Source organism: Trachypithecus francoisi, unplaced genomic scaffold (genome assembly GCF_009764315.1).
Source record: "Trachypithecus francoisi isolate TF-2019V2 unplaced genomic scaffold, Tfra_2.0 Lachesis_group19, whole genome shotgun sequence".
Taxonomy (NCBI): domain Eukaryota; kingdom Metazoa; phylum Chordata; class Mammalia; order Primates; family Cercopithecidae; genus Trachypithecus; species Trachypithecus francoisi.
The window spans coordinates 4505602-4641503 of record NW_022681464.1 but is presented as its reverse complement, the minus strand read 5'-3'; the positions used below and the strand labels follow the sequence as shown (position 1 = coordinate 4641503).

At 40.9% G+C, this 135902-nt stretch overlaps 1 protein-coding gene across 1 annotated transcript; it reads left to right on the top strand.

Annotated features, from left to right (window-relative positions):
• The first annotated feature begins 35705 nt into the window (after positions 1-35705).
• On the top strand, positions 35706-115262 carry ME2 (malic enzyme 2). The gene is made up of 16 exons (XM_033177708.1): positions 35706-35890; positions 54256-54375; positions 72725-72858; positions 77428-77577; positions 81099-81174; positions 82278-82439; positions 83053-83156; positions 85680-85789; positions 85899-85996; positions 86499-86612; positions 89553-89667; positions 91198-91340; positions 98567-98669; positions 106095-106165; positions 106789-106887; positions 114398-115262. The coding sequence occupies exons 2-16, from the start codon at positions 54268-54270 to the stop codon at positions 114563-114565; spliced, it is 1755 nt and encodes a 584-aa protein (XP_033033599.1). The 5' UTR covers positions 35706-35890; positions 54256-54267; the 3' UTR covers positions 114566-115262.
• The last annotated feature ends 20640 nt before the right edge of the window (positions 115263-135902 follow it).

Genomic DNA, 135902 nt, shown 5'->3' with positions numbered 1-135902 from the left:
AATTAACATCCCCAAGAATTTTTCCAGCTATGTAATATAAATTACACTTGTATAATTTTGCCATGGCATATCCCATAGACATACCAACTGTATGATTTGTGCCGCTACATATTTGCTTCTTCTCTCTGGTTCATCAGCATGTTACAGTCATATCCTTCAGTGTCCTATTTATTACCCCTTGGTTGTATGTACAAATCACCCTTCTCAGCTGGTGGAGAGCTATCCAAATCAAAGCATTAGCTTTTCTCCCATATACATAAAGTTAGCTCCTAACATGAATATCAGGAAAGAACCATAGTATTAATTGTTCAGAAATGCCCCAACATTATCCTCACTTGGAAGAGACAAGCCAGTTAGTTTTATTTGCATTATTTAAAAAGGACAATGCGAAATGTCAAGGTAAATTATGAAATGGGTTATGTAACTTTTTAATTAAAAAACAAAAAAAAAAAACAGAAGGGGAGAATTTCCTTCCTAGTTATGTGCATCCTTACTGGTTACTCTGACTTTTCATTACTTATTTACTAAAGTGACTTCAAGGACAGCATTCGGCAGTCACTCACAAAACTCTAGCCCCAGAGTTTTCAAGCAATATCACTGTACATTTTGAAGACACCCACCCAGGTATACTACCGTTTTAATAGAACAAATAAATAAAGTTGTTCTTGGGTGGGGTTTCCCAAAGAAAGCATTGTAGGACACAAAGATTACAAGGGATTGAAAATGCTATTCACAATTTTGTATGACAGGGTAGGTGCTGGTAAAAAAGAAAGCAGGCTAGACTAATGTATTTTTGGTGGAACCTAGTTTACTGGATTTAAGGGCCTCAAAAGTTAGCAACAATATATTCTGCATTGTTATAAACACAACTGTGTATTGTTTGTCCTCTCTGTAATTATATCAGAACAACCCTAACATCAAAGGGTTGCAGAATTACATAGCAAACCCAGAATAGCCTGTGGTTTGGAAGCTGAATAGAGAGCTCAATTACCCAGATCAAATATCTACCAGTGATATCAGTTTAGGGCCACACTCTGGCTTTGCTTTGTGGTGCGAGGATATTCCAGGCCTAAAATCTGGGAACAGGCCACTACTTCTTGGGGCAAAAGTCATAGGCTGCTCAAAGTTGTTGCTCTTGTCCCATTCCAATTTATTCTACTTCCAGCTTGACAAGCCAGTCCACACCCAAATTTCCAACTCTTCAGGTTCAATAATAGAACCAGACGGCCAGGCATGGTGGTTCACGCCTGTAATCCCAGCACTTTGGGAGGTCGAGGCAGGTGGATCACCTGAGGTCAGGAGTTCAAGACCACCCTGAGCAACATGGTGAAACCCCGTCTCTACTAAAAATACAAAAATTAGCCAGGAATGGTGGCATGAGCCTGTAATCTCAGGTATTCGGGAGGCCGAGGCACAAGAATCACTTGAACCCGGGAGGCAGAGGTTTCAGTGAGCCGAGATTATGCCACTGCACTCCCACCTGGGCAACAGAGCAAGCCTCCATCTCAAAAAAAGAATAGAACCAGAGATGTGAACCTTTGTCATTCTAGACAAAAACATGGATGCTACACAGGCATATGCATCTGCCTATTTGCTACACTCACCTCCCAAAACAGAAACACAAACCCTGTCACTTCCTCACATAGGCAGCTACGAAGAATAACCTAAGCCAATTACAGATTGTTTTTTGCTTATCTACGATATAATTATCTATTAATAATAAAATTAAAAAGCTACCTGTATTAGAGTTCTCCAGAGAAACAGAACCAACTGTTCTGTTGGTAGGACAGTTGATAGATAGATAGACAGATAGATAGATAGATAGACAGACAGACTCTTTCTTGCAACCTCTGCCTCCCAGGTTCAAGTAATTCTCGTGCCTCTGCCACCTGAGTAGCTGGGATTACAGGTGTGCACCATCACATCCAGCTAATTTTTGTATTTTTAGTAGAGACAGGGTTTTGCCATGTTGGCCAGGCTAGTCTCAAACTCCTGACTTCAAGTGATCTGCCCACCTCTGTCTCCCAAAGTGCTAGGACTGCAGGCATGAACCACTGCACCCAGTGCTTGCTTCCTTCCTTCCTTCCTTCCTTCCTTCCTTCCTTCCTTCCTTCCTTCTTTCTTTCTTTCTTCTTTCTCTTTCTTTCTTTCTTTCTTTCTTTCTTTCTTCCTTCCTTCCTTCCTTCCTTTCTTTCCTTCCTTCCTTCCTTCCTTCCTTCTTTCTTTCCTTCCTTCCTTCCTTCTTTTTCTTTTTCACCTTCCTTCCTTTTTTTCCATCCATCCTTCCTTCCTCTCTCGCTGTCTCTCTTTCTCTTTCTGTCTTACAAGGTGTTGGTTCATGTAATTATGGAGGCTAAGACGTCCCACAATATGCCATTTGTAAGCTAAAGACCCAGGAAAACCAGTGATGTGGTTTAACAGCCTCAGCAAGTCAATGGTGTACATTCAGGTCTGCATCTGAAGGCCTAAGAACCAGGAACACTGAAGGTAAAAGATCAATGTCCCAGCTCAACTGGTCAGGCAGAGAGTGAATTCAGCCTTCCTCTGCCTTTTTGTTCTACTCAGGCCCTCAAAGGGGAATGATGTCCACCCGCACTGGGGAGGAACAACTGCTTTAATCCGTTCACCAACTCAAATACTAATCTCATCCAGAAACACCTTCACAGACACACTCAGAAATAATGTTTAATGAACTGTCTAGACATCCCATGACCCTGTGAAGTTAACACACACAAGTAGCCATCATACTACCATTAACAACATAAATTGGTGTTCAGATGAACCCATTAAAATATAGAATCCTGGCCGGGCATGGTTGCTCATGCCTGTAATCCCAGAACTTTGGGAGGCTGAAGCAGGAGGATCACGAGGTCAGGAGTTTAAGACCAGCCTGACCAACATGGCGAAACCCCATCTCTACTAAAAATACAAAAACTAGCGGGGGGTGGTGGCGTGTGTCTGTAATCCCAGCTACTCAGAAGACTGAGGCAGGAGAATCTCTTAACCCGGGAGGCAGAGGTTGCAGTGAGCCGAGATTACACCACTGCACTCCAACCTGGGCAACGACAGAGTGAGACTCCATCTCAAAAAAAAAAAAAAGTAGAATCCTGAAAGTACACGACACATTCATATCAACAAGGACTCAGTTTCTTCAGCTTAACTTAAGGTTGGGGCTTCCTTCCCAATTCTCCTGTCTTGGTCTAATGCCATCACCAATTTCTCAATCAGCCAAGCTTAAAATTCTAAAACTTGGAGTGATTTTTGACTCACTCTTCTTTTTTCTCTCTCTTATCCCATTAGTCATCAACTTCTGGGCATCATTTCTTTGAAAAGTGTGATGTTTTCTCTTCTTCCCTTCCTTCTCAGTCAGTGCAGTCCTTAGTAACCACACACTGATTATAACATCGCTTACTCTAGGTTCCTCTGCATTCCATCTGCCCATCACATCCTTGCCAAATATCCCTAGAAAACCATCCCCATTGAGTCATTCCTTAGCTCAGACACCAGCATGGTGGCTCCCTGGGACCTCTACAATATCAGTCTATAGTTCACTATCAGCTTTCCAAGTTTCTTCATAATTGAGCTTCCTCCAGGAGACTTTCTCCTTCTGGATGGCAAAACTGGTCTTGCTGACCCTCTGTTGTAAGCCTGCACAATATGTAACACGGAGTAGGTAGTGAGTAAATTACAGCCAAATGCATTGAGAAACCTTGAAGCCCATGGAGTAGGTCCTATCTCCCATTGCATTATAACTACCGGTATAGAGTAATGAGTGGTATGAATGTGTTGCTTTTGTACAGGTGAGAAAGCACAGAAAGGGCATTTTGACAGGTCAGCGCTCTGCATGATCTTGTAAGTTCTTGAGATCCTTCTTAGATGCAGAACAAGAAAACACAACTATTTCATGAGTACTTATCAGTAATAGCACAGACTTAGAGAAAGTGATGTGAGACTTTTTAAAAAGTTTATTATACATAATTTGAGTTTATAATAAATATCCTGATACGAGCTCATCGACCTTCTTTTGTCAGTTATGCTTACACACAAATCACAGTCACTATAAATAGGGCCACGTGAAAACAAAAATAAAGGACAAATGACTTTGGGCAAGCCACTTAACATTTCTGGGCCGCACATTTCTTTTTTTTAGAGAGAGAGACAGGATCGCTTTATAAACCAGGCTGAAGTGCGGTGGTATGAAGTGCATAGTTTACTGCAGCCTCAAAGCAGTAGTAGGCTCCAAAGTAGTAGTAAGCCTCCTAGGCTCAAGCAATCCTCCTGCCTCAGCGTTCCAAGTAGCTGGGACTACAGGCACATGCCACCACGCCCTGCAAATTCATCATCTTAAGATGAAGAGGTGGCACAAACCAGATGATCTCTGTGTTTCCTTCAGTTCTGACATTTGACTCCGTATGCAAAAAACTACCCCTCTGCTCCTTAAATCAACAAGTTTATTAGTCTGAGCGTTGAGGGTTTTTTTTGTTTTGTTTTGCTTTGTTTTGTTTTCTTGAGACAGAGTCTCGCTCTGTCTCCCAGCCTGGAGTGCAGTGGCCGGATCTCAGCTCACTGCAAGCTCCACCTCCCGGGTCTATGCCATTCTCCTGCCTCAGCCTCCCGAGTAGCTGGGACTGCAGGTGCTCGCCACCTCGCCTGGCCAGTTTTTTGTATTTTTTAGTAGAGACAGGGTTTCACCGGGTTAGCCAGGATGGTCTTGATCTCCTGACCTCATGATCTGCTCGTCTCGGCCTCCCAAAGTGCTGGGATTACAGGTTTGAGCCACCGTGCCCGGCCTGAGCGTTGAGTTTTACGACTTCATAGGCCAGTAAAATTCCCTCACCCCCAGTTTTTTTCTATGGGATTTTCAGAGGGTTAGAAGTCTTTTATTTTTGTTGTTGTTGTTGTTATTTTTATTTTTATTTTTTTTGAGACAGAGTTTCACTCTTGTTGCCCAGGCTGGAGAACAATGGCACGATCTTGGCTCGCCGCAACCTTCACCTCTGAGGTTCAAGTGATTCTCCTGCCTCAGCCTCCCAAGTAGCTAGGATTACAGGCACCTGCCACCACGCCTAGTTAATTTTTGTATTTTTAGTAGAAACAAGGTTTCACCGTGTTGGCCAGGCTAGTCTTGAACTCCTGACCTCAGGTGATCCGCCCACCTTGGCCTCCCAAAGTGCTAGAATTACAGACGTGAACCCCTGCACCTGGCCAAAAGTCTTCTATTTTGAGAAAAGAAGGACTTTTTTATTTCTAGTCCCACCATCCTACAAACCATCACTATCATGTCGTTTTAATAAGCCATGTTAAGACCAGAAATTTAATCTCTGGATAAAAGATAATTCTTGTGTTTAATACATTTTAAGTTAATGAAAAACTCATTGAAGGCTCCTTATTTTTCACATTTCACCATAGACTAGTGAAATCTTTGTCACAGGCTCTTTCTGTTGTCATCCTGATTCAACACTTTTTTCTCTGTGTGACCTAGGATTAAATCCAGCTTCCCCTTTGCTACATAGAGATATGAGGAAATTCACCATTTTATCATCCATATATTATAAAATCTAAAATATCAGCATTGGAAGGTTTATTAAATATAAATCCATCAGAAAGAGATTTGCATTCTTTCTACTATACCTCCATGAGACAGTTATCACACTGACAGCTGATAGCCAGAGAGCTGTCTGGTTCTGAAGGTGGAGGATGGAACAATAATAGCCGGCTATATTTTAACATGCACATTTTACCAGCTTCCCTTTTACAAATCCCGTATCAGTGATTTATGTACTCTGAAATGAGACCGAGAAACATGACATGTGCATACATCTGATGATGTAATACAGTTGAAATGTTCTGTTTCTGAAATGTCTAGATTGTCTCCATTTTTCAATGCTCAGTATAAATGTCTCCTCCTCCAGGAAGCCTTCCCTACTTTGCCAGCCAAAAGCAATCTGCCCTCTTTTGAACTTCCTGAGTATTATTTCACCCTATCATATGATACTTTCCAATTTCCTCCACTTTAGTGTTATGGTGAAACACGTAAAAATCTTATTTCCTCTACTAGATTGTAAAGTCCTTGGTGATAGGAATTACGTCTTTGGACATCATGTCTAGCCAGACACAGTTAGCAGTGTATAGTATAGGAAATGGGTTCTCAGTAAATCAAGGGAGAGATGAAGCAAGTGAAGAAGAAAAAACTCTGTTGCATAAAGGAGGGGCCTCTCTGCTCGAAAAATCTCTTTAAAGGGAATATTCAAAATATTCAAGATAATCAAGGGAGAGATCAATCAAAATCAATCACGGGAATCAATCAAGATCAACTAAGGGAATCAATCAAGATCAATCCAGGGAATAGTCAAGATAATCAAGGGAGAGATGAAGCAAGCATAGAAGAAAAAACTCTGTTGCATAAAGGAGAGGCCCCCTGCTTGGAAAAATCTCTTTAAAGAGAATATTCAAGAGAAAGTGAGGGAGCAGGCCAGGCACGGTGGCTCACGCCTGTAATCCGAGAACTTTCGGAGGCCAAGGCAGGCAGATCACCTGAAGTCAGGAGTTCAAGAAACCTCATCTACTAAGTATACAAAAATTAGCCAAACATGGTGGCCGGCACCTGTAATCCCAGCTGAGGGAGGCTGAGGCAGGAGAATCACTTGAACCCAGGAGGCGGAGGTTGCAGTGAGCCAAAATCGTGCCATTGCACTCCAGCTTGAGTGACAAGAGCAAGACTGTCTTAAAAAGAAAGAAAGAAAGAAAGAAAGAAAGAAAGAAAGAAGAAAGAAAGAAAGAAGGAAGGAAGGAAGGAAGGAAGGAGGAAGGAAGGAAGGAAGGAAGGAAGGAAGGAAGAAAGAGAAAGAAAGTGAGGAAGCAGAAGGCAAAAGTAAATTGGGTTAAAAGTCAACTGATTAAGAAAAGAGATTGTGTCAAACCTAACAAGGAGCAGAGAGGAATGAGAGGATGGCCAAGAGCCTATTATCTAGGTGGGTGTTACTTGGCCCCATAGCCTGTGCTTTCACTTCTTCTCTCACCTGTTGCTTTTCAAGTCCTCTTACTGAATGGGTTCACTTGATACCCTTAAAGAAGTCAGAGCTTGATCAGGCACAGTGGTTCATGCCTGTAATCTCAGCAATCCCAGTACTTTGGGAGGCCAGGGAGGGCAGATGGCTTGAGCTCAGGAGTTCGAGGCCAGCCTGGGCATTTGAAAAATGTTAGTCAAGTGTGGCGGTACACACCTGTTGTCCCAGTTACTCTGGAGGCTGAGGTGGAAGGATCGTTTGAGCCCGGGAGGTCAAGGCTGCAGTGAGCTAAGATCGGCCACAGCACTCCAGCCTGGGATGACAGAGCAAGACCCTGTCTCAAAAAAAACAAAAAAAGAAGAAGAAGAGAAAGAAGTCTGAGCTAGGCATATGCAACAACCACAGTCAGACTTAAGCGCCAAGAAGCCATGTTAATTCCTTCCCTAGAAAGTCAGTACCGGCCGGGCGCGGTGGCTCAAGCCTGTAATCCCAGCACTTTGGGAGGCCGAGACGGGCGGATCACGAGGTCAGGAGATCGAGACCATCCTGGCTAACACGACAAAAACCTAGCCGGGCGAGGTGGCGGGCGCCTGTAGTCCCAGCTACTCAGGAAGCTGAGGCAGGAGAATGGCGTAAACCCGGAGGCGGAGCTTGCAGTGAGCTGAGATCCGGCCACTGCACTCCAGCCTGGGCGACAGAGCGAGACTCCGTCTCAAAAAAAAAAAAAAAAAAAAAGAAAGTCATTATGGTCTGTATGAGAGCATGAGAGCAATCAGCTGGCTCAGTAGAAACCTCTCCCCACTGCACATGAGCAGAATCCTTCCTGCAACAGGAATCTGGAACATCTTGTTCAGTGAAATCATTTCTCCTTCAAGAAAACCTATGTCAGTGCTTACGATGACAGACTATCCATCCCTGACATAGGACTCTGTATTGACACAGAAATGTGACCTGAGTCGGCAGGGGCCTTGGGGCAGGACCCTCTGTCTCTGATAGGATTAGAGGTCACAGCACTCATATATTGCCTATCAAGACCATCCTTCCAAGCCCGGCGTGGTGGCTCACGCCTGTAATCCCAGCACTTTGGGAGGCCGAGGCGGGCGGATCACAAGGTCAGTAGATCGAGACCACGGTGAAACCCCATCTCTCTACTAAAAATACAAAAAATTAGCCAGACGCGGTGGCGGGTGCCTGTAGTCTCAGCTACTCAGGAGGCTGAGGCAGGAGAATGGCCTAAACCCGGGAGGCGGAGCTTGCAGTGAGCTGAGATCCGGCCACTGCACTCCAGCCTCGGCCACAGAGCCAGACTCCGTCTCAAAAAAAAAAAAAAAAAAAAAAAAAAAAAAGACCATCCTTCCTAATGTGGATTTTTTTTTTTTTTTTTTTTTTTGTGATGGGGTCTTGCTCTGTTGCCAAGCTGGTCTCAAACTCGTGGTCTCAAGCGATCCCCCACCTTCCCCAGTAGCTGGGATTACAGGCTCAAACCACCATGCCCGACCCAATTTAGATTTTATTTTCATTTGACACAAACTGGGCTTCAAACCAATGAGCCTCATCAGTCCAGGCCTGGCTACCCATGTCTTCATACAGCCAGCACCTCCAATTCAACTTGTCCAAAGTAGAACCCTTCACCTTTCCACATGCTGGTTTTTCAATCCTTAACAAGGGTATCTATTTCCCAGGTTGGGAGGCCTTACAGACCTTTCCACTACTCAACCCTAAAGCTTGTTTCCTACCTGGGCCTACTCAGCTGCTGGAGTCTCCTCCCATCTTTGCTGCAAACTCCAGGGTTAAAGCCAGGGTTCCCCTCCTCATCCAAGGGTTATCGCCAAAGTCAAAGTTAAGTGAAAGAAAAGAATGACCAATCCCTTTTCCTAGGAATATTTTTTATCACCACTCCCATAGCACGGAAACCAGTGGTAAACTATAGATAAACTCATAGTTTGCTTCTGTTTCCAAAGGGAAGCTCACCAATGCCTCATCACCTGCTTCCTTCTGACCTGACTTTCAACCCAGGACAATGCAAGCTTGCAGAACACATGGGCTGCCCTTTATCAAGCAGTCTGTTTGCGTTTCTAAGACTCTCCCTGATTCTATTTTTTGGTTTGTTGTTGTTGTTGTTGTTTCAGACAGAGTCTCACTCTGTCACCCAGGCTGGAGTGCAGTGGCACAACCTCAGCTCACTGCAACCTCTGCCTCTCGGGTTCAAGTGATTCTCCTGCCTCAGTCTCCCAAGTAGCTGGGACTACGGGCATACGCCACTGCGGCCTGCTAATTTTTTGCATTTTTAGTAGAGACAGGGTCTCATCATGTTGTCCAAGCTGGTCTTGAACTCCTGGCCTCAGGTGATCTGCCTGCCTTAGCCTCCCAAAGTGCTGGGATTACAGGCCTGAGCCACCATACCTGGCCTCCCTGATTCTGTTTCTCTGCCTAACCAAAGAATGGTCACTTCCCATTTTCTCACATCTTTTCCAAAAACCAACAACTCTTAAAACTTTAGAAAAATGACTCCCTCTCTCTGTCAAACTTGCAGAGCTCTATGTTCCATCTCTTCCTTTCCATTTCCATTCCCCTGGTCTAGTCTAGGGTATCGTTCTACCCTCCTACATGGTCATCTGGTTCCTGATTCACTCCGGAACAATACTTCTAAAGCACATTTTGATCATGTCACTACTGTCACCCCATTCCTTTGCAGCCTCCAAAATCTCTCACTAACTCTCCATTGCTTACAGAACAAAGACCAAATTACTTAGCATGGTACTGAAGGTTTCCTTCCATATTTGAGTCCCAACCTGCCAATCTAGTCTTGCTTACATTCTTATGTTCCAAATTCCTGCTAACAGGACAAGCTCTAAGATTTCACATCCACCTCTCTGTCTGGAATTCATTTCGACCTATCAGAACTATAGCTATCCTTCAAAACTCAGATAAAATGACAAACGACATATGCTACACAAGCCTTCCTTGATATTCCCTACCTGAAATGTTTTCCCCCTATTCCTGGCACTTCCATGAACCTCCCCCTTATAAGCATTTGTCACCTTTTACTTTGTATTATGGTAACTTGTGCATATAGCCTAGTTCTTATTCCAAATTGCAAACTCCATAAGGCCAAGGACAGTGTTATTGAATTTTATATTCTTTTCAATGCCTAGCACACTCCCTTTCATAAAGTTACTTAATGAAGTATTTATTAAATCCATTAATCCAGCCGGGTGCAGTGGCTCATGCCTGGAATCCCAGCACTTTGGGAGGTTGAGGTGAGCAGATCACTTGAAGCCAGGAGTTAGAGATCAGCCTGGCCAACATAGTGAAACCCTGTCTCTACTAAAAATACAAAACCCCATCTCTATTAGAAATACAAAAATTATGCACCTATAGTCCCAGCTACTCAGGAGGCTGAGGCACAAGAATCACTTGAACTCGGGAAGTGGAGGTTGCAGTGAGCCAAGATTGCACTGCAGCACTCCATCCTGGGCAACACAGCAAGACTCTGTCTCAAATAAATAATAAATAAATAAATAAGAAAGAAAAATTCATTAATGCACTAGTGGTGAATGTTGTCAACAACTTTTTTTATATAGTTAAGTAACTTCAACTTCAAACTTTAAATTTGCACATGTTTTGTCCAGAAATGATGTTAATCATTTATCATACAATCATATCCTCAGTCCAGAGGTTAATCTATGCAGAAAGGAGCTTTCATTATACATTCAAGTGAGTTACGTTTCAGATAACTGGGTAGTAGTGCCTACTTGGCACTTTTCATAAGAATCAATTCCTTTGTATTCCCTATAAGTCAGGGAAGGAGAGGAAACCAGAAGGATAAAGGAACATATTCAAGGTCCCTGGCAAATGAGGACAGAAATTAGATTTAGAGCTTTGCAAGGTTGAGGGAAGGGTTACATTGATATTCCCAGAGTGCTGGGTCTCAGAGCAGTCAGTGAGTCAACTGTGAAGGCACTGAGTAATGAACTATGAGATCTGAGCGGCATCTCACACAGGACGCTGAAGAAAGGCATTTCGTTGACTGATGATGGCCCTGCCAGTGTGGTGGGTGAAAACGGGAAGTTCTGGCTGGCAGTGTGGCCCTCGTCTGCAGTCAGTCTTGAGGGGACTCATTCACTTACCTGTACAAGCCTCACTTCACCTTCCAAGAAGGAAAAATGTTGAACTTACTTAGGTAACCAATAGGCCCTTTCTAGCTTTCAAGCTGTGGCAGAGGAATTCATTCCCTTAGTAATGAACATTCCGAGCAAGTGGCTTTTTACATCCCTGGGAAATACAAAAGAGCCTAAGGGCAATTTCCAAGGCAAAACTAACACCTGAAAAGAAATTAACAGCTCAATGGGGAATAGAACTGGGTGGGAATAAAACAGGACCAACTCCTGGAGAGTCTGGAGACTCTGGAGAGGCAGGTTGTGAAATCTGACTGTGACTTAGAAGAGGGAGCAGAGTGGGAGGCTGGTGGGTAAGAAGGAGGACTTCAGACTTTGGACTTCAGACTTTGAACAAAACATCCCTCATGTCATCTGAGCCTCACCGTATGGTAAGAATTGTGCAAGATACAGGGGCAGCCATCAGGTTCGATCTACATGTGAATCAAATTATTTCAGGCCTCCCAACAATAATGCCTCAACTGAATACCTTGATGGTGGATTAATTCCAGGTCCTCATCTGGGCTATCCAGCTCCAGGAGCTTAAGCTGGCATTACACCAGAACTGGCTTTGTATGGCACTTCCCCACACTCAAGAAAGATGAAGAACCTGAAATGGGAGAAATGAAATGTTTGCCCAGACTTCTGATTTAAGGTGCAGTGCCTCTTTGTACTGCCTTGAGCTGGAGACATGATATGGTCAAAGTACTGTTTTTGAAAGGTAAATTAGCTAGGTGTGGTAGCTCATGCCTGTAATCTCAGCACTTTGGGAGGCTGAGGCAGGCAAATCACCTGAGGTCAGGAGTTCAAGACCAACCTGGCCTACATGGTGAAACCCCACGTCTCTACTAAAAGAAAAGTACAAAACTTTGGCCAGGTGCAGTGGCCCATGCCTGTAACCCCAGCACTTTGGGAGGCTGAGGTGGGTGGATCACGAGGTCAAGAGATTGAGACCATCCTGGCCAATATGGTGAAACCTTGTCTCTAATAAAAATACAAAAAATTAGCTGGGCATGGTGGCGTGCACCTGTAGTCCCAGCTGCTCGGGAGGCTGAGGCAGAAGGATTGCTTGAACCCAGGAGGCGGAGGTTGCAGTGAGCCAAGATCGTGCCACTGCACTCCAGCCTGGCAACAGAGCAAGACTCCATCTCAAACAAACAAAAATACAAAAATTAGTCAGCCATGTTGGTGCACACCTGTAATCTCAGCTACTCGAGAGGCTGAGGCAGGAGAATCACTCGAACCCGGGAGGCAGAGGTTGCAGTGAGCCAAGATCACACCACTGCGCTCCAGTGTGGGCAACAGAGCAGAAAAAAAAGAAAGAAAGAAAGGTAAGTTAAGCAACCATTCGTAAGATGGGCAAGCATTGGAAGAGGAGGAAGACAGAAATGTGGCCAGTTAGGAAGTATGACAGTTAACAAGGGCTGGAGAAGGCAATGCAAAGACAGGAAGCAGGTCTTGGTGACAAATGCGTTATAGGGGAAAAAGGAAAAATTCTTTTCAGATTCCACTGACATCTATTGAACACTTACTCTATTTCTTCTCTTTTCTTTCCTTTTTTTCTTTTTGTTTTTTCGAGATGGAGTCTTGCTCTATTGCCCAGGCTGAAGTGCAGTGGTGCAATCTTGGCTCACTGCAACCTCTGCTTCCCAGGTCCAAGTGATTCTCCTGCCTTGTGTCCTGAGTAGCAGATTACAGGTGTTTGCCACCATGCCTGGCTCATTTTTGTATTATTAGTAGAGGTGGGGTTTCACCATGCTGGCCAGGCTTGTCTTGAACTCCTGACCTCAGGTGATCTGCCAGCCTCAGCCTCCCAAAGTGCTAGGATTACAGGCATGAGCCACTGCACCTGGCTTCTGATTCTATTCCTAGTTATATTCTTAAGTGCTTTCATGTGCTCTTTAAATTTAGTCTTCAGAACGGCCCTACAGAGACAAATTTAAGTTTTGTAAGAGATACTGAGAGAAATGCCATGGTCCATAGCTAGCAAGTGGTAGAGCAGAATTTGAATCCAGGCATTCTGATTCCAAGTCCCATGTTCTCTTCATGACATTATGGATCTAAAGCAGTGGCATTTAAAGAAATGGCACTGCTGGGAGGAGTGGCCCACAGAGGGGAAATACACTGGCTTTGATTTGGATCTGAGCTTTGGTAGGATATCCAATTTCTGATGTTCCATACTGACCTGGCTCACGTCTTGCTTTCCATCCTGACTCACATAAAAACCAGTGACCTTCACTGCGTGACTCCCTCTGGATTACACTGGATCTCGGCCATCTCAGGCAACTGCTCCACTTAAAACTTCACTTTCTGTCTACAACTCTCCAACTTTCCAGGCTTCCAGCTCTCTCATTCCTATTACAAACATTGAAATGCCTTTGACTTTTCAGAAACATCAATCCCTTGATATTTTTAATTTTTGTTTTCTCCCAGTCTCTCTCTCTCTCTTTTTTTTTTTTTTGAGACAGACTCTCACTCTGTCACCCAGACTGACTGGAGTACAGGGGTGTGATTACAGCTCACTGTAACCTCAAGTTCCTGGGCTCAAGCAATCCTCCTGCCTCAGCTTCCCGAGTAGCTAGGACTACAGGTGCCCAACACCACTCCTGGCTAATTTTACTTTTATTTTCATTTTTTGTAAAGATAGGGGCTCACTATGTTGCCCAGGCTGGTCTTGAACTCCTGGGCTCAAGCAAGCCTCCTGCCTTAGCCTCCCAAAGTACTGGTCTCCCAGTCTTTTTTTTTTTTTTTTTTTTGAGACAGAGTCTCACTCTGTCACCCAGGCCGGAGTGCAGTGGCGCAATCTTGGCTCACTGCAACCTTTGCCTCCTAGCTTCAAGCAATTCTCCTGCCTCCGCCTCTCAAGTAGCTGGGATTACAGGCACCGTCCACTATGCCCAGCTAATTTTTTGCATTTTTTAGTAGAGATGGGGTTTTACCATGTTGGTCAAGCTGGTCTCGAACTTCTGACCTCATGATTCGCCCACCTCTGCCTCCCAAAGTGCTGGGATTACAAGCGTGAGCGACTGTGCCCGGTCCCAGTCTTTTTTTTGTTAGTTCCTCCGGACGTCTCTATCTCCCCAAATAACCCCAGATGCCTTAGCTCATTATCCAAAGCCTACTTCTGCCTTTGATTTCCCAGTACCCCAATGGAGAAGTACAGATGTTACTCTGTAACATCTCTCAGACAATACCCCAAGTCTGGCTGGATGTTACAACCTGTCTTCACCTTTACTTAGTTGCCAGGGGAAACTTTCTCAGTCTTCTTGAGAACACTCACAATCTCCAACTTCAGCTGGGCCCTGAGCACCCCTCAATTCTTCCCCTGCCCAGAGTCTCTCCCTCATTGCCTCCCATTTCATAGAAGAAGCCTGAGAGCTTCACACCTTCTCTCTCCATCACCCTCCTACCTATAAATGTAGCAACATCCACAGCCTTGCCACTGCTTTCCCTCCCCTCAACAGAGAAGCCACTGTCCCTCCTGCCCAAGGCCAGGGACCTGCTCTCCCGGGCCTCCCAGGATTCTGCTTCTTCACACCACTGGGTGTCATCTCTCTTCCTCTGCTGCCTCCTTTCTGTCAGCTTCTAACGTGCTCCAACCTCTCCTTCCACACCCCACAACTTCTCCATCCGTGCTTCTCCAAACTTCTCAAAAGAGAGAGAACCTTGACTTCCTCAATTCACACCTGTTTCTCAACCTGCTGCAGTCTGACTTTCACTTCCATTAGCTCTCGAAACTATACCCATAAGATCTGAAATGCCCTCCTAATTGACACATCTGATTTTTATCTTCCTGGGCCACTCTGCTCCCTTTTTAAAAATTTTTATTTTAAATTCTAGTCAAATACACATAACATAAAATTTACTGTCTGAACAATGTTCATGTGTACAGTTCAGTAGTGTTACATATATTCACATTATTGTGCAAACCCATTAAACAACAACTACCCACTCTCCCCTCTCTTCCAGCCCGTAGCAACCACCATTCTACTTTCTATCTCTATGGATTTGACTATCCTAGATACCTCATATCAGTAGAATCATACAGTATTTATCTGTTTGCATCTGGCTTATTTCACTTAGCATAATGTCTTCAAGGTTCATCCATGTCATGGGATGCGTTATAATTTCCTTCTTCCTTTTTTTTTTTTTTTTTTTTGAGATGGAGTTTCACTCTTGTTGCCCAGGCTGGAGTGCAATGGCGCGATCTCGGCTCACTGCAACCTCCGCCTCCCAGGTTCAAGCAATTCTCCTGCCTCAGCCTCCGGAGTAGCTGGATTACAAACATGCGTCACCACACTTGGCTAATTTTGTATTTTTAGTAGAGACGGAGTTTCTCCATGTTGGTCAGGTTGGTCTTGAATCCCCAACCTCAGGTGATCCACCCGCCTCGGCCTCCCAAAGTGCTGGGATTACAGGTGTGAGCCACTGCACCTGGCCTAATTTCCTTCCTTTTTAAGGCTGAATAATATTCCATTGTATGGATGAACAATATTTTGTTCATTCATTCATCTACTGATGGACATTTGGGTTGCATACACCTGTTGGCTACTGTGAATAATGCTATGAACATGGCCCTACAAATATTTTTTCTAGATCCTGCTTTCAATTCTTGTGGACATATAACCAGAAGAGGTATTGCTGGATCATATGGTCTGCTCCATGTTTTTTTGTTTTGTTTTGTTTTTTGTTTTTGAGATGAAGTTTCACTCTTGTCGCCCAGGTTGGAGTGCAATGGCACGATCTCAGCTCATTGCAACCTCTACCTCCCAGGTTCAAGTGATCCTCCTGCCTCATCCTCCTGAGTAGCTGGGATTACAGGCATGCACCATCATACCTGGCTAATTTTGTATTTTTAGTAGAGACGGGGGTTTCTTCATGTTGATCAGGCTGGTCTGGAACTCCCGACCTCAGGTGATCCACCTGCCTCAGCCTCCCAAAGTGCTGGAATTATAGGCGTGAGCCACTGCACCCAGCTGCTCCATGTTTTAAAGGCCATGATTAGGCCAGGCACAGTGGCTCATGCCTGTAATCCCAGCACGTTGGGAAGCAGAGGTGGATGGATCATGAGGTTAGCAGTTCAAGACCAGCCTGGCCAACCCGTGAAACTCTGTCTCTACTAAAAATACAAAAAAAATTAGCCGGGTATAGTGGTGCGTGCCTGTAATCCCAGCTATTTGGGAGGCTGAGGCAGGAGAATCACTTGAAGCCAGGAGGCAGAGGTTGCAGTGAGCCAAGATTGCGCCATTGCACTCCAGTCTGGGTGACAAAGCAAGACTGTCTCAAAAAAAAAAATTTTTTTTTTAGAAAGGCCATCATTGCCTCCTTCCTGAAGCTCCCTGCTACATTTTCTCCATGAGACACAGTCCTTATTCTCACCTCCAGTTCTCTTGGCACCCTTCTTACCCTTTCATCTCCTCCTCTGCAGGTTTTCCCTCTGCCTGCCACAGGGGTCTGAATCAGAGTCCAATCAGAAAAACAGAAGTTTCCCTGTAAAAAGAAGGTGTTCAATACAGGGAATTGATGAAATAGCCGTTGGAAAGTTGAAAGAATATACAGGGGAGTGTTGAGATAGCCCAGATCAATAACTGCAGGAAGTCACTCCCACTCCTACAGCTGAAAAACAAAGAGGTGAGGTTCACCCCCACCTCTAGAGGCTCTCAGAGACCTGTCTCCCTTACTGCACAGCTGGGCTTTGACCCTTGAATTAGAGAATTAGAGTCAGGGTTTTCCAGAGAAAGAACAGAAAGGAAAGAGAAAGAAAGGAAAGAAAAGAAAGAAAGGCAGAGACAAGCAGACAGGCAGACAGACAAATAGGGGAGAGAGAAAGAGAGAGAGAGAGAGAGAAGAAAGAATTTGTTGGCTCACACGATTGTGGAGGCAGAGAAGTCCCACAATGTGTCATCTGCAAGCTGGACAGCAAGGAAACCCCATGGTATAATTCCATCTGAGGCCAAAGGCCTGTGAATGGGAGGCTGGGAAAGGGTGAGCGGGAGTGCCAGGGTTGGTGTAAGTCACAGAGTCCAAGGGCCCAAGACTCAGGATCTCTGATATCCAGGAGCAGAAGATGGACATCCAAGGGCAGGAGAAGCTGGATGTCCCAGTTCAAGCAGAGAGTAAAGTCTCCCTTCCTCTGTCTTTATGTTCTATTCGGGCCCTCAACAGATTGGATGATGCCTTTTCACACTGGTGAGAGCAAATCTTTACTAAGCCTACGGATTCGAGTGCGAATGTCTTCCTGAACCACGCTCACCGACACATCCAGCAATAGTGGGAGACTGGAGAAAACAGTTTGCAAACCTCAGTCATAGCCTCAGAGAACAGAGTCCAGAAGGACAGATTTGGAGCCAAGAGACAATACACAGATGACGAGCCTAGGTCTTGGTCCTGGGTTCACCATTCTTCTCACTAAATTCACTTTCTAGGAGGGGTCTCGATTTTCCAGGAATAAACCCTCACGCTTCCAACCACTACCTATATGCCCATGACATCCAAATCCATTTGTCCAATGCAGACCTTTCTTCTGAGCTGTAGACACATTTCTTCACCAGTTGCCTGCTGGGAACGTCCGCTCTGGTGGCCTTCAAATTAAATAGGCTACAAACAGAACTTGTCATCTTTCCTGTTTGACCCACCTCCACTCCTCGGTTCTGCAATTGTCTGGGCATGGTGGCTCTTGCCTGTAATCGCAACATTTTGGTAGGCCAAGGCAGGAGAATTGCTTGAGCTCAGGAGTTTGAGACCAGCCTGAGCAACATTGTGAAACTGCATCTCTCCCAAAAATACAAAAATTAGCTAGGCGTGGTGGCATGAACTTGTAATCCCAGTTGTTCAGGAGGCTAAGGTGGAGGATTGCTTGAGCCCAGGAGGTGGAGGCAGCCGTGAATCCTGGTTGCACCACTGTACTCCAGCCTGGGGGACAAAACAAGACCCTGTCTCAAAAAAAAAAAAAAAAAAATTAATGGATTTCCCTACCCCCATCCCAAATGGGTTAGGTGGGTGTCTCTTCTTTGTGTCCCCATTATACACTGTAACACTTTTTTTTTTTTCTTCTGAGACAGAGTTTCACTCATGTTGCCCAGGCTGTAGTGCAATGGTGCGGTCTTGGCTCACTGCAACCTCTGCTTCTCAGGTTCAAGTGATTCTCCTGCCTCAGCCTCCCGAGTAGCTGGGATTACAGGCATGTGCCACCATGCCCAGCTAATTTTGTATTTTTAGTAGAGGCAGGATTTCACTATGTTGATCAGTCTGGTCCTGAACTCCTGACCTCAGGTGATCCACCCACCTTGGTCTCCCAAAGTGTTGGGATTACAGGCGTGAGCCACCATGCCCAGGCTGTAACACTTCTCTTATTGCACTGACATTATAATTATCTGCAGATGTATCTGCCTCCCACCTCTCTTCACCTCTCTGCCATCTCCTGAGAGCTCTGTCATGTCAGGGGCAATCGTATATTTGTTTGAAACCAAGTAGGCACTCCAAAGGTGTTTGCTGAGAGAATGGTGCCTACTGGGGGAAAAGGACTGGATCAAAAGTGAAAACTCACAGTGAGGCACCCAGATGTTAGAGTCCTCTCATTGGGGTTAAGTTTAGAATTGAACTTTGGGGATCACCTCTAATTATGAAAAAGAGGGAGAGGAGATGGCAAAGATAAGGCAAGAGATCCAGAAGAGTCCCAGCCAGGGGAACCAAAAAAGGTGTTTCCAGGCCAGGCGCGGTGGCTCACGCCTATAATCCCAGCACTTTGGGAGGCTGAAGCGGGTGGATCACCTGAGGTCAGGAGTTTGAGACCAGCCTGGCCAACATGGTGAAACCTTATCTCTACTAAAAATACAAAAATTAGCTGGGCATGGTGGCAGACACCTGTAATCCCAGCTATTTGAGAGGCTGAGGCAAGAGAGTCGCTTGAACCCGGAGAGGGCAGAGGTTGCATTCAGCCAAGATGGAGCCACTGCACTCCAGCCTGGGCAAGAGAGTGAGACCCCACCTCAAAAAAAAAAAAAAAAAGTGTTTCCAGAAGGAAGGGCAGATCAGTTGGGCCAAATTTGGCTGAAAGAATCAGAAAGTTGAGGACTGAGAAAAGGTTTAAATGTCACCAAAAAAGAGGAACTTTTCCACAGTTTTGAAAAAGTTGTGGGGATAGAAGCCAGATTCCCTGAGCTGCAGATGCAACTGCTTTCACAGGAGTCTGTAGGCTGCTTGTGGAAATGGTTTGGCAATAAGGAGGTGACTTAAGCTCCCGCATTTGGATGGAGTACAGTGAGCCCCAGAATGTTATTTCTCATATTTTCTTCTCACTTCTCCTTTCTGCCCCAATAAGTACAAAACGGACTGAGAGGCATAGGGTTTGTGACCTGAGAACAGTTCCATTTCCCTTTCCTCACTGTTGGCATAATGCTTTTTGAATATTATTCTCACAACTGAGGCCAGGTGCGGTGGCTCACGCCTGTAATCCCAGCACTTTGGGAGGCCGAGGCGGGTGGATCACCTGAGGTCAGGAGTTCAAGACCACCCTGGCCAACATGGTGAAACCCCATCTCTATTAAAATTATAAAAATTAGCTGGGCATGGTGGTGCGTGCCTGTAGTCCCAGCTACTCAGGAAGCTGAGGCAGGAGAATTGCTTTAACCTGGGAGGCGGAGGTTGCAGTGAACCGAGATCACGCCACTGCACTTTAGCCTGGGTGACAGAGCAAGACTGTCTCAAAATAATAATAATAATAATAATAATAAATGTCATTTTTCTTCACAAAAAAGTTAAAATATATTTTTGTATCAAAAATAAAGTTGTAAACTGCTTTTTTTAAAAGTCCTCTGTGGGAGGCTTTCAAAAACATCTTCTACAGCAATTATTCTGAAAGTCAGTATGTCAGTAATAAATTACTTTCTTGACCTAACAATATGTGCCCCTGGCAGAAGGAGAGACATAAACAAATTCCTCTTCACATGGAACAGAAGATAGCTAAGACAAGTTTCCTAAATTATAAACCTTGGAGGCTGGTAAATTTGTCCAGTTTTCAACTTGAAAGCAACCTCTGCAATGTTAATCAGTTAAACCTGCATTTGTGTCATAGTGTGGATTCACCCAGTAACTGGAAAGCCCAGGTAATGTAACAGTGTCCTGGCAAAGCTCAATAAACTGAAAGAGTGGAGTTTACTGAAAGTCACAAAACACCTGTTGACGGAGAATGTCCCCACTTCACCTTGAAATTGGGGATCTGACAAAAGAAATTGCTACCGGAGATTGTTTTCCATGATCACAAGTTGAACTCATAAATTGCTGACAGATAAAACAGGGTTCCTAGTTGAACTTAGATAAAAACTGATAGTCTGGTACAAGAGTTCTTAACCATAGGTGGTATGTGAACTTGGACTGAGAAAAATACACAAACAGTCCCAGACTTTAGATTTTTTAACTTCATGATGCTGGGATAGTCACACATATTCAGCAGAAAACATTCTTCAAGCATCTATACAACCATTCTGTTTTTCACTTTCAGTACAGTATTCAATAAATTGCATGAGAAAGTCAACACATTATTATAAAATAGGCTTTGTGGACGGGCACGGTGGCTCACGTCTGTAATTACAGCACTTTGGGAGGCCGAGGCAGGTTGATCACTTGAGGTCAGGAGTTTGAGACCAGCCTAGCCAGCATGGTGAAACCTCATCTCTACTAAAAACACAAAAAATAGCCAGACGTGGTGGTGCACACCTGTAATCCCAGCTACTCAGGAGGCTGAGGCAGGAGAATTGCTTGAACCCAGGAGGTGGAGGTTGCAGTGAGCTGAGATCATGCCATTGCACTCTAGCCTGGGTGACAGAGCTAGACTTTGTCTCAAAAATAAAATGAAATAAAATAAGACTTTGTGCTAGATAATTTTGTCCAAACATAGGCTAATGTAAGTGTACTGAGCACACTGAAGGTAAGTGAAGTTAAACTATAATGTTCGGTAGTTAGGTGAATTAAGTGTATTATCAACTTAACAATATTTTTATGATGGGTTTATCAGGGTATAGCCCTATCAGAGGTTGACAAGTATCTGTATTTATTTACACTAATTTCTAACTGGAATTTAACATTTTCTTCAATTTTCAATGTAGGGAACAAACTGCTAGAATTAACAAAAAATATGGTTTTTTTTTTTTTTTGAGACAGAGTTTTGCTCTTGTTGCCCAGGCTGTAGTACAATGGTGCCATCTCGGCTCACCACAACCTCTGCCTCCCGGGTTCAAGCGATTGTCCTGCCTCAGCCTCCCGAGTAGCTGGGATTACAGGCATGTGCCACCACACCCGGCTAATTTTGTATTTTTTTAATAGAGATGGGGTTTCTCCATGTTGGTCAGGCTAGTCTCGAACTCCGGACCTCAGGTGATCCGTCCGCCTTGGCCTCCCAAAGTACTTGGATTACAAGTGTAAGCCACCACAGCCAGCCGAAATTACAGATTTTTTTATGTCACTTTACAGTTGTTGCAGATATTAGGTTGGTGCAAATGTTATTGAGGTTTTTGCCATTGAAAGTAAGAGGAGAAACCACAATTACTTTTGCACCAACGTAATACTTTGTAATATCTTTATCACTAGTTACTATAGCCACTGTTATTTAAAAGTAGCATATGTATTATTAAAAAGTAACATGTGTATTATTACACCAGAAATTTGGGGTTTAAAAAATTATTCTGGTAACTTTATTTCATTATAATTGGATTCTGTGATTATTCTATGTATTTTGTTTTACGAATTTAATAAAACATTCTGAGGTGTCTGTAGGCTTCATCAGACCGCCCATGGTGTCCAGCACACCAAAAAGGTTAGGAAACCCTTGATCTAGTACTTTGTGAATAAAGTTTTTAGGCCATCATCTTTTAGTTGCAGGCACAAAGATCTGAACAAGAAATTCTATTTGCACAGTTTGGTGGCCTTAATAAGTTGGAATCTAGATTATCCTTTTTGCAAAGTAGTATTATTTAGGAATAATCTATGTCCTTCTGTACAATCTAATTTACAATTTTGGTTCAATTTTGGTTTTACAATCTAAGTACAATTCCCGTTCCGGGATTTTTTTCCAGATGTCAGCCAGAGACTTTGCCTCTATCCTATTTAGTGAAACCTTCTACCTCGTGCCTTGTTCATTACTACACATCTAGTGAATAGTACAATACAATTGTACTGCTCATGGTTTAAGCAGAACATGTGGTTCAAGTGCAAGGAAGGAAAGACATACTACTTTCCTTTGGATGCCTGTTATTCAGGAATGCTCCCAGTTAATTTCTGGGGCTGGCACAGACACCAAAATGGCCAAGTCCCAAGGTGAAACACTGGAATTGAGTCAAACCTCTAAAGAGGTCTTGGAGTCCCACAGACATTCCTAAGGTAGCTAATGGCCATGAGAAGAACATTTGGAAGGATCTTCAGTGCAGGAGCACAGCTTGCTGTGGGAGGTAATTCAATTCAGAAAGCACTTCAGAAGGCTAGCAAGTTTAAAGTAAAAAACTATTGGGGCCAGGCATGGTGGCTTACACGTGTAATCCCAACACATTGGGAGGCTGAAGTGGGCAGATCTCTTGAGCCCAGGAGTTCCAGACCAGCCTGGGCAACATGGTGAAACCTCGTCTCTAATAAAAATACAAAAAATTAGCTGGGCAGGGTGGCACATGCCTGTAATCCCAGCAATTCGGGAGGCTGAGGCAGAAGAACCCAGGAGCTGGAGGTTGCAGTGAGCCAAGATTGCACCACTGCACTCCTTGGGTGACAGAGTGAAACCTTGTCTCAAAAAAAAAAAAAAAAAAATCTATTGGAAGGAAAGGCACACCTAGGAGGTTTCTTTTGTGGTTCGACCACATCTTGTTCATGTAAAATATTTGAAAGATTCAATGTACAATGTCAAAGCTGTTTTTAGGGTTCTGATATCCCATGCACAAAAGAACTTACCATTTGTTGCTTAGTAGGAAAATATATTGGTTAATCAAACACAATTTATCCATTTTGGTGTCCTTAAGTTACTGTACCTGTTGTAACTGCTCTCTTGGCCAGAGAAATTATGAACACTTTACAGAAAAATGTCCCTGTACTGCCCCCAAGAGATAGAATCTCAGAGGTAGCTTTTCATTTATTTATTTATTTATTTATTTTATTTTTGAGACGGAGTCTCGCTCTGTCTCCCAGGCTGGAGTGCAGTGGCGGGGTCTCAGCTCACTGCAAGCTCTGCCTCTCGGGTTCACGCCATTCTCCTGACTCAGCCTCCCAAGTAGCTGAGACTACAGGTGTCCACCCCATGCCCAGGTATTTTTCTTTTCTTTCTTTCTTTCTTTTTTTTTTTGTATTTTTAGTAAAGATGGGGTTTCACTGTGTTAGCCAGGATGGTCTCAATCTCCTGACCTCGGGATCCGCCCGCTTCGGCCTCCCAAAATGCTGGGATTACAGGAGTGAGCCACCGCGCCCGGCCTTGGAGTGGCTTTTTCTAACAAGCTGCCAAGTGATGCCAGAATTGCTGTTTCTGGAGTCCTCAGGTAAGGACTTCCAGATAATGATGGAGCCAGGACTAGGATTTAGAATAAGTAACAATAAGCAGCCAACAACTCTGGAAGATTTTAGGGGTGGGGCTTCAGCAAGACTGAATCACTTTTCATAAAAGAAGAGGGTATTTCCACTATGCCATGATGCTAGTCAATTTTTCCTTCACTCCCTCCAGGTTACCTAAAGCCCAAAGAGAAAAATCAAATGTAGTACAATATGATCCATAAATATCAACGTGCTATTTTTCCTTAAGGAATAAAGGTTCTTCTATTGTTAATAAGTCTGTCATGTTAACGTCTTTATTCTTCACAAAAATTTCTAGAACTTATCTTAAAATATTTTGATAATGAAGACACTGCTTATTATGGCACTAGTTTACTCTTTAGACAGCTTGAAAGTTGCATTTATTTTAATTATATAAAGAATTGTTAGTACTTTTTTGGAGGTAGTTACCACCATCATCACTTCACTGTATTTGGGGAAAACATGACTTTTTCTTAATGATCGTACTTACCTACACCAAATGCTTTTATGCTTCACTTTCAGACCAGGCTGACAAAAGGTTTGTTTTTGCAGTATGTCTAGCAAAAAAAATGCCTTTAGATAAATTGTTTACTTACTCTTGTATTTTTAGAGTTTGCATTTTTAATGATCCTAATTTATTAGAGAATAATTCTCAGTGGTGCAGTCAATATTCATTATTAATATCTTCTATTCTAAAGCAGATGGAGTTATACAAATCTAAAGATGTGAGTAGCACAATCTACCTGCTTTTGCAGTAGATAATGTGTCAACCTAAAGCCGACAATCTTACTCATATACTACTCTCATTACAAAGACAATAACCTTCTGTAAGTCTCTGAAATCTCAATAATATGGATTTTGGCCAGGCAGGGTGACTCATGCCTGTAATCCCAGCACTTTGGGAAGCTGAGGAGGGCAGATTTCTTGAGCTCGGGAGTAAGAGACCAGCCTGGGCAACACGGCAAAACCCCATCTCTACAAAAGAAAAATACACACACACACACACACACACACACACATATATATATATAAATTAGCCAGGCATGGTGGTGTGCACCTGAGTCCTAGCTACTCAGGAAGCTGAGGTGGGAGGATCACTTCAGCCCAGGGGGGTCAAGGCTCCGGTGAGCCATGATTGGGACACTACATTCCATCTTGGGTAACAGAACGAGACCCCGCCACAAAAATAATAAAAATAATAATAAATTAATAAAAAGGAATCGTGGTGCTTGGATGAGATAAGTCTGCTCCATTCTCACAGCAACTGATACTTGATACAAAAGTTTTTCTAGGCATCTTCCTTTAATTTTAAGAAAAGCTGTGAATATATGCCCATCTTGAGATAACTGGCACATATACTGCTTTACACTTTGCCAATGGAAGGATTTTACAGGGAAGTCACATGACCAGGTGTGTGCCCGCAGACTGCCACTTTAAGATTCCTCCCCGTTCACAGGTGAATAGGCTGAACTGAAAACAAAGCCCAAAATAGCAGCCTCAATTTCCAAGAGTACAGAATTCATACAACTAATCCACATCCCTGCCTTCCTCTGTTTGTCTAGTTATCAAACCGAACACCTATTTTTTCCTCTGGTTTCATGTTCATTTGGGCCTTGGCACCTTGTTTTACCTGATCCTCTGTGTTGTAATCCATCTTTCTTCCAAGAAGAGCTTGTATCTTCTTTCTGGGCCCAGCATTGTTTGTATTGTTTGCAAGGCCATTTGACCATGCTGACAAAGCCTTGTGAGCTTTATTCTGGGCAATCAAGAATGTGCCAAGGATGGCTCTTTCCTTTTTCTCAGAGAGTTTAGTATCAGACACCAAGGAGGAAGTCCATCAGGAAGATATTGAATTCACAACTGAGTTGCAATGAACCTTTACTCCCGAAGAAACAGCAATGCACAATGCAAATGGCTTATTTTATATATTCATTGAGGTGGATATAAAATTTTTGCAGTGAGGTATATAAAGTACATAAATTTCAAACATGATGAATTTTTACATATGTACACACCTATGTAGCCATTGCCCAGACTAAAAGATAGAATGCTTTCAGCCTCCAGAAATTTCCTTTATTTCTCTTTCCAGCCAACCTATCTTAACGGTAACCACTTTAATGACTTCTGTCATCATAAATATTTCCTTAAAGACTATTTTTTTTTAGGCAGGGTCTCGCTCTGTGGCCCAGGCTGGAATGCAGTGGCATGCTGTGATCTCAGTTCACTGCAACCTCTGCATCCCAGGCTCTAACGATCCTCTCACCTTAGGCTCCCGAGCAGTTGGGACCACAGGTACGTGCCTCCACGCCTGGCTAATTTTTCTATTTTTAGTAGAGACAGGGTTTTGTCATGTTGCCCAGGCTGGTCTTGGATTCCTGAGCTCAAGTAGTCTGCCCGCCTCGTCCTCCAAAGTCCTGGGATTACACGTGTGAGTCACCGTGCCCAGCCAAGGTTAAGTTCTTAAAATTCAAATGAGTCATTTCTGTGTCCGCAACAGCAAATAAAATGTCATAATTGTTTCTCATTCACAATAAACTTAGGTTTCAAGCATTATAATAAGCAGTATTTAATTAAGAAATTGGAAAATTGAAATTGAGAACTACACAAAGCCTTTCCCTAATTTCTTTTACCACAAGAGCTTTACTTTTTGATCATACAAATGAATGATGCCCTTGGAGCCAGCTGGGTTTCAGAATTTAGACACTTTTGGAGCATATACTGTTTGTTACGTAATACCTACTGTGGGATCCGGAGCAGTGCCTATTAACACATTCACATTTTTGAAGAGAAATAAATAGATATTTACACTATGTTGGGGAAATAAAGACTATAGATAACCTTATGACAAATTCTTATTTGTCACCAAATAAATTCTGGCACTACCAAATGACAAAACTAAACAAAAAAAAACTTTTTGGATTTTGGAAGTATAAATAATAGTTTGTGGACCTATAGTAGATAATATTTATGTTTATTTATTTATTTATTTTGAGATGGTGTTTTGCTCTGTCACCCAGGCGGAAGTACAGTGGCATGATCTCAGCTCACTGCAACCTCCGTTTCCCGGGTTCAAGTGATTCTCCTGCCTCAACCTCCTGAGTAGCTGGGATTACAGGCATGCACCACCATGTCCAGCTAATATTTGTATTTTTAGTAGAGAAGGGGTTTCACCATATTGGCCAGGCTGGTCTCGAACTCCTGACCTCAAGTGATCCACGCCCCTCCTGGGCCTGCCAAAGTGCTGGGATTACAGGTGTGAGCCAGTGCACTCAGCTGATAATATATCATTTAAGGGACTTTTGTGCTTGCGACAAGGCTCATTCTGATATCCGTGTTCTCCACAAAGCTTTCTGAGGTAATCCAAATTTAAGAAGTGACTACTTCTTTTGAACTACTACAGCATTTTGAGCTTATTCTTCTCATGGTGACTTAAAAAAAAAAAAACAAAAAAAACTTTTCATGATGAAATGCTTGATTAAACCCAAAAGTAGAAAATGTAGTAGAATGAACCCCATGAAAACCTCATCTGGGGCCGTGTGCAGTGTGGCTCACGCCTGTAATCCCAGCACTTTGGGAGGCCAATGTGGGCAGATCACCTGAGATCAGGAGTTCAAGACCAGCCTGGGCAACATGGTGAAACCCCCCTCTCTGCTAAAAATACAAAAATTAGCTGGTGTGGTAGTGCCCACCTGTAATCCCAGCTACTCAGGAGGCTGAGGCAGGAAAATTGCTTGAACCTGGGAGGCAGTGATTGCAGTGAACCAAGATTGTACCGCTGCACTCCAGCCTCAGTGACAAGAGTGAAACTCCATCTCAAAAAAACCAAAAAACGAAAGCAAACAACAACAAAACCTCATCCAACCTCAACAGTCTCATTAGAAATATAATGATTGCATCACTTCACCTGTACATATTTAATAACACACTGCCTGTTTAAATACTTACATGAGTAAATACTTTGTTTCCATATTGTAATGTAGACTCCTTGATGGTAAATGTTGTGTCTTTTTCATTCCTATTTCCCAATTACCTTTTCTCAGCAGGAAATTTTTTTTTTTTTTTTTTTTTGAAACGGAGTCTCGCTCTGTCGCCCAGACTGGAGTGCAGTGGCCGGATCTCAGGTCACTGCAAGCTCCGCCTCCCGGGTTTACGCCATTCTCCTGCCTCAGCCTCCCGAGTAGCTGGGACTACAGGCGCCCGCCATCTCGCCCGGCTAATTTTTTGTATTTTTTTAGTAGAGGCGGGGTTTCACCGTGCTAGCCAGGATGGTCTCGATCTCCTGACCTCGTGATCCGCCCGTCTCGGCCTCCCAAAGTGCTGGGATTACAGGCTTGAGCCACCGCGCCCGGCCAGGAAATTTAATACAGGAAAATAAATTATGCCCTGAGGAATGCTTGATGAATGCACATCAAACAGTGGTTCTTAAGCTTGAGTGTGTGTCCAGATCACTAGGAGAGCTTGTTAAAAGGAAGACCCTTGGGCCCCAACTCTGGAGTTTCTGATTCAGTGGCTGTGGGGTGGGGCCTGAGAATTTGCATTTCTAACAAGTTCAAGATGATGATGATGATGGCCTGGGACCACACTGTGAGAACTCCTGTGTTAGATGTCAACACTGAGTGACTTGCACAGTAAAATAGACAATTTTATCCTTTAATCAAGCATCAATCATATGTGAGGACTTAGGAACACAGGAAGAAATACTTTTTATAAATCTCTACTCTCATGGAGTTTCTAATGTGCTGTACAAAAAGTATATGAAACAGAAATACATGAGAACTATTAAGAAACATGGGTGTTGGAGACCCACATCAGAACATTCTTATTTTATTGGTATAAGGTAGGCATCAATTTGTTTAAAGCTCCCTGGTGATTCCAGTGTGCATTTACATACTATTACACCAGTGTTCACTGAAGAGGTGAGATTAGAATTTGTCCTTGAGTTATGAAGCAATTTTTAATTGACAGCTTACAGCAGGGAAGGCTTTCCCAGGTTGGGGAGTGGGGTGACATAATGCTCCAAGCTTACTTTCAAATCTTTCCAAGACACTGAACTGTACATAAACATATTTTAAAATATTCAGTCTGTACAGTGTAGTTTGTATCCTCTTTCCACTTATTAGTGGTACCCTTGGATAAATCAACCTCTAAGTCCTCAGTTTTCCCACATGTAAAATGGGGATAATAATTATACCTACCAGCTGGGCACAGTGGCTCATGCCTGTAATCTCAGCACTCTGGGAGGTCAAGGTGGGAGAATAGCTTGAGATCAAGAGTTCAGGAGCAGCCTGAGCAACATAGCGAGACCTTGTCTCTACTAAAAATAAAAAACATTAGCTGGTTGTGGTGGTGCATGCCAGCAGTCCCAGCTACTTGAGAGGCTGAGGCGGGGGGATTGCTTGACCCTAGGAGATCAAGGCTGCAATGAGCTACAATTGGCACTGCACTCCAACCTGGGTGACAGAGCAATACCCTATCTCCAACAATGACAACAACAACAAAAACAGGAGTGGCAGAGGTGGCTCATGCCTGTAATCCCAATATTTTGGGAGGCCTAGATGGGAGGATTCATTGAGTTCAGGAGTTGAAGACCAGCCTGGGCAACATGGTAAGACCCCCCCCATCTCTAAAATAAAATAAAAAAAGAAAAGAAACAGAAATAATTATACCTACTTGATAGTGTTGTTAGGACAATTAAATAATTTTAATATATACACGAGGTGGGCAGGGTACAGTGGCTCATGTCTGTAATCTTAGCACTTTGGGAGGCCAAGGGTGGATCACCTGAGGTCAGGAGTTCAAGACCAGCCTGGCCAACATGGCAAAACCCTGTCTCTACCAAAACTACAATAATTAGTGGGGCGTGGTGGCGCACACCTGTAATCCCAGCTACTCAGGAAGATAAGGCAGGAGAATCGGTTGAACCTGGGAGGCGGAGGTTATAGTGAGCTGAGATCATACCAGGCACTCCAGCCTGGGCAATAGAGTGAGACTCTGTCTCAAAAAAAAAAAAAAAAAAAAAGTAAAAATACATAAAATACATTAGGTGCCTTAGAGCAACACTTAGTAAATAATAAGTGCTCAATGAATGGTAATTATTATTTATGGAACATCATCTACATGCCAGGCAGAGTGCCTGCATAAGAATACTTTGCAACTGTATCCTTTTAAACTTTGCAAAACTCTTGCATATTTTTTCATCTCATTCCTCTTTTCAATGCCCCTTGAGATATGTAGGGAAAGTTTAATTGTGTTCACCTAACAGGAGAAAAAGACATCCAGCCTCTTATTAAGACAGTGTGAGAGCTAGCCCTAGAATTCAAGTATTCCACACTCCCAAAGCATGCTTTTTCCTTCTATGTAAATAATTAAATGAACAAAATAAAACAAAAGCAAAAAAAGTTTGAAGAACTGAGGCATTTGTCCAGATAATTTTCTAACACCCCCTCCACGCCTCCCACCCCCATCCCTTAGGAATCCAAATAACCTTCCTTCTATCATTCCCTGATTATCTATAATGGGGATGTCTGATTTGTGGATAACTTATACTCTGCTTGGAGTTATATTTCTTCCTCAGCCATAGTTCTAGTTGAAAATTGTCAGGTTTTATCTTCATTTACTGGAGAGACCCTGCATTTAGAAGAGATTCTTTCCTTCTCTCAAGGATTATCCAGAAAGTGAATGAGCTATGTTTAGCCTTAAATCCTATGCTCATATTTTTGTGAAAAAGCCCATATTTGTATAAATCAACTCTAATTGGGTTTTCCGTTGTTGGGAGCTAAAAATAATTTCTAACAGTTACTGTTAAAATGCACATTTTCTTGTTCCTGTCATAGTATCTTCATTTATACTTCCTCCTTTAAAATAGCTCATTAACTTTTATTAGGTCAAATTGAGGATGTCAAGTATAAACTACTAGTAGTAGAGTAGTATTAATAGTAGTAAGGATACTCATAGTACTGTTTTGATTCTGTGTGCCCCAACCTACTATATATTAGACCTTAACATTCATTTTTTAAAATTCTACACTTGAAAAATAACTACACACTTACATTATTTCTGGAGACCTAGGGATGTATATAATTCCACTTGGTCTTTTAAGCATTAACTGATGAGACATCTTAGTGTCTCACTGTAACTATTACTGGATCAAAGTAGCTTTTTTTTTTTTTTTTTTTTTTTTTTTTTTTGAGACAGAGCCCAGGCTGGAATATAGTGGTGCCATTTCCGCTCACTGCAACCTCCAGTTTACCTCTGCCTTCCGGGTTCAAGCAATTCTCCTGCTTCAGCCTCCTGAGTAGCTGGGATTATAGGTGCACACCACCAGGTCCAGCTAATTTTTTTTTTTTTTTTGTATTTTAGTAGAGATGGGGTTTCACCATGTTGCCCAGGCTGGTCTTGAACTCCTGAGCTCAGGCAATCCACCCACCTCAGCATCCCAAAGTGCTAGGATTACAGATGTGAGCCACTGTGCCCGGCCTTTTTTTTTCTCTTTTTTCTTTTCTTTTTTTTTTTTTTCGGAGACAGGGTCTCACTGTCACCTAGGCTGGAGGGCAGGGATGCGATCTCAGCTCAGTGCAACCTCCGCCTGCTAGGCTCAAGCGATCCTCCCACCTCAGCCTCCCAAGTAGCTAAGACTACAGGCATGCACCATCAGGCCTGGCTAATGTGTGTGTGTGTGTGTGTGTGTAAAGATGAGGTTTCATCATCTTGCCCAGGCTGGTCTCGAACTCCTGTGCTCAAGCAATCCACCCATCTCGGCCTCCTAAAGTGCTGGGATTACAGGAGTGAGCCACCTCACCCAGCCCAAAATATCACCATTTAAAGATGAAATAGCTCAATTCAAGCAAGAATGCTGGACAGATAGGGGATAAAAGGTAAATGCAAGAAAGCACAGTATTTTTCAAAGCTTAAGATGAGTATTGTGTTTAAAGTTTATGAATGACCTTCCACACATCTGTTTCCAATCACACAGAAAATTCACAACCAGTTGCAGGGTAATGACCACTTTATTTGACCCAGGAGTTATATCTGCCAGTGTAATTCTTGCCTGTAGAAACCAGCAGAGGGAAATTTCAGAAGGTTTTAGACATTATGTTTCTACTAATGATTACTCATGTTTTCCAATTACATGTGTCTTTTTTCCTGCCTTTGCTCAGATCCTAATACATGTAATATGTCACTCAGCAGCTGTTACATGAAAGGAACATGTTAGGTTGCTATATTAACTTTTCCCGTATGCATGTGTGTGCACTGGAGGAGAAGAACCCAGGCTCTTCCACTCCTCTGACATCCTTAGAGTGCAGGCCTTCATTCTCTTGTTTGTCATCCTATGGCCCAATGATGGGTGCCATGCAACTAAACATCTCTGGCAAAAAGTGAGATGAAGCAAAAAAGCCAAAAACACATGCTAGTTCAATCTGTTCTTTTTTTAAAAAAAAGCCTTTCCAGAAGCCCCAGCCATCGGCTTCCTTGTGTGTGTTTCTAACAGGGTCACCTTAGACCAGCATTGTCCAACTGAAATACAGAGCAAGCCATAAATGGAAACTACGTATATAAGTTTAAATTTTCTGTAGCCACATTTAAAAAGTAAAAGAGATTTAAAAAATAACTTAATAATATATTGCATGAACCCAAAATATACACAATATTATTTCAATATGTGATCAATATTTTAAAAATCAAGTTATTTCCATTATTTACATTTTTTTGCACTGTCTGCAAATCCAGTGCATATCTCAACTTAAAATTGCCACATTGCAAGTACTCAGTAGCCATATGTCACTATATTAGATAGGAAAAGAAGCCTGTGACATTGTGATAGAATAGGAATGTATATTTGGTCTCTGCCATGGTTCCTGAGAAACACCTTCTAAATCCCTCGGAATTTCCTGAGTGACAGGGCATCTTTTGTTCTAATGAGGCAACTCTTGGTGGGCTCCTAGATAGCCTCAGGATGGGGGCTGGTTGCCAGGGGAACCAACCATGTGATTAGAGGATTGCAACTTTTAGCTCCATCCCCTGCCCCCTGAACTCCCGGGAAGGAAGAGGAGATAGGGGTTGAATTGATCTCCAACGGTCGATGATATAATCAATCATACCTATGTAAGGAAGCCTCCATAAAACTCCAGAAGGACGGGGTTCAAAGAGGTTCCTGATTGCTGAACATGTGAAGGCATTTGGAGGGTGGGAAGCCAAGAGAGGGCATGGAAACTCCACACCCCTTGCCACATACTGTGCCCCATGCATCTCTTCCATCTGGCTGTTCATCTGTGTCCTTTATGACATCCTTTATAATGTAAGTAAAGCGTTTCCTTGAGTTTTGTGAGCCATCTTAGCAAATTAATACAACCCAGTAACAGGGTAATGGCAACCTGGGACTTGTGACTGGCATCCAAAGTGGGGGACACTCTTGTGAGACTGAGCTCTCAACCTGTGCGATGAGACACTATCTCCTGGTAGATAGTATCAGAATGGAGTTAAATGATAGGACACCCACCAGGTCACAGCTGAAGAATTGGTTGTTGGTGAGGAGCAACCCATACACATTTTGGTGACTAGAGGTGAAGTATTGTATTCTGTGGTGACTGTGTGTGCACAGCAGCAGAAAAAGATAGTTCTGTTTTCTTTCTTTCTGTCTTTTTTGAGACACAGTCTCGCTCTGTCACCCAGGCTGGAGTGCAGTGGCGCGATCTCGATCTCGGCTCACTGCAAGCTCCACCTCCGGGGTTCACACCATTCTCCTGCCTCAGTCTCCTAAGTAGCTGGGACTACAGGCGGCCGCCACCACGCCCGGCTAATTTTTTGTATTTTTGGTAGAGACGGGGTTTCACCGTGTTAGCCAGGATGGAGTTCTGTTTTCATTAGAAAGTCTTTGACCGATCACTGGAAGTGGCTAAGGAGAAATAAATTGTGGTCAGAGCAGACCAGAAAACAGCAGTGTCTACCTCCTTGACAGTAGCAGGTATTTAATAAGGAATGAATTGACTTCAATTTAGGCAAAATAAATTCCCTCTATGATAGCTCTCTACAACCTTCAACCTGGGAGTATTCGAATGTAGAATAAACTGTCCTTAAATTTTTTAAATTGACAAACAATAATTGCATATAATTATGGTTGGGCGCGGGTGATTCATGCCTGTAATCCCAGCACTTTGGGAGGCCGAAGCAGGCAGATCACTTGAGGCCAGGAGTTGGAGACCAGCCTAGGCAACATGGCGAGAAACCCCGTCGCTACTAAAAATAGAAAAATTAGCTGGGCATGGTGGCGGGTGCCTGTAATCCCAGCTACTTGGGAGGCTGAGTCAAAAGAATCGCTTGAACCAGCAACGCAGAGGTTTCGGTGATTCAAGATCACATCACTGCACTCTGCACTCTAGCCTGGGTGACAGAGCGAGACTCCATCTCAAAAGAAAAAAAATGTATATACTTTTATGCAATGGGGTACAATGTAATGTTTCAATACGTTGTGGAATGATCAAATTAGGCTAACATCCATTACCTCACATACTTATTTATTTTTGGTGAGACTATTTAAAATCTACTCTTTTAGCCATTGTGAAATATACATTATGAACTATAGTCACCACGCTGTGCGGTATTTCTAAAACTTACTCCTAACTAAAACGTTTTACCTTTTGACCAACATCTCCCCATTTCCCTTCCACCCCCCCACCCCCACAACTGTCTTTCAAAGACAAAAGAATTTCACCTCTACTAATGAAGGGTTTATGTAGAAAGATACTTGTAATATTTCGTTTCCTTCATCCAACCTGCTGCATCTTGTAAGTTCCTGGCAAGCAGGGTTACTTTAGGTCATGCATATTTATAACTTCTCCACGCCTGCGGTGGTTATTATAGCAACCACACCTATGGGTTATCACCTAACTGGAGTTTCCGCCCCACCCTTCAATATTCAGAGAGGGGCGGCTGCCCCAGATTTTACATAATTGTCAGAGTTTAGGAGGGAGCAATTCACTCTTCTCTACTTCCACTCCATCTTCTTAATCCTACATTTCCAACACTTTTAATTTTATTCTGCCTTGCCTCTTTTTTATATTTTACATCTTATTTTTGAAATTGACATTACCTTGCCTTGTTTTAAGAGTACACGAACTCATTACAGTAAAGAGTTTTGGGTGATAACATTTTCTGAAATAAGGGTGAAGAAATATCCTCCCATGTCACAACCGTTGCGGGGGCGGGGATATGGATGTAGGAAGGTACGGTCCCTGCTGCTTTCAAGGACAAGACAAGGAAGGTACGGTCCCTGCTGCTTTCAAGGACAAGACAAGGAAGGTACGGTCCCTGCTGCTTTCAAGGACAAGACAATTCAGTGTTCCAGTGCTTTTCTGAGGCAGAACATTGAACATCTATTTATGGTGACTGTGACAGTGAAGGTGATTGGTAAATTCCCCGCAGGCCAATAATCTTGCCAGCAGCCACGAGGAGTGGCAAAGAATTCTGCAGAAGAGCAAGTCCTCCGCACACAAAACAGCTCGGAAAGTGAAAGCGTCGCTAAAGTGCGGAAGCCTCACATTTCCTGGGTGTTCTTCCTCCTTCCTTTGCCGTGTCCTGCCCTCCCGTCCTCCCCCTTCCCCTGTGGCTCAGGCAGCACGGACCCCAACTCGCAGCTTCCCTGGCCTCGGCGGGTTTGGAGACTAGGACTCCAGGGCCGGGAGTGCTGGGGGCGCGGTCGGCCAGCCCCGGCTTCCTTCAGGGAGCGGCGGAGCTCCTCTTCCTACTCTGCACTGCACTTCTCACACCCTCAGCATCGCGTTCACGAAGGCGTCCGCCCCCCGCTCAGAACTGTAACCTCCAGGAGCCGAGTTGAGGAACGCGCTGAGGGCAGGAACCCCAGCGCCGGCCGCTAAGCCTCCAGACGGAGTCCGCCCCTCAGGCTGGTTCCTGCCTCCCATTGGCCCGCGAAACCGTCCGTCTCCGCCGTGGGCCGCGCCTTCCCTGACCCGCGCCTGGCCGGCTCCGCAAGCCCTCCTCTCACCCCGCCGCTCTTCGGGCTACCTCGGGGTGTGGGGCCACCCGCGCCTGTGCGCGCCTGAGCTGGCGGCGGCTCCGGTAGGCTCGCAGAAGGGGAGGGCCAGGCGGCGCGGGAGCTGAGCATCGCCAGGGCGGGCGGCAGGGCGCAGCCTCTCCGCCGGCAGCACCACCTGTCGCGGCGCGAGACCTCTGGTAAGGCCCGGCGAGGTGGGGCCCGGGTGGGGGTCCGGGAGAGGAGCGGGCGCCGGCCTCCCCTGGCCCGGCCCAGAGAGCCCAGCGTTGCCGCGCCTCCGGACTCCGCGCGTGCGGCCCCAGCTGGTCCCGGCCTGGCGGTGGGGGCTGGGGGAAGGGAAGCGGCCCGGGGAGTCTGCGCTGAGGGCGAGAGACCGGCTGCGTCGCGGCTACCCGGGTTCCAGCGACCGCGGCTCATCCCTGCGCGCGATTTCCAGGTCCCTCCGCACGCTGACGCCGGGGCGCCCCCGTCTCGCCCGGGAGCGAGGCCCTGGGCCTCCCAAACGCCGGCATCTCTTTCTCGCTCTTTCTGCACCCCTCCACAGAAGGACTTTTGTGGCTGGAAACTCCTTTGGCAAGTCTATCTCCTTTATTCAGTGGGGCCAAGTTAACGGCAGGAGTTAGGCTGTGTGTGTGGCTCCTCCCTTTAAAAAAAAAGACTTGCTGCGGGCTAGAGAGTTATAAGATTGGACTGATTTTGTCTATTCTTATGAAATGCCATCTGTGAATCGGGATTGGCACGTGTTTCTTCCACGCTGGAGATAACTGTCTCTGCATATGGTGTTACCTAGGTGGTCCTAGGTTTCTACTTTCTTTTTTGGTTCCAGAGATAATTCTAGAAAATTTATGTTGCTTGTGGTGAAAAGCGTGATCAAATTAACATGTGCTTTCTTACAAAACGTTTTATCGTCTTCTGTCTGTGGATTTACCTTCCTGATGCTTGTGGCTATCACCTCTAAGCAAAGCGGTTAATAGCATTGCTATTTCTGTTAGTGTTGCAGTTGATAACGATAACAATAATAGCATGTGTTAATTGCTGGTGACAGGCAGAGCGCTAGTTTCTACACGGATTATCTCAAAATAACCCTTTTGAGGTTGATACTGTTACTGTCTCCAGTTTACAAACCAGGAAACTAAGGTTTATGTAGGTTAAGTAACTTGTCCAAGACCACAGTTTTAACGTGACAAAGCCTAGATTCAAACTCAAGTGGTCTAACTTCATACCTGCATCCTCCACCCCCACTCCCATAAACGTGTATGTTCCTTAAGCATTGCTCATGTTGTTAAGCTAATTGCGATATTGTACCCATGATTTTGATTTTCAATTTACAAATATTCTGTTAGATGAGAGAAACAGTTGTTTTTAAAAACATACATATAGGCCGTTCGCGGTGGCTCACGCCTGTAATCCAGCACTTTGGGAAGCCGACATGGGTGGATCACCTGAGGGCAGCTAATTTTTGTAATTATAATAGAGACGGGATTTCACCATATTGGCCAGGCTGGTCTCGAGTTCCTGACTTCAAGTGATCTACCCACCTTGACCTTCCAAAGTGCTGGGATTACAGGCGTGAGCGACCGCGCCTGGCTCCCAGTATGACTTTTATCATGCATTAATAGCAAATGTTGGGCTATGCTTCTGTAGAAATATTCTCTTGAGAATAATATATTTATGCTTAATAGCTATTCCTGAGAACTGCTTATGGGTGACACTCTTAGAGGGTGTTTGTATGTTTTTGTCTTTTAATATATTTATGAAAGCAAAATATTCATAAAGGAAAAAACCCATTTACCATTTGGGAACTTCTTTTGTAAAATTAAAAACTTCTAGTTATATATGTATAATTTGTATATTAATTTAAAAACTCTAATTTATTTTGGTGAATTTCAGACAAAGTAGACATATTTTATTTTCTTTAAGACGGAATTTCGCTCTTGTTGCCCAGGCTGGAGTGCAGTGTTGGTGATTTCCGCTCACTGCAACCCCCGCCTTCCGCGTTCAAGCACTTCTCCTGCATCAGCCTCCCTGGTAGCTGGGACTACAGGCATGCGCCACCACGCCCGGCTAATTGTGTGTGTGTGTGTGTGTGTGTGTGTGGTGTGTGTGTGTGTATTTTTAGTAGAGACGGGGTTTCACCATGTTTTTCAGACTGGTCTCGAACTGCTGACCTCAACTGATCCACCTCCTTCGGCCCCCAAAGTTTTGGGATTACAGGCGTGAGCCATATTTTGAAACACAAATAACATTAAACCTATATTTACTAGGGATTAATGTTAGAAGACAAAATTCACACTAAATAAAAATTACATTGACTTTATAAAAAGATAACTTTTATTAGAAATTATTTTATTTGAAAGTTACCATTTTGATTTTATGGCAGCATATTATACTTCCTTTGATCAATATGTACAGATTTCAAAAGTGATAAAAAATATATTGATTCTCTATATACTTGTTTAGGATGACATTTAATGTTGCCTGTATCTGTATGCCATCCAAATTCTCATTCTTGACTTAGAGATTTGATTTGAAATATTTTAAATAAATATTAATCATGATTATCCTTTTAGTCTCATATTAATTTCATCATTAAAAGATGTTGATGCAGAAACTAGCAGGCATTTAGAAGGCACCTTGTGACCACCTTAGTCTATAACTGCTAATAGTAATGCTTATAACTAGCTTCTAGAGCACCTAGAGGGCATTGTGATAAACATCTTAAATAGATTATCTAATTTAAATCTTAAAACAGCCTATTAAATAGATCTTGTGGTTTAATGTTCCCATTTTACTCATGAGAAAATGCAAATCGGGAAGGTTGTGACTTACTCAGCATCACAGAGCTAGTAAATGGCAAAGCCAGGATTTATTTTGTTTTGCTTTGTTTTGTTTTTGTTTTGGAGACAGGGTCTCACTGTAACTGAGGCTGAAGTGCCCTGGTGCTGTTATGGCTCACTGCAACCTCAACCTCCCATGCTCAAGCTATCCTCCTGCCTCAGCCTCTGAAGTAGCCGGGACTACAGGCGCATGCCACTACCCCCAGTTAATTTTTGAATTTTTCGTAGAAATGAGGTTTTGTCATGTTGCCCAAGCTGACCTGGAACTCTTCAGCTCAAGCCACCCACCCTCCTTGGCCTCCCAAAGTGCTGGGGATTACAGGTGTTAGCCACAGGATTTAAATTCAGGCAGTTTGACTCCAGAACTCGCCCTTTGACCACTCTGCTAGACTATTTTGTATGGGTTTTATTAAGCAAACTTTCAAGTCAAGTAGTCAAGCTCTTTATAGTGATACTATTGTAAAACTCTAAGGACTATATTAATAATACGTATATCAACATTGCTACACAGAATTCTGCAAGTTTCCCTTCCCCCACTTTATTGATGAGAAAAATGAGACATCTAAGTCAATGGCTTCCAGACTTTTGGACTTAGTGGACAAATGAAAAACTGTATGTTTGGGGGACAATTGGGACCAGACGTAAGATCTCCAACTTTTAGTTATGTCAAGGTTAAGAACCTTCTTAAAAACTACTGCAATCTGGTTGGGTGCAGTGGTTCATGTCTGTAATCCCAGCACTTTGGGAGCCAGAGGTGGGTGGATCACTTGATGTCAGGAGTTCGAGATCAGCCTGACCAACGTGGTGAAACCCCGTCTCTACTAAAAACACAAAAATTGGCTGGACATGTTAACACACACCTGTAATCCCAGCTACTCAGTAGGCTGAGGCAGGAGAATCGCTTGAACCTGAGAGCCTGAGGTTGCAGTGAGCCGAGATCATACCACTGTACTCCAGCCTGGGCGACAGTGATTTTTGAGACTGTCTCAAAAAAACAAACAAAAAACCTACTGCAATCTACTGTCCTGATCCTTTCCTTTAAAAAGGGACATTTTTACCACCACAGAGGTAGGAAGGTCATAATTACAACATAAAAACAGAATAATATTATGAAAAACTATATTACGTTGTGTTAGTTTTTCCTCATTTGGTCATAGACCAGTCAAAAACATGTCCCAAACTAACACCAAATCAGAGACCATTTGGGAATGCCTGGGTGACACAACTGATTCTGAACTGGTAATTAGCTGAGTCCAGTCCAGATTCACTCTCCAGTCTGTCTGACCGCAAAGCCTGTGCTCGTTGCCCTGTCATGAGCTCTCTCTAGTGAACAGTGTCTAGGGTTTTGGTCTCCTGTGAACAGTCTTTCTCAGGTGTTGACTGTTTCCTTCTCCCCCCCAGGTAGGGGACCAGGGAGAATAGTCTCCAACAGCCAATGTCTTCACAGCTTTAGTCCCAGTGCAGTTTATAAATACCACCCAGAGGGTGAGTTCCACTGCCTCCCTGTTTGAAGTACTTTTGTCTGTGCTTACTCATGGAAAGGGCAAGGCAGTGGCCATACCAGGGCAGGAAACCCCAGGCATATTCCAGTATTCAAGAAACTCTCCGGCCAAGTGTAGTGGCTCACACGTGTAATTCCAGCACTTTGGGAGGCTGAGGCAGATGGATCACCTGAGCTCAGGAGTTCGAGACCAGCCTGGCCAACATGGTGAAACCCCGTCTCTACTAAAAATACAAAAAATTAGCCAGGCATGGTGGCGGGTGCCTGTAATCTCAGCTACTTGGGAGGCTGAGGCAGGAGAATTGCTTGACCCAGGAGGTGGAGGGTTGCAGTGAGTCAAGATCGGGCCATTACACTCCAGCCTGGGTGACAGAGGAAGACTCTGTCTAAAAAACAAAAGAAAGAAACTCCGGTGAATAGCTTGATTTTACTTAGTTATTCAAAATTAGAATCCCCACCTTCTTTTATTTCCTGTTTTTACTTCGCTCGCTCCTGTAGTTCTCCTTCTGTCATCTTTGTGTAACATAAGGAGTTAGGTGTGTGTTTTCCGCGTTCTGTCTTGTCTCCAGCAGATATTAAGCCCACCTGTCTGTTTCTCTCTGTAAGTGTTCTAAGTTCTGATTTCTGCAGATTGGTTTTTTCCTTAAGTTGTTTTTTTACTTATGCCTACTAAAGACACTGTTAAAATTACTTTTATATTTTGTTTTACTCTATCACTTGCTAATAAAATTAAGTTCTCTAGTACTTTGAATAATATGTTTTATCTTTATAATACTCTTTTGCATATATTCTCTTATTTGATCATCACAGTTTTCTATGAGGTAGATTTGAGAGGTGATGTTGTCTTTATATACAAGCCAAATTCATTATTTTATTTATTTATTTTGAGACAGAGTCTCACTCTGTCACCAGGCTGGAGTGCAGTGGCACAATCTCTGCTCACTGCAACCTCCACCTCCTGGGTTCAAGCAATTCTTCTGCCTCAGCCTCCCAAGTCACTGGGACTACAGGCACGCACCACCTTGCCTGGCTAATTTTTGTACTTTTAGTAGAGATGGGGTTTCACCATGTTGGCCAGGATGGCCTCAATCCCTTGATGTTGTAATCTGTCCACCTTGGCCTCCCAAAGTGCTGGGATTACAGGCATGAGCCACTGTGCTGGGCCCAAATTCATTGTTTGATAGGAACAAGATTTTAACTAGGAGTTGAAAATAGAAGATTTCATATATCAGAAACCTGATCTTAACTGATGATTCCAAAATGCATTTTTTTGGGGATTGCCTTTGATTCAAAATAAAATGTATTCCATACCATTTTAGATTTACCTAGTTTGCAGTACTAATCACCAAAGTGTGTGTGTGTGTGTGTGTGTGTGTGTGTGTGTGTTTGAAATGGAGTTTCACTCTTGTTACCCAGGCTGGAGTGCAGTGGCACAATCTCTGCTCACTGCAGCATCCGCCTCTCAGGTTCAAGCGATTCTCCCACCTCAGCCTCCTGAGAAGCAAGGATTACAGGTGCCCGTCACCACACCCAGCTAATTTTTTTGTATTTTTAGTAGAGACAGGATTTTGCTGTGTTGTGGCCAGTCTGGTCCTGAACTCCTGGTCTCAGGCAATCTGCCTGCCTCAACCTCCCAAAGTGCTGGGATTTCAGGCTTGAGCCACGACGCCAGGCCCAAAGTTGTAACTGTAGTAAATAATGCTATCTCTCCCGGAAGAGCCACACAAACATATGATGAATTACTTTAGAACTTCTTTTTAGCTGGATGTGATGGCTCATGCCTGTAATCCCAGCAACTCACGGGCTGAGGTGGGAAGATTGCTTGAGGCCAAGAGTTCAAGACCAGCCTGGGCAACATAGCGAGATGCCAGCTCTACAAAATATTAAAATCAGCCAGGTACAGTGGTTTGTGCCTGTAGTCCCAACTACTTGGGAGACTAAAGCAGGTGAATCATTTGAGCCAGGAGTTCAAGACTGCAGTGAGCTATGATTATATAACTGTACTCCAGCCTGAGTGACAGAGTGAGATACTATCTCTAAAAAAAAGAAAAGAAAAAAAAACTTTTTTTAAATGACAATTTTTAAAATTTAAATAGGTTTTTTTCGCCACTTAGCAGAGTATCAACCATCCCAATTTTGTTAATAATACTTTTGTCGCCATGTTGGGGATTCTGGGGAGAAAGCTACTTGGTGTGCATATTTTTAACACTGTGCTGATATAATTAACATTATTAGTAATTTGATACTGATTAATTTTAAAAGTGTAGAAACATGATGTATATAGAATTTGTACTTGTAGAACCAACTGCTGGTACTTTCTGGAGTACGCTAATAAATGGAAATAAAGTGACATGGACCTTTCATGCAACATAATCCTGAAATGATGTATAAAAGTCAAATTTGAGTAACTTGAAATTTAAAAATAGCCTGAAAAATCTTGCTATTTAAAGAAATCCAGTGAAGAATTCTCTTATATAGCTAATTCTCTGTCTTAAAAGTAAAAACGGAGTTTGCTCAAAGCAGGCTCTACCACTGTTTCTTCTTCTGGATTGTACGTATTTAATAGATATCAATTATTAGATTCAGAAAGTGAAGATATAAGTACACAATGCTGGTTCTATATATGTGTGTGTGTGTGTGTGTGTGTGTGTGTATACCCCTACAAATTTAAAATTTTTAAAAAAGGAACACTTGGGAAGCCTATACAGATATATGTCTATTTTTTTTTTTTATTTTGAGACGGAATCTGGCTCTCTCGCCCAGGCTGGAGTGCAGTGGCCGGATCTCAGCTCACTGCAAGCTCCACCTCCCGGGTTCACGCCATTCTCCTGCCTCCGCCTCCCAAGTAGCTGGGACTACAGGCGCCCGCCTCGTCGCCCGGCTAGTTTTTTGTATTCTTTAGTAGAGACGGGGTTTCACCGTATTAGCCAGGATGGTCTCGATCTCCTGACCTTGTGATCCACCCGTCTCGGCCTCCCAAAGTGCTGGGATTACAGGCTTGAGCCACCGCGCCCGGCCTATATGTCTATTTTTTAATTTAAAATTGAGAAAGGGTGAGTTAGATTTTGTTCTGAGATGGAGTCTCACTCTGTTGCCTAGGCTGGAGTGCAGTGGCATGATCTCGGCTCACTATAACCTCCACCTCCCTGGTTCAAGCGATTCTGATGCCTCAGCATCCTGAGTAGCTGGGATTATAAGAATGCACCACCCTGCCCGGCTAATTTTTGAATTTTTAGTAGAGGTGAGTTTTCACCACGTTGGCCAGGCTGATCTTGAACTCCTGACCTCAAGTGATGCGCTCGCCTCAGCCTCCCAAAGGGCTGGGATTACAGGTGTGAGCCACTGCACCTGGCCAAGTTCTTTTTCTTGGTTTTGTTTATGTTTATAGTTCTTTTAAAAAGCACAAAGGTGAGCTTTATATAGGACTTTATAACTTACTGGTAATAGAACATTAACAGAATATATTGCATGGTGGTGATTTAATAGATTCTGTTGAATGCTTTTGATGTTTACCTAAAGAAAACCAAATCTGGCTGGATGCAGCGGCTCACACCTGTAATCTCGGCACTTTGGGAAGCCAAGGCTGTCAGATTGCTTGAGGCCAGGAGTTTGAGACCAGCTTGGGCAACATAAAGAGACCCTGTCTCTACCAAAAATACAAAAAAATTAGCTGGGCATGGTTGTGTGTGCCTGTAGTCCCAGCTACTTGGGAGGCTGAGGCAGGAGAATCACTTGAATCCAGGAGACAGAGGCTGCAGTGAGCCGAGATCGTGCCACTGCACTCCAGCCTGGGTGACAGCGAGACTCTGTCTCAAAAAGGAAAAGGAAAACCAAATCTGATGGTGTAAGTTTCATAGAGGCTAAAAAGGCATGGATTCCTGTAGTGTTAAGTAAAATTATGAGAGCAATACTAACCGTAGGCCTCATTCCAGCCCTGGCGTGTGGTAGGTGCTCAACAGATGAGTAAATAATTATGATACAGGTTTAAAGTGAATCAACTTCCAGTTTAAAGTGATCAGTTAGTCACATGCCGAATCTCCCTTTCTTGCTCTAAAAACACAGAGATGGTAAGTAAAATTGAAACAACACAGAGCCAAGTTTGAAAGCAAGAGAGAAATCTCCACATGCAGGAGTGAAGAAAGAACCTATAGCAGTGAGCTTGATTGAAGACAAATGTTCCATGGGTAGACAGGGAAGAAATACAGTACATAAATACTACTTAGGGTTTGAAGTGTTTATTGCTTGCCAGGAGATGGAAACTGAGTTCCCAAGGCCTGTTCAACGTTCAGAACCAAAATTAGACATATATTGGGAAGCTGAGAATGAGGAAACACTTTTCTCTCCATGAATGAAGACTGTATCCTCACTGGGGTTGAGACAAGAGTTAAACCATCCATCCCACACCATAAGTAGAATCCTGAGCTTCAACTTGTTTGAATTTGACTTTGGAATTCTACCCGAGGTGTGTAACCATCTAACACAGAAACTAACGTAGAAACTAGTTTTAGCCTGTAAACCCTCTAGATTTCATAGAGAGGCAAACTTAACAACTGCCACCGAGGGTTGATTTCCACAACAAACAACATGTATGGGACCACCATGAAAGATTGCTCTTATTTTTTTATTTTTTTTTATTTTTATTTTTTTGAGACGGAGTCTTGCTCTGTCACCCAGGCTGGAGTGCTGTGGCCGGATCTCAGCTCACTGCAAGCTCCGCCTCCCGGGTTCCCGCCATTCTCCTGCCTCAGCCTCCCGGGTAGCTGGGACTACAGGCGCCGCCACCTCGCCCGGCTAGTTTTTTGTAGTTTTTAGTAGAGACGGGGTTTCACCGTGTTAGCCAGGATGGTCTCGATCTCCTGACCTCATGATCCGCCCGTCTCGGCCTCCCAAAGTGCTGGGATTACAGGCTTGAGCCACCGCGCCCGGTGCTCTTATTTTTTTTAAAAGTGAGCTTACAGACAAAAATTATGCCATTGAAAGAGACTGAAAATTTATATTCAGGCACTAAAGACATTAGAAAAGGTCTTTAAAATAAATATTTAGGCCAGGCGCGGTGGCTCGTCTGTAATCCCAGCACTTTGGGAGGCCAAGACGGGCGGATCACGAGGTCAGGAGATCGAGACCATCCTGGCTAACCCGGTGAAACCCCGTCTCTACTAAAAAAAAAAAATACAAAAAACTAGCCAGGCTAGGTGGCAGATGCCTGTAGTCCCAGCTACTCGGGAGGCTGAGGCAGGAGAATGGCGTAAACCCGGGAGGCGGAGCTTGCAGTGAGCTGAGATCTGGCCACTGCACTCCAGCCTGGGTGACAGAGCGAGACTCCGTCTCAAAAAAATAAAAAATATAAATAAATAAATAAATATCTATTTAATGAGGTCAGAATTTAAAGTTATGAAGCATGAACTGGTGACTGTAAAACAGAACCAAATAGAAATATAGACATAAAATAATTGAAGTGAAAAAACGGAATATCAAAAATAGATAACTAAAGAGCTAGATAAGAAGTTAGATGGTGGATAAATTGCTTAATCAAGAAATGAGGCCGGGTTCAGTGGCTCACGCCTGTAACCATAATACTTTGGGAGGTTGAGGCTGGCAGATCACTTGAGCCCAGGAGTTGGAAACCAGCCTGGGCAAAATGGTGAAACTCTTTCTCTACCAAAAAAAAAAAAAAAAAACCTACAAAAATTAGCTGGGCATGGTGGCACATGCCTGTCATCCCAGCTGCTTGACAGGCTAAGGTGGGAGGATTGCTTGAGCCCCTGAAGTCAAGGCTGCAGTGAGCTGTGATCATGCTACTGCACTCTAGCCTGGGCAACAAAGCAAGATCCTGTCTCAAAATAAAAGAAAATAAATGAAATGAAATTTTGTCTTTAAAAATGGAATTTAGAAAGGAATGGGAGGAATACATTTATGAAACAAAAGCAATATAACCAAAGGCTCAGAAGCTGAAAAATTTGGAAGAGGAAGGGAAAGCAAATAAAAACCCTGGACTACCACTAATAAGCTGAGTGATACTGGACTGTCCATTTCTATCTCTGGGCTTTAGGGTTTTTTTCATTTAAATTAAGATATTTAAACTAGGTGATGTCTAAGACTCGTGATCACTATAATTGTGATTCAAGAAAAATCTATGTAAATCTAATTAGAATAAAGCACTATTTAGTTTAAGATTTATATACTTGGTAATATATACTGTTTTAGGAAGGAAGCTCTATAAAGGGTATCAGGGTCATAAAGATGTATTAAATAGTGTGGTATTGTACTGAATATATTGATCTTCCCAATTCTGTCACAGAGCTCCTCCAACCCTTGGATTTCCTGAATGATAGGAGTGTCTTTAAAAAAATGTTTTTAACTGATGCATAATAGATGTACATAGTTTCAGGGTACATGTGATAATTTAATATATTCATATAATTTGTAAAGATCAAGTCAGTGTATTTTGAATATCTATCACTTTCAATATTTGTATTTATGCTAGAAACATTATTTTAACTATTTTAAAATGTACAGTAGATTATTATAAACTATAGTCACCTTACTGATCTAACACTAGGTCTTATTCCTTCTGTCAAGCTGTATATTTGTATCCATTAATCCCCTCCCCCCATGATAGGCATGTTTTTTGTCATAATAATCCCCTTTTGATCACACCTGAGTGTATGCTAGTCACATGAGGTGACTCTACTCTGCCTAGGTAGAGCCCCTAGGGAGCCTCAGGATAGGGCTGATCACTAGAAAGACCAAGTGATTAGAGGATTAGAACTTTCAGCCCTATCCATGAGCTTTGGGGAAGGGGGTGCTGCACATTAAGCTCTATAAAACTCTTGAACAACAAGATTTGATGATGAACCCCAGAAGGGTTGCTGAATACATGGTGCTGGGAGAGTGGCCTGTCCATAGAGGGCATGGAAGCCCTGCATCCCCTTGCCCCCAATACGTTGCCATCTACATCTCTTTATCTGGCTCTTCATCTGTATCCTTTGTAATAAAGGGGGATCTTTTTGAAGATGTATTAGAATAAAGCAATTTACCACGGATAATAAGACTTAAAAATGGGCCATGATTAAAGACTTGATAAGAGTTCATAATAATAATGATACAATTGACAAGGAAATTTAGTTATTTCTGTGACATATAACAGTTTAGCATTAGAATTATGACTGACAACATTTCCTAAGACGTATCAGATTTCCAGGAAATCTCATGCAGTTTTGGAACACATATTGACCTGTTCATGTTAATGCGACTCTAGGAAATGGTTAAACATTATTCTTATTTGATAATGCTTCCCATATAATTTAACATGCCCAGTAAGCCTAATATGTTTCGCTTGGGCTTCCACGGGCCCTTTTGGAATGTCCAAGAATTGGTTTAAGGTCAAAAAGGCATAATTTGGAATTTGAAATTTGATTTGGTGATAGTTTAGAGATTTCAGAAATCAAGAATCCTCACTCTTTGATAGAAAAGCAACCCCATTTTCCAAAAAAATCAAAAGGCTCAATAAAGACAGCATGATGCAAACAGAATGTTTCTTCTATTTTGCAACCTACTCAAAAGGCAAACTACAGTCTTTTGTTACTTTTTTTATTAATACTACACAAAAATCTTGTTCAGAAGAGAAAACCAAATTCAATATATTATTATTATTTTTTTTCCTTTTTTGTACTTTTTGTGGAGACAAAGTCTTACTATGTTGCCCAGGCTAGTCTCGAATTCCTGAACTCAAGTGATCCACTCATCTCAGCCTCCCAAAGTGCTGGGATTCCAGGCATGCACCACTGTGCAGGGCCTCAATGTATTACTATTAAAGTGAATTTTAATAAAGCCTTATAAACAAATTCAATCTCAGTCAACTTTGACCACACAAGATAAGATTTCTGTAAATTTTTTGCAACTACTTACAAAATTATTTCAGGTTTTTTTCTTCTCTAACTTGTTTTATCAATTTAGTTTTATCTATATCATTTTTTTCCTTTGTTATGAAACTTTTAAATAACCTCTAAACTAGACGGAATTACTTTTTTAAACAAAAAACACATCTTTTGTCTTTCTTATAACCTTCCTCACCAAAAAGCATCCTGCCTTTCTTGTAAAATAATTTTCTTTATATCTAGTTGTTTTAATTACATATATTGCAATTTTGACTCTTACTAATTTCCAGTATAAAACCTAGCAGGAAGCAATTTTAATTGCTATGTACCAGGTACAGAGTCCTGGACAGAACTATTAAAACTACGTCTGTCTGGGGGACCCAACCCCTTCTAGCATGGCCAGGAGGCACTGCTGGATCAGGAGGGCAGGACCATATATAGGGCCTGGCTCTGCCCTGCAGCTGGTGGCCCAGGTACTGAAGATAAACGTATGTACCTGGGCCTCACCATGGTCACCTGTGTAGACTGCAAAATTTAAAGGCTCAAAACCAAAAATGTAAGTTCAGACAAATCAAAGAAATATTAAAAATATCTCAGGAGCAACAGTTTGATGACCTTAAAATAATGAAGAAGAAACTGTGTAAATCTGACCAGTAGACCCAAGGCAAAAATGTCTGAATTATATTTAATACTGACAATTTTGAGACGTTCCTATTTTATTTTACCAACAATTTTTAAACTAGCTTTAGTTCAAATAGAATTTAAGCTTTTTCAAGAAGGAGTTTGGATAGGTCAGAGGAGACACTGAGGAAGGTTAATCTAAACTACCAGACTACAAGGTGGAGTGGTCGTCTTTATAAATCCCACAGGGGATCCGAAGCAGGCAGTTTGAACATACGAAGGAGTTTTACTTTGTTGTAAATCTGAATTCTGCTTGTGATTTTCCTTTGTATCTTTTCATAAATCTCTGAAAAGATAAGAGGTCTCTGAAAAATTTTCTCATAAATACAGCCAATTAATTTATTCCATAAGCACCTAAGCCAATGAGCCTTTTCATGGAAAGTCCCAGAGGTAACTTTGCAGGTTTAGAATACCATAGACATGAGTGACATTTTTTAAATGGCACAGATGTGTTTCCGCATGATCCCCAAAAGAATTCACTCCCACAAATAGGCTAAGATAGCAGAAGACTCTTGTTGCCATAGACAGTGATGGTGTTTGTTCATGGTGTCTCCAGTATCACACAAATTTGTGGGGGGCACTAGTCACAGACCTGTTTCTCCATGACACCAGGAGGCCCACCTGGACCACCTGGAATTGGACTTACAATTCCTTTTTTTTTTTTGAGATAGGGTCTCACTCTGTCATCAAGGCTGGAGTGCAATGGCACAATCTCGGCTCACTGCAACCTCTGCCTCCCAGACTCATACAACCTTCCCACCTTAGCTGGTACCACAGGTGTACACTACCACACCCAGGTTAATTTTATTTTTTTGTGTGTGTGTGTTTTGGTGGAGACGGGGTTTCACCATATTGACCATGCTGGTCTCGAACTGCTGAACTCAAACAATCTGCCTGCCTCACCCTCCCAAAGTGCTGGGATTACAGGGGTGAGCCACTGCACCCTGCCTGGACTCGTAATTCTTTATAGTTTCTTTACTTTCTGAAAAACTATTAACATCTTTAATCTGTTTGAAGGGTTTTGCTAACTGTAATGGCAAATCCTTCTACCTCTCCTTTTTCAAAATTTCTTGGATTTTCTCACATTTGCTCTTTCAAATATACGTTTAAGCTGAGTCTAAAGCTCCATAAAGTTCAAGGATGCAGTGAGCTATGATTGGGCCACTGCACTCCAGCCTGAGCTCAGAATGAGATCTTGTCTCTAAAAAAATAAAAAACAAAGCTCTATAAATATTCTTGGAATTTTTGTTGGAATTGCCTTAGAACTGTGTGGATTGTTCCAGGGGAAACTGATATTTTTACTGTTGACTATTCCCATCCAGAAATGGGTATTTCCATCCATATATTTAGGACTTCTTTATGTCTGTTAATTTCTCTGTTGGTGTACTTCCTAGGTATTTTATACTTTGTATTAGTATTGTAAATAGAATCTTTTATCCTATTAAATATCTTATTGCTGATATAATCAGCCACTTTGCCGAAGTCTTCTTATTAGTTCTAGTATTTTTTTCAGTTGACTGTCTCAGATTTTCTAGATGGCAGTTATATCATCTGCAGCTTTAGACCTGTGTTGTAAATGGGCCCAAAATAATGCTGCTTTTTTATCCTAAGAAAAACAATTCAGTGGAGTCATGAAGTGAAAAGTATAGTAAAAAATTACTCTTTAAGGCCAGGCGCGGTGGCTCACACCTGTAATCCCAACAGTTTGGGAGGCCGAGGTGGGAGGATCACAAGGTCAGGAGTTCGAAACCAGCCTGGCCAACATGGTGAAACCCCATCTCTACTAAAGATACAAAACATCAGCTGGGCATGGTGGCACATGCCTGTAATCCCAGGTACTTGGGAGGCTGGGGCCGGAGAATTGCTTGAACCCAGGAGGCGGAGGTTGCAGTGAACCAAGATCATGCCATTGCTCTCCAGCCTGGGCGATAGGGTGAGACTCCATCTCAAAAAAGAAAAAAAACCTTTAAATTTGCTTGAATACTTGAGTTATTATAAAATAATAAGCATAAATATACAGAATAATAGTAATAAAGAGTGTATATGCAAAATCGTAATTTTATAGTATTTTGAACTTAAAGCATCAAGATGGTGGCATAAATTAATTTCTAAAAAGATAACCTGACCACTTATTTTTCATCATGGTTATTTTTGCTACTGTATTGTGACTATAATAGAAATGCAGCAATGAAAAAGGATGAGGATAATGATGTAGCACCTGCTTAATGAATAAGACCATTCAGATGAGTAAAATACATAATTTCAATAATTTGTGTTACCTTTCCCCTGAAAAGTCTATCAGGAAGTTGTTAGAGTTTGATGCCTCTTCAGTAGTCAGCGTTGGTAGTTGAGGAAGTAATTTGCTTGTGTTTGACTCAGAAGGTTTGTGTAGGCTCAGCTACTGGCTATTTTTCTGTCTAACTGTCTTTTGAACAGCTCAAATATTTCTTAAAAGGGTCTCAAATCTCCTATGTGTGATTTTGTAGTTTTATTCTACTGACAGAACATATTCAGAAATTAATCTTTTTTTAACAATACATTGAAGATTTTCTACTACTGCCTTTTCATCTTACTCTTTCTGCTCTTCCCATTTTCTACATTCTTTGTCAGTGTTTTCTTTTTCTTTTTTTTTTTTTTGAGATGGAGTCTCGCTCTGTCGCCTGGGCTGGATTGCAGTGGCCGGATCTCAGCTCACTGCAAGCTCCGCCTCCCGGGTTTACGCCATTCTCCTGCCTCAGCCTCCTGAGTAGCTGGGACTACAGGCGCCTGCCACCTCGCCCGGCTAGCTTTTTTTGTATTTTTTTAGTAGAGACAGGGTTTCACCGTGTTAGCCAGGATGGTCTCGATCTCCTGACCTCGTGATCCACCCGTCTCGGCCTCCCAAAGTGCTGGGATTACAGGCTTGAGCCACCGCGCCCGGCCTGTCAGTGTTTTCTTAAGGCTCACAATTAATTCTTAAATTTCTTCTTTGAAGCTGTGAACAAAACCATTCCTACTATCTTGGCCTGGCTACCTGTACAGTGTTTTTCACTTTTTTGACAAAGAGCAGGAAACCTTTTAAATCATTCACACATGATTTTCGTTTATGTCCTTCATGCTTGATTATTTACAGTTTAATTGCATCAATGACTATTTAATGTGAGTAAAACATTCTTGGCAATGTTGAAGGACTTCTCACTCTGACTGTGTCATATTTAATATCAGGCTTACCATCCATACATGGATGTGTTGATGAAACGCTAAGCCTTGTGCAGGTGGTCTTGAAACATCAAACCACACTTCATTTCACAGGTTGGTGGATGGAATTGGTATGGGAGGCAGAAAACAACTTCAGCGTAGTTGCTTGCAAACTGGAGTGTTTCAGTGTCCAGGAATAAGTGATCAGACAACACCTTTAAAACATCCCTTTTTGGCCGGGCGCGGTGGCTCACGCCTGTAATCCCAGCACTTTAGGAGGCCGAGGCAGGTGGATCACCTGAGGTCAGGAGTTCAAGACCGGCCCGGCCAACATGGTAAAAATGTTGTTTCTACAAAAATACAGAAAAAAAAATTAGCCAGGCATGATGGCGAGTTCCTGTAATCCCAGCTACTTGGGAGGCTAAGGCAGGAGAATAGCTTGAATCCAGGAGGCAGAGGTTGTAGTGAGCTGTGATTACGCTCTTGCACTCCAGCCTGGGCGACAGAGACTCCGTCTCAAAAAAAAAAAAAAAAATCCCTTTTTTGGTTGGGCATGGTGGCTCATGCATATAATCCCAGCACTTTGGGAGGCTGAGGCAGGTGGATCATGAGTTCAGGAGTTCAAGACCAGCCTGGCCAATATGGTGAAACCCCATCTCTAATAAAAATATAAAAAATTAGCTGGGCGTGGTGGCATGTGCCTGTTGTCCCAGTTACCCAGGAGTCTGAGGCAGGATGGCAGGATAATCCCTTGAACCTGGGAGGCGGAGGTTGCAGTGAGATGGCGCCACTGCACTCCAGCCTGGGTGACAGAATCAGACTCTTTCTCAAAAATAAATAAATAAATTCACTTTTTTGAAGTTCTCACTGACCTCTGGATTGAAATATGTGTAAAAGTAATCCAGAAATCATGCTGCCACTGAACCCCCCCACCTCGTGTGTGTGTGTGTGTGTGTGTGTGTGTGTGTGTGTGTGTGTGTACAACACAGGCAGGATAGTTTCCTTCCTGCCTTTCGGGTCACAGGGATTTGTAACCCTTATAGTAGAGTTTGGCAAAACTTGTTGTAAAGCATAAATACACAGAATAATAGTAATAAAGAGTTTATGTTGTAACGGACCAAAAGGAGGATTGGGGAATAACTGCTTAATGGGTATAGTGTTTCTTTCTGGGGTAAAAAGATATTTTGGAATAAATAGAGGTGGTGGTTATACGACTATAAGAATTTTCTGGCTGGGCGCTGTGGCTCAAGCCTGTAATCCCAGCACTTTGGGAGGCTGAGGCAGGCGGATCATGAGGTCAGGAAATCGAGACCATCCTGACCAACACAGCGAAACCCCTTCTCTACTAAAACTACAAAAAAATTAGCCAGGCGTGGTGGCGGGTGCCTGTAGTCCCAGCTACTCAGGAGGCTGAGGCAGGAGAATGCCGTGAACCCGGGAGGTGGAACTTGCAGTGAGCTGAGATCGTGCCACTGCACTTCCGTCTGGGCAATAGAGCGAGATTCCATCTCAAAAACAAAAACAAAAAAAGAATTTCTGAAATGCTTCTGAATTGTTCAGTTTAAAATGGTTACTTTTATGGTATATGAGCTTCAAAAAGAAAAAAAAAATCCTTATGTAAATAGTTTTGCTGCCCTGTCACGCAGATCATGGATTTCTCCACAAATAGAAATTCCATTTAAAAAAACTTAACAGCATAATCATTGCAATGATTTGTAATGTTTAAAGAAATAAATAGGCGTTTCAAATTCTGATTTTTGGTGAGGTAATTGGTAAGCAGAAGAATCTATTATCACTAAATATTTTAGATTTAATGTATAGTTTTCTCTTTAAAAATGTCCATGTTTATGATGGATGCAATTATTTTATACATTATTTCATATAAAATAATTATACCCAATTACTTTTTATGTTTTCTAGCCAATTTATATGATTTATGTATATTAAATAGCAGGTTTGCTAAGACAAAAAGTTCTAGTATATTAAATTTAAACATTAAACATAGTACATTAAAATTCTAGGTCTAGATTAAGAATTAGGATAGATTTTCCTCTGTGTGTGTCTCCACTTTCCTATTATTTACTTTTCTACCTTCCAGCTAAACTCTCACTCACTAAAATGAAACTCACTTTGCTATTTACTATGTTACCTTGTTTCTTAACCTCTTAATTTGTTTCTCTCACAAGTGGGAGATGCATACCTTGCCACACTTGTGTGTCTAGAAAGAGGTTAAATGTTTTTTGCAGTGTCTGATACATAGTAGGTGGTACATAAAGAGTAGCAGTGATTATTTCCCAAGAACATAAGAGTGTTATCAGAAAAAGTAAGTTTTCACCTTCGCCTATTGTTACCTTTTTAAAACAGTTGCAGCCTATGGAAACATAAATGTGTTTTGAAAACTGATACCCGATGGACATGGAGGCCTATAATATGGTTCTCATCAGTGGGTTTATTTGGTTTGTTTTTTTCAGGTGAAAGAAAAGATGTTGTCCCGGTTAAAAGTAGTTTCCACCACTTGTACTTTGGCATGTCGACGTTTGCACATAAAAGAAAAAGGCAAGCCACTTATGCTGAACCCAAGAACCAACAAGGTGGTAACATTAATACCAATGTACATTTTCTCTCTTCCTGTTAAAGGTTTGATATATTTAAGACTGATAAGGTGTGACATATTTTTGTAGCTTTATGCTAAGGCTGTTCAGAGATAGTTGTTTACATGAACTTTTTATGCTTCTCTACATGGCAAAATCGTGGTTGCTTTATACCCCCTAAATTTCATCCTCATTACTTTTACCACCAGAAAAGGATTGACTTTGATTCCTAGTTCTAACTTTAAAAAATAAAAAATAAAAACTTGGAATAGTGCTTTGGCCAGGACTTTGGGCCACATGTGAGATATTTACATTTCCCCAGCTCACATCAGGTACGCACCCTGAGCTAATCAGTTAGGTCCTTGGAAGGTAGGGTCAAAATTGTGAAATGAACCTTTATGTAAAGTCCACATCACCCCACCTCCACCTATCTTTTTGGACACAAACCATTGCACACAAAAAATTTTCCCCATTAGTTAGAATGATTAGATGACTGCTTCAAAAGAGAGAGACTCTTGACTCTTTATTATACTCTTGGGACCAAAGTGATGCGCAGTATTGAGATCTAGTCATGACTTCGTCCTTCATCTATTTAATTCAGTGGACAAGTGCCTGTCTGTTTTTTAGTGGCAATATTAAATAGTAAGTAAAAGTTCTGGGAAGAGATTTTTTTACAAGAAGCTTGCAAGAGGATACATTGCAATATGTGAAATTTACCTTTTGGGGAAAGGTAAATTCAAATGAAAGGTGTGACTTATTTTAAAAGAGCAGTCATAAAAAACTTGTCAGTCCCATTTGTTTCCCACTATCAGGGAAAATAGTTTATTGTTACCATATGGTAAGTAATAAGGGGTTTCAGGCCTACAAAGGGGAATTTGACCATGGGTAACACAGAGCACCTCACCTTTGTATTCTTATATGTGACACAGAATGAGTTCAGCAAGCAGTTAGTGCGTTAAATGAAGCTTAATAAAGGATATTCTAATCCTCTCTTCTTTGTGCTTGACCTCCCCACATCACATTTGCTCTTTAAGATGCACCTCATTTCAAATCCAGTTCTCCTATAGAACCTTTTTACACCACTGTGGACTGGAGTAATTACTCCCTCCTCTGAAACCCCATAGCAGTTTCTTCCTGTACCTGTGGCAAGTAATCAATATGTGTTACTTTGTGCTTCTTTTCATGGTTTTAAGCTGTTATTGAAGTCATTTATGGTAATTACATTTTCATGAATTTATATTTTCTTGACTATATTTCTGGTTCCTTTTGGGCAGTGACCAAATACTTCTGTGTATCTTTTACAGTGCTATGGGTACATTTGATAAATATATTGGTTTTGTTTTATCTTTTATCTTTATGGAAATAATTTATTTAAAACCTACTCTGGGGATTTAGAGATTATAAGAAATTTATAAAGTACATTGAGTGGCAAACAAGTTTGCAGATGGAGCATAGTCTAAATGCATTACCATACATCTCTAAAGAAAATAATGTCAGCCAGGCTCAGTGTCTCATGCCTGTAATCCCAGTACCTTGGGAGGCCGAGGCGGGTGGATCACCTGAGGTTGGGAGTTAGAGACCAGCCTGACCAACATGGAGAAACCCTGTCTCTACTGAAAATACAAAATTAGCTGGGTGTGGTGGCGCATGCCTGTAATCCCAGCTACTCGAGAGGCTGAGGCAGAATTGTTTGAACCTGGAAGTGGAGAGTGCGGTGAACCTAGGTCGTGCCATTGCACGTCAGCCTGGGCAAGAAGAGCAAAACTCCATCTCAAAAAAAAAAGAAGATAATGTCTAACGTCTGGCCTTCTGAAATCTCTAAGATTGAATAGCATCTGTATGGTCACATCATTGAAGGACCGCTTCTGGAAACCCCTTAAACATCAGGAAGAGTTTAATTTTTGTTTAAAGAACATAGACCAGTGATTCCCAATTCATAGGTTATAGACTCCTCAGGAACTTACCATGTAAAGAAATCAAGTTTGCACTTCAAACATTGTAGACTTAATAACTTTTCACATTTTTGTAAATATTATTTTAAGGATATGTTGCTGCTATAATTAATAAAATAGTAATTAAAGGCAGTATTGAATTCTGAATCTTTTTAAATGTATGTCTGTAATCACTGTATATTCAAGGTATACCTGCTCTTTGTTTATAATACTTTTTTATTGTGGTAAAGGAAGCATAATATAAAATTGACGATTTTAACCATTTAAAAGTATACAAGTCAGTGACATTAAATTCATTCATTGTTGTGCAACCATCACCACTATCTAGTTCCAGAACTTTTTTATTATCCCAAGTAGAAACCTAGTATTATTTTATTTTATTTTATTTTATTTATTTTTTTGAGACGGAGTCTCGCTGTGCCACCCAGGCTAGAGCCAGTGGCACAATCTCGGCTCACTGCAAGCTCCGCCTCCCGGGTTCACACCATTCTCCTGCCTCAGCCTCCTGAGTAGCTGGAACTACAGGCGCCCGCCACCACGCCCAGCTAATTTTTTGTATTTTTAGTAGAGACAGGGTTTCACCATGTTAGCCAGGATGGTCTCAATCTCCCAGCCTTGTGATCTGCCCGCCTTGGTCTCCCAAAGTGCTGGGATTACAGGTGTGAGCCACTGTGCCAGGCCTATTTTACTTTTTTGAGACAGGTTCTCACTCTGTTGCCCAGGCTGGAGTGTAATGACACTATCATGGCTCACTGCAGCCTTGACCTCCCTGGGCTCAGGTGATTCTCCCATCTCAGCTTCCCAAGTAGCTGAGACTGGAGGCATGTGCCACCACACCTGGCTACTTTTTGTATTTTTTTGTAGAGACGAGGTCTTGCCATGTTGCCTACGTTGGTTTTGAACTCCTGGGCTCAAGCTATCCACCTGCCTCAGCCTCCTAAACTGTTGGGATTACAGGCATGAGCCACCACACCTGGCCAAAATTTCTTTGAAGTTATTTATGGTAGTTAATGACTACCACTTTAAAAAGTGGGACACCATTATGCTAGGTTATAAGCAGGAATTTAGGTGGTAATTCGAGCTTTACCATTTACTAGCCATAAAACTTTGGCAAACCCTTCAAATTCTCTAGGCCTTAGTTTTTTCATGTAAACAATATAGGTAATAGCATTTGGAAACATTTAAAGGGCTATACAAGTATAAAATTGTATTTCTCCTTTTCTCCGCATGCTCATTTGGCTAACTTTTATAATAATTTTCTGAAATTCAGCTCTGCATCCTTTCCTATACAGCAGAACATGAGCAGTGGTTGAGCAAGTGAAGCTTCATCTGTGATTACAGCCAATCCCCATGGCTTGCATTACCACCTGCGCTCTGCCTCCTGTCAGAGGAGTGCAAACCCTATTGTGAACTGTGCATGCAAGGGATCTAGGTTGTGCACTAATTATGAGAATCTAATGCTTGATGATTTGAGGTGGCACAGTTTTGTCCTGAAACCATTCCCCACCCCCTGAAATATAGTCAACAAGATAAAAACTCATGAAAATGTTACTATCATCAATGACTTCAATAACAGCTAAGACATGAAAAGAAAAATTGTCTTCGGCCGGGTACGGTGGCTCACACCTGTAGTCCCAGCACTTTGGTAGGCTGAGGTGGATTGCTTGGGCTCAGGAGTTTGAGACCAGCCTGACCTCGTCTCTACCAAAAATACAGAAAAATTAGCCAAGCATTGTGGTGCATGCCTATAGTTTAAGCTACTCAGGAGGCTGAGGTGGGAGGATCACTTGAACCCAGGAGGTGGAGGTTGCAGTGAGATCGTGCCACTTGCACTGCAGCTTGGGTGACAGAGTGAGTCCCTGTCTCAAAAAAAAAAAAAAAAAAATTGTCTTCCATGAAACTGGTCACTGGTGCCAAAGAGGTTGGGGACCACTGCTCTAGGAAGTTTTCACTGATGCTTTTTTCTACTTCCTCACCACACTGGGTGAGTTACTCCCCTGTTTGTTCTTTGATCATTCTTGTGCTCACTTCTGTCAATACCATTTATCATACTCAGTTGGAATTATCTCATTCCTCCCTTGAGGACAAGGACCATATCTTAGTCTGTATCCTCAATATCTTACTCCAGAGTGCTTAGCACACACAGAGCATCAGTACATGCTGGATAGATGGATGAATGCATGAACAAATGAGCACATAGGAAAACAAAATCTGACATTATTGGTGTGCTCAGAGTTTCACAGATAATTAAACATGGGTTTTGCTTCCAGAAAAGAAGTTTGGATTAGGTAGCAATTTTGTTACCTACTTCTTGTAAAACAAGTTAGGAAATACCCCTATTCAGGCCGGGCACGGTGGCTCAAGCCTGTAATCCCAGCACTTTGGGAGGCCGAGACGGGTGGATCACGAGGTCAGGAGATCGGGACCATCCTGGCTAACACGGTGAAACCCCGTCTCTACTAAAAAAATACAAAAAACTAGTCGGGCGAGGTGGCGGGTGCCTGTAGTCCCAGCTACTCGGGAGGCTGAGGCAGGAGAATGGCGTGAACCCGGGAGGCGGAGCTTGCAGTGAGCTGAGATCTGGCCACTGCACTCCAGCCTGGGCAACAGAGCGAGACTCTGTCTCAAAAAAAAAAAAAAGGCAATACCCCTATTCAGACCTTTTTTCCCAATGTACTGATTTATATGTTTTCTTATCATTTTTTGTGTTTTTCTGAAGCCCATTTCATCTTACAAAGTCTTAAAAATTGAGTGATGCAGTTTTTTTTAAAAATAAGAATAGGAGGAAGAAGGAGGAAAAAAGTAAGAATAATTTTAAATTACATTAAAAAGTTTTCAGTTGATGAGTGATATGATTTGGCTCTGCGTCACCACCCATATCTCATCTTGAATTTTAATAATTCCCACGTGTCAAAGGTAGGACCAGGTGGAGGTAATTGAATCATGAGGGTGGTTTCCCGCATGCTGTTCTTACAAGATCTGATGGTTTTATAAGGGACTTCCCCTTTCATTCAGCACTCATTCTCTCTCCTGCCGCCCTGGGAAGAGGGGCCTTCTACCATAATTGAAAGTTTCCTGAGTCTCCCCAGCCATGTGGAACTGTGAGTCAATTAAATCTCTTTTCTTATAAATTACCCAGTCTTGGTATTTCGTCATAGCAGCTTGAGAGTGGGCTAATACAATGAGTTTATTTTATTTCAAATTTATGTATTAAGACCTAATTCCTATACCAAAACAACATAAGCAATAGAATATGCAATGTGAATAATTGTGGATTTGTGATGAACAGAGCTTTCCACTTAGTTATAATTTGTCCTTTAAAAAAGTGCAAGTTCATCTCATTTAACACATTTTCAGAAATCTAAACATGCATTTGAATGCTAGTGAGGCACTGGCTATGTAGTGCCTATCCGTATTGAGGTTAAGGGAATGCATTTTATCTCCTGCATATAAATGTATATAAATGGATTCTATCTCCTGAATCATTTGCCTTCTTACATTTCTCAGTACAAACCCAAATCAGTGTTAAAGAGTCTGAAAAGCTGTTTTAGTCTGAGGTTATTTCTATTACACTCATGATATGTCTTATATTAGATTGTAAAAGGCTTAAAGATATAGATAAAATGTGCCTTAAAGTATGAAATGAGTACCAGTAAATAAATATTTGGTTGAATCATAGAGATGATAAAATATATAATAAATGAATTGGCTATTCATCTTTAGTGTGGATTTAAAGCCTTTAGAGGGAGATAAAAGTGATACTTTCTTTTTATACTTTAATAATGCTTCCATACAGTAGAGTTCTCAAACAAGAAATTTGGGGAGGATTCAGGCTGAAGTTTATTATGATTACAACTGTAAAAGTGTGCAATTGTTTGATTACAAGATTAGCCAACTCTAAACTATGTACATAGCCTCCTACCCTCAATTTTTTTTTCACTTTTGTTCTTCCTACCTCTGTGTTGGCTGCCTTAGCAAGAGAGACGCTAGCATTTTTATTGATGACCCAATTATTTAAAGGTATAGGAGTCCTGAAATTTTTTTAAAAAACACCTGAACACTATTGATAGAAGCTAGTAATTCTCAAATCACTCCTTCTATCTGCATTTTTTCTTTTGCCAGTTCCTTCCATAATAGTACTGAGCATCTCTTTTAAACCAAGTATTCTCTTTAAGATGTAAGATTGTAAAGAGATTTTACTACAGATTTTTAATTTATTTCAGCCAAATTAAAATATCCTAATGGACTCTATTTAGAATAATGAACCATAGATTGCCAGAACTAAAAGAGCTAAGTACATAGTAAATACCTATGCAAGCCATTAACTTAATTCAAGAAGGAGTGTTGAAGAAGAGAATCAATAACTCCTTTATTTTGTAGATTCCATCCCTAAGATTTAGGGACATGCTCAAGCTTTGTATCTGGAACTCTGGTTTTCTGGTTATTAATTCTCTGAGGGTTTTGTTAATTTATTTGTTTTTATTTTAACTTCTCTTGGCTAGTTCTTTAATAAATTTAGAATTTTCTTCTGGTTCTTATTTATACAAATAATACGACTAATAAAAGATTAAAAAAACTATCATCTATTTTTATTTGGCCATGATTCTCTTAAAAGTATACTTACTTTTAAGATTATAGCATATACTTATATATGCAATTTTACCACTGAGAAAAGTATATTATAAATATATCTCTAAAATGTTTTATAAGCCGTATAATAAATACATGGGTGCATAATAGTGTTGTAATAGTCATTGGATTTGGAATTCCAATGGCTGATGAGACTCCCAGCTTTACACCCTTACTGGCTCCCTAGCATGTTTACCTGAATATTCAAGTGTCTGTTTAAGAGATTTGTGTCAGTATTGACTCCTGTGGAGAAACAGCATGTGCCTAAAGGAAAAGAGTTCAGGATCTTTCAGGATCAGCTGGAGGAAGTACACCTCTGCTATGTAAATTGGGAGGGAGGGAATTGCTGTTGCATAGATGAAAAAAAGGGAGACTTGGGAGAAGTGGCAAAGGGAGATGGAGAAAGCAGGAGAAGAGTAGGTGAGAGGATGATCATTTCTGCTTAATATTAAACTAATAAATAATTTGATATGTTTCTTTTTTTTCTTTTTCTTTTTTTTTTTTTTTTGAAGCAGAGACTTGCTCTGTCACCCAGGCTGGAGTGCAGTGGCGCAATCTCAGCTCACTGCAAGCTCTGCCTCCCGGATTCATACCATTCTCCTGTCTCAGCCTCCCCAGCAGCTGGGACTACAGGCGCACGCCCCCACGCCCGGCTAATTTTTTTGTATTTTTAGTGGAGACGGGGTTTCACCATGTTAACCAGGATGGTCTTAATCTCCTGACCTCGTGATCTGCCCACCTCGGCCTCCCACAGTGCTGGGATTACAGGCGTGAGCCACCGCACCTGGCCGATATGTTATGTTTTAATGCAAAGTATCTTCTAATTTCCCTTGTGATTTCATCTTTAGCCAGTTGATTATTTAAGAGTGTGTTGTTTATTCAAATATTTGTGAATTCCTCAAATTTCCTCATATTATTGGTTTTTTATCTCCTTGCATTGTAGTCCGAGATCACACATTGAATGACTTAAATTATTTTACATTTTCTGAAACTTGTTTTATGATCTAATACGTGATCTGTCCTGGGGTGTTCTGTGAGCACCTGAGAAGAATATGTATTCTACAGTTGTTGAGTGTTCTGTGTGTCTGTCAGGACTTGTTAATTGTTGCTGTTGTTCAAGTCTGCTGTTTTCTTATTTTGTTTAGTGTCTCCTCCATTATTGAAAGTGGGTATTAAAGTCTCCATCTTGTTGAATTGCCTTTCTTTCTTCAATTCTGTTAGCTTTGCTTCATGTATTCTGGACCTCTGTTGTTAGGTATGTCTATATTTATAATAGTTATATCTTCATAATAGATTCACCCTTTCATCATTGTAAAATGTCCTCTGTAGTAGCAGCATTCATTTTAAAGTCTGTTTTGTCTATTGTTAGTATAGCCACTGTAGCTCTCTTTTGGTTACAATTTGTGTGGTATATCTTTTTCCATCCTTTTACTTTCCACTTATAATTGGATTATGTTTTGTTTTTTCTGGTTTTTTGTTTTTTTAAGACAGAGTCTCGCTCTGTTACCCAGGCTGGAGTGCAGTGATGCAATCTCGGCTCACTGCAACCTCCACCTCCTGGGTTCAAGCTGTTCTCCTGCCTCAGCCTCCCAAGTAGCTGAGTAGTAGAGATGGGGTTTCACCACATTGGCCAGGCTGGTCTCAGAACTCCTGAGCTTGTGATCCGCCTGCCTCGGCCTCCCACAGTGCTGGGATTACAGGCATGAGCCATCGCGCCTGGCCTAATTTTTTATTTTTTTTTTTTTTATTTTTTTATTTTTATTTTTTTTTGTTTGAGACGGAGTCTCACTCTGTCGCCCAGGCTGGAGTGCAGTGGCCAGATCTCAGCTCACTGCAAGCTCCGCCTCCCGGGTTCACGCCATTCTCCTGCCTCAGCCTCCCGAGTAGCTGGGACTACAGGCGCCGCCACCTCGCCCGGCTATTTTTTTGTATTTTTAGTAGAGACGGGGTTTCACCGTGTTAGCCAGGATGGTCTCGATCTCCTGACCTTGTGATCCGCCCGTCTCGGCCTCCCAAAGTGCTGGGATTACAGGCTTGAGCCACCGCGCCCGGCCTGTATTTTTAGTAGAGACAAAGTTTCTCCATGTTAGTCAGGCTGGTCTCAAACTCCTGACCTCAGGTGATCTGCCTGCCTCAGCCTCAAAGTGCTGGGATTATAGACTAGAGCCACCGCTCCTGGCCGACGTTATTTTCTTTAGAGAAGTATGATAATGCATTTAGACTATGCTCCATCTGCAAACTTGTTTTTGTCTTTGTCTAGGTGTAGATCTCTTTGTTTATCACACGTGGAGTTGTTGAGCTTATTGGATGTGTGGATTAATGTTTCTTATATTTGAGAAGTTTTGGGGCATTATCTCTTGAAATATTCTTCTGCTTCTTTCTCTTCTCTTCTCAGACTTCATTATGCATATGTTGGCATACTTGATGGTATCTCACAGGTCTCAGAGATTCTGTTCATATTTCTTTTTTTTGAGACGGAGTCTCCCTCTGTCACCAGGCTGGAGTGCAGTGGCACAATCTCAGCTCACTGCAACCTCCGCCTCCCAGGTTCAAGCAATTCTCCTGCCTCAGCCTCCTCAGTAGCTGGGACTGCAGGTGCACGCCACCACACCTAGCTAATTTTTTTTTTTTTTTTTTAAATTAGAGATGGGGTTTTATCATGTTGGCCAGGATGGTCTCGATCTTTTGACCTCGTGAACCACTCACCTAAGCTTCCCAAAGTGCTGGGATTAGAGGCATGAACCACCACGCCCGGCAATTCATATTTCTGTATTCTTTTTTCTTTCTGTCTTAGACTAGATAATCTTGGGCAACCTATTTTTAAGTTTGCTGATTCTTTCTCCCACTTGCTCAAATCTACTGTTGAACCTCTCGGGTAAATTTTTTATTTTCATTTATTGTACTGTTGATGAAAAGATTAAAAATCTAAAACATTTGAAGAGATTTATTCTGAGCCACATAATGAGTGACCATGGCCTGTGACACAGCCCTCAGGAGATCCTGAGAATATGTGCTCCAGGTTGTGGGGGCACAGCTTGGTTTTGTATATTTTAAGGAGACATGAGACATCAAATACATTTAAGATACACATTGGTTCAGTCCAGAAAGGTGGGATAACTCGAAGCGGGGGCTTCCAGGTTATAGGTAGATTTAAGTTTTTTCTTTTTTTCTTTTTTTTTTTTTTATTATACTTTAAATTCTAGGGTACATGTGCATAACGTGCATGTTTGTTACATATGTATACTTGTGCCATGTTGGTGTGCTGCACCCATCAACTCGTCAGCACCCATCAATTCGTCATTTATATTAGGTATAACTCCCAATGCAATCCCTCCCCCCTCCCCCCTCCCCATGACAGGCCCCGATGTGTGATGTTCCCCTTCCCGAGTCCAAGTGATCTCATTGTTCAGTTCCCACCTATGAGTGAGAACATGCGGTGTTTGGTTTTCTGTTCTTGTGATAGTTTGCTAAGAATGATGGTTTCCAGCTGCATCCATGTCCCTACAAAGGACGCAAACTCATCCTTTTTTATGGCTGCATAGTATTCCATGGTGTATATGTGCCACATTTTCTTAATCCAGTCTGTCACTGATGGACATTTGGGTTGATTCCAAGTCTTTGCTATTGTGAATAGTGCCGCAATAAACATACGTGTGCATGTGTCTTTATAGCAGCATGATTTATAATCCTTTGGGTATATACCCAGTAGTGGGATGGCTGGGTCATATGGTACATCTAGTTCTAGATCCTTGAGGAATCGCCATACTCTTTTCCATAATGGTTGAACTAGTTTACAATCCCACCAACAGTGTAAAAGTGTTCCTATTTCTCCGCATCCTCTCCAGCACCTGTTGTTTCCTGACTTTTTAATGATTGCCATTCTAACTGGTGTGAGATGGTATCTCATTGTGGTTTTGATTTGCATCTCTCTGATGGCCAGTGATGATGAGCATTTTTTCATGTGTCTGTTGGCTCTATGAATGTCTTCTTTTGAGAAATGTCTGTTCATATCCTTTGCCCACTTTTTGATGGGGTTGTTTGTTTTTTTCTTGTAAATTTGTTTGAGTTCTTTGTAGATTCTGGATATTAGCCCTTTGTCAGATGAGTAGATTGCAAAAATTTTCTCCCATTCTGTAGGTTGCCTGTTCACTCTGATGGTAGTTTCTTTTGCTGTGCAGAAGCTCTTTAGTTTAATTAGATCCCATTTGTCAATTTTGGCTTTTGCTGCTGTTGCTTTTGGTGTTTTAGACATGAAGTCCTTGCCCATGCCTATGTCCTGAATGGTACTACCTAGGTTTTCTTCTAGGGTTTTTATGGTATTAGGTCTAACATTTAAGTCTCTAATCCATCTTGAATTAATTTTCGTATAAGGAGTAAGGAAAGGATCCAGTTTCAGCTTTCTACTTATGGCTAGCCAATTTTCCCAGCACCATTTATTAAATAGGGAATCCTTTCCCCATTTCTTGCTTCTCTCAGGTTTGTCAAAGATCAGATGGCTGTAGATATGTGGTATTATTTCTGAGGACTCTGTTCTGTTCCACTGGTCTATATCTCTGTTTTGGTACCAGTACCATGCTGTTTTGGTTACTGTAGCCTTGTAGTATAGTTTGAAGTCAGGTAGCGTGATGCCTGCAGCTTTGTTCTTATGACATAGGATTGTCTTGGCAATGCGGGCTCTTTTTTGGTTCCATATGAACTTTAAAGCCGTTTTTTCCAATTCTGTGAAGAAAGTCATTGGTAGCTTGATGGAGATGGCATTGAATCTATAAATAACCTTGGGCAGTATGGCCATTTTCACGATATTGATTCTTCCTATCCATGAGCATGGTATGTTCTTCCATTTCTTTGTGTCCTCTGATTTCACTGAGCAGTGGTTTGTAGTTCTCCTTGAAGAGGTCCTTTACATCCCTTGTAAGTTGGATTCCTAGGTATTTTATTCTCTTTGAAGCAATTGTGAATGGAAGTTCATTCATGATTTGGCTCTCTGTTTGTCTGTTACTGGTGTATAAGAATGCTTGTGATTTTTGCACATTAATTTTGTATCCTGAGACTTTGCTGAAGTTGCTTATCAGCTTAAGGAGATTTTGGGCTGAGACAATGGGGTTTTCTAAATATACAATCATGTCATCTGCAAACAGGGACAATTTGACTTCTTCTTTTCCTAACTGGATACCCTTGATTTCTTTCTCTTGCCTGATTGCCCTTGCCAGAACTTCCAACACTCTGTTGAATAGGAGTGGTGAGAGAGGGCATCCCTGTCTTGTGCCAGTTTTCAAAGGGAATTTTTCCAGGTTTTGCCCATTCAGTATGATATTGGCTGTGGGTTTGTCATAAATAGCTCTTATTATTTTGAGGTACGTTCCATCAATACCGAATTTATTGAGCGTTTTTAGCATGAAGGGCTGTTGAATTTTGTCAAAAGCCTTTTCTGCATCTATTGAGATAATCATGTGGTTCTTGTCTTTGGTTGTGTTTATATGCTGGATTACGTTTATTGATTTGCGAATGTTGAACCAGCCTTGCATCCCAGGGATGAAGCCCACTTGATCATGGTGGATAAGCTTTTTGATGTGCTGCTGAATCCGGTTTGCCAGTATTTTATTGAGGATTTTTGCATCGATGTTCATCAGGGATATTGGTCTAAAATTTTCTTTTTTTGTTGTGTCTCTGCCAGGCTTTGGTATCAGGATGATATTGGCCTGATAAAATGAGTTAGGGAGGATTCCCTCTTTTTCTATTGATTGGAATAGTTTCAGAAGGAATGGTACCAGCTCCTCCTTGTACCTCTGGTAGAATTCAGCTGTGAATCCATCTGGTCCTGGACTTTTTTTGGTTGGTAGGCTATTAATTATTGCCTCAATTTCAGAGTCTGCTCTTGGTCTATTTAGGGGTTCAACTTCTTCCTGGTTTAGTCTTGGAAGAGTGTAAGTGTCCAGGAAATTATCCATTTCTTCTAGATTTTCTAGTTGATTTGCGTAGAGGTGTTTATAGTATTCTCTGATGGTAGTTTGTATTTCTGTGGGGTCCGTGGTGATATCCCCTTTATCATTTTTTATTGCGTCTATTTGATTCTTCTCTCTTTTCTTCTTTATTAGTCTTGCTAGCGGTCTGTCAATTTTGTTGATCTTTTCAAAAAACCAACTCCTGGATTCATTGATTTTTTGGAGGGTTTTTTGTGTCTCTATCTCCTTCAGTTCTGCTCTGATCTTAGTTATTTCTTGCCTTCTGCTAGCTTTTGAATGTATTTGCTCTTGCTTCTCCAGTTCTTTTAATTGTGATGTTAGAGTGTCAATTTTAGATCTTTCCTGCTTTCTCTTGTGGGCATTTAGTGCTATAAATTTCCCTCTACACACTGCTTTAAATGTGTCCCAGAGATTCTGGTATGTTGTATCTTTGTTCTCATTGGTTTCAAAGAACATCTTTATTTCTGCCTTCATTTCGTTATGTACCCAGTAGTCATTCAGGAGCAGGTTGTTCAGTTTCCATGTAGTTGAGCGGTTTTGATTGAGTTTCTTAGTCCTGAGTTCTAGTTTGATTGCACTGTGGTCTGAGAGACAGTTTGTTATAATTTCTGTTCTTTTACATTTGCTGTGGAGTCCTTTACTTCCAATTATGTGGTCAATTTTGGAATAAGTGCGATGTGGTGCTGAGAAGAATGTATATTCTGTTGATTTGGGGTGGAGAGTTCTATAGATGTCCATTAGGTCCGCTTGGTGCAGAGATGAGTTCAATTCCTGGATATCCTTGTTAACTTTCTGTCTCGTTGATCCGTCTAATGTTGACAGTGGAGTGTTGAAGTCTCCCATTATTATTGTATGGGAGTCTAAGTCTCTTTGTAAGTCTCTAAGGACTTGCTTTATGAATTTGGTGCTCCTGTATTGGGTGCATATATATTTAGGATAGTTAGCTCTTCCTGTTGAATTGATCCTTTACCATTATGTAATGGCCTTCTTTGTCTCTTTTGATCTTTGATGGTTTAAAGTCTGTTTTATCAGAGACTAGGATTGCAACCCCTGCTTTTTTTTGTTCTCCATTTGCTTGGTAGATCTTCCTCCATCCCTTTATTTTGAGCCTATGTATGTCTCTGCATGTGAGATGGGTCTCCTGAATACAGCAGACTGATGGGTCTTGACTCTTTATCCAGTTTGCCAGTCTGTGTCTTTTAATTGGAGCATTTAGTCCATTTACATTTAAGGTTAATATTGTTATGTGTGAACTTGATCCTGTCATTATGATATTAACTGGTTATTTTGCTCGTTAGTTGATGCAGTTTCTTCCTAGCCTCGAAGGTCTTTACATTTTGGCATGTTTTTGCAATGGCTGGTACCGGTTGTTCCTTTCCATGTTTAGGGCTTCCTTCAGGGTCTCTTGTAAGGCAGGCCTGGTGGTGACAAAATCTCTAAGCATTTGCTTATCTGTAAAGGATTTTATTTCTCCTTCACTGATGAAACTTAGTTTGGCTGGATATGAAATTCTGGGTTGAAAATTCTTTTCTTTAAGAACGTTGAATATTGGCCCCCACTCTCTTCTGGCTTGTAGAGTTTCTGCTGAGAGGTCTGCCTTTAGTCTGATGGGCTTCCCTTTGTGGGTAACCCGACCTTTCTCTCTGGCTGCCCTTAAGATTTTTTCCTTCATTTCAACTTTGGTGAATCTGGCAATTATGTGTCTTGGAGTTGCTCTTCTCGAGGAGTATCTTTGTGGTGTTCTCTGTATTTCCTGAATTTGAATGTTGGCCTGCCCTACTAGGTTGGGGAAGTTCTCCTGGATGATATCCTGAAGAGTGTTTTCCAACTTGGTTCCATTTTCCCCCTCACTTTCAGGCACCCCAATCAGACATAGATTTGGTCTTTTTACATAATCCCATACTTCTTGCAGGCTTTGTTCATTTCTTTTTCTTCTTTTTTCTTTTGGTTTCTCTTCTTGCTTCATTTCATTCATTTGATCCTCAATCGCTGATACTCTTTCTTCCAGTTGATCGATTCGGTTACTGAAACTTGTGGATTTGTCACGTATTTCTCGTGTCATGGTTTTCATCTCTGTCATTTCATTTATGACCTTCTCTGCATTAATTATTCTAGCTATCAATTCTTCCACTCTTTTTTCAAGATTTTTAGTTTCTTTGCGCTGGGTACGTAATTCCTCCTTTAGCTCTGAGAGGTTTGATGGACTGAAGCCTTCTTCTCTCATCTCGTCAAAGTCATTCTCTGACCAGCTTTGATCCAGCTGGCGATGAGCTGCGCTCCTTTGCAGGGTGAGATGCGCTCTTATTTCTTGAATTTCCAGCTTTTCTGCTCTGCTTCTTCCCCATCTTCGTGGTTTTATCTGCCTCTGGTCTTTGATGATGGTGACGTACTGATGGGGTTTTGGTATAGGTGTCCTTCCTGTTTGATAGTTTTCCTTCTAATAGTCAGGACCCTCAGTTGTAGGTCTGTTGGAGATTGCTTGAGGTCCACTCCAGACCCTGTTTGCCTGGGTATCAGCAGCAGAGGTTGCAGAAGATAGAATATTGCTGAACAGCGAGTGTACCTGTCTGATTCTTACTTTGGAAGCTTCCTCTCAGGGGTGTACTCCACCCTGTGAGGTGTGGGGTGTCAGACTGCCCCTAGTGGGGGATGTCTCCCAGTTAGGCTACTCAGGGGTCAGGGACCCACTTGAGCAGGCAGGCAGTCTGTCCATTCTCAGATCTCAACCTCCGTGTTGGGAGATCCACTGCTCTCTTCAAAGCTCTCAGACAGAGTCGTTCGCGTCTGCACAGGCCCCTGCTGCTTCCCCTTTTGTTGTTTAGCTGTGCCCTGTCCCCAGAGGTGGAGTCTACAGAGACAGGCAAGTTTCCTTGAGCTGCTGTGAGCTCCACCCAGTTCGAACTTCCCAGCCGCTTTGTTTACCTACTTAAGCCTCAGCAATGGCAGGCGCCCCTCCCCCAGCCTCGCTGCTGCCGTTTCGGTTCCCCCAGCCTCGCTGCTGCCGTTTCGGTTAGATCGCAAATTGCTCTGCTAGCAATGAGGGAGGCTCCGTGGGCGTGGGACCCTCCCGGCCAGGTGTGGGTATAATCTGCTGGGGTGCCCATTTGCTTAAAAAGCGCAGTATTGGGGTGGGAATTACCCGATTTTCCAGGTGTTGTGTGTGTCAGTTCCCCTGGCTAGGAAAAGGGATTCCCTTCCCCCTTGCGCTTCCCAAGTGAGGCAATGCCTCGCCCTGCTTCAGCTCTCGCTGGTCGGGCTGCAGCAGCTGACCAGCACCAATTGTCCGTCACTCCCCAGTGAGATGACCCCAGTACCTCAGTTGAAAATGCAGAAATCACCAGTCTTCTGTGTCGCTTGCGCTGGGAGTTGGAGACTGGAGCTGTTCCTATTCGGCCATCTTGCTCCGCCCGCCCCCCCCAAGTTTTTTCTTATTGGCAGTTGTTTGAAAGAGTTATTATCAATAGAAATAAATGTCTGGATTATGATAGGAGGTTTTGGAGACCAAAGTTTCTTCATGCAGATGAAGCCTCCAGGTAGCAGGCTTCAGAGAACAGATTGTAAGTGTTTCTTATCAGGCTTAAGGTCTGTGTTGATGTTAATGCTGGAGGAGTACAGTGAGGCATGTCTGACCCCCCACTTGCCATCATAACCTAAACCAGTCTTTTCAGGTTAAATGTTAGAGTGCCCTGGCCAAGGAGGAAGTCCATTCAGATGGTTGGGGGACCTTAGAATTTTATTTTTGGTTTGCAGTACTTTCATCCCCAGAATTTCCATTTAATTTCTTGTTGATAGTCTCAATTTGGTGGGACATTATTCTCATACTTTCCTTTAGTTCTTTAGACATAGACATCTTTTAGGTCTTTGAATGTATTCAAATATATGAATTTAAAGTCTTTATCTAGTAAGTACAATGTTTAGGCTTTCTCAAGGACAGTTTAATGATTTTTGTTGAAAACTGGACATTTTAAATAAGGTAGCAGCTCAGGAAATCAAATACTCCTCCCAGGGTTTGTTGTATTGCTGCTCCTTTTGCTTGTTTAGTGATATTTCCAAACTAATTCTTTTCTTTTTTTGAGACGGAGTATCGCTCTTTTGTGCAGGCTGGAGTACAGTGGCATAATCTTGGCTCACTGCAACCTCCACCTCCCAGGTTCAAGTGATTCTCCTGCCTCAACCCCCCAAGTAGCTGGGACCACAGGCACGTGCCACCATGCCTGGCTTGTATTTTTAGTAGAGACGGGGTTTCACTATGTTGGCCAGGCTGGTCTTCCACTCCTGACCTCAGGTGATCTGCCCTCCTTGGCCTCCCAAAGTGCTGGGATTACAGGCATGAGCCACTGTGCCCGGCCCCCAAACTAATTCTTTGTAAAGTCTGTATTCTTGTACATGCCCACTAAAGTCTCTGATTGGTTAGTTTTGTGGTCAGCTGATAATTAGACAAAGACTTAAATGCTTGGAACTAGTAAATTTCCCATTTTTTGCCAAGCGGCTCTGTGTGCATGTTGCGGCATACTTCCAGCACTGAGCCAGGCAGTTTGCAACTACCCAAAAGCCTTCACTTCCAGCTTGCACAGAGCCTCAAGGTTAGCCAGAGGTGTGAGCTAGCATCTTTTTCAGGTCTTTCCTGGATGTGTCCATAGCTCATGTATGTAACCTTCTAGAGTCCCAGTGATACCTCATGGCTTTTCAAAGCTCAATCCCATGGTCATCTCATTCTTTAGCTTTTCCTTGTCAGCTTTTTGGTTACCCTGTTGTTTTCCTCAACTGTTATCCACTGTCTTGGGCAGCTGCTATGCTAAATTATTGCCTCTGATTGTTTCCAACAAGCACTTCTGGGGAAATGGCTTTTCACACTGGGTGAGCACCAAGTTAGGTCAAATGAAGACAGCCTTGCAAGTGGGGTCTTCCAGGGAACCACCTGACAGGTCAAATAATGACATTTTCCTGGAATGGGTTTTAGAAGAATCTCCAGCGCCTTCTCCCTGTTCCAGTGGCTTCCAGGCTGCTGATTTTCACAGTAATTGTGAGGTGTTAGTTTTCAATTTAAAACTGGCACAAAACTTGCTGCTTACTGAAATCCAGCTATTTTTCCTGAATAACTGCTCCCTGATTGCTACATTCCTTTGGTAGATTTCCAGAATGTTGAAGAAGTTGTTTCTGGTTATTTGTCCAGTGTTCTTGTTGCTTTTATGGAGGAAAAGATTTTCCAAAGGCCTTGCTCCATCTTCACTGACATTGTTTTGATATGAAGAATTTAACCCATAGTCAAATACCAGAAATTGAAAAAGATTTTCTTATGATATAGATTAATGTTTTCTAAAGCATCATTTCTTCTATCTCCTTTTTTATGGTATTTCATGGTATGAATATACTATAGGATGCTTAACTCTTTCATAGTTAATGGGCTTTTTGTTAGCTTGTAATAGCCAAGAGAACTAGAAACAACATTACAACTAAATTTTTGTGTATGCCTCTGTATGCCATTAAGAATGTTTTTCTAGAATGGCTACCTGGAAGTCAGATTGCTTGATGAATAATATGTGCATTAAAAAAATTTAACAATACTTAATAAAACTGTCTTCCAAAGGCCTAAACTGGTTTATATTTCCAACAGTGGTTTGTGAGAATAACTCTTTTCCACACCCTGACCAATACTGGACATCAGTCTTACAAAGTTTTGAAAGCCTGGGCAAAAATAATATGTCATTGATTTTTCAAATTTGCATTTAAATTATATTTTGAAGAACAATGTCATTGCTACCCCAGTAAGTAATAATTTTTAATCCTTTTATTTCTCCTCTTTAGGGAATGGCATTTACTTTACAAGAACGACAAATGCTTGGTCTTCAAGGACTTCTACCTCCCAAAATAGAGACACAAGATATTCAAGCCTTACGATTCCATAGAAACTTAAAGAAAATGACTAGCCCTTTGGAAAAGTAAGAGTTGGTTAGATGTTTCATTTTTTTATTGGTATTCTGATTAGAAAACTTGTGAGCATTATGGTTATTGTGGCATGAGAAATACACAATCTCATATAAGTTTGTGTTTTGTCAGTTAACTACTTTTATAATGATTGTGTTTCTTTTACTTTAGTGAATACTTCACAAGTATTCACTATTGTAAAACTTAACAAATTAGTTTTTATGCTTACAGTCAGAGCAATTTAGATTTCAATGGAATATTAGAAGCAAAGGATACCATCTAATTTGCAATCATTTTATTCAACAACTTTTATTGATCACTTACTTTGTATTGACACTGTACCAGCCACTGAGGCTATAAAGTGGGTAATAGATAGGGTGACCATATGCTATATCACCTAATCCAGGACACTTTGGAGAATAAAAAAGAGCTATCCCTGGCAAACTTTTTTTTTCTTTTTTTTGAGACGGAGTCTCGCTCTGTTGCCCAGGCTGGAGTGCAGTGGCGTGATCTCAGCTTACTGCAGTCTCTGCCTCCTGTGTTCAAGCAGTTCTCCTGCCTCAGCCTCCTGAGTAGTTGGGATTACAGGCACCCATCACCATGCCTGGCTCATTTTTGTATTTTTAGTAGAGATGGAGTTTCACCATCTTGGCCAGGCTGGTGTCGAACTCCTGACCTCAGGTGATCCGCCCACCTCGGCCTCCCAAAGTGCTGGGATTACAGGCGTGAGCCACCACGCCTGGCCTTTTTCTTTTTCTTTCTTTCTTTTTTTTTTTTTTTGATACAGGGTCTCACTCTGTTGCCCAGGCTGGAGTATAGTGGCACAGTTTTGGCTCACTGTAACCTCCACCTCCCAGGCTCAAGCACTTCGCCCACCTCAGCCTCCCAAGTAGCTGGGATTATAGGAGTGCACCACCATACCTGGCTAATTTTTGTAGTTTTTAGTAGAGATGGGGTTTCACCGTGTTGCCCAGGCTGGTCTCGAACTCCTGGACTCGAGCCGTCTACTCGCCTTGGCCTCCCAAAGTGCTGGGGTTACAGGCTTGAGCCACTGCACCAGGCAGCAAACTTAATATATATGACCAACCCAGTAACTCACAGCCCTGTCTTCTAAAAGGTCATCAACAGATAGTTATGCTATGATTGTTATTGGTCTCTAGACCACAATGTACAGTACAATGAGAAAAAGGTACATGGAGATATATTCTGAGAGCCTGCAGAGGGCACCTAGCTCAACTTGGGGGAATCAGATAAAAGCTTCCTGAAGGGAATGATGCCTAAGCTGAATTGTAAATAGTATGTTACAGGTAGCAGGCAAAGTATTCTGGGTAGAGGAATAGGTCTGCATGGAGAACTAAGCGTATCAATTGAGTTTGTTAAGTATAGGAGATTACTGGTGACTGGTAAGAGTGGTTTCTTTGATGTGATGGAGCAAAAGAGATACTGTGATAGACTGAAAAATGAATGGAAGGGGAGGAAATGTAAACTACCCTCTCAAGAAGTTCAGATAAGGAGGGAAGGAAGACATTAAACAATAAGTAAAGCAAGACTTGGGATTAAGTATGTTTCAAGCTGGGAGAAAGTTTAATGTTTCATCATAGTTATGAGGAATGAGCCCAGGAGAAAGGATAATTGATAGAGCAAAGTCTCAGGGAAAGGAAGAAGGCATAGGGTCAAATGCAGAGATAGAGTGGCTGGCCTTGAGCAGGAACAAAGAACAGCTCATTCTCCAAAGCTGGAGGAAAGATAAATACAGATATTAGTAAGGATAAGTATGGAGATGATTGAGCAGAAGTAATGAACTCTCAGTTTAGCTGATAACCTTGCTTTCCTTTATGACATAGAATATGAAAGTCATCACTCAAATGTAGAAGGGCCAAGGTTGAGTAGAGTTGGTGAGGAGAGTGATAAATGCTTGGAAGAGCCACGTAGCTATAAGGTAAAGCTGAAAAAAGCTAGGCTTGGTGGCTCATGCCTGTAATTCCAGCACTTTGGGAGGTCAAGGTGGGAGGATCACTTGAGCCCAGGAGTTCCAGACCAGCCTGGGCAACAGAGTGGGACCCTGTTTCTACAAAATTAAAAAAAAAAAAAATTAACCAGGCATGCTGTTACACGCCTATAGTTCCAGCAACTCAGAAGACTGAGGCAGGAGGATAACTTAAGCCCAGGAGGTCGAGGCTGCAGTGAGCCATGATTGCACCACTGCACTCCAGCCTGGGTGATAGAGTGAGATCCTGTCTCAAAAAAAAAAAAAAAAAAGAAAAGAAAAAGGCCGAACAAGAGCAGGTTAAAGGGATGAGAGCAGACCCTGATGGCCTAGTGGCAAGATCTTGTTTATATTGGTGCCATTCTGCACAGCAATGTTATTTTTCCACAGAAAAGATGAAATGTAACATTGATACAGGCTTGGAGTTTGCTGGGCTGGCAAAGGTTACATAAATTCATTCAGTGAATATTCAGAACTGCTCTGTGCCTGGCACTGTTCTAAGTTTTGGAACTCCAGAAATGAAAACACTCAGCCCTTCTCTTCAGAGAGTTCACTGTCTCTGGTGGAAAGGCAGACACTGTGGAAGAGGAGTACAGTGAAAAGTCATGTGGGGATTCCTAAACAGGAATGACAGGGAGATACTTGCTCAGAGTGAGAGATTTGATCCTGGGATTCAGAGTAGGAAACAAAGAGGATCCCCAAGGGAACCCATAGAATTGGGAGAAAATGAAGCAGTCAGAGCTAGAGATCCCTCTGAAGGATGACGAAGTGAGGGCATCATATGGTTACCCAAAGTGGTAGAGGATTGTGATCCGAGAGTGGATAAGGGCATTCACCATTGCTGAGCTATAACGATCCTAGGTGAGTGCTGCCCATCACTGAGGTACACAGAAGAGTGACTAAAGTGAAATAAAGAATATGGTAACATTGAGGAGATCCATGACTTGCACAGCTTCCCTTTATCACGTGCCTCGTAGGTCATCTGTTCTTTCCTTAACATTACTTCCATCTCACAAAGCCATCCATTCCATTTTAGCAGCCCAGTTTGTTTACTTCCCTATACTGCAAAGAAATCTTCTTCCCTTTAATTTCTATCTATTGATACCATTTCTTCCGCTATTAGCTATGTAGAAAATATAATTGAAGGGATCACTTCTCCCCATTTGTTCACCAAATATTTGCACACCAGTTTTATGCCACATATTGCTATTAATAGTTCCTGGAACTATAGAAGTATATGAGGTGATCGTTTCTAACTTACGGTATTGTCTAGACTGGAGGAAGCCAGAAAGTCAAGAAGTGGAGTGAGAATTACAGAGGGAAGTAGGGTATCATGGGACCTGAAAACAGGAAAGTCTAAAACGCGTATGTATACATGATAGGGGAGGGGAGTGGACAGAAAAGGGCCCCCAGAGAACACACCACCTGAGCTGCATTTGGAGTGCACATGTATAGGACTATGCCTGGAGAGAGAGTGTAGGCAAAGGGTGCATCAAACGCAGCAAGTCCACGTTGAGTTGTGATGCATTTGAGGAGCTAAGTAAGTCAGCATGAAGAAGATGAGGCTGAAAAGTAGGCAGAGGTCTTGTTAACTATTTTAGGAGCTTGAACCTTATTTTATGACAATTTATTTGGAAGCGAAATGATCACAGTTAGGTTTTTAAGAGAAGAATCAATTGGAGCATAGTAGGAAAATTGTATTTATAAAGGCTAGTAAGAAGGCTTCTGAGGTAGCCCAGCTGAGAAATGATGGTAGCTTGTACTGTGCGAGGGTGGAGGGAGCAAATGGATGTATTTGAAAGCTGTTTAGCAGGTAGACTCTGTAGGACTTGGTGACTTTTAGGATTGGTGTTGGGGAGGGTAGGAGATGAAGAAATCAAGAATGGAATCTGGGTTTCGCATTTGGTCACATGATAGCAGAAGAAACAAGGTCAGGGAAAGATAAGTCTACTTTAGACATATTTAACTCAAGATGATTACTGACTTTTAAGCTTTCAAGCCGATAGTTCCCTGTTTTCTAAATTTAAAAAGAAGTTATTTATATATTTATTGACATCAATTGACAATTGCCTTTTTTGTGCTGCTTCTGCACTCTGTGTAGACCTTATAATGCTTCTAACCCTCCTTGGTTATAAAACTCCTTGAAAACAGGGTTCACTTCTTGTATCCCTGGAAAATAGTGCCAGGCATACAGTGTTAAGCAAATGTTTGAATTAATGCCACTTTATTTTGCTTCCTTGTTTATACGTCAGTCTCCTTGAAGACTGATTCTTTAAGGGTAGGCACCTCATAGTGATCTTTGCATTTCCAATGCCTTCTACAGAGCCTGACCCACAGTAAGGATTCAGTAAACATTGTTTCTATTGTTATTTCATCATCATCATCATCATCATCTACCATTTAAGTACCCTTGTATTTTTGTTAATTTTTAGGCCTGGGTGTTAAATAGTGATAATCTAAGGTTTTGGGTTTTTTAAGAATGTGATGTGAGTGGGGCTCAATTTCAATTTTAGACATTTAGGTTTAACTTTCATAAGCCAAGACTTTTAATGTAATGCAGGCTGACTTAGACATTATTTACTGTGCTTAATTTCAGATATATCTACATAATGGGAATACAAGAAAGAAATGAGAAATTGTTTTATAGAATACTGCAAGATGACATTGAGAGTTTAATGCCAATTGTATATACACCAACGGTTGGTCTTGCCTGCTCCCAGTATGGACACATCTTTAGAAGACCTAAGTAAGGCTTATTTAAAAAAGAAAACTTGTAAATGATTATTGAATAAGGAAAATATCATTCCATAACAGCTGTTACATTTCTATTTTATATATCTTAGCCGAATCACATTTCCTACCTCACAAAAACATAAATTTTATTAAAAGTGATTAACAAAAACCCAACATATTCATAACTTTTATCTTTGTAAAAATAGCATCATTCATTTCTAACCTTCTTTAAATTATTGTGATTGTTAGAGAAATTACATACTTTTGGAACCTACCCCCCCACCAAAAAAAGTCTTAATTCTGATGGGAGATAATCCAGAATTACTAAAATTTTTTGTCAATAAAGCCAAATTAAGAGATTTTTTTCTCTCTTTTTTTGATCTTTTTTTTTTTTTTTTTTGAGATGCAGTCTCGCTCTATCGCCCAGGCTGGAGTGCAGTGGCCAGATCTCAGCTCACTGCAAGCTCCACCTCCCGGGTTTACACCATTCTCCTGCCTCAGCCTCCCGAGTAGCTGGGACTACAGGCGCCCGCCACCTCGCCCGGCTAGTTTTTTGTATTTTTTTAGTAGAGACGGGGTTTCACCATGTTAGCCAGGATGGTCTCGATCTCCTGACCTCGTGATCCACCCGCCTCGGCCTCCCAAAGTGCTGGGATTACAGGCTTGAGCCACCGCGCCCGGCCTTTTTGATCGGTTTTAATTTCTGTTTGTTTTTTGTTTTTGAGAGAGTCTTACTTGGTCACCCAGGCTGGAGTGGAGTGCAGCGGTATGATCTTGGCTCACTGCAACCTCTGCCTCTCAGGTTCAAGTGATTCTTGTGCCTCAACCTCCCTAGTAGGTGGAATTACAGGTGCACACCACCATGCCTGCTAGTTTTTGGATTTTTAGTAGAGATGGGATTTCACCATGTTGGCTGGGCTGGTCTTGAACTCCTGACCTCAGGTGATCAGCCTGCTTCAGCCTCCCAAAGTGCTGGGATTTACAGGCATGAGCCACTGCAGCCTGTTCTCCTTTTTTAAATGAATTTTCATTTCAAATAGTTGTAGCACCTACAAACATTGTAAATGGGAAGAGTACCGAAATGGCGAGAACTGACCCTATTCCTTGAATGATCCGCATGATCCCCATGAATGTGTTTCCTTGTGTAAAACGGGAATAGCAGGACCTATCAAAGAGCTATTAGAGAAACCAATGTGACAGTTCTTTGGAAAATTATAAGCTATATATGTATATATGTGTATATATATACACACACACACACACACACATGCTGTTTTTACTTAATCTGAGTTTTCTTGTCTTATTCCTCTAATCTATTATTACTTTTCTCAATCCTTATAATATTTTCCCCATGCTCAATTAACACATTCTTCCATGTGTAGAAATTCAAACAATGTATGACAGCTTTTATATTCAGTCTCCTGTCATCTAGTCTAGTGACTTTCAAACTTTAATGTGTGTGAGAAATACCTGTGGGACTTACTCAAAATGTTGATCTCTGCCAACTTTCCTCTCCTCCCCATCCCCAAGATTTCTGATGAAAAAGAAAAAAGGTCTGGAGGTCCGGATTTTAGTGAGCACCCTCAGTGATTGTGTTGCAGGTATTCCCTGGAAGACACTGAGAAACAGACTGTTCTAACCTATATGCTGCCAACAATTACTGTAACGAAAACATTTCTGTGATATAACCAAGCTGTTCAGCTATTTTATAGTTTCTTATTAGAATGATTAAAAGATAGGGAGAAACTTGGAAATACTGATGCCTGAGCCCCACCCCCAGAGATTCAGATTCGGTTAGTCTAGACTTAGGAGTTTCACAAAAGAGCCTGGTGTGATTCTGATGTATACCCAGAGTTGAGAACTGACTTGAAACATGAAGAGCATGGCTTATGTGTGAGGGCAAATACCGTTTATTATTTATGCAATGTATTGTGCTATGGGTTTTTGTTGTTGTTGTTCGTTTTGTTTTTGTAGATGGTCATTAAATCTTGGTTGGTTGATTGATCTAAACTTTAAGCCAACTAAATCAGAATCTTTGGAGGTGGGACCCTGGCATTTAATGGTTTACCAGATGATTCCATTATATAGCCATGATTGAGATATTGCTGAACTAAACTGATTTGAACTGTAATGATAGTGCCAAATTTAAGATACCAATGAGAAAGTTAAACATAAGATCAGTTTGACAGCAATAAGGATCTGCTGGCCCTCATGTCTGCCTGAACTGTGTTCTAGAACCTGCGTTTCTTCTTTTTTTCCTCCTTCTCTCCCTTCCTTCTTTGCTTTCTCTTTTGAAATCTGGATTGATTATCTAAAGTAGGTAACAACATACTGTGTTTAAAGTGACTTTTTGTTAGCCATTCCACAATTTATACAGATTTCAAAACATGTTTTACATAATATAGTTGACCCTTGAACAACACAGGTGTGAGGGTCCATTTTCACTCAGGTTTTCTTGCCCTTCTGCCACCTCTGAGACAGCAAGACCAACCCCTCCTCTTCCTTCTCTTTTTGATTTTGTTAATAACATTTTCTTTTTTCTAGATTACTTTATTGTAAGAATATAGTATATAATCCGTATGACATACAAAATAGTGTTAGTCGGCTGGGCATGGTGACTCATTCCTTTAATCCTAGCACTTTGGGAAGCTGAGGTGGGTGGATCACTTGAGGTCAGGAGTTCGAGACCAGCCTGGCCAACCTGGTGAAACCCTGTCTCTACTAAAAATACAAAAACGTAGTGGCCATGTAAAATCCCAGCTACTCTGGAGGCTAAGGCAGGAGAATTGCTTGAACCCTCGGTGGGGGGCAGAGGTTGCAATGAGCCGAGATCATGCCACTTCACTCCAGCCTGGGTGAAAGAGCAAAACTCCAAGTCAAAAAAAAAAAAAATTCGTAGTCAACCTATGTGTTACTGGTTAGGCTTCTGGCCAGTGGTAGGCCATTAGTAGTTAAGGTTTTGGAAAATCATACGTAAATTTTTGACTTTATTTTCTAATACCCACATTGTTCAAGGGTCAACTGTATATCCAATTTTTGTCAAAAAAAAATTAAATAAGTAAAAGTAACTTTTTACTTTTTCCTGATGCTTCAGGTATCTTATCTTTTGTGTGAATTTATTGTAATTTTCTTCTTTCCTTCCTGCTCCTTCAAATTTCAAATTTTCAGGTTCAGTAAGTTTTAACAGTAGTTTAGTTGACCTTGTAATGCTCTCCTGCATTGGTGGCTTGCTTCAGATTTTTTTTGTTTTTTTTCCTGTTGGTGTATTGAGTTTATTTGAACATGAGATGTAGATACATTTCTTCTTGGGTAAAATGATTATATCATTTAACAATAATCTTTGTTGCATCTGCTGTGAACATTGTAATTACAGTTTGAAGTACTTGAAAATAAACCAATGTGACTTAGGTAAATCTGCTTGGAAATTATACCATGTCTTGATATTTTATTAAAATATCAAAATATTTCAATTATGAACAAAAACTTAGAAACAAAGCTGTTGTGAAATGCAAAGGTGTTTTTGTTCTGTTGCAGGGGATTATTTATTTCAATCTCAGACAGAGGTCATGTTAGATCAATTGTGGATAACTGGCCAGAAAATCATGTTAAGGTACTATTAGTACAACCCTCCTTTTCACAATGTTTTCTCTTTTCTTGTAAATTACCTCTAAATCTCCAAGAACAGTTTTTCATTGTTGCTCTGATTTATTTTGCACTTATATACATGCAGATTTAGTGCTTTGCAGCTGAGGCGATGATAATAGTAGTAGTTATAAAATGGGCTACCAGTATAGAGTTTGACTCTGAGAAAGAAATTGGAGCTAGAATACAAGGTGAGCCCTCTCAGTATCGGCACCATTGGTGTCTCCTGCCCTCTCAATATCCCTTCCTATTTCACTAATATTATTCTAGGTAAAGAAAATACTTTAAAATGCCATAAAAACTTTTGTTTATAACGGTGTTAGAGAAGTTTGGTTATGCCTTTTTTTCTTTTAGATCTAAGATTTAGAACCTTAGCAAATATAAAAATGTTAAATATAGCAAATATAAGCCCTGGCCTATTTAGTTATCTTTCATAAAGTGAAATGTAATAACTTATTTCAAGATCTTTGCGTAGGCTTTTGTAAATTTTATTATAGGCAACAATCTTACCTGCCTTTATACTCCTTTCCAAAATAAACATTGATGAATGATCATTGGTTTGAATAATCTAGCAAACATTTGGTCAAATAATTAAACTCACAGTATCATCTGAAGACCTTCCTTATAAATAGATATTTTTTTTGTTCTAGACCTTTTTCTTTTTCACAGTTGCTAAGGTTTTTCTTGTTTGGCCTAGGTTATTGTGTTGGAGTACCATGCTGTTTATTTCTAAACTCATTTTTCTCTTATGGTAATCTCTCCATCAGAATCTTGTTCATCTCTGCCATTTTTAATCTTTCTGAAGGTATTTAAGTTGGTCCTCTAGTCAGAAGAATTCTATTCCTAAACCGAAGTCAGAGGGAAATTAAATCTAGTTAATGTCTCATAATAGTCAGAAATCCTAGAATTTTAAGTATGCATGGTTGGTTTATATTGGAAATTAGCCAAGTAACAATTTTATTTTTAAGAGCAAAGAGTAAATATGTATGAAGTGACTCTATCTTTTTAAAAATGCTTTTCTTTAGTGCTCCATTTTTGACAACTTTTAATTTGCATTTTTTTGTGATTAAGGCTGTTGTAGTGACTGATGGAGAGAGAATTCTGGGTCTTGGAGATCTGGGTGTCTATGGAATGGGAATTCCAGTAGGAAAACTTTGTTTGTATACAGCTTGTGCAGGAATACGGCCTGATAGATGCCTGCCAGTGTGTATTGATGTGGGAACTGATAATATCGTGAGTAACATCATTTTCCCCCTTTATCTTCCTCCTGTATTTTTAAAAATTTGTATAGTATCCCTCTTTCGAAAATGATAATTTAAGAAGGGAAAGTTTTATGATTAAATGTTAGTTTTTTTCTTAAACTCCACTTTTAATATTTATATAAGTAATAGTAAATTAAGTCTATTAAAAGTTTCTTGGGCTGGGCATGGTGGCTCCTGCCTGTAATCCCAGCACTTTGGAAGGCCGAGGCAGGCAGATCACTGGAGGTCAGGAGTTTGAGACCAGCCTGGCCAACATGGTGAAACCCTATCTCTACTAAAAATACAAAAAAAATTAACTGGACATGGTGGCACAAGCCTGTAATCCCAGCTACTTGGGAGGCTGAGGCAAGAGAATTGCTTGAGCCCAAAAGACGGAGGTTTCAGTGAGCCAGGATCATGCCATTGCACTCCAGCCTGGGTGATGAGAGTGAGACTGTCTCAAAAAAGAAAAAATAAAGTTTCTTGAAAGGCAATACATTTTAAAAATTGTATTAGTAATTTTTATTTTGCAATTTTTATTGTATATGTTTAAACTAATTATATAATATAAATTATTTTATTTTTACATTTGTTTTGTTTTGTAGGCACTCTTAAAAGACCCATTTTACATGGGCTTGTACCAGAAACGAGATCGCACACAACAGTATGATGACCTGATTGATGAGTTTATGAAAGCTATCACTGACAGGTGTTTTTTAAAAGTCTGAGTATATGAAAGCACCTTTAATGGGGGTGGGGGTGGGGTAAAAACCAAAGTTTTGTTTTGTTTTCCTTTATTTCTTGTGAAGATAAGCAGGAGGTGATTAAATTTTTGAGAACTTTGTTCTGCTGGCTGTCTCTGCCTGATTAGATGTGGTGATTTGAGGTGGTACCCATGGTCTGCCTTGCTTTCTTGAATTACCTGACATTTTGAGGGAAGTCTGCCCTCACTGCTCCTATCAAACCCTTACTGCTCAGTACCTTTTTCAGCCTTGACCTTCAGGCTCACGCCCACCATTCCACTGAAGCTGTTGTGCAGCTTTCTTTTTTCCCGGGCTGGAGTACAGTGGCGCGATCTCGGCTCACTGCAAGCTCCGCCTCCCGGGTTTACGCCATTCTCCTGCCTCAGCCTCCCGAGTAGCTGGGACTACAGGCGCCCGCCATCTCGCCCAGCTAGTTTTTTGTATTTTTTTTTTTTAGTAGAGACGGGGTTCACCGTGTAGACCAGGATGGTCTCGATCTCCTGACCTCGTGATCCACCCGTCTCGGCCTCCCAAAGTGCTGGGATTACAGGCTTGAGCCACCGCGCCCGGCCAGCTTTCATATTTTAAGTTCTCTGATCATTTGGTCCTCCCACCTCTCTACCTCTTTGCAACATCGACTAAGGTTTTCCCACTTCTATGTCCTTGAAACTCTCTCTTCTCTTGATTGCTAAACAACTTCCTCCTAACTTGGTCTTCCTCCCACCTTTCTTTCTCTCTTTTTTTTTTTTTTGTCATCTTCACAGCTTCTTGCTGTCTTATTAAATGTGGATAACCACCTAGTCCTCTTCTCTTTCAGCCATGTCAACTATGACCTTTATGCATGTTACTACTAAACCCATAAAAACCCATCTATAGTCCCACTGCTCTTCTGAGGCCTGCATTTCTAATAATCAGAATATTCCATCTGGATATTCTGTTGTGTGTGCATATTCATATCCCACACTGAACTCCTTTCCTTTCCAAACAACCTATCTTCTGTATTCCCACCTTCTATTATTGGCAGTAACATTCATCCTATTGCCAAAACTTTGATCTTGATGTTATCTTTGACCCTTCTGCCTTCTCCATCAGTCTCCCATGCAGTCAGATATTCCTCAAATTCAGTGGGTACTACCACTTAAATGTCTCTTGTTTTCCATTGCCACAATCTTGCTCTGTCCTTATCTCTCTTCTGAAGTTTTCTAATTCTTCCTCTAGTTTCTTTCCTCTCCAGTTCATCTCCACCTTAATACCAGATTAATTGTTTTGAAACATGTACTTCATTTTGTCATTCTTTTGCTTGAAATCTCTCATTGGTTTCCTATTGCCATAGGATAAAGTCAAACTCTTTACCTTAATGATCTAACCCTGGCCTACCTTTAAAATTGCTGGCATGTAGAAGGTATTTAAAAATTAATTCCTTTTCAGAGTCGAAGTCAACAAGTCTAAAACTGAACTTTACATCTTCCCAGAAATTGTCATCTCTCCTTCTTCCTCTCACTTTCCTACCTTGGACAACCAAATAGTATCTTCTTAGTTATCCCAGTTACCTTGACATTGTAACAGCTTCTTCCTCATTTCCCAGTTGATCCTTATCAATTTCTATTCATCCTAATAGCTCATAGTTACTCCTTTTGCTTCCTGCATCTTCTGCTTCAGATCTCTTATCTTCGTATCACAGTAGCCTCCTAGTTGCTTCTGCCACTTTCATCTCTCCCCACACCAATATGTACTACGTACCACTGGCAGGTTTATCCTTGCTAAAGGGAGTCATATGTGAATTTTTTCCTTTCTCGGCAGCCTTCACTGTTTCTACATGGGATGCAGAAGAAAGTCCCTCTTCTCTAATTTAGCATTAGAGATTCTCCCTTATTTGGTCCCAACCTGCATTAACCAACTTCTCCCTTATCTCTTAATGTAAACCATGAAATGTATAGCCAGACTGTTGAAAATTCAGGGTCACCCTAATGATAGCCTGCTTTTCTTTCTACCTCTTTACTTTTTGTTCTTTCAGGGCCCACCTCCTTTTCAAGCCTTCCCTTACTACTTTAGCTCACCTAAATGATTGACATCTTCTTTTTCTGAATGTCAGTGAACTCAAATAGCAATTTTTCGTTACTTATTTAATATATACTTTCTTGTGTTGCTGTTTAACTATTAATGTAATGAAAATATGCATATCAAATATATATTTTTTGAGGTTCAGAGTCAAAGGAAGTGTCTCCTGGACACTTGAAAATAGTTTACATAGATTGATATCTCATGGGTTTATCATGGTGCCACGTTCTTTTTAAACACCTCATACTTTTTTTATTGAATAATTTCTACATTTTGGATCTAGTCTTTCACAGGCTCTGAAATTTTTCAGATGGCCTTAATTGAACTAACATAATACATTATTTTTGAATGCTATCATAGGGAATATTAGGTGGAAAGCTGTTTAATAGTATTATTTTCATCACAACTATTGTGGGTTTTGCTGTTTTTAGATATGGCCGGAACACACTCATTCAGTTCGAAGACTTTGGAAATCATAATGCGTTCAGGTTTTTGAGAAAGTACCGAGAAAAATATTGTACTTTCAATGATGATATTCAAGGTAAAGCAAAAAAAAAAAAAAAAAAAAACTTCAGGGTTTGGATTCCTACTTTTTAAACATTTTTAATGTGCCCATTTTTTATTTGTAAAACTCTTTGTTTTTCTTATAGGGACAGCTGCAGTAGCTCTAGCAGGTCTTCTTGCAGCACAAAAAGTTATTAGTAAACCAATCTCTGAACACAAAATCTTATTCCTTGGAGCAGGAGAGGTAAGTTTTGTAGGCTTTTTAAAACTTAAGCCCATCCTCTCTCCTAGAATTGGAAAATGGGCAGAATATTGATATTTATAAAAGGACATAATGACCCTGTAATTTTGTTGAGGTAGAGGGTATGAAATCAAGACTTCTGTAAAACAGGTAATTTAAAGTATGTTTAGAGAGAATATCACAAAGAATTTTTGTTTGATTTGTAAGGGAAAAATAAACCAAATAGTTCTTATTATAGCATATAATTTTGCTATTTAGAAGGCTATTGGGGGATGTATGTTTTGACTAGTACACAGTTTGGTACTTTTTGTAATGTTGGTTTTCATCAAATATGTTGTGATTCTTTAGCATATAGCATATATATAACTATATATGAAGATTAGATAGCATATAATAATTTTAGCATATAATCTTTAATTAGATAGCATATAATCTTCATATATAAAGTAATTCAAGCGTTGCATCATACTCTAGTATATATTGAAATTTATGTTTTGTTGAACAGGCTGCTCTTGGAATTGCAAATCTTATAGTTATGTCTATGGTAGAAAATGGCCTGTCAGAACAAGAGGCACAAAAGAAAATCTGGATGTTTGACAAGTATGGTTTATTAGTTAAGGTAAGGTATTTAAAATTTGGAGAAGCAAGAGTGTATTATATTTTTAGTTGGATTTTAAAAATATTATTCCTTAAAATCTTGTTTCTCATTGGAGTCTCCAAATTATACCAGTTGGGACCTTCTGTTCTCTTTTTAACAAATGTCCCCAGTCTTATTGTCTTTTACAAAGACTTCTGCTTCATATTTAATTAATCTGTATGTTGGCATCAGGCTTACTCTTTCTTGTTTTGTTCTCTTGCTCTTAAGAGATCAAATGGCCATTGTACAAGTATGATTGTGTTTGATACTCCTAAAACTAGGTTTTTAATAGGAACTGAGAATTTCCTGATTAAATTACAGTATTGCAGAATTTTTGATATTTGAGCAGAATTTTTTTTTTTTTCTTAATTTTTTGGAGTGGGGGAGAAGGGGAATGAAGTCTCTCTCTGTCACCCAGGCTGGAGTGAAGTGGTGCGATCTCACCTCACTGCAACCTCTGCCTCCTGGGTTCAAGTGATTCTCCTTCCTGAGCCTCCTGAGGCCACTGTGCCTGGCCATGAGCAGAAATTCTTAACCCTTTGGAGATGATAATCCCCCGAAGCAATCTAATAAAAATCTATGGACCCTTTCCCCAGGAAAAAAGCATGTGCTCCTGAAACCAATTTATGGATAATAAAGAGCTTATCTCCCAGATTACCTTAGTACCTTTGGGCCTGACTACCTTTGTTGGCATTGATTACCATTTTCACTAGCTTAAGAATGTCATATATCTTCTACTGTGTAACACATTGAAATATAACTAAACTGTTTCATAGTTAAACCAATCGAGTACACAATGCTGTTAAATTTTTGTATGTACACATTAAAATATAATGGTATAGCTGTTGCTTGGCATTTATGTCTGTGGAGCAAGCTATCTAAATGTACTTTACTCCAGTTCTAAAATCTTTTCTTCTTAATTAGAACCAGTATTCTGTTAGTACAAAAAATAAAATGAAAAATTGAAGTATGTGAATGAAAAATCTTGAGTGCTTAAACTACATGTAATTTAAAATGTAATAGTAGTTATATACCAGACATTGTTATAAGACTTTACGTGTATTATCTCCTTTAATCATCTCAAAAACCCCTGTGAAGTTTTACAAATGAAGAAACAGTTAAAAAGGTCAAGGGAGTTATCCAAAGTCATCAGCTTATAAGTGACAGAGGCAGGATTCAAAACCAAGTATCCTGACTGTGAAGTCTGTGCTCTGAATAATTAAACGGTGCTGCCTCCCAAAGAGGCTGTAACTACCATATTTACTAGTATGTAAGGCACAAGGATAAAACATCACATCTTTAGAAGGCTGTTGGGGGATATATGTTTTGACTAGTACACAGTTTAGTTTGGTACTTTTTATAATGTTGGTTTTCATCAAATATGTTGTGATTCTTTAACATATTGGTAGGTCAGGTCTAACGCAGTATTGGTAGCTACAATGTGTTTACTTAGCACAAAGTGAGAACCCTGTCCATCTCCATATTCATTATCAGATTATATATTTCTTTTCCAGTGTGCAGGTAGCTTGGCGTATGGGCATTAGGCTTCCAGTGTCTCCTGGTGACCCTAAACACTGCCCTTCGTTTTGAAACTTTGAAAACAGTGACTTCTTATGTCACTGTTTGCTCAGCCTGGTTTTCTGAACTGACTGATGATAGTGTGCTGCTTTTCTAGCCCCTGCAGGTTCTTATCTGGGGTTATCTTGGAGTTCTGATGGAAACACACTTTTTCAGGAGAAGTCTTCTTTTTTACCAAAATAAGAATATGAACTTCTCAGGTGGTTTTTGCATTCAGTATGATTTTGTCTGCCTCAGATCTTTGAGAAACTCTTCATTGTTCTAGTCTGTCAGTGGTATCTCTTCTGGCTTTGTGGCACTACTAAGAATTTAACGTTTATGGTTTTTGACCTGGGATTTGGAAAAGAAAACATGTATCTTCATTCAGCCATCTTTAACCAGAATTCCCTGTTCCTGTTGTTTCTGAACTCTTGGTAGTACAAGTCCGTGGTGGCTGTCTGCAATTCTGAAATCCTAAAGGCTTTGAAATTCCAAAATTTTTTCCGAAATTTATTTTGGTGACCAATCTGATTGCCCTGAACTTACCTAGTAGCAAAACCTGACTCAAACTACAAAGAAGCTCTTGGTAATCTTAACCTTTTGTATTTGATGTGACTATTCGTAAGTTTGTTCAGTTATGGAGTATCTGTTGGGAGGGAGAATATGTAATATTTTATATATGCCATATTGTATTTCTAAAATATGAAAAATTCTCATCCAGGAGTGGTGGCTCATGCCTGTGGTGGCTCAGCTTCCCACTTTGGGAAGCTGAGGTGGACGGATAGCTTGAGCCCAGGAGTTTGAGACCAGCCTGGGTAACATGGCAAAACCCCATCTCTACAAAAAAATTAGCCAGGCATGGTGGTGTACGCCTATAGTTCCTAAACTATAAGTAGTTTAGTGTGCCTAAACCACTCTGGAGGCTGAAGTGGGAGGATCACCTGAGCCCAGGGAGGTAGAGGCTGCTACTGCACTCAAGTCTGGGTGACAGAGTGGTACCCCATCTCAAACCAACCAAATTAAATTAAATATAAAAAATTCCTAATTCCAAAACTCATCTACCCCAGATAAAGGATTGTAGGCTTTTGTGCCATATTGGACTTAGGAAGACCTCATAGAGTAAATGCATTTTTTAGAGGAACTAGAAAGTTTCTAGGAATAAGGGGAAATTAGATTTTTGTTTTATATTTGAGTTTATGGACATGATGAAGATAGAATTGGAAGATACGGGTTGAAGAGGAAAGTAAATGAAAATGAAAAGACATTTCTATTGTAGAAACAATGTGTAACTCATAATGATGTCTTTTTATTTCATCCTTAATATGTGTTGACTAAAAAAATACTGTATTTTATCTCAAAATTTAGGGGCGGAAAGCAAAAATAGATAGTTATCAGGAACCGTTTACTCACCCAGTCCCAGAGAGCATACCTGATACTTTTGAAGATGCAGTGAATATACTGAAGCCTTCAACTATAATCGGTAGGTAAAGTTATTCTGATAAATAATTTTACTCCCTAACTGTATGTTGCCAGTCATAATTACCATGTAGGATTACTAAAAATGAGTTGGCAGTTTTATGTTTTACCTAGCTTTCAGCTTGTACAACGTTTTTCTATGATAACTTTTTGGTTACCATGCATGAAATTCAGTTACCAGATGTTGCTTTATACTTTTAGGTCCTAGACACTGTGTAGTCGATCATGCTTTCCTTTTAGAGTTGGTATTACTATTGGACTCAAAACATGAAAAAGACCAAAGCCATTTGCAGATTTTACCAGGGAAATTCTGTGCAGACTCAAAGTTTTCGTGGGCAACAAAGCTGAAAACTTTGAGTGTGGCATTGCATAGCTGCCATCAGACTATGCCATCATGGCATTACCTTCTCAGCAGAAAATGTAGAAGTGTTTAAAAGAGGAGCTATTTAATTTTCTATATAACTGTAAGTTGTTTTGTTTTCTTTTTTCTTTTTTTTTTTGAGATGGAGTCTTGCTCTCTCGCTTAGGCCGGAGTTAGCTCACTGTAACCTCCGCCTCCCAAGTTCAAGTGATTCTCTTGCCCCAGCCTCCCAAGTAGCTGGGATTACAGGTACCTGCCACCACACCCGGCTAATTTTTGTAATTTTAGTAGAGATGGGGTTTCACCATGTTGACCAGGCTGGTCTCGAACTCCTAACCTCAGGTGATCCACCTGCCTCGCTGGGTGAGACTCTGTCTCAAAAAATAAATAAATAAAAATAAACAACTCCCCATTTTCCCCACCCCCCACCCCCTAACAACCACCATTCTACTTTTTGTCTCTATGAATTTAACTACCTCATATAAATGGAATAACATGGTATTTTTCTCTTTGTGACTGGCTTATTTTATTTAGCATAATGTCAGGTTTCATCCATGTGGTAGCAAGTTTTATCTTCCCAATTAGAGTGATGAAGATAGTTGTGTACTCTTTTTAAAAATTGGCTGGGCATGGTGGCTCACATAATTCCAGCACTTTGGGAGGCCGAGGCAGGCAGATCACCTGAGGTCAGGAGTTTGAGACTAGCCTGGCCAACATGGCAAAACCCCGTCTCTGCTGAAAATACAAAAATTAGCCAGGTGTGGTGACACACACCTTTAATCCCAGCTACCTGGGAAGGTGAGGCATGAGAATCACTTGAACCCAGGAGGGGGAGGTTGCAGTGAGCTGAGATTGTGCCACTACACTCCAGTCTGGGTGACAGAGCGAGACACTGTCTCAAAAAACAAAAAGTTGAAAGAATAAAATTTCCCATAATTTACTGTGTGTATAGTAGACAATAAATATTTAAGTGAGAACTTTCAGCATCTTGTTTTTTCTTTTCAGATTTGAGATTGCGTTCTCATAGATTTTGCATTGCTGAGATAGTGCTGTCTTTGTGATGAGATATTACCTGTGTTTTTGTTATTGCAGGCCTATTGTAGAAATGCTATTGATAAGCATTGCTTTTATACCTATAATAAAGTTGCTATTTTTCCCTCTTACTTATTACAGGAGTTGCAGGTGCTGGCCGTCTTTTCACTCCTGATGTAATCAGAGCCATGGCCTCTATCAATGAAAGACCTGTAATATTTGCATTAAGTAATCCTACAGCACAGGCAGAGTGCACGGCTGAAGAAGCATATACACTTACAGAGGTATTACTAATCACATGAATTGATATGTGTATTATTTTCCCTCCACTAGCTTATTAGTTATACATTCTTACACAGCTGTTCTAGTGGTTTTCCTAAAGATTACAGCATGCATCTATGGGTGATCAAAGTCTGATATAAATCATTGCCAATTATGGGAAACAAGTACTTGATAACTCCATTGAAATGCCCTCACACTGTTTGCATTATTGTTGCAAATTTTAGTGTTCTATGTATTTTAAACCCAAAATACATGATTGTTATATTTTACAAAAATTATTCAGATTTACCTACATTTTAATTTATGTATCACTATTCTTCCTGCAAGTCTGCTTCTACCTAGGATCATTTTCCTTCTACCAGAATAATTCCTCTATTTAAGTGTAGGTCTAATGAATTCTCTTAGTAATTTATTTTGCCTTCATTTTGAAGGATATTTTCACTGTGCATAGAAGTAAAAGTTGGTAAATACTTGAGCATTTTGAAGATATTTTACTATTTTCTGACTTTCGTTTTCTTTTTGATAACATATCATTGTCTTAGGTTTTTAACAGTTTGACTACGGCAGACCTATGGGTGGCTTTCTTTGTATTTATTCCACATGGGGATTATACTGCTCCTGAATCTGCAGCTTGATGTCTGTTTTTGGTTTTCGTTTTTTCTGTTTTGAAAAAATACCAGCTAGTATCTCTGCTTTGGCCACATTCTCTTTCTCCTCTTATGGGACTCTAATTATATGGTCAGAGATATATCTCACATATCTTTTACACTGTTTTCTATATATATTATCCTTCTTGCTCTCTGTGCTTCAATCTGGTGATTTCCTTTGGCCCTGTCTTCTAGTTTGCAGATTCTGTGTTCAGCTGTGCTCATCTGTTGTTAGGTTCTTAATTTTAGTTACTGTGTTTTTTTCATTTGTAGAATTTCTGTTTTATCTGTATAGGAATTTATTAATTTAGTAACAGACTTAAAATCATGTACTGTAGAAACAATCAATTTCTAAATATTGCTTTTTTGTACTTACATTTCATGAAACATTTCTTTTTACTCTCTTCAAGTGCATCATCACCATCAGTGTTTGTCTTTTCTAGGGCTTTTTTTTTTTTTGAGTCATCTGACAGCTGTGGAGAACAAATTTTTATTTACATCCAAACTGTTTAAGATTGACTACTTCTAGATCTTTGACACTACCATGGGATTATAGCCCAATTACAAATATCTGCCTATAAATCACTCGACATTTGGGTTTTTTTCCTACCATTCTGTAAGGATGTAGTTGTAATCTCCACAATTACTTTCTATATTGTTCTGGTAAGTGATCTAACTGGCTCTAGGAAGTGATTTTTAAAGGCTTGTTTACAATGATGTCTAGCAACTGTAATTGCTAGATTACATCCTTGAGATTAAGTAATAAATCTGTGATACATTTTTTAATCTTCACTCCTTTAAAAAAAAGATTTTTATAATAGAAAAATATTATAGTGTATGTCTTAAAAGCTAAGGATTCTTTTAAAAATATAACCACAGGGCCGGGCATGGTGGCTCACGCCTGTAATCCCAGCACTTTGGGAGGCCGAAGCAGGCGGATCACGAAGTCAGGAGATTGAGACCATCCTGGCTAACACGGTGAAACTCCGTCTCTACTAAAAATACAACAAAAATTAGCCGGGCGTAGTGGTGGGTGCCTGTAGTCCTAGCTACTCGGGAGGCTGAGGCAGGTGAATGGCGTGAACCCAGGAGGCGGAGCTTGCAGTGACCTGAGATCGCACCACTGCACTACAGCCTGGGTGACAGAGCAAGACTCCATCTCAAAAAATATATATATACACACACACATATATGTGTATGTATATATGTGTGTGTATATATTTATGTATAACCACAGTACTGTTATACCTCATAATTTGAACAATAATTATATCTTGTCATTTAATTTTTTTTTTTTTTTTTTTTTGAGACAGGGTCTCCCTTGGTCGCCCAGGCTGGAGTGTAGTGGCACAGTCATAGCTCACTGCAGACTCCAGTTCCTGGCTTCAAGTAATCCTCTTGCCTCAACTTCCTCAGTAGCTGGGACTACAGGCAAGCACCACCATACCCAGCCAATTTTTTAATTTTTATTTTTGTAGAAACAAGGTCTTGCTTTGTTGGCCAGGCTGGTCTCAAATTGCTGACTTCAAGTGATCCCCCTGCCTCAGCCTCCCACAGTGCTGGGATTACAGACATGAGCCACTGTGCCCCACCTAATTTCTTGAATATATGAATTACAATTAAAATTTTCTGATGGTAACAAATATCTCACTCATTTTTATTGTCTATCTTTTGTTCTGTCTTGGTTATCAGGTTTGTTTATAAGGCTAATTTGTACTTCGTTTTTTGTTTTGTTTCGTTTTTTTGTTTGTTTTGTTTTTCACCTGCCTCAGCCCCCTGAGTAGCTGGGCTCCTGCCACCATGCCCAGCTAATTTTTTTGTATTTTTAGTAGAGACAGGGTTTCACCACGTTAGACAGGATGGTCTCAATCTCCTGACGTCGTGATCTGCCTGCCTTGGCCTCCCAAAGTGCTGGGATTATAGGCGTGAGCCACCACACCTAGCCTGTTTCTGTTTTTTTTTATTTATTTATTTATTTTTTTTTTATTTTTTTATTTTTTTTTATTTTTTTTTGAGACAGAGTCTGGCTCTGTCGCCCAGGCTGGAGTGCAGTGGCCGGATCTCAGCTCACTGCAAGCTCCGCCTCCCGGGTTTACGCCATTCTCCTGCCTCAGCCTCCCGAGTAGCTGGGACTACAGGCGCCTGCCACCTCGCCCGGCTAGTTTTTTGTATTTTTTTTTTAGTAGAGACGGGGTTTCACTGTGTTAGCCAGGATGGTCTCGATCTCCTGACCTCGTGATCCGCCCGTCTCGGCCTCCCAAAGTGCTGGGATTACAGGCTTGAGCCACCGCGCCCGGCCTGTTTCTGTTTTTTTTAATTGAGGGATGGATAGTGTAGAAAAAGAACTACAGCAATAATTTAAGGCTGTGGATAAAGTTATCTTTGGAGAAAGGGACTTTACTTTTTCGAGCAGATCACCATAATCCAGTCAGGATGTGGTCCACATGAGACCTGGGGTATTTCCAGTTTGCCCTTTCTCCTGGTATCCACTGCTTTGGGTATGAATCATCAAAAGTCCTGAGGTATTTATCAGCACCTCTCATCCTTAATGGTACCTGAACATCCATTTTCCTCTCTGTCATCATGAGACTTTGGGTAGCTTTGCTGTTCGGGGTCTCAGCCACAGCTTTTGATTTGGAAATCAGCAGTCATTTTGAGGGGAAGAGCTTCAAATGCTAGGCTCATATATCTTGCTTCCCTTTTCTCTTGGATCTTGGAAACCACTCTTCCCCAACACCAAACTCTCACTATCCTGTTAGGTCTCTACTTCCTTACAAAAATTTTTTAAAATGTATTTTATCTGGTTTTTTAAATTGTAACCAGAGGAAAAATTGGTATGAAATAACCCAGAAAATCATTGCCAAAGCAGAACTCTCAGAAGTTCTTGAACTTAATATTCATACTCTTGATATATTTGGCATTCTTTTTTTCCCATTGTTGAACACTGTGTAGGCCAGGCACAGTGGTTCATGCCTGTAATCCCAGCACTTTGGGAGGCCGAGGTGGGCGGATCACTTGAGGCCAGGAGTTCAAGATCAGCCTGGCCAACGTGGCGAAACCCTGTCTCTACTAAAAATGCAAAAAAATTAGCCAGGTGTGGTGGCTCATGTCTGTAGTCCCAGCTACTCAGGAGGCTGAGGCTGGAGAATAGCCTGAACCCAGGAGGTAGAGGCTGTGTGAGCCGAGATCATGCCGCTGCACTCCAGCCTGGGCAACAGAGCAAGACTGTCTCAAAAAAAAAAAAACCTTTATGTTGACATATATTCTCTCCAAATTCTTTTGCTTCCATATGGCCACTCTGTTAGTCAAAATAAATTCTCGTGACTGTTGGTTTCCAATTGATATAATAATTATTGAAATCTCTTCTCCTAAATAAATCACAGAATCATCATACAGATATTTAAAAATTAGTCTCTTTAGTATACTGTCTTATCTTTTTATTACTTTTAGTTTGATTGCCTGTCCTCTTCACCAGGCTTTATTACTTAAAACTAATGATTATTGCTCCCCAAATTAAATCTTAGTCATCTACAATGACTGTTTGGTAAGTGTATTAAATGCATCATGGATCGTTGACATTTCCAAAATATGAAAAATTTAAGTATTTCGAGCAGTAGTTGTATATCACCAGAAGACTGCTCATTTAAGAATTTTATTTTTTGAGTAAATATTGTAATAAATGTACATTATTGGGATACATAAAAATTCCCCAAGGAGACTAGTTTGATATACTGTATTTCATCAGTTTTAAGATGAAGGATCACTTGAGCCCATGAGTTTGAGACCAGCCTGGACAACATAGCGAAACCCTGTCTGTATAAAAAATTTTAAAATTAGCTGGGCATGGTGATGCACACCTGTGGTCTTAGCTACTTAGGAGGCTGAGGTGGGAGGATTGCTTGAGCCCAGGAGGTTGAGGCTGCAGTGAGCTGTGATTGTACCACTGCACTCCAGCCTGGGCAACAGAATGAGACCCTGTCTCAAAAATGTAATAATAAAAAGAGCATTGTGTCATAGTTTACTTTTACATAAATTATTTCTTAGTGTTACATGAAATAATGGCATAGAATTTGAGTAGTCATCACCTGTTAAATGTTTAGTCCCTTTTTGTTTTCACCATGGAGATGTTACTCCAACACCCTTTGCTGCTCAGCGAGAAAAATACTTAAAAAAAAAAAATCTTCATAGTTGAATTGTCAGCTGCTTACATAGGGCAACTTGGACTTCAGAATAAGAATATCCTATTATTAAAACCTGGCCACGTTTAAGCCATGGATTAATTATTGGGTTAAATGGACAGGGGAGGCAGGGATGATGACCTGGAGAACGTGAACTGCTATAGAATGTTGTCATTATTGAAGAGTTTTCCCAAGATCTGTCTTTTTTTTTCTTTTTTTTTTTTTTGAGACGGAGTCTCGCTCTGTTGCCCAGGCTGGAGTGCAGTGGCATTATCTCATCTCAGCTCATTGCAAGCTCCACCTCCCAGGTTCATGACATTTTCCTGCCTCAGCTTCCTGAGTAGCTGGGACTACAGGCGCCAGCCACCGGGCCTGGCTAATTTTTTGTATTTTTAGTAGAGACGGAGTTTCACCATGTTAGCCAGGATGGTCTTGATCTCCTGACGTCATGATCTGCCCACCTCAGCCTCCCAAAGTACAGAGATTACAGGTGTGAGCCACTGCACCCAGCCAACCAAAATCTTTTTGAATTTCCAAACTTAACTGATATCATGGGAACATTTTTTCCATGACGTGCTATATTGTATAATCTACCTTATAAGACTATTAAAATTAATGGTGCCAGAAAAATAAGTGTGTACTTATTGTGATAACATGTATGACATTAACCATGAACTAACCTTAATTGTCAAAGAAACAAAGTTTTTAGTCATAAGTAATGTTTGGAACAGATAGAGAATTGTAATAGCTATCCATAGAATAGGTAGAAAATGATATAACAATATGGAGTTGCAAGTCTAAGATAGTCAGCTGTGCCCTACTAGCATAGTTAGCTTGCTTCTACTCTTAAATCTTGTATCATTTTGAAATGGAAAGTATTTCCTGTAAAAGTAATGCTTACTCCGCATTGTTGACCTTCAGATTACCTGGAGTCAAATTCTTGAATGTTAAATCCACTAAAGCCAAGGGTCTACAATACTATAAAGAGTAATAATACGATTAATTCTCTTAGAAATACTGAATATGCCAGTAACATTTATTATATGCCGTTACAGAGCATAGTATCAAAATTGGATAGATGTGACAAATTTGGAGAAGTTTTCTTCTTTAACAAGGCATCAGGCCATTTGTTTTCTTGGAGTGATACTATGGTCATGCCACATGCCTGTGTTATAAACTGCCTACTGCTGGGTATTATAGCATCATTGAAAACCTGTGGCTGTGGAGTTACAAAAAAATCTAGATTAAGATTTAACTACTACAGTTTTGATGTGTGACTTTTGACAAAGTATTTGAAAATAGCCTTAGTTTTCTGATTTTTTAAAATTAGTGAAATGGAGATGATGATGAAGTTTTCATGATGGCAAATTGACTGAGTTAACACATATAAAGTACTTGGTAATTAGTTTTAGCAGTTATACAGTAAATGACGGCCATTTGTTTTGGTATTTCCCCTTCATTCATAGGTGTTTATATTGGTCTTTATAATATGGAATGATATTTATTGGCCATTTACATTTTAAATTTCTTTTTTTTTTTTTGAGACGGAGTCTCGCTCTGTCGCCCGGGCTGGAGCGCAGTGGCCGGATCTCAGCTCACTGCAAGCTCCGCCTCCCGGGTTCACGCCATTCTCCTGCCTCAGCCTCCTGAGTAGCTGGGACTACAGGCGCCCGCCACCTCGCCCGGCTAGATTTTTGTATTTTTTTAGTAGAGACGGGGTTTCACCGTGTTAGCCAGGATGGTCTCGATCTCCTGACCTCGTGATCCGCCCGTCTCGGCCTCCCAAAGTGCTGGGATTACAGGCTTGAGCCACCGCGCCCGGCCTTTAAATTTCTTTTTCTTTTTTTTTTTGAGATGGAGTCTTGCTCTGTTGCCCAGACTGGACTGCAGTGGCATGATATCGGCTCACTGCAACCTCTTCCTCCCAGGTTCAAGTGATTCTCCTGCCTCAGGCTCCTGAGTAGCTGAGATTACAGGCATGGGCCAACACACCCAGCTAATTTTTTGTATTTTTAGTAGAGATAGGGTTTCACTATGTTGGCCAGGCAGTCTCAAACTCCTGGCCTCCAGTGATCTGCCCACCTCGGCCTCCCGAAGTGCTGGGACTGCAGGTGTAAGCCGCTGTGCCTGGCCTTAAATTTCTTAAAAATAAGTGTCTGGTTTTTAAATTTTTAGTAATAAATGATGTTTAACTTTATTAATTATTTATTGAATGTATGCTACACATAAAACCTCATTCTAACAAACAATTGTAATGAAAAGATTGTTATATAGTATATTATGCTTTGTTTCCAAGTAATATATTGGCCTACTTTACTCCAGGACTTGATTTTGTATGAATTCACCCCAATTTTCTCATCCACAGAAAATAACAAAATTGAAGTTATTCCATCTTCTTAACAGGGCAGGTGTTTGTTTGCCAGTGGCAGTCCGTTTGGGCCAGTGAAACTCACAGATGGGCGAGTCTTTACACCAGGTCAAGGAAACAATGTATATATTTTTCCAGGTAAATGCCGTCATTATTTATGTTATAGAGCAATAGTTAATTATGTAAAAATACTTAATGGAATTCTTTGGAAGATTGAAATGAGCAATAGTATTAAAGAATTTTGGTATAAATGTACAAGGAAACTCAAGGAATTCATTGAATTCAGCATGCTCCATTTTCTCTGAAAATTTATTCATATTGTTAATTAAATTTGTTTTTATTATAGAAATAATGTATTGCATGATTTGTAAAAATGCAGAGGAACAGAATGGCGCAAAATTCTGTAACCCTCTCTATCTCTCCTTGGTGTACCTCCTTAATCATACTTCCCAAAACCATTGTCAGTGATTTGCTGGGAGTTTTTCTGGTGGTTACCATCGTGACTGATAAATTTGTCTCCCAGGTTCAAGCAATTCCCCTGCCTCAGCCTTCTGAGTATCTGGGACTACAGGCATGCACCACCACACCTGGCTAATTTTTATATTTTTAGTAGAGATGGTGTTTTACCATGTTGGCCAGGCTGGTCTTGAAATCCTGACCTCAGATGTTCCGCCCATCCCAAAGTGCTGGGTTTACAGGTGTGAGCCACCACGCCCAGCCAGGTGTTCTTATTTTTTAAGATACAACCACTATACTGGTATCACACCAAAGGAAATTAATAATAATTGTTTAATATCATTTATTATTAACTCAGTTCAGCAACTTATTTTTATTCCCAATACCTTTTTTTTAATTTTAGAATTGCTCTTTCTAAGTAACTACTTTAAAAATAAAAATGGCTACAGTATTCTTTCAGCTTTTTCTGGAGAATTATTAGGATACCTTTTAATATTTCTTCCTTTGTGCTGTATTTTCCATAAATTTCTGGTGATCCTCAGTTGTCTCTTTCTTTTAAGCAAGACTATGTTGAGTAAAACAGGAATTTTGTATGATTTTCTTTTGCACTTGTGTCTTTTTTCTTCTGGTAGGTCTTTACCTGACTCGCTGACAGCAGGCTGTAATTAAGATATGACAAGTAGTCTTATAGTTTATATAGGCTGGCATCAGGCAAGCATGTATAACTATTGTTAAAGAAGGTATTTAGTCTGTGAATATCCTGGTGCTTTTCTATATTTTTCTCCTTTTTTTTGCCCCTTATGTTTTCCTGTTATCTCTTGAGACCTAACCTCTATAATAGAAACTGTCCCGTCATCCATGATCTCTTTCTAGAACTTGATAATGTTCAAACTCAGTATGTTCTATTCAGTAACATTTCTGTGGCCTAAAAGGCATGAGGGCAGGAAAGGCAATACTTTTCTGCTGATTTTAACAAAACTATGTTTTTTAACTTTTTTTTTAGTTTCAGGGGTACATATGAAGGTTTGTTAGATAGGTAAATTGTGTGTTGCAGGGGAGTTCATGTATAGATTATTTTGTCGTCTGGGTAATAAGCATGGTACCCGATAGGTAGTTTTTTGATCCTTACCCTCTTCCCGCCCTCTACCCTTAAGTAGGCCCCAGTGTCTGTTGTTCCCTTCTTTGTGTCCATGAGTTTTTATCACTTAGCTCCACGTATAAGTGAGAACATACGGTATTTGGTTTTCTGTTCCTGTGTTAGTTCACTTACGATAATAGCCTCCAGCTCCATGCATGTTACTGCAAAGAACGTGATCTCATTCATTTTTATGGCTGCATAGGATTTTTAAAAAATTTATACACATGGTGTATATGTGCCACATTTTCTTTATCCAGTTTACCATTGATGGGTATTTAGGTTAATTCTATGTCTTTGCTATTGTGAATAATGCTACAGTGAACATACACATGCATGTGTCTTTATGGTAGAATTATTTATATTCCTTTGAGTAATACCCAATAATAGGGTTGCTGGGTCGAATGGTTGTTCTAAGTTCAGCAAAACCATTTTTTATATCATATTTGGGTATTAAGGAATTTAGCAGTTGATTATTTTTATGTAACCCTTTAAAGTCCTAACTTTAATAACAGTTAGGGATACCATAAATATGGACATTAAAAATGACCTGGCCAGGCATGGTGGCTCTCACCTGTAATCCCAACATTTTGGGAGGCCGAGGCAGGAGGATTGCTTGAGGCCAGGAGTGTGAGACCAGCCTGGGCAACATAGTGAGACCTTGTTTCTTCCAAAAATTAAAAAAATTAGCCAGGTGTGGTGGTGCACGCCCCTAGTCCCAGCTAGTCAGGAGGCTGAGGTGGAAGGATCACATGAGCCTGGGAGGTCCAGGCTGCAGTGAGCCATCATCATGCCAGTGCACTCCAGCCTGGGCAACAAAGTGAGACTGTCTCAAAAAAATAAAATAAAATGACCTGGCATTTGAGGTAGAAATGAGCCTAAAAATAGGAGGATTGACTGAAAGTCTGTTGATAAAGCAACTTAAAAAAAACTCTGTTAATATTTGAATGACCTAGTTTAGCAACTATAACAACTGGATGAAATTTTTTTTTAAGACCATAAAAGGGTCAAAGGGATAAGATACTGACTCTAATGGAATATTGGGGAATTCTAGACCAAGTAACGTTAGGGAGGGAACTAAGGCACAGAGCCAGCTCTTGAAGCCACTTTTACAGTGGAAACACAGACCAGGAAGAAAGTGGCTAAGAGGTACAGCTGTGCTTTTCATGGAAGGTGGACAAGATCGGCACAATGTCCAAGTCTGGTACCACCTCCCACTCTGAACTGAAACCCTAAAGTGCTGTACCTTGGATTGGGGGTATAGTTTGCAGCAGCAGTGGGTGATTTAGAAAACCTCAAGCCTCTGTTCGGGACTGCCAGTGCCCACAAGTGCCCAGCAGAAGCAAATAAAAATTTCTCTGAAATAAGATAATACTATCCTAGTCCTCAAATTATTTCTATAAATTTTCAAATACAACCTAAGTGGAAAAATAAAAAAAGATAATGAGGCACATAAAGAGACATAACAACAGAAGCCAAAACCAATGAAAACAAGAAAAAGACATACTGAAACCCTAGATATAATGCAAATGCTATGAAACAAATATGCTTATTATATTTATAGAGATAAAAGCCAATCTTGAAAACTTAGACAAGTACTATTAAATTCTAAAATTGAAAAATGTAGTAATCTGTAAGATCTGAGTGGGCTAGGTGTAGTGACTCATGCCTGTAATCCCAGCACTTTGTGAGGCCAAGGTGGAAGAACTGCTTGAGCTCAGGAGTTTTGAGACCAGCCCTGGCAACATAATGAGACCCCCATCTCTACAAAATTAAAAAAATATATATATATATTAGTCAGGCATGGTGGCATATGCCTGTAGTCCTAGCTACTCAGGAGGCTGAGATGGGAGGATCACTTGAGCTTGGGAGGTCATGGCTGGAGTGAGTCATGATTGGGCCCCGATGCTCCAGCCTGGGTGACAAAGCAAGACCCTGTCTCAAAACAAAAAACAAAAAACACTGAGTCAATGAGGCTTATGGCAGATTAGACCAGAGAGAATTAATCAACTGGAAAATATCTCTGAAGAAACAATCCAGAATGCAGCACAGAGAGACCAAAAAAAAATAGGTAAGGGACATACATTTCATTGATAGATCTTTAATCGAAGTCCTAGAATAAATGAGAATGAAGCAGAGGCAACATGTGCTGGCCTCATGGCTGACTTATTTTTAGAACTGATGATTGACAATATTCAAAAAGCTCGCAGAAACCCATGTGGGATGCATAAAAAGAAATCTACATCTAGGAACATTACTGTGAGGCTTCAGAATCACCACAAAGAGAAGAATATGAAAGCAGCCAGAACAAAAAGATTTCCTTCAAAGAAGCGACCAACAGACTGACAGTAGACTCCTCAGTGACAATAAGATCCCAAGGCTGCAGAATGACCTATGAAAGTTGCTTATGGGAAATACTTGCCAACCTAGAATTCATTACACAGTGAAAATATCCTTCAAGAATTAAGGCAAAGTGAAGACATTTTTCAGAAAAACAAAAAACCAGGGATTCACCACCTGGCAGACTGTTTTTATATTAAAGGAAAGGAAATTTTGTTCCTTAGGGAAAAAGAAAATAATCCCACATAGAAACTCTAAGGTGTAGGAAGGAATGAAGAGCAAAGAAAGTCTATGAATAAGTGGGTGGGTACAACAAAATGAATGTTGTTTATATAGAATGAAACAAACATGACATGGGATTTTGAAAAATATATATAGAAAGAATTAAAATGCACAACAACAGTAACTCTGTTAAATAGAGTTAAGCTGTTATGAGGGACTTACATTGATTGGCAGAAAGGTAAATTAAAAATTAATGTGGAGCGGGGGATGTTGGCTCACACCCATAATCCCAGCACTTTGGGATGTCAAGAGAGGAGGATCACTTGAGGCCAAGAGTTTGAGACTAGCCCTGGCAACATAGGGAGGCTGTGTCTCTACAAAAAAAAAAAAAAAAAAAAATAGCCAGGTGTGGTGACATGTGCCTGTAGTCCCAGCTACCACAGACACAGAGGACGGAGGATCACTTGAGCCCAGGAGTTTGTGTGGCAAACTTTGGTCGTGCCACTGCACTCTAGCCTAGGCAATAGAGTGAGACCCTGTCTCAAAAAAAAAATTTAATGTGGAATGTTGGTAGTTAAAGATGCATGATATAAATTTTAGGATAACCATTAGAACACTACAAAGACTTCCTGTTTATGGTAAGGTAATGTTGGGATGAAATGAAACAACAAAAATCCGAAAAGCAAGAAAGAAGAGGAAAAGGAACATAAAATAAGCAAGGCAAGATGAGATGAGAGTGATGAGACTGTGTTTGGGGGCTAAATCTGCCCCAATCACTTAAAAAAAAAAAAAAAAGTAAAAACTACATTAAATCTAGATGAACCAAATTATCTACTTTAAAAAACGCTATTAACCATGTGATCTTCTCGGCCATGAGGTAATCTGATGACTACCCTTCCTCAAAGCCGATTGGGATATTCATTGAATAGAGTAAAACAGTGTTTCTAGGCTGGGAGACACCAGACATAGTTGAGGACAGAGGTGCTAGAAAATAGGAAGTTTAAAGGCTTGTACGATGATGCTCAGAGGAGGCAAACCCCACCCCATGCTCATAGCTTCCAATCATTTTCTCTAGTTCTTAACCCTTAAATGTGAAAAATGCTTGAAGATTACTAGTCATATGAGGAAAGTCTCTTTATGAAAGATTTTCATAAAAGACCAAAGCAGACAAACAGAAAAAGACATATTGGGGAAAAAAAAGGATAATGGGAAAATTTAAAAATTACCAATATCCTCAGGATGACAAAATATTATATCCTATAAACAAGACAGAATTTTATTTAAAAAAAAAATAGAAAGCGAAACAAGCTCCTAAAAATAAAGTTTGATAGTAGAAAGATTAGAAGAAAAAGATGAGTAAGTTACCTAAAAAGAGAGCAGAGGACAGGAGAAGGAAAATAAAGAAGAAAATTAGCCAATCCAAGAGGTACAATATCAGAAAATATAAATGTCAGGGAACAAGAACAGAAAAATGGAGGGAAGTGAATCCTCAAAACTTCACAAACATTTCCCAAAAGTGAAAGACTCATGTTTTCAGATAGGAAGCGCCTACTCACTGAATGCTAAACATGATGAGTTAAAATAATGCACATCAAGGCACAGTGTTATGAAATTGCAGACCGTTAGGTATAAAAATAAGGATCTGGCTGGGCACGGTGGCTCATGCCTGTAATCTGAGCACTTTGGGAGGCTGAGGCAAGAGGATTGCGTGAGTCCAGAAGTCTGAAACCAGCCTGGGCAACATAGTAAAACCCTATCTCTACAAAAAATAAAAAAATTAGCCAGGTGTGATGGTACATGCCTGTAATCCCAGCTATTCAGGAAGCTGAGGTAGGAGGATCGCTTGAGCCCATGGAGGTTGAGGCTGCAGTGAGCTGCGATTGTGCCACTGTACTCCAGCCTGAGTGACAGAGCGAGACTCTGTTGCCAAAAAAAATTTTTTTAAGGGATCCTACATGCATCCGGATATTAAACAAAAACAATCACCTAAACAGGATCCGAACTCAGACTGATGCTTCTCACCAGCACAGGAAGTTAATAGTATTGAAATAATACCTCACAGTTCTGAAGGAAAAATATTTCCAAGACAGAATTCTAAACCTAGACAAGCTATCAAATATAAGTAGAAAGAAGTAAACACATACATTCAGAAATGCAAGATTTCAAAAAATATATATCTCCCATGCACTGTTCTTCGGAAAGCCATGGGAGAATGTAGCCTACCAAAAGAGGGAGTGACAAAGTAGGAAAAGTTGAATTTAGGAAATGGAGTCAACTTAGAAGCAAAGAGGCCCATGATGATAAAGGGATTTTCTAGGATGAAAGCTCCATAGCTGGAATGGGGGACAACCAGACCAGAATGGAACTTTAGCAGACTTATTCTAGAGCATGAAATTCAAGAATATATAAATTAACTAAAACAGAAGAAAATTTAGACAATTGAGAATTCCAGAGTGAAATAACAATGTTAAATACTAAAAAATCAAAGTAAAGGAAAAAGGATCATTATTAACTTCAGGAAAGACAAAATTCTGCAGAAAACAAAAGTAATCATGATATAAGCATTGAATATTGATTGAACCAAAATTATGCTCTAACTATATCAGGAAGAAGAGAGAAAGCTGAAAATATGAAAGAGCACTACTTACTCTTACAGGAAGGAGTCAGTGATCTCCAAAACAGAAAATGCAAGATCAGCACAGTAAGAGAAGGCAAAAAAAGGAAAAAAAAAACAAAGAGAAAAAAAAATCACAAGAAACAAGTTATTCAAGAGAGAGAGAGAGAGAAACAATCAGCTAAAAATCCGCCCGCCTCGGCCTCCCAATGTGCTGGGATTACAGGCGTGAGCCACCATGCCCTGGCTGACATGGTGAAACCCCGTCTCTACTAAAAATACAAAAAATTAGCCGGGCGTGGTGGTGAGTGCCTGTAGTTCCAGCTGCTCAGGAGGCTGAGGCAGGAGAATGGTGTGAACCCGGGAGGCGGAGCTTGCAGTGAGCCGAGATCGTGCCACTGCACTCCAGCCTGGGCGACAGAGCGAGACTCCGCCTCAGGAAAAAAAAAAAAATTGAAAGTCATTGCCTCTGTAGAGCAATAAATGGAGTGTTAGAGGTGGGCTGGGAACTGGTGTTAAAACAAGCGTTGATGAATTGTATGTATTTGTCATTTTCATAAATGTAAAAACTAAACGGAGAAAAGCCATTTGATATTTCTGAAATTACTTACGAATAAGAATCATTAAAGATGGTTTGATTTTAACTCAGATTTCTGTTTTTTCTTGGCTGTTTTCTGTTTGGGGGCAGCTGTTTGGGATATGGATGGATTACCGTTTATTTGCCTGAATATAGGAATTGACTTCTTTCATAATTTGAAAAGTGACCATACTAAGTAAACTTTAAAATGTATTCTAGGTGTGGCTTTAGCTGTTATTCTCTGTAACACCCGGCATATTAGTGACAGTGTTTTCCTAGAAGCTGCAAAGGTAAATGTTTTAAATGTTGCTTATTTTATAAAGGATGAATTATGAAGGTGAATAGATCTGAAAATTAAAAGCAGAGAGAGAATGGGTTAAATCTGCCTTATTAATGAAAAGGAAGTTACTCATATATTACTTTTATGGTTTGCCTATTTATGCATAAAATTGATTTTTTTAATCATGACCTTTCAAATGTTTGTAAACTGAATCCTCTCATTTTAATAACATTTAGACTATACTTGCATTATATAACTCCTTGCGTGCTTTTAATGGACAAGTACTGGTATTATTTGGAGTGCTGGCCTATGGGAGCTCCAGACTTTGAAGTATTTCTGAAGAACTCGCATTAATACAATTAATGTCTGTTTTCAAAGTAGCCACTGCAATTAAGCCAAGCTCTACATGTATAATATAAAGTAGAATATAATCAATAAGTCTTTAAATCTGGTTATTTATTGTTTAATGATAACAGTTTTAATTTCTGCAGTGGTTTAAGTGTATTCCTTCAAGAAATAAGGGGAATTATATTACCTGTATTACTCTCTGTTTCCCCACTGCTTTTTCCATTTTCCTGGGTCCTTATTCTGTTATTTAAACAAACAAGAGCAAAATGCTGTTTTTCTCTTCAGGCACTGACAAGCCAATTGACAGATGAAGAGCTAGCCCAAGGGAGACTTTACCCACCACTTGCTAATATTCAGGAAGTTTCTATTAACATTGCTATTAAAGTAAGTAGTAACTTAAACTTCTTCACATTAATTTTAATGACATTTTCTTATACAAGAAATACAGGTTTACTAGAGATAAATCTGAAACTTTTAGAAGGCTGCAAAGAAGAAATTTTAGGCCCGTATTCTTACTATCAGAATATAACACACATGATTATTTTGGGCTTGTTGCCTTCTAGACTTTTTTCTTTGCAAACACATACATGCATATACACATGCATGTAGTCACTTGTGCCTTTTTAAAAAATTATTTTAAAGAATAGAGATGGGGTCTCCCTGTGTTGCCCAGACTGGTCTCTAACCTCTTGGCCTGAAGCGATCCTCCTGCCTTGGCCTCCCAAAGTGCTTGGATTACTGGCATGAGCCACAGCACCTGACCTGTGCCCATTCTTATAATTGGTTTCTTACTGCACTTTTTCCACTTAATATATTGTAAGCCTTTTCCATGTAAGTTAATAAGAATTCTCATGTATGTGATCATTAATGCTGCATGGTGTTCTCTTTATATCAAAATGTGTTTCATCATTTCTCTGTTTTTGGACATTTAAGTTTTTAGCTTCTTATTGTTAGAAATAACACTGTAGGCTGGGTGCAGTGGCTCACACCTGTAATCCCAGCACTTTGAGAGGCTGAGTCATCTGAGGTCAGGAGTTCGAGACCAGCCTAGCCAACATGGTGAAACCCCATCTCTACTAAAAATACAAAAAAAGTTAGCTGGGCATGGTGCTGGGTACCTGTAATCGCAGCTACTCTGGAGGCTGAGGCCAGAGAATCACTTGAAACTGGGAGAAGGAGGTTGCAGTGAGCCAAGATCGTGCCATTGCACTCCAGCCTGGGCCACAAGAGTAAAACTCCATCTCAAAAAAAAAATAAATAAAAATAAAAAAATGTTTAAAAAAGAAAGAAAGAAATAACAGTGTAGTGAACATTTATCCTTACAGATAAATATTTGTGTGTACTTTGTGTGTATTTGTGATGGTTTCTTTTTTTTTTTTGAGACAGAGTCTCGCTGTGTCTCCCAGGCTTGAGTGTAGTGGTGGGATCTCAGCTCACGGCTCACTGCAACCTCTGCATCCAGGGTTTAAACAATTCTCCTGCCTCAGCCTCCCAAGTAGCTGGGATTACAGGCACCCACCCCCATGCCCAGCTAAGTTTTTGTATTTTTAGTAGAGACAGGGTTTCACCGTGTTGACCAGGCTGGTCTCGAACTCCTGACCTCAGGTGATCCACCCAACCTGGCCTCCCAAAGTGCTGGGATTACAGGTGTGAGCCACCACACCCGTACTGTGATGATTTTTCTTTGCAATAAATTCTAAGCTTAAGAACAAAGGTTTTTAAGGTGTTTTAAGGCTTCTGATGCATATTGTCAAATACTCTCTTCAGAAAAAGAAGTACTGATTTATATTGCAGCAATTAGATATGAGTGTATCTTTTCCCACACTTTTGCCAATACTTACAATTATTTTTTTAATCTTGCATATTTACTAGGTAAAATTGTTTCTCATTATTAAGGCATTATTAGTGAGATTGAATAATTTTTTGTTTATTCAACAATTGTATTTCTTCAACGAACTACTTTTTCATGACCTTTGCTCTTTTTTATATTGGATATTTGCCTTCCTACTTTCTGGCATTGATTTCTGAGTGCTTTATATATATATATATATATATATATTTATTTATACTTTAAGTTCTAGGGTACATGTGCATAACATGCAGGTTTGTTACACATGTATACTTGTGCCATGTTGGTGTGCTGCACCCATCAACTCGTCAGCACCCATCAACTCGTCATTTACATCAGGTATAACTCCCAATGCCATCCCTCCCCTCTCCCCCCTCCTGGGCTTTTTATATATTAAGTGTAGTGATCTTCCTGTTCGCTGTGGTGCAGATATTTTCCCATTTGTCGTTTGTTTTAAATTTATAGAATTGTTTGACATGTCTTTTTAAAGTTTTTTATGGAATTATTTGTTTATTTTGTGGATTCTGTCCTCACCTTTTATGAATATTAATGCCTTCTCTCACTCCAAAATCATAACTATCTACTTGCATTATCTAAAATAAAACTTTTCTTAATCTCTCTGGGATTTATTTTAATGTATGATACGAGAAAGGGAAACATTTTTTCCTGAGTAGTTAACCAGTTGCCCCAGCATTGTTTGTTGATTAATGCATCCGTTGTTTACAGTTAATTGGGAATTGAATATGTTCCTGGGATTTCTATTCCTGACCATTTTTGTTTACTATCTGACACTGTTTTAAATTTCATAATGTGTGTAATGTGGTAACATTTGGTACTTCATCTTTCTCATCATTATGCTTTTTCAGTATTTTCTTGACTGTTCTAAATTGTTTACTTTTGGACAAATTTTTGTATCTGCTTTTTTAATTTTAAAAAACTTTGCAACTTTGTATGAAATTGTTACATTTATAAATTGGTGAAATTGAGTCTTTCAGTATTGAGTATTCTCTAGTCACTATTTATTAAGATATTTTTTAAAAAGTCTTTCGGTATAATTTTGTTTTCTTCATCTGAATATGGCTACTTTTTCCTAAATATTTTTAAATTTCTGTTATTCTAATATAATAAAGACTTTTTTCTTTCCAAATATTTTCTCACTGATCATTTCTAATTTATAGGAAAAGTTAGGAATAATAATACGAATTTGAAAACATTCATTTTTATGAATTTACTTGATGACCAGTTTTTTGAACAATCTTATTTTAATAGTTCTTCATTTCATTTGGAATTGTTTTAATTGTCTGCAAGTAATTTTTTCTTTTTTTAATATGCATAGTCTGTTTTTCTCTAACTATAAATTAGCTGAAACTGTAGAATAGTCTTTTTTTTTTTTTTTTTTTTTTTTTTTGAGACGGAGTCTCGCTCTGCCGCCCAGGCTGGAGTGCAGTGGCCGGATCTCAGCTCACTGCAAGCTCCGCCTCCCGGGTTCACGCCATTCTCCTGCCTCAGCCTCCCGAGTAGCTGGGACTACAGGCGCCCGCCACGTCGCCCGGCTAGTTTTTTTTTTTTTTTTGTATTTTTAGTAGAGACGGGGTTTCACCATGTTAGCCAGGATGGTCTCGAACTCCTGACCTCGTGATCCGCCCGTCTCGGCCTCCCAAAGTGCTGGGATTACAGACTTGAGCCACCGCGCCCGGCCAGAATAGTCTTAAGCAATTAGGTTAATAAGGGTATTCTTGTATTTTTTTTTTCAATTTAGAGACAGAGTCTATATTGCCAAGCTGATCTCAAACTCCTAGGCTCAAGTGATCCTTCTACCACAGCCTCCTGAGTAGCTAGAGGCACATGCCACCGCACCTGGCTAACATCTTTGTATGTTAATATTAAATATGATGCTAGCTTTTGATTGAAATAAGTATTTTCTACTTTTTAAAAGAAGTAGTCTTCTATTTCTAGATTACTAAGATTTTTCTTAAACATGAGGATTGACTATGGAATTTATCAACTTTGGAATTTATTTCACTTCTGTACAGGTGATCATAAAATTTTATCATTTTGACTAATAAATTTATTTATTTATTTATTTATTTTGAGGCAGGGTTTTACCCTGTCACCCAGGTTGGAGTGCAGTGGCATGATCTCAGCTCACTGCAAGCTCTGCCTCCCAGGCTCAAGCGATCCTCCCACCTCAGCCTCCCAAATAGCTGGGACCACAGGCATGTCCAGCTAATTTTTTTTTTTTTTTTTTTTGCATTTTTGGTCGAGATGGGGATTTGCAGTGTTGCACAGACTGGTCTTGAACTCCTGAGCTCAGGAGATCTGCCCACCTTGGCCTCCCAAAGTGCTGGGATTATAGATGTGAGCCACTGTGGCCAGCTTTGACTCTTAATTTTATTATTGCATTATTTTGGTGCCTGTCACCTAAGCAAAGATTGGGAATTGGTAAAGGATGGTATGTTTAGGGAATAATAGTTGAGCCTGGAGTCTAAGGAACAGGTAGGGAAATGGCATAAAAGAAAATCTGAAAGTTATATTAAAGATAGCTGTACAAATATACAAATGCCAGCCTAAAGAGTGTGATTACCTTCTACTGCAAAACAATTGAAGATTTTAGAGCCTAGAACTAGGATGATAAGAGTCCGACTTTAGAATTTATGGAATGATATTACAGGTGGGGGAGATTTTGGAAGATACTGGTCAGTTAAGAGATTACTGGGCCAGACACAGTGGCTCACTCCTAGAATCATAGCACTTTCAAAAGCCAAGGCAGGAGAATGGCTTGGGGCTGTAAATTTAAGACCATCCCTGGATGACAAAGCAAGACCTCACCTCTACCAAAAAAAAAAAATTAGCCGGGCACAGTGGTATGTACCTGTAGTCCCACCTACTCAGGAGGCTGGGGTGGGAGGATCACTTAAACACAGGAGGCCAAGGCTGCAGTGAGCTATGATCATATCACTGCACTCCAGTGTGGATGACAGAGCAAGACCCTGTCTCTAAGGAAAAAAAAAGAGAGAGAAATAATTGGTATGTCCAAATGAGAGGCAGTACATGAGGTCATAGAAGACCTCTGCTTGGGATTAGTATAGGAACACAGGCCCAGGTTCATGTCTCCTTGCGTTTCCCCAGAGGCAGGAGTAGAGAGTGTGCTGCATCTGCAGTGGCATAGGCTTTTCTTTTTAGAAACAAAGAAGAAAGTGGTGAGTAGAGGAGGCAGAGCTTTGTGTCTGTCCCAACCTCAAACAGCCATTGATTCACCCCTTTGTCTCTATGAGCAGGGCTGTTTGTGTTCCTCTGACAGCCACCAGTCACCTCCTGCATGCCTCCAGGACCAAGGGGAGCTTTCTCCAATCTCATGCCTTGTCCCTAATCTTTTTCTGTGGGTACCACCAGCCTGTGGGAAAGAGATTTGCAGTGAGTGTGAGCCCCCCTTATGTCTAAAGCTTGCAGTTCTGGAATAAAACACTAGCTCTCATTGACCTTTGGCAGTTTCTTAAAATTTTAGCTGACTTCTTATTGTATGCATGGTGGCCACTGCCTCATTCTCTCTCCCATGCTGTGCCACAAGTGAGAGTTTGTATGTCTACTCTGCTGCCTTCTCTCCTTCATTCATTTGTTTATAAATTTATATTTATTATGTTAATTATACTGCTTACTGGCTTTAGAACACCTCCCACCACCCCTCACATCAGGCAGGCCACGTGCTCAGCTCTCCAAGGTTGGAAGGAATGAGGAAAAGTGTGTTTATTCCATCTTTCTGGAAGCAAAAATCTCTGCCTGTCTTTTTATATCATTCCTGTTTTTCCTGTTTAGTACAAAAACTGAGAAGAGCAGTTTGGTCAACAAACTCTACTAATGACATGTGTTATGTTTATTTGGCCCTTGGGTTTTTTGTTTGTTTGTTTGTTTTTGAGATGGAGTCTTAACTCTGTCGCCCAGGCTGGAGTGCAGTGGTGCAATCTCAGTTCACCACAACCTCTGACTCCCAAGTTCAAGTGATTCTCCTGCCTCAGCCTCCTGAGTAGCTGGGATTACAGGTGCCTGCCACCACGCCGAACTCATTTTTGTATTTTCAGTAGAGACAGGGTTTCACCGTGTTGGCCAGCCTGGTCTCAAAACTCCTGACCTCAGGTGATCCATCCGCCTCGGCCTCCCAGAGCGCTGGGATCACAGGTGTGAGCCACTGCGCCCAGCCAGCTCTTAGGTTTTTAACCTTCTCAGATCTTTATTGCAGTTACCTGCCACTGAGGATCTAGCCCTTCCCTACTTCTATTTCCTAGTCAATGATGATAAAACATTAGTAAAATATGTTTTCTATAATAGAACAGAAAACAATTGAACATATTTTCTATCACAAAATACAGTGAGATGGAGCTCTTGGTACCAAGGATTATTATTATTTTTTTTTTTTTGAGACGGAGTCTCGCTCTGTCACCCAGGCTGGAGTGCAGTGGCCGGATCTCAGCTCACTGCAAGCTCCGCCTCCCGGGTTCCCGCCATTCTCCTGCCTCAGCCTCCCGAGTAGCTGGGACTACAGGCGCCCGCCACCTCGCCCGGCTAGTTTTTTGTATTTTTTAGTAGAGACGGGGTTTCACTGTGTTAGCCAGGATGGTCTCGATCTCCTGACCTCATGATCCACCCGTCTCGGCCTCCCAAAGTGCTGGGATTACAGGCTTGAGCCACCGCGCCCGGCCCCTAAGGATTATTTTTTAATCACCATCTTATTCTGAGATTTTTCTTTTAGAAAGTTGAAATACGAAACTTTAATAATGGTTACCATTCGGAATGAGAATTAGAGGAGGAGAATGACACCTTATAATTGTTTGAATTTTTTCTACCATATGTCACTACATTTTTTAAGTTAAAAGAAAACCTGCCAGGCACGGCGGGTCATGCCTGTAATCTTAGCACTTAGGCCGAGGCGGGCGGATCACCTGCAGTCAAGAGTTCAAGAGCAGCCTAGCCAACATGGCAAAACCCCATCTCTACTGAAAATACAAAAATTTACCAGATGCGGTGGTGCATGCCTGTAGTCCCAGCTACTGGGGAGGCTGAGGCAGGAGAATCGCTTGAACCCAGGAGACGGAGCTTGCAGTGAGCTGAGATCGCGCCACTGCACTCCAGCCTGGGTGACAGAGTAAGGCTCTGTCTCAAATAAATAAATAAATAAATAAAACCATGACTTGAGAACTTTACTGTGTGAGAGGCACTGTGCTACCCTGTGAGGAAGCGTTTCACATTCCTCATTTTATATCAGAACTGAGGCTCAAGGGCTTATTCTCACCACCAATCATGGTATGTGGCTTGGGTGCAAAATTTGAAATTCAAGCCACCTTTGGTGGGGAGTAATCAAGCTTACTGTTGAGGGTCTAATATCTAGACTCAGAATGCTTTGGGTTTGAAACAGCTTTCACATAACTACCTTGGGCAAATTACTTAAACTCCTCTCATTCCTCACATGCAGAATGAGAATAAAGATACTACTTACCTCATGGGGTTCTTATGGAGAATAAAGGAGGTATCCTTGTAAAACACACAGAATGTGCCTGGCAGTCAGTGATAGTGGTGTCAGTTCCCATGTATAGGTTGTAGCTCTGCATTTACTTGACTTTATAGTTCTAGTGTCTAACTCTGATTTATAATAATTACTATGCCTCTTAATTCAAATTCTAGAGTAGAAACCTCTCCTCACCTTGGGTTGGGTTTTCATCCTGGTCAAGTTGGCTATGATTAGGAAATAGTCTCTGTGGCCCTCTAGAAAGGCCACCCTTTCAGCAAGACTGGGAGGAATGACATAGGCTGGGCAGATTACCTAAGTGTATTTACTTGAATCATACACAGTAGAACTTAAATGTGTTTGGTTTTATCTTTTAAACTTTCCATAGTTTCCACATGTTTTGAAAGGAGTCAAAGTAACGTTACTTTTTATTTTGAAAAAAGAAAACTGCCATTCTTTTAAACTTATTTTCCTGTGTTATAATAGTACGTTGTCTCTCTAATAGGTTAATACTCAGAGCCTACACAATAACCTTATTTATTTTTCAGGTTACAGAATACCTGTATGCTAATAAAATGGCTTTCCGATACCCAGAACCTGAAGACAAGGCCAAATATGTTAAAGAAAGAATATGGCGGAGTGAATATGATTCCCTGCTGCCAGATGTGTATGAATGGCCGGAATCTGCATCAAGCCCTCCTGTGATAACAGAATAGAAGCACTCCCCTGATAAATACTTTCTGTGCTCCAGGGAACTCCTTTTTTCAGACAAGAAGAGATAATGTCCTCAGTTTTATGGTGTTTTCTGTGTTTTGTTCTGCCCAGCCACTTTGGTTGACGTATTTTTTTCCATGCGTCTCCACATCTGTTGGGGTAGACGTGTTGATTGATTGCATTGCCCACCAGCATCCTACAATCAGATAGTTGTGATGCTTTAATTCTAACATACAGCCCATACCACATCCAGGAGATGTAACAGGTGTGTTTGTGAATGTCTTCACTTACATTCTAATTCAGACTTACCAAAGTATTTGCTATTTACTATTATGGGTAATAATCTTCTCTCGCCTAGTTCTTTTAGAGCTACTAAAATAGGAATTTACTTTTATGGATAGAAGTACAGAATTTTGAGAAGAAACTAAATTTTAAGGAAAAATTGTCAGCATCTAAAAATGTTCTTCTACATCTGCTTCATCTTACCTTCATACTCTGAAATTCCCTTATAGCAGACAGAGCTAGGGAAACATTAAAATTTTACCCTATTTATTTTCTGGAACTAAATCAAGGCTTAACTATAACATTATGAGAGTAATGGGAACTACTGCTGGCTTTAAATAAATAAAAGTCATTGTTTTCAACAGTGTATAAAAATTATAGTGTAACCTTTTTATTTAATAAATATCTTACATTTAATTGCTTATGCTATCTTATTGCCCAACTAGAAATTTAGATTTGCTTATGAAAAACACATATTTTTGTTACTTCTAGATGATTCTAGGAGGGAGTATAAGATACCTAACTCATATGGGGAACATCACATGACTTTTAAAATCTAAGTTAGTCATGCTTCACATCAAAATGAGTCATATTTAACTGGAGAAACTATGCCCTTATTCCAGAACTGATGCTCTTTATTACTTGAGATAATTTTGGAATGTTACTATGATACTGTTTCTTTGAATGTCATTAGTAGTGACATCTCTTTCTCCATTGAAGGCAGACTTAATTTTTTTAAGCCACCAAAATTAATTTAGAGCTAAGTGGGAATGAATAAGGTTGGTGTTCATCCAGGAAATGCCCTTTTTAATCCCAGTAAAATAGGTAATTACGGCTAATGAGAACAGTTTTCTTGTGTAGCTTGCATATTGAAGAATTCTAAAGGAAAATGTATCTGCCTACCATGATGGTTGCTTTGAAGGAGGAAAACTTTTAAATGCTCATTCTAGGATAGTAACAACAACAGATATTCATCGATAATATGAGCATGCACAGTATTTTATATTGCTTTGTAGGAAAAAAGAGACTTCACTTTTTTAATCTTCTGCCTATGGGTACAAATTGATTCTTTTTTTTTCTTTTTTTTTTTTTTTAAACAGAGTCTTGCTCTGTTACCAGGCTGGAGTGCAGTGGGGTGATCTCGGCTCACTGCAACCTCTGCCTCCCAGGTTCGAGCGATTCTCCTGCCTTAGCCTCCCAAGTAGCTGGCACTACAGGCACGCGCCACCACGCCCAGCTCATTTTTGTATTTTTCATAGAGACAGGATTTCACCACGTTGGCCAGGAGAGTCTCGATCTCCTGACCTTGTGATCTGCCCATCTTGACCTTCCAAAGTGCTGGAGTTAACAGGCGTGAACCATGCGCCTGGCCAATTTTTTTTTTTTTTTTGAGACAGAGTCTTGCTCCTGTCGCCCAGTCTGGAGTGCAGTGGCATTATCTCTGCAACCTCTGCCTCCTCGGTTCAGGCGATTCTCCTGCCTTAGTCTCCCAAGTGGCTGGAATTACCGGCACCTGCCACCACACCCAGCTAATTTTTGTATTTTTAGTAGAGACAGGGTTTTACCATGTTGGCCAGGCTGGTCTCAAACTCCTGACTTCAGGTGATCCACCCACCTTGGCCTCCCAAAGTGCTGGGATTACAGGTGTGAGCCACCACACCTGGCCCAATTCATAATAATTTTGAATATAACTTGATAATTTTAAAATGGTTGCAATGGCATTGCCATTTGGAGTATGGGAAAGTGCAGTTGGTTAATTCATTGAACAGATGAGTAAAGTCAGAAGTCTTTTTCATAACATATGGTCACAATTCCTTTCTTTTAATTAAAGATGAAAGGTTTGTGGGTTTTGGTTTGTTTGTTTTAGATACAGGGTTTTGCTGTGTCGCCCTTGCTGGAGGGCAGTGGCTGTTCACAGGCGTGGGTCATAGAGCACTGCAGCCTGAAACTCCTGGGTTCAGGCTCTCCTCCTGCCTCAGCCTCCTGAGCAGCTTGGACTAAAGGTGTGCACCACTGCACCTGGCTGAGAGGCTTCTGTTTCTCATGTTCCCTCTGTCAAAACAAAATCACGCCTAAAAATACTCTCTGTGTGAAATCTTGATTTTAGTTCAACCTAAGAAGTATAATAAGTATAAACCTGTTTCTTGCTTAGTGTTTATTGAAGGCAGGAGCATATGCTGAATTAAAGTAATTTTACTAAGAAGTTTGCTTATTAAGTATGTCTGGTACAGTCTTCATGGAAGTTATTAAGTATTTTAAGGGAAAAAATAGGCTAAATGGCATATAGCCTACTTAAAACAATTCTATTTTTTTAAAAGCTCCCTGTTTTCATTGTTATTTACCAGTCAATATTTTAACAAGTATCAATTATTAGATGTAAATAAAGTAAAACTGCTTAATATCAAGCTAAGAATACAGGAAGAATTATTAGCATTGAGGAAGTCGGGGGAGGCCAGAATGGCATCAAGCTGGAAAAGAAATTAAAATGTTACCTTCGATGAGACTTTACCTAGCAAGAAGGTAATTATTTTGAATAACAGCAATAGAGAATCTTCTATTTTGAATTGAGAAGAAATTCTGATGATTAGAGTGTCAGTAAGAGGAAAAGGTGAGAATACATGTGTTTCTAATCTCCCACGACCACCTGTTGTATGGAACAAATTGGATTACTAGCAAGGGTAAGGTTTATTGACAATAATGAGAAGTTTTAGTCCAAGATTTTAGTTAAAATATTTTTAAAGGATGGATTCATAACCAAGAAGTTGCCTCAGATCACTGTGAAGCTTTAAAATGCAGGTGCCTATGCTCCTCTTCCCTCCAGGCCCCCAGGGCAGAGTCCTGGCTGGTGTCTCTTCAGGAGGTCCCCCTGACACACCAATTCTGCCTTCATAATCACTGCCTTAAAGCAGGCAGCAGAATCTTTTGGAGAACTAACAAGATTCTGATGCTGATGCAGGGGACCTGGGGTGGGGCCTCAGATTCTACTTTTTTGTTTGTTTGAGACAGGGTCTCTTCCTCTCTCACCCAGGCTGGAGTGCAGTGGCACACGCTCACTGCAACCTCCGCCTCCTGGGTTCAAATGATGCTCCCGCCTCAGCCTCCTGAGCAGCGGGGACTGTAGGCACAAGTCACCACACCCGGCTAATTTTTGTATTTTTAGAAGACTCGGGGTTTTGCCACGTTGCCTGGGCTGGTCTCGAACTCCTGACCTCAAGTGATCCAACCACCTCGGCCTCCCAAAGTACTGGAATTACAGGCATGGTCACTGCACCCAGCCGAGAATGTCCGTTTCTGACAGGCTCCCAGGTGATGCCTATGCTGCTGGTACAGTGAACAACATGCTAAGAGGCATTGCTCCAAGGTACTGCATGTAGTGAGCAGTTCTTTATTGTTTATGTACCATATACTTCAATTTACATGAAAAAGATCGACTGAAATTATGTTCTTACACAAAACAGTTTTCATCTACTTTTATGTTTTTACAGGCTGTTTACAAGAACAAAAATTAATAGAAAATTTTTGAACATACCTTTCTGAAAACATATAAAAACTAGAATACTCTTTAATTCTAAATTTTTGTAGCATACTTAGTGAACGTAGCAACCAGTTTTCATTTGTAAAAGACTAGCTATCAAGTGGACATTTATTTCTCTATTATCAGTTTTCTTAGGACATGACTTACCGTATCCTTTGTCCTTTTTCTGTAAATTGTCAGCCTCTGGAGAAACAGGATTTTACATTTTTGCTGATGAGTTGCCAATGAATTAAGACCAAAACATCATTATTAAGGAATATGAAGCATTATTTACTGGCTCTCAGATAACAGAAAACCCAAAAGGGATGGTGAGAGAGTGAAGAAAGCCTTTCCTTGGGAAAAATACTTCAAGTGCTCCTGCAGCTTTTTTCTCAAGCCCAGTCAGTATCCTTCAAGGATAACTTTTTCATACTTTTTTTGGTTTGTTTCTGCTAGCTTTATAACAGAGGTTATAATATTCTTTTCTCCTCTCTTCTTCTTTGACATGTTATGTTGTCTTTTTTTTTTTTTTTTTTTTTTTTTTAACTTCTTCATGCTCTTAAAAAGCTCCAGAGTGGCTGGGCGCGGTGGCTCACGCCTGTAATCCCAGCACTTTAGGAGGCCGAGGCGGGCAGATCACGACGTCAGGAGATCGAGACCATCCTGGCTGACACGGTGAAACCCCGTCTCTACTAAAAATACTAAAAACTAGCCGGGCGTGGTGGTGAGTGCCTGTAGTTCCAGCTGCTTGGGAGGCTGAGGCAGGAGAATGGCGTGAACCGGGAGGCGGAGCTTGCAGTGAGCTGAGATCGCGCCACTGCACTCCAGCCTGGGCAACAGAGCGAGACTCCGTCTCAAAAAAAAAAAAAAAAAAAGGCTCCAGGGCTTTGTTGAATTACCAAAATGGAGTCCGCTCTGGTGAGCCTATGTAATACTCGAGAAGATTAATATAAACCTATAGCTTTTTACTGGGCTTCTATTTAAAGGAAAGTCCTGAGAATGAAATGGCACCAGCATCGTGTTTCCATCCAAGACAAGACCACACGTGTTCAGGTGCCACGCATTCATGTAGCTCTCAACTGATTCGTGGTTTCCACTTTGTGCATCTAATTATTAAAATGAAGCTCTCTACAGGTGAGCTGAAGGAACATACTTCATATTTAAAATGTTCACAGCAATTTGACCATAGAAAACTTTCTCATCTGAAATCAGGATAAGATTTTTTTTTTAATGTAAGCAGAGAAAAAACTCAGTGCTTTATTTCAAATTTCAGTAAGTTCAGGTGGGCCTAATTAAGACACGACTATTATTACAAATCCTATTCTTGCCAGAAGTTACTTAGATAGACTAGCGATTGGATTTTAAGAACATTATTTTCCTTTCTTAAATAAGGAAAATTGTGCATCACAGAGAGAAAAGTAAATATGGAAGTATGTTCATAGTTCAGTTGCATAAAATAGACACATTAAGTCAAGTGATTTGAATGCTTAGTATCTTTTGGTAAACAGTATTTTGTCAACAAACTTTTCATATGACTATAGAATCTAGTTTTTTCCAAATAAAAACTTTGCAATTGGGAAAGTTATTCCTCCATTCAGCACACTTTTTAATGTTAAGACTAGGGGAAACTTGTGGGTATATATTCATTGGTTTTCAGGATTTTCTTTTATGTTCTAGAAAAGTAATTTTTCCTTTCCTAGTTTTAAGTGTATATTCTAGCAAATCATTGATTTCTATGCAGCCATTGGATTATCACCAACACATTTGGTATATACAGTGGGCTAATAATGACAAACTAAAGTTTATGGATAATACCTACTCTATACCAGATGCTGTTCTAAGGATCTGACATAATTTAATCCTCACTCCTACCCTCTGTTTCTGTGCCTGATTTACAGATAGGGACAGAGGCACAGAGAGGTCAAGTGACTTGTCAAAGGTCTTATGATGTGTGGCAGAGCCTGGGTTTTTAGCTCAGACCCCTCTCAGTGAAGAAAGGCTTCTGTGTAGGCAATTTTATCTAATACCTTCAGGAACTGTTACCTCAGATGAGAATTCTCACCTATTCTTATGAGATTAGTCTTAGGTCCTTTTTAATACATTTTACCAGTTCATCTTATTTTTACTTTGTTCCCATTTATAATTCAAATATAATATAAACCATTTATTCATTTAGTCTTCAGCATTGTAAGTATTGGACACAAACATTAAATATTTGGTTTTGAATTTAATAAATTACACCAAAAAGTCTCGGTAGCCAATTCACTAACATCTTTTGATTTAGTAGTCTTTGCAGAATCAACAACTGTTATCACCTCTGTGCAAATCAGTTTCAGTTGTGCTTATATATTATAATATTCACTTTAGGAATCCACCTGTCAATTTGCAATTCAATTATAAGGTATATTTTAAGTGATATCTATGTATTGTATACATATATTCCATCAAAAGGTGAGAATAATTAGAAAGTAGTAATATTAACATATGTATGAAATAAGAACTTTCTTAAAAGACCTAGTTTAGCTGAATAAATGACAATATAAAATGTCTGCCCAATGTTTTATTATACTTTGCCTAATGGCCTTGAAATTTAACCAAAATTAAAACCGTACTTTTGCAGTTGATATTTTTGTGTTCCCTTTGATAACATCCCAAGCACTAATTATTGACTTCAAGGAAGCCACATATTGCAAGTCATTGCTTAGCCTTTCACATCTTTGTGTTGATAAGATGATAGAATGGGTAGTCTTGTAGTAATTGCTTATGGAAATGCTAGTTTAAAAGGAATGCCTTGTATAGAACATATACCAGATTGACTTGTTAAAAATGGTTCCAAGAATCAGTCTAAAAACTTCACAATTATGTGAATTATTTTTTATCTTTTGTGATATGTTGTAATGAGATGTGTGTTCTTATTTTTCTTAGTAAAAATTTCTTATGCATAAAATGCTTTACGGTCTTGTTTTTAAAGGCTGTATGTATAGGACACTTTTAAAACTTGGTAATATAAACCTTAACACATGCACACTCTCTCTCTCCAGAATACTTGATCCCTTGGGAATGTATTGTTGGACTTAAATTCGCATATGGAGTACTAGTTTTGCTCCTCAGCTTTTCATTCCCTTTTGTTCAGCTTCCTACCCTATTCCTTTCCTTATTTGATATAATTGTGATATTAAAGGAATTCTGTATCGCCTTTTCTTCTCCCCACTTCTCACACACAAACACGAAGACCCTAATGTTAAAATACTAAATCAGGAGAGACTGTATGTTGATTTTGTGATGAAGGGGGGAATTATATAATAACAAATACTGACTGAGACCCTCAGATAAAAGTTCTTTTTTTGCCTCAGGATTCATGAATAGCTTCCGGGAGTCCACAAAGCCCCTGAAATAATACATGATCCTATGCTTGTGTCTCTTGGAGGGAGAGAGTCCATCACCTTCATCAAAGGGCCCTTTCTTTTACCAGGGTAGGTTGAGAAAAACGAGCCTACACCTCTTTTTTTTTTTTTTTTTTTTTTTTTTGAGACAGGTTCTCACTCTCGTCACACAGGCTGGAGTGCAGTGGGGTGATCTCAGCTCATTGCAGCCTCTGCCTCCTGAGTTCAGGTGATTCTCTCACCTCAGCCTCCCAAAGTGCTGGGATTACAGGCGTGAGCCACCGTGCCTGGCCGGCCTATACCATTTTTTAACAAGTCCATCATGCTTCTTTATTGGGAGGGCTGGCATGGTGAAATACAGGCCCCAACTTGCATGGAGGCTGAAACAGGTAGCCAGACCAATAAAGGCCTTTCGTTGCCTCTATAGTAAATAATACCCAGATACCTCAGCAAAAGCAGTGGGTCAGCAGCACGTCCTTCCCCAAATACAACTGCTCTGTTCTTGAATCCTGAACAGTGTGGACCTCAGATACCACCTGGTCTGTGTCTAAACTGAATAGAATGCAACTTTAAAAACAAATGATTTTCTTTCTCAAGCTGATCTAAAAATTACACTTAGAACCTCGCAGATCTCCAACTGCTGGGAATACAAATAACTACCATCCCCAATTGCAGCGCTCTGAAATTCATCATGGCTTTCACGTGGAAGCCATGCCTCCTGTGGGCTGCTCTTAGCCAGTGACTTCTCACAGCAGGGGTGGTATGACAGGCCTATTCCTGGAAGACAGGAGACTCCTCTGATGTGTAGCTTTAGCCCAAGCCCTCCCCCGTGGCCTTGCCAAGCTCAGAACTGTACTTCAACCTAAGGCACTTCTTCACTCAACCTCTCTTCCTTTCCTCTCTCCTTCACTTGGGATCCAATCTGTACGATGCTATGAAGGCTCTTGCAGGCTCTTCCTGGCTCCCTCCCCACCTTCACAGACATTTCTTCTCACATAAATTACTTGCATATCAGCCAGATACGGTGGCTCATGCCTGTAATCCTAGCACTTTGGGAAGCTGATGTGGGAGGATTTCTTGAGCTCAGCAGTTCAAGGCCAGCCTGGGCAACACAGTGAGACCTCATCTCTACAAAAGATACAAACAATTAGCCAGCATGGTAGTGTGCCCCTGTAGTCCCAGCTACTTGGGAGGCTGAGGAGGGTGGATTGCTTCAGCCCAGCAGGTCAAGGCTGCAGTGAGTCCTGATTATGCCACTGCACTATTTCAAGAGACCAAAAAAAATTACCACCATGTCTGTTCTCATCTTGGATGAGATGTTCCTTCTTGGATGACCCAGACTAACATAGCAGGTGATTCAGGAGAAAGACTAAAACTATTAGAGCTATTGGTAAGGTAATTAGACTTTCTAGATTTTCTGATATGATCTTTCTTCCAGATACACTGTCTCAACTCCAGACCATGTTGTAAGCTAACCTAAACCAATTTGGACACATGCTCCCAAAATAGGTATTTTCAGGTGGCTAACAGTACCAAAGAGGTTTCTGGTGGGTAGGGGTTAGCTACCCACTACAACCTTACTACTAGGTTTTAATAAAAACGAGCCTCGGACCAAATTCTGCCATGTATGCAAACATTCATTAAGCAAATATTCATTAATAAGCAGGCACAGGCCAAGCATGATGACTCACACCTATAATCCTAGCATTTTGGGAGACCGAAACAGAGGAATCACTTGAGCCTCAGAATTAGAGATCAGCCTGGGCAACATAGTGAGACCTTGTCTCTACACAAATTAAATTAGCCAGGTGTGTTTGTATACACCTGTGGACCCAGCTACTTGGGAGGCTGGGTTGGGAGGATCGCTTGAGGCTGGGATGTCAAGTCTGTAGTGAGCCAAGACTGTGCCACTGCACTCTAGCCTGGGTGGCAGAGTGAGACTCCATCTCAAAAAATAATAAGAATAATAATAAATAAATAATTTTAAAAGCAGACACAAAACAATTCATATTTCTTAGTCTACTCAGGCTATCATAACAAAATATCAGAAACTGAGTGGCTTAACCAACAAAAATTATTTCTTCACAGTTCTGGAGGCTGGAACTCCAGCACAGTTTCTGGTGAGGGCTGTCTTCCTGGCTTATAGATGGCCACCTTTTTACTGTGTGCTCACAGGAACTTTTCTCAATGTGTGCATGTGGAGCGAGGGAGAGAGCAGAGGACAGAGAAAGCGCATGCTCTGGTCTCTCTTTCTTTTTTTTTTTTTTCTTTTTTTTTAAATTATTATACTTTAAGTTCTAGGGTACATGTGCATAATGTGCAGGTTTGTTACATATGTATACTTGTGCCATGTTGGTGTGCTGCACCCACCAACTCGTCAGCACCCATCAACTCGTCATTTACATCAGGTATAACTCCCAATGCAATCCCTCCCTCCTTCCCCCTCCCCATAATAGGCCCGGGTGTGTGATGTTCCCCTTCCCGAGTCCAAGTGCTCTGATTGTTCAGTTTCCACCTATGAGTGAGAACATGCAGTGTTTGGTTTTCTGTTCTTGTGATAGTTTGCTGAGAATGATGGTTTCCAGCTGCATCCATGTCCCTACAAAGGACACAAACTCATCCTTTTTTATGGCTGCATAGTATTCCATGGTGTATATGTGTCACATTTTCTTAATCCAGTCTGTCATTGATGGACATTTGGGTTGATTCCAAGTCTTTGCTATTGTGAATAGTGCCGCAATGAACATCTATTTCTCTTCTTATAAGGACACAAATCCTCAATCAGGGCCCTACCCTTATGACTTGATTTAACCTTAATTCCTTCTGTAAAGACCTCATCTCCAAATACAGTCACATTGAAGTTTAGGGATTCAACATTTGAAATTTGGGGAGAGATTCAATTTAGTACATAGTATGAACTGTACATTTGATGACATTCTAGCTCTCTGTCCTTTTAGGGCCTCTAACTATACCTTATAGGAAAGGTTCACTCAAGGAGAACAACATCCCAGAGGCAGGATTTTTATGCCCTCTACTTGGCATCATGAAATCAGAAAAGGCTCTCCCCAAGACAGCCAGGGAATCCAAGCTCAGGTGCCATTCCAAGGGTATAAGTTATAATCTCAATAGATTCTTTAGTTTGTTAATCCAAGGGTGGAGAAAATCTCTGAATTATTTCAGCCAATCTACCTATATTGAATACCCTGCATTTTACCAATGAGAGCTTATTTCTAACATTCATCATGCTAAATAACAAACCAATAAAATCCAGTTTTTGACATTCAGTGTGCTAATTTGCAAATCATTGGTTTTCTATCAAAATGTAAATAGCAGAAGGTCTTGTGGTAGCTACTTTTACAGTGCAGCTCTTTCTGATTTAAGGCAATCATTTCAGTATTCTTATTGGCTGACCGCCCCCTAAAATTAAAGCTTAAATTAACTGACAAATACTTAATAATACATCAGTAGACTGAAATATTTAAAAGCAAATTACAGGCCAGGCGCGGTAGCTCACGCCTGTAATTCCAGCACTTCGGGAGGCTGAGGCGGGCGGATCACGAGGTCAGGAGATCAAGACCAATCTGGCTAACATGGTGAAACCCTGTCTCTACTAAAAAATACAAAACATTAGCTGGGCGTGGTGGCGGGCACCTGTAGTCCCAGCAGTCCCAGCTACTTGGGAGGCTGAGGCAGGAGAATGGCGTGAACCCGGGAGGCGGAGCTTGCAGTGAGCCGAGATGGCGCCACTGCATTTCAGCCTGGGCGACAGAGCAAGACTCTGTCTCAAAATAAATAAATAAAATAAAATAAAAATAAAAGCAAATTACAGGCGGGGCACAGTGGCTCATGCCTGAAATCCCAGCACTTTGGGAGGCCAAAGTGGGTGGATCACTTGAGGTCAGGAATTCAAGACCACCCTGGCCAACATGGTGAAACTTCATCTCTACTAAAAAATACAAAAATTAGGCCGGGCGCGGTGGCTCAAGCCTGTAATCCCAGCACTTTGGGAGGCCGAGACGGGCGGATCACGAGGTCAGGAGATCGAGACCATCCTGGCTAACACGGTGAAACCCCGTCTCTACTAAAAAATACAAAAATTAGCCGGGCGAGATGGCGGGCGCCTGTAGTCCCAGCTACTCGGGAGGCTGAGGCGAGAGAATGGCGTAAACCCGGGAGGCGGAGCTTGCAGTGAGCTGAGATCCGGCCACTGCACTCCAGCCTGGGCGACAGAGCGAGACTCCGTCTCAAAAAAAAAAAAAAAAAAATACAAAAATTAGGCGGGCGCGGTGGCAGGTGCCTGAAATCTCAGCTACTCGGGAGGGTGAGACAGAAGAATTGCTTGAACCCAGGAGGCAAAGGTTGCAGTGAGCTGAGATCACATCACTGCACTCCAGCCTGGACAGCAGAGTGAGATTCCGACTCAAAAAATAAATAAATAGGTTGGGCATGGTGGCTCACACCTGTAATCCCAGCACTTCGGGAGGTCGAGGCAGGTGGATCACCTGAGATCAGGAGTTTGAGACCAGCCTGGCCAACATGGTGAAACCCTGTCTCTACCAAAAATACAAAAACTAGCCTGGTTGGTGGCGGGCTCCTGTAATCCCAGCTACTCAGGAGGCTGAGGCAGGAGAACTGCTTGAACCAGGGAGGCGGAAGTTGTAGGGAGCCAAGATCACACCATTGCACTCCAGCCTGGGTGGCAAGAGCGAAACTCGGTCTCAAAATAAATAAATAAATAAAATAATAAATAAAATTATAGCCATTGTAACAGATCATCTCTCCCAATTTCACTTAGAAAATAGTCACTATAGACTTGGAAGGATAGTGTTTAAAAATGCTATCAAGAAGGGTATGGAAATAGTTCATTTGAGTGAAATCCAAGTGCCACTATCTCTCTCTCTCTCTCTCTCTCTCTCTCACACACACACACACACACACACACACACACACACAATGTAGACTGAAGTGAGGAAGAAGCAGGCTTAGATGAAGAAAACAAAAGTTCTGTGGGGGTCAGTTAAGTCTGAGGTGTGTATTAGACACGTTTTGGGTGACAGTCGACATCCACTCTGTTATTTTGGAGAGATTTCTCACTATGTGAGGTGTTGCAGGGGATAAGGTGTGCTGTCCTCCGCTATGGAAGCCAAAGCTGGTATGGGGAGGATCTGCCTGCACCCTACCTCATGGCAACCAAGAACAGAGGCCAGTATCTACTGGCGTTGTCCATGGCAATGCCCTAAGAAGACTCTGAGGCAAGACCTTGACTGTGGTTCCTGCTGCCTCCATTAGCTTATGTTTTCTGTCAGTTCTGTGGATTATCCAGTTTCTTTTCAGTCTGCTTAAATTAGCCAAAATTAACTTCTGTTTTAGTAACCAATAATCCTAACTGACATCGAATGAAGAAGATCTCAGCTGTTTATAAGGGTGTATATATTAGATCATTCAACCAGACTTTAAAGCAAAGTGAGGACAGGAGTTGTGTCTTTTATTTTATATAGTCTCAAAATCTCTTTCTCACCCAGTCCAGGGCTCTTTCTCTTTATTTATTTATTTATTTATTTATTTATTTATTTATTTATTTATTAAGACTAGTCAAGTACAGTAGTGAGAAGGGGGTAAAGAGTAGAAAAAGGAACTGAATCTGTAACTGACCATGAACAATCTATTGAGATTAATCACTCCCTTTGGACCAGCACAGGATTCTTAGGTTTCTAGGTTTCTACTCTATAGATTTAAGCAGTGCTTGATTTCACATAACCAAATGATCAATTTCTGACTATAATTTGAAAGAGAAAAATAGTGATGAAGCCCGCCATGTTAGCAGTTTGTTGGCTCTAAAACTTGCCTACTACTTTTTAGTAATTTGTAATCAAAGGCATTATTTTTCCCCTTCATTCTAAGTTAGTCTTTTTTTTTTTTTTTTTTGAGCAGCAGCAAGATTTATTGTGAAGAGTGAAAGAATAAAGCTTCCACGCGTGGAAGGGGACCAGAGTGGGTTGTCTCATTCTAAGTTAGTTACCCCTGAGGACAAGGCAGTAGGTAGGTTTATTTACTGATTCTAGAAGACCACTATTATATTACATGCAGATTACCTCTAAGCAGAGAGCAAGGGAGAAAAGAGAAAACAGCTTTCTCTTATCTGTATAAATTGTACTATTAGATGTGCTAAGTATCACTTTGAAATGACTTAAATTTGAATAACTCATTACAAAGCATTTCAACAAGCACCATTTAGTCCTTATAGCATAAGTTTAAGGCAAAAAGAGCAATTATTATCCTTATTCTACCAATTAAAAAAATAGGTTCTGAAAAGTTAAATGACCACCTGATGCAAGTCACTCAAATACAATGGGACAAAATCAAGATTTAAATTGTATTTTGATACAAAAGTTCATATTGTTAAGAAATGAAAAAAGACATATGAAAAATTGGGGAAAAGATTTGCAACTTATTTCATAGTTAAAGAGTTATTATTGGTCAGGCGCAGTGGCTCACACCTTTAGTCCTAGCACTTTGGGAGGCCGAGGTGGGGGGATTGCTTGAGCTCAAGAGTTTGAGACAAGCCTGGGCAACATGGCAAAACCCTATCTCTACAAAAATACAAAAATTAGCTGGGTGTGGTGGCACACACCTGTGATCCCAGCTACTTGGGAGGCTGAGGTGGGAGGATTGCTTGAGTCTAGGGAGATCAAGGCTGCAGTGAGCCATGATCATACCACTGCACTCCAGCCTGGGTGACAGAATGAGACCCTGTTACAAAAAAAAAAAAAAAGATATTATCCCTAATATATAGAAAGCACCAAAAAAAGAGAAGATAAAGGCCACTAATACAATAGAAAACTGACCAAAATATATGCACAAAAAGCTCACAGAAAAAAATGCAAATGGGGCCAGGTGCAGTGGCTCACGCCTGTAATCCTAGCACTTTGGGAGGCTGAGGCAGGCGGATCACTTGAGGTCAGGAGTTCAAGACCAGCCTGGCCAACATGGTGAAACCCGTCTCTAAGAAAAACACAAAAATTAGCTGGCCTGGTGGCGTGCACCTGTAATCCCAGCTACTTGGGAGGTTGAGGCGGGAGAATCACTTGAACCTGGGAGGCAGAGGTTTCAGTGAGCCAAGATCATGCAACTGCACTCCAGCCTGGGTGACAGAGCAAGACTCCCATCTCAAAAAAAAAAAAAAAAAAGGCAAATGGATCTTAAATTTATGAAAACATACTCAACACAGCACACTTATCAAAGATAAATGCATTTTTAAACTACATTAAGATATTAGACTGGCAAAAATCCAAAAGTTTGACAACATTATCAGTGATGAAGATCCAAGGAAAAAGGCACTTTCATAAATTGCTTAACGGAAATCAAAATGGCACAACCCTCATGGAGGGAATTTTAGCAATATATAGCAAAATTATATGTGTATTTACCCTTTAAGCCATTCATCCCACTTGGTAGAAATCTATGCCAAAGATATACTTGCAAAAATAAAAAATTACTTATGAAGAAGACTATTTGTTACCATACTGAGATAACAAAACAAAACAAAAAGCAAAAAGCAAAACTAGAAACAACTCAAAGGACTGACTGAATAAAATGATGTAAAATCACTCAGCAAGTACTAGATAACTGTGAAAAAGAATGAGGAGGAATTTTGTGTATTGACACAGAGTTGTGCTATTTAGAACTTCCTTCAGAAAAAAACTCGCCATTCAGCTACAAGGAGTGCACCTTTACTAGTGCATTTTGGTTTTTGTTCATGGGAATTTTAATTCTCATCTGGGGGCCACTTGCTTACAGCCTGAAGATATTCCTTTAGTATTTGTTTTTTCTTTTTCTTTCCTCTTCTTTTTTTTTTTTTTTTTTTTTTTTGAGATGGAGTCTTGCTCTGTCATGTAGTGTCATGTAGGCTGGAGTGCAGTAGTGTGATCTCGGCTCACTGCAACTTCCGCCTCCTGGGTTCAAGCGATTCCCCTGCCTCAGCCTCCTGAGTAGCTCAGACTATAGGCACAAGCCACCACTTTTTAAAATATTTTTAGTAGAGATGGGTTTCACCGTGTTAGCCAGGATGGTATTGATCTCCTGACCTCGTGATCCGCTTGCCTCGGCCTCCCAAAGTGCTGGGATTAGAAGTGTGAACCACCGCGCCCAGACTCTTTTTATTTTTCTTTCTTCTGACAGGGTTTCACTTTGTCACCCAAGCTGGAGTACAATGGTGTGGTCACAGCTCACTGCAGCCTTAACCTCCCAGGCTCAAGTGATCTTCCTGCCTCAACTTCGAAGTAGCTGGGACTACAGGTGTGCACCACCATGCCTGGGTAGTTATTTTTTATTTTTATTTTTTAATAGAGACGAGGTCTCCTTATGTTGCCCAAGCTGGTCTCGAACTCCTCTGTTTAAACGATCCTTCCACGTCAGCTTCCCAAAGTCCTAGGATTAGAGGCATGAGCCACCACACTCAGCCTGGCATTTCTTATAAAGCAGTTCTGCTAGCAACAAATTCTCTCAGTTTTTGTTTATCTGAGAAAGTCTTTATTAATCTTCATTTTTGAAAGGTAGCTTTGCTGGATACAAAATTCTTGGTTGACAGGTTTTTCTTCTTTGTGCACTTTAAATATGTTATCCCACTGCCTTCTGGCTTTCATTGTTTCTGCTGAGAAGTCATTTCTTAATCTTTTAAGTGATGAGTCATTTTCCACTTATTATGTTCAAGATTTCCTCCTTATCTTTGCCGTTCAGCATTATTATTATTATTATTATTTTTTTTTTTTTTGAGACGGAGTCTCGCTCTGTCGCCCGGGCTGGAGTGCAGTGGCCGGATCTCAGCTCACTGCAAGCTCTGCCTCCCGGGTTTACGCCATTCTCCTGCCTCAGCCTCCCGAGTAGCTGGGACTACAGGCGCCCGACACCTCGCCCGGCTAGTTTTTTGTATTTTTTAGTAGAGACGGGGTTTCACAGTGTTAGCCAGGATGGTCTCGATCTCCTGACCTCGTGATCCGCCCGTCTCGGCCTCCCAAAGTGCTGGGATTACAGGCTTGAGCCACCGTGCCCGGCCTAGTGAGTCCGTCTTTCTTTCCTTCCTTCCTTTAAATGAAAAGAATAACATATAAAAGAACTCCAATATGTCTGGCAGGAGATTTTTCAGTTGAAAACTTACAGACCAGGAGAGAATGGCATGATGTATTTAAAGTGCTGAAGGAAAAATACTTTTATGCTGGAATATTGTATCCAATTAAAATATTCAAAAATGAAGGAGAAATAAACACTTTTCCAGAAAAACAAAAGCTGAGAGATTTTGTCCACACCGGACCTGTCCTACAAGAAATGCTAAAGGGAGTTCTTCAATCTGAAAGAAAAGGATATTAACAAGCAATAACATGTCATCTGGGCTGGGCATGGTGGTTCACACCACCATGGGAGGCTGAGGTGGGAGGTTGAGCACAGGAGTTTGAGACCAGCCTGGGCAACATGGTGAACCCTTGTCTCTACAAAAAATACAAAAATTAGCTGGGTGTGGTGGTGTGCAGCTATAGTCCCATTACTTGGGAAGCTGAGGCAGAGAATTGCTTGAGCCCAGGAGGCAGAGGCTGCAGTGAGCCGAGATGGCACCATTGCACTCCAGCCTATGCAATGGGAGTGAAACCCTGTCTCAAAAAAGAAAAAAAAAAATCATCTGAAGGTAGGAAACTCACTGGTAACAGTAAGTACACAGACAAATAAAGAATATTATAACACTGAAACTGTGTTCTTAAATTTAAGACCTAAAACTGCTACTGACCTCAATCCCTGGTGGACTGAACAAAGAGAGTGAATGCAGGAATAAAGACAAAGACAAACAAGTATATTTGGAAGAAGGGGTCAGGGGGCACCTTGACTCTAGTGGACAAGGGCCCAGGCTTTCCACAGCCCTTAGTATTTATTGGTAAAAGAGATAGTGAGAAGTGGGGTGGCAGAAAAGGTCAGCTGCTTGGTCTAGAGTAGGCTTGCAAGACTGCATTCCTCAAACAATAAGCTCTAGATGTCCCAGCAGATAACCTCAAGGAGCCAGGTGCCAGGGAGTGACCGCCCTCAGCAAACCTTCCAGCAGCAGGCGCAGTATGAGTTTGCCCACATCCTGCATTCATGATAGAAGGTTTTCTGTTCGATCGTATAGCCTCCAGTGGAATGTTGAGTTGGTCACGATCCCTTTGGCCTTTTCAGCTCCCAACATAGAACTATGGAAACTACTAAAAGAAAACATTGAGGACACTCTCCAGGACAATGATCTGGACAAAGAGTTATTGAGTAATGTCCAAAAAGCACAGGCAACCAGAGCAAAAATGGACAAATGAAATCACATCAAGTTAAAAAGTTTCTGGCACAGCAAAGGAAACAACCAACAAAGTGAAGAGAAACCCACAGAGTGGGAGAAAATATTTGCAAACTACTCGTCTGACAAAGTATTAAAAACCAGAATATATAAGGAACACAAACAACTCTATAGGAAAAAATCTAATCAATTAAAAATGAGCTGAAGATCTGAATAGGACTTTTCTCAAAAGAAGACATGGTCAAGAGGTCTATAAAAGGTGATCAACATCATTGATCATTAGAGAAATGCAAATCAAAACTACAATAAGATATCGTCTAACCCTAGTTCAAATTGCTTCTATCCTCAAGAAAGGCAATAATGAATGCTGGCAAGGATATGCAAAAGAGGAACCCTTATACACTGTTGGTGGGAATGTAAATTATTAGGTTGCTACAAAAGTAATTGTGGTTTTTGACATTGAAAGTAATGACAGCCAGGCGTGGTGGCTCACGCCTGAGAGCCAAGGAGGGTGGCTCATGCCTCGGAGGCCAAGGCAGGTGGATCACCTGAGGTCAGGAGTTCAAGACCAGCCTGGCTAACAGTGAAACCTTGTCTCTATTTAAAATACAAAAAAAATTAGCTGGGTGTAGTGGTTTGCACCTGTAATCCCAGCTAGTCGGGAGGCTGAGGCAGGAAAATCGCTTGAACACAGGAGACGGAAGTTGCAGTGAGCTGAGATCGCACCACTGCACTCCAGACTGGGGGACAAGAGTGAGACTTTGAAAGTCAAAAAGACTTTGAAAAAGAAAAAAAAGAAAAAAGAAAAAAAAAGAAAGTAATGACAAAACATTACAGAACAGGGTAAAATCTCATTTACCCTGATGCGATTATTACCCATTGTATGCCTGTATTAAAATATCTCATGTACCTCATAAATATATACACTTACCGTGGGCCAATAAAAATTAAAAAAAAAGAATTTTAAAAATTAAAAAAGTTATAAGATGATTAGGAAAATTTGAACAGTCACTGGATATTTGATGATATTAAATAATTATTTTCTTATTTTTACAATATAATGATATTATGGTTCTATTCTTAAAGTCCTTATGTTTTACATATATTTACATACTAAAATACTCACCATCATTATATAGTGATGAGATTTTTTAAAAGGGTCCTTAAATGCTCATAAAGGTATTTATGAACAAAATGATATTTTGCCTGGAATTTGCCCAAAAAGAATCCAGGGTTTTGTTACTGTTGTTGTTGTTGCCTTTGGAGAGAGAGGGTGATACTGTGGATGGATGTCCTCTCCAAATCTCAGGTTGAAATGTGATCCCCAGTGTTGGAGGTGGGGCGTAGAGGGAGGTGTCAGATCATGGGGGTGCATCCTTCATGAATGGCTTAGTGACATCCCCTTAGTGATATCTGAGTTCTCACTCTATTAGTTCACTGGGGAGCTGGCCAGAACTTTAAAAGAAGCCTGGCCCCTCCTCCTCGCTGTCTTACTATGTGACATGCCTACTCCCTCTTTATCTTGCCATGATTGTAAACTTCCTGAGGCCCTCACCAGAAGCAGATGCCGGCAGCACACTTCCTGTACAGCCTGCAAAACTGGGGGCCAAAATAAACTTCTTTTCTTTATAAATTACCCAGTCTCAGGTATTTTTTACAGCAATGTAAATGGACTAATACAGAGGAATTATAGGTGAAACAAGATGGATCAGATGTTTCTAACTGTTGAAGCTGAGTGATGATTATATATAAAGATTCATTCATAATTTTCTCAACTTTTATATGTTGAAATTTCCCACAATAAAAAATTTTTTAAATGAACAAATAGTTCTATCCACTATTCTCTAAAAGTATAATAACCTCTGAGAAGAAAGTAGGAAGCTTTGATGGCTGGGCAGAAATAAGTCCTAGCCAGGTCTATGGAGAATACTGCTCTGGGAGACCCCTAGCTCAGGAGTCTTCAACCCCTGGGCTGCAGACCAGTACAGGTCTGTGGCCTGTTAGGAACTAGTCCACACAGCAGAAGGTGAGCGGCAGGCCAGCAAGCATTACCGCCTGAACTCTGCCTCCTGTCAGATCAGCCGGGGCATCAGATTCTTACAGAAGCGTGAACCCTGTTGTGAATTGTACATGTGAGGGATCTAGGTTGCATGCTCCTTATGAGAATCTAACTAATGCCTGATGATCTGAGATGGAACACTTTCACTCCCAAACTGTATCCCCCACCCCCTGCCCCCAAGGAAAGATTGTCTTCCATGAAACTGGTCTGTGGTGCCAAAAAAGTTGGGGACTGCTGTCCTAGCTGATTGTGATCAAGACCAAGCTATAGAATGCTATGTGTCTTCTTAAGGAACTTTTAGCTAGGCAAGTGTCAGGATAGGTAAGTTCAAGTTCCAGTGTTCAATGCTTTGCTAATTTAGACCCCACTTGACCAAGTCCATTTTATTTTTTTTCATTTCCACATTAATTCAAGTGTCATCTATCCTACAAGACCCAGCTCAAATTCTACCTCTTCCTCACTGATCTCTTAGCTAGTGATCTCCCTTTTTCCATATCCTTTTCAGTGGATTGTTTCCTCACAACTTTTGCCAGCCTGCGTATAGGCTCCTTAAAACCAGGGACCGGCAGGGCACGGTGGCTCACGCCTGTAATCCCAGCACTTTGGGACACTGAGGCGGGTGGATTGCTTGACCTTAGGAGTTTGAGACCAGCCTGGGCAACATAGTGAAACCCCATCTTAAAAAAAAAAAAAAATTAGCTGGGTGTGGTGACTTGCCTGTAGTGCCAGCTACTTGGGAGGTTATAGTCCTGTAGTCCCAGCTACTAATACTTGGGAAGCCGAGGTGGGAGGATTGGTTGAGTCCAGGAGTCAGAGGTTGCAGTAAGCTGAGATCGCGTCACTGCACTCCAACGGGGGTGATAGAGTGAGACCCTGTCTCAAAAACAAACCCCAAAACCAGGGACCATGACAAATTTTAAAAATCTCTCAGCACCAAAAATAATACTATCCACAAAGTCAGAGCTCCATTAATATTTGAATAAAGGTTAAAAGAGTCCAATAAGTAGATCAATTAATGATTTTTAAACAAGTGCTGGTCTCTCTGTCCTGGTAGTTTCAAAAAACCCCACTCCGATTCCTATTTTGAAGCCGCTGGATTTTTTTTTTTTTTTTTTTTTTTTGTAGACAGAGTCTTGCTCTGTCGCCCAGGCTGGAAGGCGATCTTGGCTCACCGCAACCTCCACCTCCCAAGTTCAAGCGATTCTCATGCCTAAGCCTCCCGCATAGCTGGGACTACAGGCGTGTGCCTCCATGCCCGGATAATTTTTTTCCCCTTGTTTTGTATTTTTAGTAGAGACGAGGTTTTGCCACGTTGGCCAGGTTGGTCTCGAACTCCTGAGCTCAGGCAATCCGCCCTCCTTGGCCTCCCAAAATGCTGAGACTATAGGCGTGAGCCACGGCGCCCGGCCAGCTGCTGGATATTTTGACCACTTCAAGTATACTGAGCACGAAATCAGTGCATCTGGCAGTACATAGGAGACTGAAATACTTTTTTAAAGTTGTTATTCAAACTGAAGGAGTTTTTCCCTGTGGTCTATAACCGCCACGTGCCCGTTCTGCATACGGCCAGCCTGGGCTTTTTCAATCCCACGTCCACTACCTAAGAGAACACGTCTGCAAGGCTTGGAGTGAGTACGGTACAATCAGCTTCAGATGTTAAGCAAATATTCCAACCTGGAGTAGGAAAATGGAATATGGATGGAGCTTTATGAAGGTGAATGGTCAGGCAAAGGATCTTAGTGGATGAAAGACCGTAAAGATTCATCCCAACCAAAGACCAAAAAAGACACATAAG

Excerpts from the sequence above, each read along its gene's own strand:
- ME2 (XM_033177708.1), top strand. The coding sequence starts at position 54,268 with ATGTTGTCCCGGTTAAAAGTAGTTTCCACCACTTGTACTTTGGCATGT. Across the intron at positions 72,859-77,427 it reads ATGACTAGCCCTTTGGAAAA|ATATATCTACATAATGGGAA; the intron begins GTAAGAGTTGGT and ends GCTTAATTTCAG. Across the intron at positions 106,888-114,397 it reads CTATTAACATTGCTATTAAA|GTTACAGAATACCTGTATGC; the intron begins GTAAGTAGTAAC and ends TTTATTTTTCAG.